Here is a 124,535-nt window from a genome sequence, read left to right on the forward strand (position 1 = left end):
AGTTTTGTCTGGGGGACGGTTGTAAAAAAGTTCAAGTTCATGTGTGTTAAATTCATCATCCGGTTTTTAATCTTGAAGGGTCCTCTGCCATTCAAACTTGCACTCATAACAAATTTTTCCCTTTTCGGAAAAAGATATCGTGTGTTTTCGTGAAATGTTCTAATCAGCCATTACTCATATCCCAATGCTGCTGCAAAAATAATCTGCCCTTTCTTCCAAAATAAATCCACCAGTGTTCGCTTTATTCTTCATCTGCTGTCGGAACCACTGCGCTGAACACTCTTCTAAATCTGGAAATTCAGCCTTTCGTTTTCGTTTCTGATCTGTCCCTTCATCTTTGGTAATCCCCCATTCTTCAATCCTGATTACTGTCGATAGTGTACTTGCTGGAATCCCAAGCACTGCAGCTGTATCTTTATTTCCCTCCACACCTGCTTTCACCTAGTCAATTAACTTTTCCATTTTAGCAACATTTCCACTTAGAGCCCGTGACTGACACCTACAGCTCACATTCAATCAAAACAAACACTGCCTAAAGTGCATCTGCACTGAGGACATAGGAACTGTCATGTGATGCGTATCTCCCTGCCACATCAAAGGAGGGAGGGTAGGGACTGGGATTCTCCCATTTTTTGCAGTTTGATGTACAAAGGTGTCTTATAAAAGGCTTCGATACATAGAAGCGACTTCTATACAGAGTTTTTGTAGACTGAACTTTGATGTTCAGAGGTTAAATCTACCCTTCTCAAGGCTTCCAAAAACTTCGATGTAAAGGCAGGTGTTCTTCCAGATATCAAGGTTTTGGTCTTCTAAGGAAATGAAATGAAGAAAAAATTCGATATACACACTCTTTGATGTATTGAGGTTTTTGTGTACATTGTTTTTATGATATTCATTAAAAGATTGTTTACATATTGTTCTGTTCCAACTTTTCTACATTCGAAATTCTACAATTGAAATTATCAGTTGGCTTGTCCATTTCACAGCTTTTACACTTCTTCGATTTAATCAATTCCATTTACTGTAAAGAATTAGTAATATATGAAGATTTAAATAGTATCATTTGATTCCTAAGAAAAAATATATAAAAATATTGGTATGACCGATTTGTGCACACTTGCTAATATGCATATCAATGAAGATGGAATATACACTCCTGGAAATTGAAATAAGAACACCGTGAATTCATTGTCCCAGGAAGGGGAAACTTTATTGACACATTCCTGGGGTCAGATACATCACATGATCACACTGACAGAACCACAGGCACATAGACACAGGCAACAGAGCATGCACAATGTCGGCACTAGTACAGTGTATATCCACCTTTCGCAGCAATGCAGGCTGCTATTCTCCCATGGAGACGATCGTAGAGATGCTGGATGTAGCCCTGTGGAACAGCTTGCCATGCCATTTCCACCTGGCGCCTCAGTTGGACCAGCGTTCGTGCTGGACGTGCAGACCGCGTGAGACGACGCTTCATCCAGTCCCAAACATGCTCAATGGGGGACAGATCCGGAGATCTTGCTGGCCAGGGTAGTTGACTTACACCTTCTAGAGCACGTTGGGTAGCACGGGATACATGCGGACGTGCATTGTCCTGTTGGAACAGCAAGTTCCCTTGCCGGTCTAGGAATGGTAGAACGATGGGTTCGATGACGGTTTGGATGTACCGTGCACTATTCAGTGTCCCCTCGACGATCACCAGTGGTGTACGGCCAGTGTAGGAGATCGCTCCCCACACCATGATGCCGGGTGTTGGCCCTGTGTGCCTCGGTCGTATGCAGTCCTGATTGTGGCGCTCACCTGCACGGCGCCAAACACGCATACGACCATCATTGGCACCAAGGCAGAAGCGACTCTCATCGCTGAAGACGACACGTCTCCATTCGTCCCTCCATTCACGCCTGTCGCGACACCACTGGAGGCGGGCTGCACGATGTTGGGGCGTGAGCGGAAGACGGCCTAACGGTGTGCGGGACCGTAGCCCAGCTTCATGGAGACGGTTGCGAATGGTCCTCGCCGATACCCCAGGAGCAACAGTGTCCTTAATTTGCTGGGAAGTGGCGGTGCGGTCCCCTACGGCACTGCGTAGGATCCTACGGTCTTGGCGTGCATCCGTGCGTCGCTGCGGTCCGGTCCCAGGTCGACGGGCACGTGCACCTTCCGCCGACCACTGGCGACAACATCGATGTACTGTGGAGACCTCACGCCCCACGTGTTGAGCAATTGGGCGGTATGTCCACCCGGCCACCCGCATGCCCACTATACGCCCTCGCTCAAAGTCCGTCAACTGCACACACGGTTCACGTCCACGCTGTCGCGGCATGCTACCAGTGTTAAAGACTGCGATGGAGCTCCGTATGCCACGGCAAACTGGCTGACACTGACGGCGGCGGTGCACAAATGCTGCGCAGCTAGCGCCATTCGACGGCCAACACCGCGGTTCCTGGTGTGTCTGCTGTGCCGTGCGTGTGATCATTGCTCGTACAGCCGTCACGCAGTGTCCGGAGCAAGTATGGTGGGTCTAACACACCGGTGTCAATGTGTTCTATTTTCCATTTCCAGGAGTGTATTTATTAATTATGAAGCCAAAACTGTTGATGTGGATTACAGAAATATTTTAAATAACTGATGCCCCATCTGCCAAACGTGCCTCACATGCTAGTGGAAAACATTGTAATTGTTATAAAATTTTCTACACAAATTAATCCTCCCCCAACTAAATATAACATATTGTACAACCTTTATTAATGAACCTGGATTATATTAATTAATTATGTATTTTTTAACAGACATGAAAAGTGCTAGCTGAAATGTGAGAATTCGAAAATAGAAAGGAAGCAATCATTTAACATGTTAGAGGAAAATATCAAGAAATATACACTGATCTACAATCAATGTAAATCCATCCGGGCAATAGCAGTATTACTTGGTGAGGAATAACTGTTAGTCAGATGTATACATGGTGCATGTAGTGTCAGTGAGCACATTGTCCATGTGTAGAATAGGGAAGGCATGCAGCCTATCTGAGTTTCACCAAGGGCAGATTGTGACGGGCCAAAGGCTCGGTATGAGCATTTTGGAAACTGCACGACTTCTCAGATGTTCAAGGAGTGCTGTAGTGTGTTCATCAGACGGTGAAATCAAGGTGAAACCACTTCCAGACGTTATGGATTTGGTGGGCACCCCTCATTACAAATGTCGTATGTCGTAGGCTAGGCAGACTAGCAAAACAGTACAGGTGGCGAACTGTGGTGGATCTAACACCAGACTTTAAAGCTGGGCAGAGTAGAGGTTTGTCTGAACACACAGGGCACCAAACACTCCTAAAGATAGGCCTCCACAGATGTCGACCCATATATGTGCCAATGTTAACAGCACAACAATAGCAACTATGACTGAAATAGGCTTGTGACCACTGGCACTGGATATCAGTTCAGTCCTAGAGTGTTGCATGGTCTGATGAATCACAATACCTTCTTCATCATAGCAATGTAAAGGGGCGAATCCGTTGTCTTCCAAGGGAAGAGCTCTTTGACAGCTTTATTGAGGGATGTACTCAAGCCTACAGCAGCTCCGTCGTGCCCTAGGAAACATTCATGTTGCCAGCCATGGGTGCAGTGGAGCTCTTGCAAGACATCATGATGGTCAAGGAGTATCATAAACTGGTTGCAGAGAACGTACACCCATTCATGACTGTCATGTTTCCTGACAACAATAATATTTCTCAACAATATAATGCACCATGTCAGAAGGCCAGGAGTGTCATGGGGTTGTTTGAGGAACACAGCGGCGAGTTCCAAGTGATGTGCTGGCCTTCAGACACTCCAGACCTGACCCCAATGAAATACAACTTGGATGTGATTGAACAAAGCATGAGCGCTCATCTCCCCTCTCCCGGAATTTACAGAAATTACATGTGCTGTTTATGCTGACGTGTTGCCAACTCCCTCTAGCAACCTACCAAGGCCCCACTGATTTGATGTCATGATGTGTCGCTGCTGTTATCTGTACCAAACGTGGATGTATCGGCTATTAGCTAATTGGTTATAATGCTCAGGCTGATCAGTGTATGAAAATATAGGGACAAACGTTTTGCTCCCCTGGTTAATTACACAAAAACTTACAGTATTTATTAATGTGCCCAGATCGTATCAATTAATTATAAAATCAAAAATGGAACAAGAAAAAATTGATAAGATTTCTGAAAAATATGTGTTACTGATAAAATTTTTTGTATTATGTTGAGTCATTCGTAGATGTCGTAAAGAAGCTGCTGATATATTGGAATATAAAAATACAAGCGCAATATTAGAAAAAAATTTTATGGAGATGATAATATTCCATTAGGAAATTTTTAAAACAAGACAGAATACTGCAAATTCCCCTTATAACACACAAAACAACACTGTCTTTATCAACAAACGCAGTTTATATTCCTTAATTTTATCATCAAAACAGGAAGAAGCTAAAATATAAAAAAATGGATTACAGTTATTGAACCTCGGGAATATACAGAAGGAAAATAAGTAATACATTTATATAAATATTAAATAAAGCAATTAAAATATAAATAAAATTAATGATAATGAAATTAAAAATGGAAGTGATACAATTAAAATTAAGGTTAAACAAACAGAAAACATTAATGAAACAATCAGTAATTCTATAGAAATCTTACATGAAAATAATGAACTAAATAGACTATTACCTGATTTTATCCCACAAACAATCAATCAGAACTTAAAATCAACTGTTGTTCTTTTAAGATTATATGCTGATAACTATGGATTTAAATATCCCATCATTAGAAAACAAAGAAAAAACTTCAACAAAACTGAACAGTATTAAAGATAGACATCGATATTGTGAAGAAATGTATAGACTCAGTTACCATCCTATTTCAAAAAATTTATGTCAAAGAAAGAAAATTCAAACACTTTTTGTTATTCTAGTTATTTCAATATTTAGGACATCTATATACAAGAACAATTGATTAATGATATAATAAATCTTCATCAGAATGGCTTATCACAAAAAGTATACACCACTGCATTACCTTTGTGATGATATTTCAGCTGTGATGAGCACTTGTGATAACAAAAATAAGGAAATTCCAGAGTCCAAAAATATGGGCCCGGCAAATTTAAAGAGAAAAAGATTATAATTCTTATTAAAGATTCTGGACGAGTGGATCACTCATCCAACCAGATAGATACAGCATTTAAACACATTGATGATGAAGATAAAAATATCAAAAATATATGAAAATATAAGGAGGGCGAAATCGTTCCCCCTTTAAATATACAAATACATACACATTTTGTGAGTCAACCTGGCTTATATTAATTAATTATGAAGTCAAATATGTAATTATCTGAACAATTTTATTACTGGGTATATACATGAAAGGGTACATTTTTATCTCTTGAAAATTTTCTAGAGAAAAAACATTGTAATTATTACAAAAATTTCAGAATCAACGACTTTTTGCCCCCTTGAAATGTTGAAGGGGATCTGAGCAAAAAAAATAATGATGTGGAGATGACTGATTCAGACACACTCTCTAATATGCCAAATTACACTACAGTTATTAATGAACCAGGTCTAACCCTAATGTTCAAATAAAAAGTGCAACAAGCTAAACAAGTTCAAGATCAAATGTCAAAAGAACATGAAATCATAGGAAAAAGTAATTCACTATTTTTGTAATGAACATCGATTATATTCATTAACTATGGTGTCAAAAATGAAACTATGTATAAATATGGTACATATGTAAATGGAGTCTATCCAAGCTGAGTCAACAAATATGTTAAATATATATGATTTGATTAGGAGTAATAATTATGAACTTACCTTAGGCACATGGCGCAAAGGTATGTGGTATCCTTTGTTTGAACAAAAATATGTATTGATTATGAATGAATTTTTGTCTTTTAACAATTGTGGTATTTCAGGCAATGTGAAGCCCTATTGCCGAAAATTATTCGAATATTAAACATAATGTAGTACAATCATCTAATAATTATACTCTTCACTGCATCGAAATAATGTATGAGACCCAATAATTTTAGAGTATGAATACATACATAATGAAGCTAAAATTACAGCATATAACAATTTTAAAAAGACGACTTGGATATTCTTGTATATTAAAAACTTGAAGAATCTTGTAATGCATTTAAGAACACAAGTTGCTAGTGAAAGTCGAGACTACTGCAAAACTCAGGCTGATTTATCGATACATCATCATCAGGAAAACATACAGACAGAAAAAATGAAAGTGCAGAGTTTTTCATTGATGGCTATTCATTTACATACTAAAAAAATTGTGAAATATATTTGTCGTCTTTTAGTCAACTACTTCATGTATTGTCAAATCCCAAGCATTTGACATAACCTTTAAAACCTTTCTTTCTCAAAACTTGCTCAACGAGGTATACATCTGGGTAAATTGTTTTTTGTAATTCGTGTTCATAAATAGTTCTTTCCACTTCTTCATTATATAAGTACAGTTGTACATAGATGGATTTAAGAAAATCTTCAACTTCAAAAATTTTTGCCGACCTGATTCCAGTATAATTGTCTTCAAAAATTCCTTTCAGTTTATAGATTTAACTTTATCACTTATTTTATATTTAAGTTTAGTGTCTACAACATTTGCAACATAAATAGCTTGTAATAAATATTTTCCATTTTCTTTGGTTATGTATTTTGGGTTTATTTTTATGGTCTTGTAATTGTTTTACTGCATTTATCAACCAGTTTTATAACTGAGTCAACCCACTTTTAATTATGTTGCACGCCAATTTTTTCGTTTTTTTGTAATGTTCTGTTAAATCTTTGAACAACAGGTACTTCTAACTCTGAAAAAGATGAGAAATGGTATATGTTGTATTTCTTCATCAGTTCTAGAAATTCTTAGTTGTAAAATTATTTTGCGTTAGCAGCTTGTACATTTGTCAGAGTTCTTACTTTCAATATTATTTGAAAGGTATCAGAAAAATTTTTACCAGTTTTATTCCTGACTGGTATAGACCAAGAAAATTTTATAACACATCAATACCAGTCAACAAATATTAATACCCTATACTTAGCTTATAATTCCTTTAAAGTTCCCAGAAACATTTTCTGTTAAATCTGCTTGTCATAAATCATCAGTACACAGACAAGTAAGATTTCTTTATTTAAATATTTTTCTCAGTGGAATATGTAGTTATTTAACTATTTTTTCACGAATATTTTACATGCTGCACAAATATGTTCAATTCACTGTCTTTCATTTTTACTTATTTTTCATGTGGATGAAGTTTTTTATTTTGCTACTTCTTTGAAAATTTGTGTTATTTCCGTAAATTTTCATTTATTTCATTACATGTACATTTATCTGACAATATTTCAGTATGAATGTACACAAGTGACTGCATCTAATAGCACGAAGTTTTGCATTCTCTCAACATTGTAGTATAGCTTATATTTCTATAATATTTAGCAATTTCCTTAGGTATATTACCACTGCATGAATCAAACATGAATTTCTTATCATTATTCTTATGACAGCAGTTCGAATGTGTACCAAAATTATCAAAGACACCTAAATTTATTACCTCACATTCAAAAATTTTTGGTTTATTTGGTAATTTCTCAATCATAGGAAGACCAAGATAGAACTTAATTTCTAATTCCTGATGAGTTTTCCTATATCAAAATTACTTAATTTATTAGGACAGTACTTTTAGCAAAACTTTTTTTTATCATGAACCCTTCTTTCCTAATGCTAAATTATGTCCTTTCTGTTCTTCTAACTTTACATATTTCTTTTGTTTGAGACGAATTGATTTCGCAATCACTGCTGCGCCACTTGCGAAAGAACCACCTGCTGATAATGGTGCTAGTAAAACTGGAAAAAATTCATCTTCCTGTTGTGTTAAACCTGTTCAACCTTTGTTTTTCGTTAGATATGGAATAGTTTTGTCATAATGGGTACACTTAATGTTATCCCTCTTTCTCTTTTGAGCATCAGTTAAATAATCAACAATGCATGTAGTTTATCATTATTGAGTTTAATTTTAATTAGTTTAGCTTTAGTCTTGCCAATTGGTAACCAAGAATAATAAACACTGAAGTTATATATTTATATAGGCTAATATTTTGTAATTCCCATACCATATGTTATTTTTCCTTCCACTATTGCTCTAAGTACAGCTGGAGTTAAGTTATCTCCAAATGAAGCAGCAGAACTGTGCACTCTATCTTTTACAGCCAGTTGAAGTTTTTTGTCATCTTGGTATCTACATTCGAAACCTTTATGGTCTGTATGGACAAATCACTGTTTTTACATGCACCATATAAGGCATTTATACCTTGAACTCCACATGCTGATCATTGTTCCAACTCTGTTCAGGACCACAATAATTATAGCCTGGCAGGAGCACTTCAAATTGTTAAACAAAGTGTTTACTTATATTTTTCAGAATTCCAAAAAATGTGTGAGTTAGACTGTTGCAAAATCTCATCAAATATAGAATTTCTTTTGGGTTGGGATTATGAAATCAATAATCTTATTCGTTAACATTTGTGTCATTCCTACTTTTTCATTATGATAACTATTATTTCTAGCTAATTCCTCACTATGAATTGCAATTAATCTATCAATTACTTGAATAACATCATTCATCCAAACATATTCAATTGATGTCTCTATATACTTTTTTATCAATGCTTCACCCATGTTTTCATCTTGTGAAGAAACTGAATTTGCTGTCAAATCATCTGTTGTAAATGTGACATTGACTTGAAAAATAATTTTTTATCAATATTGTTGCATTTAATACCTTTAATTGATTTGACTTTGCTGGGCTTTTTATCAAAATGTAGTGCTCCAGAATCGAACAATCTATTTTGCATAATTTGATTAATCAATAGTATCAAATTTTCTACTCAAAACTTCCATAATAATGTGTTCTTAATTAAAAATTCGTCATTCCAGTTGTACCATTACAGCTCATTCTACCATTTACTAATTTATGGCCAGAGAACTCTAGCAGTAAATTAACTTACTTAAACATACCAATAGGTCTTAATAAAAGACTTCACTATTTTTAATATGCTTCAACAGATGTTCATTTCTATTTATATTTTTAATTTTGTGTCCTTTATTTTTTAACTATCTCCTATTTTGATACCCTTCTTCATATTTATTCAATACATCCTGTATTTGAGATTCACTTAACGTATAATCAAACTGGATAATAGGTGTTACATCTTCTAATTCTTCTAGATGGTGATGATAAGGAACCATTCACTTTCAACTTCTCTGTTTTCCTCAGTAATTTTCAAAACTTTATCAGCTAAACCATCAACCTCTTCTTTATCTACTTCCATTGCACAAACAACAGGAAGATTTTCTCTTTTATGTTCCTCATATTCTGTTCCTGGTTATTTCTTCCATACTGAAAAAGCTCCTTTTAAATGTTTAAATTTTTCTATTGTGTTTAGCTTGTTTAACAACATCTGGCTCATATTTTTCCACATTTAATTAAGTTGAAAACATTAGTAATGATCAAATATTTGATGTTTATGTTTAATTTTCGATGTTTATGTTTATGTTGCTGGCAAATTTTTCTTATTTATTTTCCATCACAGTGTTTCCTTGTCACATCCATCATAAAGGTCTGAAATGTTTCTCATTCCAATATTTACGACATTTTTTAATCAACGAATTTTACATCTCCACAGCAAAGGCTTGGTAAATATGATTTAAATTCATATCTTCTTTTCTAAATATATTTTAAAAATTTTGACTCTCTCTGACTAATTGCACTGGTATCTTTGAATAGGTTTGAGCTAAATTAAAAAATCTATTCCTTTAAGTCTAACTCTATGAAAATATTCTCTAACAACATTCTGATTTTGAAGAATGAAGTCATTGAAAACACTACTGGCCTATACTGACATTCATCTAATGCTATAATTTCGTCCTTATTTTCAATAAAGTAGCAATCTGCACTTTTTTTTGGATTCAGATATTTTTATAAACTGTTGACACTTTCGTTCAAATACATTTTTAGAATAGTCATATAAATGATTGATTTTATTCCAGTTTAACTAATGTGAGACTAAAATATAATTATCCACCATTAATGTCGTTTTTCTACCTCTTCATCATGGTATTTCACATCAAATAGAGTTAGATAAAAGTTTGAGATGTTCATTGTTTCATTTCTGCTAGGCAATTATTGGTTGATGACTCCAGACTGTTATTATTTAATTATGAATCACTAATTAGGTGTGAGTAGATTATTTCAATTAAGTGGTAATTCATCTGTGCTCAAGGAAAGATTGACTGTACCCATAAGAGATATCAGTAGTAAAAAAAATATTGCTCTGGTTGGTGTTTAAACAACATGTTTACTCCACATATTACATAGAAAAATAATAAATAGCTTTGTGATGGAGAAACAACTATAATTGATCTATGTAGTTTGAAAGGTTTAGAAAAGTATGTTCCTGACAAATACCCTAACATACACATTGAAGCTGAAGAATGTTTATATAGTTACTATTTATGGTGATGCTAAATTGTACATGGATGTAAAGTAATTGGAAGTTTGTTAGGGCTTATAATGGAAAGAATATCACTAATGATATTCCAAAAAATTATGTCATCTGAATTAATTAAATTGATTTAGTTGATGGAATGTATGTAATATGTACTGATTACTTTAATCAATAAACTGATATTTTTGCCTCATTTAAACTTATTGAAGAATTTAGTGTACCTATCATTTGTGAACCATATTATCCTTTATTCTTCCACAATTCATGATAACATTTAGCACAAAGAAATAACTATCATTGATGAAAATGATAAGTGGATTGTCTTCATTGGCGCTACTGTAACACTATTTTAGAAGTGCATTAATAAGTTTTTAGCCCTAATAAATGAGTAAGACTGGAAGCTATCGATTTTAAACATTTTCTGTGAATGAGTAAAACAAAAAACATGCAACTTAAATATTCCTAATATGCAGACTGAAATTAATGTTCATATTGGCAATACTTGGGTTCATCATAATCATACTCCATTGTATATGAGATTTAGGCTTGTTCATGTTGTTGGAACACATTATCAAACATATGTTTGAGAATCTAATAGAAAATTAATTGATAACTATGTATCAAAGCTATTTGATTAATTAAATGGGACATTGATTTATTTCATCATCAATTTTACTGCTTTTAACTTCCTAACAAAAAAGCATGGAATGTCATATACCTAACAATGTTTAAATAAAATACATGAAAATACAGTACTTTATTGACTGGAAATGATTGTGGGATTTATTAAATATTACAGAGATGTGATGCATAAGGTGATTTTACAGTATGTTTCACTTGGAGCTCAAGTGAAAATGATCCTATACTTAGATGCACCGGTTATGATAAATGTGAAATTGGAATTAAAGATACTCTTCTAAAATAAGGTAAAACTCTAGTCGAAAATATTGAAATTCAAGTTCTATTTGTTAAATTAACCTGATTTTGAGCTTGAACAATGAGAAAATACACTTATCAAAAGAATTAGGGGATCAGTTGAGATATTGTCATCGGCAGAATGGTCTGAAATGATTTGACATCATTCTGTCGGTTCTATGGAGTGGAGGCAACAACATTACAGTCACCAAGATAGTGATAATAACGTAAAGTTGCTGCAGAGGAGGTTAGTGTGACTTGTGTTTACTCTACCAAACGAATTACACAAGCAAGTGGGTTCAGATAGTATAGTGAGCAGGCAGTGCACTGCAATGACACTGTGACGTACTCGAAGCTATGGCATGGAGAGCCATAGGACGGTTGGAAGCGGGACAGACACAGCTACTGGAGTGTCGCAAAGTATAATTACCAGGACCTGGACGCGATTCCAGACGACAGGAACCGTTAAAAGAAAGCAAGCCCAAGGTCGTCCATGGGTAACATCAACAAGAGATGACTGCTATCTCCGGTTAATAGGTCGTTGAGACAGGAGGCTGAATGCAACGCACTTGCAACACACCCTCCACGCAGCAACAGGACGCTCAATATCAACACAAATAGTCCAAAATCGCCTTTGAAAATGTGGCCTCTACGCACAGGGGCCTGTGGAGTGTGTTCCATTAAAACCATGACACCTTTTAGCCCTCAGAAACTGCATAGCGCAGGGTGATGTTCACAGATGAGTCAAGATTTTGTGCTGAGCCAGACCATTGTCGGTCCCTCATTTGGAGAGAACGTGGAACTCAGAACAATATTGCTTTTGTGCAGGAAACATCACCATATAATGGTCGTGGACTAATGGTGTATGCAGGAGTCAGTATTAGCGAACTTTCAGACCTTTGTGCCTTTAAGAATTGGCGCTTTCACGGCTCAGAGGTGTAGAGACGTGACCCTTCGACCTTTTGTTATGCCCTACGCTGATGCCATAGAAGATGGTTTCCTTCTGGTGGACGATAACGCTCGTCCCCACAGAGCTGCACTGGTGGACAACATGCTTGAAGCTGAGGGAATTCAGTGAATCGATTGCCCAGCTTGCTCACTGGACTTAAACACAATGGAGCATGTCTGGGATGCACTTGGCAGATGCATTGCAGTCAAACCAGCATCTCCCACAATTTTTGCAGAGATGGGCATTGCACCCATGGAAGAATGGCCTAATATCCCTCGAGAGCTGATTGATAACCTCATACTGTCCATGACACACAGGTGTGCAACTGTACTGACCGTCTGAGGTGATCACACACCACATTAAAGGGCAATGAGAATAACTGTTTCATTATTATGGTAGCCCCATGGTGCCTTGCTCTACATAAATGCCATGTAAACCTCAAATAAAGAGTTTAGACAGCAAGATTTCGTACTGTATCACACACAAATTCAATTTTAAACGATATCTGATAAAATATGTTATTATATGATATCTTATCTGATCCCCTAATTATTTTGAGCAGTGTATGTCGAAAAATCCTAAAATACGGATATATTTTTATGAACTTAGAGGTTTCTGTATTAAATGGGAAAAAATTTTTGAGCTAGATCCCACGAAATACTATAGCTCAGTGGAGTTTGATATGTCTTATTCTACATTTGTTGTGTTTCAGACAGATCGTAAGAACCACAACTTGATTGGTTTATGAATATATGATCATCTTAAACTGTGCACATAACGTCTGAAAGACGGAAAAATGAACTATTTCCATAAAGAAATTAGGAATTTATCTCAAAGCTGATGAGGCATTTCGCGGTTTTAAGCAAGTTTCACAACTAAAAGAGGATGTTGACAAAAATCCATATAAATTCATAACAAATCACCATATCTATGTGATCAACATGATACAATGAAGAAATGTGGTAGCTACACAAAAAACGACGACGAAATTTTGTGCTACTTTCATTGCTTATGTCATTATGTTGAAAAGAAAAATCTCGCATTTAATGCTCAGCATAGGATACTAACTAAAAATTGCTAAGTAAATAAATGAATGAGAGAAACAAAAATATTATTGCTTGTTTTTCTGTTTTCTTATACACGATTTCAAGAAAAAAGGGAAAATAAAAACTGTAAATTTTACTAGGATTAACAGAAGATGACACCTTCCACTTTATTATTTATATTTTGTTCTTTATTGTTTTTCTGAACAGCTCTTTTAATGTAGATTATGTTAGCATTTTAAATGTTTTAAATCGGTTAATATTTGGGCAAGAAATTAACAAAAAATGTGTTCCCCCTTGCCCCTGCAAGTTAGGCAACTTCACTTACTTCCATGTATTGCATGTAGAGTTTTTAGAGGTATTAGCTCTATCCAAAAATACAATCAGAACTCAATTATGTATAAAAGTAATAAAGTCATAACAAAAATAAATTTGATACACCTTAATGCAGACAATGCAATTCACATATCTAACTTGTGAAATCTTTGACTGAGAGGATTTGAGCTGCAGTGGTGCCAAGTGTTAATTGTATGAATTAATATGCGTTTGTGCTTTCTGGTAGCTATTTAGCCAAGTAAATTTTAATTGCATTTTTAGTTTTCTCTTAATTTATGCCATTTTCATCACTGTTCCAGAGAAACAGTAAGAACAATGTGTTGACATATATTTTCCTTCGTTATTTATCATAATGCACTAATTATTGTATAATTTATTAAATGTACTCAAACCAACTTTTTTCTCATAACTTATTATTTATAAAAGGGCTCAGCTTTTTTAACTCAGCCACACTGTATACACACACAGATGAAATGGAGTGGCCATAGTGGTAGTGTGGAGAGTGCTAGCCATTTTGCTAAACACTTCCTATCGTTGCTTTTGTATAATTTTGATCACCAATGGGTGGATACTGAACCTGTTCTAAAGAGAAGTGACATGTTTCACTCCAAATCAATCGAGCACTGTGTTAATTCAGAGATAATCCAATACTTAGCTGATGTACAGAAGGATGGTTGCTTGAAACCTGTTGAAGAGTGGAACATGTATGGTAGGGAACATTTTGCATTTTTTTAATTATTTAACTTTCACGCTTTTTATTTTTCTTGTTCATATCGACGATCTTTTATATTGTACTTAGGAAATATAACTTGTATGTTCTAGCCCACTTTCTTAGAATTAGAAAAAGTCATCAAATTTCAACTAAATATCGTGAAATTTGATGAAATGGTTGCAATAGCAGGGGAACGATTTGTAAATTCACTACAATTTAAAGAAAAGTGAACATGCTTGAAAAATGGTGAAAATGTTCGAAAGATGGTAGTAATGCTCGAAAAATGGGGAAATGCTTGCAAAATGATGTAAAAACAGTTGTTTTATGTATGTTCCTCCATCTACCTTGTCTTTGTTATTAAATTTTGATTTTAAGGGAATTTATGCTATTTCGTCAAATTTTCGACTGTTATCATGACATTTAGATAAAATTTGATGATATCTTTCTTATTCTTAGACAATGAGCTAGAATGCACGAATTATATCTTCTGATAAGCCAGAAGATAATGCCCATGAGCACACTGTGCAGAACAGAAATGTAAATCATAAAGTAGTTGGACCCCTCTACTTTTCTAAATTAGCACTACAAAAGTGTTCATTTGTCACTATTCCCTGCACGTCACAAGCAACACTATGTGTGGATCAAAAGCAAGTCCTATCTATTTTCTGTTCAAGGAAATGTGCGAGATATAATTGCCATCGATATCTCAACTCTACCAAGAGAGAGTATTATGAAAGGCACCTCATTGGTAGCCTGTGCTAAGAACTAATATGTGTGGAAATGCCTACCAAGTACAAAAGTTCTTAAATATTAAGAATGTTCACCAGCAAGAGTGATGCCCTTGTGTAACCTGACATCGAATGGCTCCTGTTTCCTGTGGCTCATTGTGAAAGTAACCCCTCCACCTCCCAAACCACCTTCATAGACTGGTATGTGCCTTATTCATTATTGTATTGAGGTCTATACTCTTGTGGCTACAGTTGCAAAAAATTCGAATCATATGTCAGGGATAATCCTGTGAGATGGGTGCTCTCTCAGCTCCAAAAACCTACATGTGAAGTTCATTGGAATTATCACGACAATGTTTCCATGACTGACTCAGAGGGAAATGACGCATTTTATGAACAGGCAGTTAATTGTCATATTTCTGGCCTGCTACTGGACAGAGATACGGAAACTCCCTGTAGTGGCAACTGCATCCGAGAGAGAAGTTCTGCTATGTAGGTCATAATGTACGCAACTTGAAGTACCAACTGCCATGGCCCATATCCATTTTCTTTAACAATTTGAGTAGATATGATATCCACACTCTCGTTCAGCAGTTGGGTGATTTTGGGTTGTCATCTCTGACACCACTGTACAGTAAGTTTCTTCTTCCAAGAGATTCACTACAAATATAATGATCCAGTTCCTGGATTCATTTCGCTTCATGCGCATGTCTCTCCAGAAACTTGTTGAGATGATGCATCAGGATGATATGCATATCACACACTGCCGCAGATACGGAGTGTGAGCATATAGTTAAAGTTGGGCAGGAGTTCGAGATTCCTGATTTAGGTGAGTATGCTAGGGTATACTTGAAAACATGAACACTAATGTACACCCATTAGAAGATATTTTAAGGAAGCTCCAGAATGTATGCCTGTGTGTGGAATAACTGGGTAAACCGCTAGTTACAGTTGTATGTGTGTGTGTGTGTGTGTGTGTGTGTGTGTGTGTGTGTGTGTGTGTGAGAGAGAGAGAGAGAGAGAGAGAGAGAGAGTTTTTGCAATTGGTCAGATTGCACACTATATGTGTGTGTACTGTGCACTATATACCATTTACACAACTGCATACTATGTCTGCACTTGTATATATTTGTGTATGTGTTTTTTTCTTCCCTTGGTGCTGGTAGCCTCAATTTATTGAAAGAAAAGCTTTGATTAAATGTAAATGGTGTTCGAAATATAAATACTGTATATAGAAAGACAGAAAACAAAAATACAAATATATATATATATATATATATACACCCATTTCTCTTTTATGCAATATATATATATATATATATATATATATATGACACACATGCTTGGAATGACATGGGGTTTTATTAGAACCAAAAAAAAACAAAAGTTCAAAAAATGTCCGACAGATGGCGCTTCATCTGATCAGATTAGCAACAATTAGCATAACAAAGTAAGACAAAGCAAAGATGATGTTCTTTACATCAAATGCTCAATATGTCCACCATCATTCCTCAACAATAGCTGTAGTCAAGGAATAATGTTGTGAACAGCGCTGTAAATCAAGTCCGAAGTTATGGTGAAGCATTGGCATCGGATGTTGTCTTTCAGCATCCCTAGAGAAGTTGGTCGATCACGATACACTTCGACTTCAGGTAACCCCAAAGCCAATAATCGCACAGACTAAGGTCTGGGGGCCTGGGAGGCCAAGCATGACGAAAGTGGCGGCTGAGCACACAATCATCACCAAACGACGTGCGCAAGAGATCTTTCTCGAGTCTAGCAATATGGGATGGAACACCATCCTGCATAAACATCGTAGCAGGTGTTTATCAGCCAGGCTAGGGATGATGCGATTCTGTAACATATCGGTGTACCTCTCACCCGTCACGGTAACAGTTACAAAACCAGAATCACACATTTCCTCAAAGAAAAAAGGCCTGATATCGGTAGATGTGGTAAATCCAACCCATAGAGTGACTTTCTCGTCGTGGAGTTTCCAACGACAGTTCTAGGATTTTCGGTAGTCCAAATTCTGCAGTTGTGGGCGTTGACAGACCCTCGGAGCGTGAAATGAGCTTCGTCGGTCCACAACACGTTACTCAACCAAACGTCATCTTCCGCCATCTTTTGAAACGCCCACACCGCAAATGCCCTCCGCTTCACTAAATCGTCAGGTAACAGTTCATGTTGCTGATGGATTTTGTACGGATAGCATTGGAGGGTACGCCTAAGTGCCAATCAAACAGTGGTGTATGGAATGCCGGTGCGACATGAAACTGCATGAGCGCTGACCTCCCTGTGCATAGACGAACCCGCAACACTCTCCATTTCTTCCTGAACTGTCTCAGCAGCATTACGTCTTGTGCTCGGTCGGCCACTATGTGGTCTATCATCTAAACAACGCGTGGCTTCGAACTTCGAAATCATTCTCGCCCCAGCTGCATTTGTCAACAGACCTTTACCCATTCTAATCCCCTTCCTATGGCGATAGGATCATAACGCTGAACTAGCACATTCCCCATTTTGATAATACAGCTTCACTAAAAGCGCCTTTTCAGGTACCGTCAACATGCTGCGACTGCTGACGCAGCTGATTCTCTCTCTCATTACAGCTCCTTTTATACACGATTGTCATGCGCAGTCATTGACGTTTAGCTGTCCAGCGCCATCTAACGAACATTTTGTGAACTTTGTTTTTTTTGGTTCTAATAAAACCCCATGTCATTCCAAGCATGTGTGCCAATTTTTACCTCTCTATCTACATTATTCTGTGGTTTATTAAGTTTTCAAATTTATACTGACTTTTTGATCACCCAGTATATATATATATATATATATATATATATATATATATATATATATATATATATATATATCGTAGCTTTGCAAATTATTATATATAAAAAATAGCTTTGAAAAAAAATACTGTGAGATATATCATCATAAGCATCTACATCTGTAAGTACAGGTTGTACATAAAGTCTGGGAAAACTATCAATTATTTATTGCACAAGAACCAAACATTGTACAGATGTCATATGCAATGCAATTGGAAGAGAAACTCCGGAACTTTTTATTACAAACATTTGATATGCAAACAATGATTGACCCAACAGACGCCAATATGTTAATCGAATTGTTGCCATACCCGTCCCAGCATGGCATCATCGACTGTGGCAGTCACTTTCCCACAGAAAAAAGTCGCATGGAGTGAGATGGTTGGCTCCCTGCCGCCATTGGATCAGCAGCTGCAGCAGCAAGTCGTATACTCCTAGCTCACTTATTTGTTACATAGTTTAATTTTTAATTTCTTTGCATGGTTTTGGGTACTTGCATTGTTTACTTCATAAATTTCGGGCGTATTATAGTATTTGAGAGTTGTAGCATCGCGTTTTAGTACCTGAATAGTATAATTTGCGTAGTCGTTTGTCTTCTGTTTTTGTTTTGAACGGCCAGTGTCGGTTGGTCACAGCCAGTGTGCTCCCTGCCGCCGTTCGACAGCAGCTACCAGCAGCAAGTCGTATACTCCTAGCTCACTTATTTGTTACATAGTTTCGTATAGGAGGTGTAATTTCGAATTTTAGTTACTGTAATCGTAAATTCAGGCAGATTGTAGTACAGTCGTTAGGCATTTGTACAGGTCAGTTCATACATTCTTTGCGTGTTTGCCTTGCGTTCTCTAGACACGGAATCGTGTTTCAGTAACTGTTGTTCAACATTGATTAGAATGGACAGGGACTGTGATTGCTGTGTTCGGATGAGGGCTGAGTTGGCATCCCTTCTCTCACAGTTGCAGGCGGCGCTGACTTCGGTTGCGCAGCTTGAGGCTGTTGCCAATGGGCACCACTGTGGGGAGCCGGACTTGGGTATCATGGGGATGTCAGCCTCGTCCCGTCTGTCCCCAGATCGGTCTGCCGCTGTGGTTGCCCTGGTTGCTGTCCGCAGTGGGCCTGAGCCCTCACCTGTGGTTGATTGGGAGGTCGTTCCAAGGCGTGGTGGGCAGCGAAAGACGTACCCGGAGGCTGATCAGAAAGTCCCCCCAGTGCGTCTGACAAACAGGTTTCAGGTACTGCCTCTGGCCGAGCCAGATGCAGCTGCCTGCCCTGTTTCAGAGGATGAATCTCAGCCTTCAAGGTCCGGGCAATCGCAGAGGGTGGGCTTATTGGTAGTTGGGAGCTCCAATGTTAGGCGCGTAATGGGGCCCCTTAGGGATATGGCGGCTAACGAGGGGAAGAAATCCAGTGTGCACTCGGTGTGCATTCCGGGTGGAGTCATTCCTGATGTGGAAAGGGTCCTTCTGGATGCCATGAAGAGCACAGGGTGCAGCCAGCTGCAGGTGGTGGCACATGTCGGCACTAATGACGTTAGTCGCTTTGGATCAGAGGAAATTCTCTCTGGATTCCAGCAGCTATCTGATTTGGTGAAGGCTGCCAGTCTTGCTTACGAGATGAAGGCAGAGCTCACCATCTGCAGTATCATTGACAGAACAGACTGCGGACCTTTGGTGCAGAGCCGGGTGGAGAGTCTGAATCAGAGGCTCAGACGGTTTTGCGACCGTGTTGGCTGCAGATTCCTTGACTTGCACCATAGGGTGGTGGGGTTTCGGGTTCCGCTGAATAGGTCAGGAGTTCACTACACTCAGCTGGCGGCTACACGGGTAGCGGAGGCTGTGTGGCGTGGACTGGGCGGTTTTTTAGGTTAGAGGGCCTCGGGAAAGTACTGGGTGGGCTGCAATCTCAAAGGGTGCATGGCAAATACAGGACGTGCTTGGATCAAGGAACAGACGGAATTGTAGTTGTAAATTGTTGTAGTTGTGTTGGGAAAGTCCCTGAGCTTCAAGCGCTAATAGAAAGCACAGAAGATGAAATCGTTATAGGTACAGAAAGGTGGCTAAAGCCTGAAATAAGTTCTGCAGAAATTTTTACGAAGTCTCAGATGGTGTTCAGGAAAAATACATTAGGCAGAACTGGTGGTGGAGGGTTTGTGTCTGTCAGTAGTGATTTATCTTGTAGTGAAGTCGAAGTAGATACTCCGTGCGAATTGGTATGGGTGGAGGCTATACTTAACAGCTGAACTAAGTTAATAATTGGCTCCTTCTACCGACCCCCAGACTCCGATGATATAGTTGCTCAACAGTTTAGAGAAAATTTGAGTCTCGTAACAAATAAATACCCCACTCATACGGTTATAGTTGGTGGGGACTTCAACCTTCACTCGATATGTTGGCAAAAATACTTGTTCAAAACCGGTGGTAGGCAGAAAACATCTTCCGAGATTGTCCTAAATGCTTTTTCCGAAAATTATTTCGAGCAGTTGGTCCACGAACCCACACGAATTGTAAATAGTTGCGAAAACACACTTGACCTCTTAGCCACAAACAATCCAGAGCTAATAGAGAGCATCATGACTGATACAGGGATTAGTGATCACAAGGTCGTTGTAGCTAGGCTCAATACCGTTTCTTCCAAATCCACCAGAAACAAACGCAAAATAATTTTATTTAAAAAAGCGGATAAAGTGTCACTAGAAGCTTTCCTAAGAGAGAATATCCATTCCTTCCGAACTGACTATGCAAATGTAGACGAGATGTGACTCAAATTCAAAGATATAGTAGCAACAGCAATTGAGAGATATTCATACCTCATAAATTGCTAAGACATGGAACTGATCCCCCATGGTACACAAAACAGGTCCGAACGCTGTTGCAGAGGCAACGGAAAAAGCATGCGAAGTTCAGAAGAACGCGAAATATCGAAGACTGGCTAAAATTTACAGATGCGCGAAATTTGGCACAGACTTCAATGCGAGATGCCTTTAATAGGTTCCACAACGAAACATTTTCTCGAAATTTGGTAGAAAACCCGAAGAAATTCTGGTCGTATGTAAAGTACACAAGCGGCAAGACGCAGTCAACACCTTCGCTGCGCAGTGCCGATGGTAGCGTTACCGACGATTGTGCCGCTAAAGCGGAGTTATTAAACGCAGTTTTCCGAAATTCCTTCACCAGAGAAGACGAATGGAATATTCCAGAATTTGAAACACGAACAGCTGCTAGCATGAGTTTCTTTGAAGTACATACCTTAGGGGTTGCGAAGCAACTCAAATCGCTTGATACGGGCAAGTCTTCAGGTCCAGATTGTATACCAATTAGGTTCCTTTCAGATTACGCTGATAGAATAGCTCCCTACTTAGCAATCATATACAACCGCTCGCTCACCGATAGATCTGTACCTACAGATTGGAAAATTGTGCAGGTCGCACCAGTGTTTAAGAAGGGTAGTAGGAGTAATCCATCGAACTATACACCTATATCATTGACGCCGGTTTGCAGTAGGGTTTTGGAGCATATACTGTATTCAAACATTATGAATCACCTCGAGGGGAACGATCTATTGATACGTAATCAGCATGGTTTCAGGAAACATCGTTCTTGTGCAACTCAGCTAGCTCTTTATTCGCACAAAGTAATGGCTGCTATCGACCTGGATCTCAAGTTGATTCCGTATTTCTAGATTTCCGGAAAGCTTTTGACACCGTTCCTCACAAGCGACTTCTAATCATGCTGCAGGTCTATGGGGTATCGTCACAGTTGTGTGACTGGATTCGTGATTTCCTGTCAGGAAGGTCGCAGTTCGTAGTAATAGACGGCAAATCATCGAGTAAAACTGAGTGATGTCAAGTGTTCCCCAGGGAAGCGTCCTGGGACCTCTGCTGTTCCTGATCTATATAAATGACCTGGGTGAATATCTGAGCAGTTCTCTTAGATTGTTCGCAGATGATGCTGTAATTTACCATCTAGTAAGGTCATCTGAAGACCAGTATCAGTTGCAAAGCGATTTAGAAAAGATTGCTGTATGGTGTGGCAGGTGGCAGTTGACGCTGAATAACGATAAGTGTGAGGTGATCCACATGAGTTCCAAAAGAAATCCCTTGGAATTCGATTACTCTATGAATAGTACAATTCTCAAGGCTGTCAATTCAACTAAGTACCTGGGTGTAAAAATTACAAACAACTTCAGTTGGAAAGACCACATAGATAATATTGTGGGGAAGGCGAGCCAAAGGTTGCGTTTCATTGGCAGGACACTTAGAAGATGCAACAAGTCCACTAAAGAGACGGCTTACACTACACTCGTTCGTCCTCTGTTAGAATATTGCTGCGCGGTGTGGGATCCTTACCAGGTGGGATTGACGGAGGACATCGAAAGAGTGCAAAAAAGGGTAGCTCGTTTTGTATTATCACGTAATAGGGGAGAGAGTGTGGCAGATATGATACGCGAGCTGGGATGGAAGTCATTAAAGCAAAGACGTTTTTCGTCGCGACGAGATCTATTTACGAAATTTCAGTCACCAACTTTCTCTTTCGAATGCGAAAATATTTTGTTGAGCCCATCCTACATAGGTAGGAATGATTATCAAAATAAAATAAGAGAAATCAGAGCTCGAACAGAAAGGCTTAGGTGTTCGTTTTTCCCTCGCGCTGTTCGGGAGTGGAATGGTAGGGAGATAGTATGATTGTGGTTCGATGAACCCTCTGCCAAGCACTTAAATGTGAATTGCAGAGTAATCATGTAGATGTAGATGTAGATCTGGTGATTGGGAAGGCCATTTCAAGAAACACCTGCTGTCCCCTTGTGTAGCATGGCCAATCTGTCAATGCGGCAGCTCTGTGTTCAGGTACCCACGAACTTCACAATGAAAAGGGGGGAGCCCCATCCTGCTAAAAGATGAATGGCGAGTCCGATTGCATTTGAGGCATCAGCCATTGCGGCAATATGCCCAAGTAGGAATATCCAGTGACAGTGCTCTTGGCGAAGAAGAATACCCTGTGCAGCTTTCGACAGCACAAAGAACATTTACCTTTGGGGAATCACGCTCAAATTCAATGCATTTGTGTGGATGCTTTGCACTCCAGATTCTACAATTATGCCTGTTCACTTTCCCATTAGTGTTAAACGTGGCTTCGTCGCTAAAAATTAAGTGATCAACAATGTCATCCCCATCCTCATTCAGTTGTTGCAACTGTGAACAAAACTCGAAACACTTGTCTTTGTCGCCATCATTGAGCTTCTGCAATAGCTCCAATTTGAATGGTTTCATAGACAGCTTCTGTCGCAGGACTTTTCACACAGTCATCGGAGCCACTTCAAGTTCACTGGATGCACAATGCATTGATATCTTCGGAATCTTTATGAATGTCTCTCGTACGCACTCCACATTCACTTCACTCACACTAGGACATCTGCTTCTCTTTGCCGGGCACAAGCAATCCATCGTAACGAATTTGTTGTGTCAGTGGTAAATGGGCCTTCCTTGTTGGTGGCTTCTTACCGTACTTGGTTCTAAACATTCGTTGAACTGCTGTAGCACGTTTGTTTTTGTCGAACTCCAACACGCAGAAAGCTCGTTCCGCACCTGAACTCGCCATGTTTGTTACTAGCGCTGACTATCAGCAAATTACCAAACTACACTGTCACGGTATACATGAAAAAAAAACTTTCAGGGTTGCTCTTCAAAATGATATATGTATTATATCGATACAATGTTTGGTTCCTGTGCAACAAATAATTGAAAGTGTTCCTGGACTTTATGTACACCCTGCAAAAGAAAAAATTATTAATAAATAAAGTAAATTACTGTATTGTAACAAATGGAGTCTTTCGTAATAAACCATAAAGTTATATTATTGTTACTATTTACAAACTGTTTCACTCCAGAATTATTGTTTATAACATACTTGAATCTTTCCCCACTATGCTCACTCGCAATCATCTCGAAGACATCTGTTTAAGGAGTCGGTCATTCTGACTACTGCTTCATGTTATACATATTCACTCATGAAGTTTATTATAAGTAATCCACTACAGTTCAAAAGGAAATATGATGTACATAATTACAATACCAGAAGGAAAATGACATCCATTATTCCACATTAAGGTGGTCTTTAGCACAAAAAGGAGTGCACAATGTTACAACAAAAATTTTTGACCACTTACCCAGTGATATAAAATGTCTGACAGACAGCAAAGTACAATTAGAAAACTAAATGATAAAGTTTCTCCTTGACGTCCTTCTATTCTGTAGAAGAGTTTCTTATACTACAATGTGGGAAAGGTGATACATAGGACCTACTAACTCACAGTATCTGTATATCCTTTTTCTTTTTGAAAAAAAGTAATAAATGTTCAAAATGTAACCATATGTACAAATTAATTTGCGATGTGAATGTAAAATGACTTGTTCCACATTACCACAATCTATAATGCAAAATGATACATGGAACATGAAACTAACTAACTACCTCAAGAGGTGATCCAATTACAATTTTGTTTCCACCTTTGACACTGAGCTTTGACAAACAATTTGACATGAAGCTTCAATTTCTTTCTTGATAGATTTTGGTTTCTTATCTATTGTGACAAATACACCATTTCCATTTCAAAGTATCCTGTTCTTCGATACATATGCTTAAATTTTCCCCAATAAACTAACGGCTGTTAAGTTCGGGTTTCAGTCAGCTTCCTGCAACTACATTTTGTGAGCTGCACTGCTTTTCATGAGGGCTCTAAACTCTTTCAATTTGTTTTGAATCCATCGACAGTAACTAATAGCATGTTAAGACTCTCGCTTGTGATAGACACACCTTTTGATCTTACACTAATACTTCTGGGTTTCCTACAGCTGTTATTACCTGGATTGGGTGGAGAGTTCCTAATCTAAAAAATCCCAGTGTGCATTGCACACACAATCAGCTACCTGAATTGCAGCCTTTGATGTGTAATACACACCTAACCCATTTAGGGAGGCTTCGGCAGTCACACCCTGGCTTCGTACAACCTCTGAAGTCTCTGGTTCAAGTCTTTCACCTGATTCAGCATTAGGTGGCCATGCTCAGTTCTTTGAAACTCCATGTGCGAGGCTGGTCGCACTCAACCTTGTCTTCCAGTTACTGGCATGATCCAAGTATGACCTAGGAGCACAGACGACAAGCATAGTTTGTTTCGACATGAGCCACAATCTGCAGTTGACTGCACCCTGTTTCATTAATGGCTGCTGGAATAGCCTCTTCAACATGTCTAGTAGGGCCACTAGGGGTGCATGCTGTCTGTGCCTTGTGTTCCTTCCCATTTCTCGCTGCCATTTCTCTAAGAGCTACATTATTCATTGTATATTTGAACTTCTGACGATTAACAGACCTCTGCCCTTTCGCGTTTACCTCCTCTTGAGCGGGCAACAGCAAGTTTCCAAGTAAATGAAGTGAATCCCATTGGCTCAGTTTCAGTTAAAGACAGCACATTGAAATTGTTGGTTTGGGGTATCAGTATAGCACCCTGCCTCCCTGTCTCCCCCATACAGGGCATCCCAGCCCTGCCAGTGACATGCCACTCATAGTCAAATGGATGACAGATCTATACTTCCTTCACAAGAAACAGAATCCACAGGAGAATCCAAGTACGACCTTGGAGCACACATAACAAGCCTAGTTTGTTCCAAAATGCGCCACAACCTGCAGTTGGTTCCATCCTTTTCCTCAGTATCTACTGGAATAGCCTCTTCAATATGTTGATTGAGGAAACCACGAAGGAACGTCAGGTTTCTTTGGTATCTCTGGTACACCACTCTGGGCAGCTCTCCCAAATCACTGACTGACAGAAGCTGATAGACATTCGACAGTAGTTAGGGCGATTTCTGGCTGCTTGTGAATGTCAACCAACTCCTGCCATGTTCGAGAAAAGTATTCACCGTGTGACAGAATTGTGGCTGATGAAATGTTTTACAGGAAAGTCAGTAAATAACTTTAAACAGAACATGATGATTTTCTTTTTGTCTGTTAAGCAGAAAATCTTACTAATTTTCTTTGACAGCTGAAGCAATTAGTCCCCAAAACGAGACTTCTATTAAGGCAACAGAAAAATCTATCATAAAAATTACTAGTTTCCCAAAACTTTTGAATTTTCAGTAGCTAACAAATTCGAGAATAGGGTAAGATTTACAGCAAATGTTGGTAATATACCCTCCTCTTGACAGGAAAAAACTAGATATAAGACGATATGTTAGTTATAGTGTGCATTACAGTAACAAGATCAAAAACATCAATTTACAACGAAGTAACTTCTGCACACAATAATCGGAGCTTCGAAAATTTTCAGAAATGTACGTTTATTCACATTGATCTTAACTGGAATTCAAGGTGAAGCATTCTTTGATCGTGAACGTAAATTACAAATGTTAATTTGTTACAAAGTAAGTTATTCACAACACTCGTAAGTGACGAAAATTTTCAAAAATATAGCATCCAAAAATTATGAAATATAAACTAATTTCTCACATAATTGTACAATGATGCCTGCTGTTGGCAAAAAATTCAAACAGAGCCCAATTTAAGTTAGGTCTACAATTGTTCATAACAGTACGTGTTGTTTCACGGCACTTGCAAAGTTCGAAATTTCACTATGTATTACGATGCGCAAGTATGGACACAGTCAATGAAAAATAATGTGAAAGCAATGTGAACAGTAAAATATTCGAATCTATAATTGTACTAAATTCGAATCGGTACAAGACTCTGGCACACATGGTCTCACTCAGAGGAAATTCTGTTTATAAAGGATCTGGCAAAATATCTTCCCTGATTTAAAGATCAAATAAAAACTGACGGTTCAACGGTATTAACGTAAATGATGTTTAAGGTGTGAGATGTTTTGTTTGCATGCGATGCCATAGTCAAACATTAAAGCAAGTAGCGAAATGGTTAAAAACAAGTGGTAGGAAGGCTACAAAGCGTTCAAACTCCAGAAAAAATTAATGCAGTTCATTTAAGAAGTCTTCAAAGAGATCTCCTCTAAAACACTCTAGAATTGTTCAGTTATCTGATTGCTGCGCGTGCCGAATTTTGCAACAGGACTTGCAAATTCATCTGTACAAGATGTGTGCCTCATCAGTTGTATGAACATGATTACCAAAGTCGCGTGAGGTCACGTGCAAATGTCATTCAAAATGGGCCAGAAGATGTTGTGGACCTGTGCAGTAATGAATACACTTATCGGGATCCCTTGTAGGGACGTGTTTATCGTCACAATTTCCGATGTTGGAGAGGATTGTATCCTCGTGAACGTCATGAAAAACCCTTAACGGCTGAGTTATTATATGGCGCCTGGTTAGAAGAGTCAGGATAATTGGTCCTTACTGTTTTGAAGAGAAGACGATGATATGATCAACACTTCTTTTGTATCAAGATTCAATGCGCTGTAGATTGGTCAGAGGCAGCTATTTCCTGGACACTTAATTTCTCCACATCGAGTCATGACAGTCACCGGACATTACACACTGCGACTTTTTCCTATGGGGGCATCTTATACTGATGTGTTCAAACACTGGCCGAAGATTCTGCCACCCCTGAGAAATGCAATACAGGAAGAAACTGGTCTTACTCCTCAAGAAAAGCTCTTTAGATTGATACAGTATGAGTGAAGTAACTTATTTGTGTCCTATATTGTTACAAATTTATATCATGTAAGCTATAATTGTTTTGCCCATATATTTAATTCAGATTATTCACTGATAGTTTTTACATAATATGTTGTTATTCATATTTTTTCTGTATGTAACATATGACAAATCCCATATCATTGTACATGATAAAACGGGTGCTCAATAAACTAAACTAAACTAAACTAAAGCTTTCAACATGCATTGATAGTGGATGATGCCACTTGAGTGAAACAGTCTAAAATTGCAGAATTCCCTCTGCACAGCTATAATTCATGTTAATAAAGGTTTTTTATTTTGGTCCACCTGTATTTTGTTTGAACTTTTAATCAGTGAGAATATTTGCCACACGCTGTATATACAAATAAACGTGCGAATTTGTTAATGTTTTTTACTTAGCTGAATCTGTGACAACTTCTACACTGGCGTACCAAATATGACTACTGCAGCGTCAGTTCCTGACTACAAAGTTTCCACTTTTGTGCTTTAACGAAATATAACTAATTGGTCCTCATTAGTAGTGCTAACCAGCTGTAGTGCTTTGCTTTGCTGCGGTATGAATTAGTTGTAGATTCTGCGGGTGTGTATTTCAACCTTTCCCCTAAATCAGAGCTGTTAGAATAAAACAAGAATGGCAGAACAAACTCATTGAAATAAATCATGGAGGTCTAAGGAGTTATACCTCCATGAAATAAATACATTCTGAGTATGTCATCTCTGCACGAAGCATTTTGCAGCGTACATCGTTGACCCAGTACACGTCAATCATGTCTGCTATTGAAAGTTGACAACTTGTGTTCGGATTGATTGGGGGTTAGGTTTAACCCCAGGAATGTTTGTAGTGTGTGGTGTTGTAGTTTTGTGTGAGATTTGAGATGTTATGTCCATTGTAGTGTGAATTTGAGTGTAAATATGGCCAGTCCTAGAACCCGCAGAGTTCTATCTGAACTGAAACCGATTGACGAGAATTCGGTAAGTGTAAGTCATTGCGTCGTGAAAAGTTTGCAGCAAAGTAATAACAGATTTTTTAATTATTTTTCATGTATACCTTTTTTTCAGAAATGTTTTGAGTGTGGGACTCACAATCCACAATGGGCCTCTGTGACATATGGAATATGGATTTGTTTAGAATGCTCTGGGAAACACAGAGGACTGGGAGTACATCTGTCATTTGTGCGGTCCATTAGTATGGATAAGTGGAAGGATATTGAACTTGAAAAAATGAAGGTGACTGTCGCAGGAGTGGTTATGTTACACATTTGACTATATTTGCAAATCTCCTTCTTTGTTACTTACTTGTATTATTCTGTATTACTCTGCTGTACATGAATCTGTCTGTCTGTTTTCACTCTGTTAGAGGTGTTTAATTTTATGTGTACACAAATTGTGACAAAGTGCTCTGCAAGAACGCAACTAGTAATGCCAGACTATAAAGATGAACTGCTCTCTCTCGGTTTTATTAGGTCGTACTCGCTTTAGTCTTCATTATATGTAGTCACTCGGCAGTAACTTTTTCCTCTGCCTGCACTAATGGAAAGTTAATTCAGTTGTATGAGGCATGTGTAATCAAACATTGAAATAACACCTAGCCTACAAATTAGGATATATTGATGCTTACCAAGCAGAGGAGACACTGATTAGAAAGGGGGCTTGTTTAATTTTGAGATATGGTACAAAATTAGATTAGCAACAGCAATAGAAATGTAATAATAGAGGAAAATGTACATAAACACCTCCAGTAAATTCCATTTATGTAGTCAGATGTTTTGAGTCCTGCGGTCTATTGCAACCCCCCCCCCCCCCCCCCCCCCCTGTCTCTCAGTTTGTAAAGGTTACTTTATAATTAAAGGCAATTCTTCAAGAAAATGAGCTGTTGCCCTGATGCATTGGTGTTGGTGTGGAAGCTGTTTAAATGCAAACAATGCTCCACTGGATTACACCAGAGACACTGTCACTTTCTGTGGATGTAACAGCTTTTCAAAGTAATCAACTCTTGATACTTGAATTATTGAAAGTGTTCTGGTTTAATGGTTTTTCCTCTGTACCTGACAAGTTGTATTTCTATATTTTGGTATGAAATTGTAAACTTCCGCACAAGACAGCAGTCGGTTTCATGCTGAAAGGAATAAACCCCAAGTTCTTATTGTTGTAACATTTCTGCAACTGTTTATCAGATTTTGGAGCTAGTTTAATTCATCTTTTTGAAATGTGCTGAATTAGGAGTGGAATTTTCTATATTTATTTATGCATGGATTTATTTCACCTGATGAGACTGCAACCTTAAAGCCCTCTGTTACATCCAACAAGACATCCTCAGTAAGTTAACAATTTCTGTGAATAATGTTGTTGTGGTCTTCAGTCCAGAGACTGGTTTGATGCAACTCTCCATGCTACTCTACCCTGTGCAAGCTCCTTCATCTCCCAGTACCTACTGCAACCTACATCCTTCTGAATCTATTTAGTGTATTCACCTCTTGGTCTCCCTCTACGATTTTTACCCTCCACATTGCCCTCCAATACTAAATTGGTGATCCCTTGGTGCCTTAGAATATGTCCTACCAACCGATCCCTTCTTCTAGTCAAGTTGTGCCACAAATTTCTCTTCTCCCCAATCCTATTCAATCCCTCTTCATTAGTTACGTGATCTGCCCATCTAATCTTCAACATTCTTCTGTAGCACCACTTTTTGAAAGCTTCTATTCTCTTCTTGTCTAAACTATTTATTGTCCACATTTCACTTCCATACATGGCTACACTCCGCACAAATACTTTCAGAAACGATTTCCTGGCACTTCTTCAGAAACTTTTCCCTTGCCATTGCCAGTCTACATTTTATATCCTCTCTATTTCGACCATTGTGAGTTATTTTGCTCCCCAAATAGCAAAACTCCATTACTACTTTATGTGTCTCATTTCCTAATCTAATTTCCTCAGCATCAGCTGATTTAATTTGACTACATTCCATTATCCTCGTTTTGCTTTTGTTGATGTTCGTCTTATATCCTCCTTTCAAGACACTGTCCATTCTGTTCAACTGCTCTTCTAGGTCCTTTGCTGTCTCTGACAGAATTACAATGTCATCAGCGAACCTCAAAGTTGTTTCTTCTCCATGGATTTTAATTCCAACTCCAAATTTTTCTTTTGTTTCCTTCATTGCTTGCTCAATATACAGATTGAATAACATCGGGAAGAGGCTACAACCCTGTCTCACTCCCTTCCCAACCACTGCTTTCCTTTCGTGTCCCTCGACTCTTATAACCGCCATCTGGTTTCTGTACAAAATGTAAATAGCCTTTCGCTCCCTGTTTTCTACCCCTATCACCTTGAGAATTTGAAAGAGAGTATTCCAGCCAACATTGTCAAAAGCTTTCTCTAAGTCTACAAATGCTAGAAACGTAGGTTTGGCTTTCCTTAATCCAGCTCCTAAGATAAGTCGTAGGGGCAGTATTGCCTCACGTGTTCCAATATTTCTACGGAATCCAAATTGATCTTCCCCGAGGTTGGTTTCTACTAGTTTCTCCATTCGTCTGTAAAGAATTCGCGTTAGTATTTTGCAGCCGTGCCTTAGTAAACTGATAGTTCTGTAATTTTCACATCTGTCAACACCTGCTTTCTTTGGGATTGGAATTATTATATTGTTCTTGAAGTCTGACATCTTGCTCACCAGATGTTATAATTTTATCAGGCCTGGTTCTCCCAAGGCTATCAGTAGTTCTAATGGAATGTTGTCTACTCTCGGGGCCTTGTTTCGACGTAGGTCTTTCAGTGCTCTGTCAAACTCTTCACGCAGTATATCATCTCCCATTTCATCTTCATCTACCTCCTCTTTCATTTCCATAATATTTAATTATGATATAATTGAAATGCCAAATGGACAAACCATCACGAGCTACCAACCTGAAGCTTAACAATATGTAGGCATTTTGGAGTAGGACTGTATCACCCATGAGCATATACAAAATGTGGTCAGCAAAGAGTATACTGAAAATGCCAGGAAAATTTTGAACAGCAAGTTGAATGATACCTACACCTTCAAGGCCTTCAACATCTGGGTCATAAGCATCCTCAGATACACTGCAGGCTTTGTGAAATGGATATACATAGAGCTGGATAATCTGAACAGGAAAACAAGGAAACTCATGACACTTCACCACATACCTCCAACCTCGGTGTGATGTTGATAAGCCACGCTTGCCCAGAAAAGCAGCCGGTAGAGGACTGTTGCAAGTGAGGCAGACAGTGGAAGAAGGGAAATGGGCATTGCCAGACTTTGTGAAAGATAGCAAAGAATCAGTGGTGATCGAAGTCAACAACAGAAAGTTTCTCAAAGTACAGAAAACCAAAAATCAGTACCAAAAAGCTGTGCACCAAATCCAGATGGACAGCCTGCACTATAAAGCATTGCATAAGCAGTTTTTGGAGAAAATTGAAGACGAAATAGATAAAGATCTGGTCTTGAATGACCAACATAACTATAAAGAAGAAGACTGAATGAAAGATTTTTACTGCACAAGAACAAGCCTTCAGAACTAATGCCATAAATGCAAAATTGAGACATACCCAATGTGCACACTCTGCAAAGAAGCTGATGAAACAACTGATCATATCTAGAGCTGTTGTAGAAGGTTGCTCAGTCCAGTTATAAGCAGAGGCACAATGATTAGGCATGAATGATCCACTGGAGCTGGAAAATTGCCATCTGTCAGTGGTAAGAATCTTGTATGACCACAAACCAGAGAAAGTTGGTAAAAATGAACATGGTAAATTTCTGTGGACCTTCTTACTCCAGACACCAGATATCCCAAATGTGGGGGGGGAAAAAAGTAGATCATTGACTTTGCCATTCCAGGTGACAGCAGAATAAGTGAGAGACTACACTACTGTTTGGAAAAAGTGAAGCACCAAGACAGAGAGATGTGATGTGAACGAAATGTATTCCACCTATTAGGGCATGAACTACACGATTAGTATTACAGACCTGTACATACACTGTGACTGTGGAAATTCAGTATGGAGTCGCTCTACTACATGCTGCAGCCAGAGCTACTAGAAGTTGTTGCATGGAATCAGAATGTGTGAATGTGCTGCTGGAGAATGCTCTGCCACACGGTTGGTGGGCACGTCCCCAGAGCATTATTTGTGCCTGCAGGAGGACCTGAATGAAGAAGTTGCCGACCTGCAATATCCGTGACCTGTTCAGTGGGTGACATGTCAGGAAAACAGGCAAGCCATTCTATGAAGAAGACTATCATTGCAGGACAAGTTGAAGTGGAACTTGTCTGAAAACACTACATTTTGCCACTCAGCACACCAGTGTTTCGTGTGGTCAATTTACGTGCATAAGTGTGCAACGATTCTAGAATTTTATCTACATTTGTTTTGCTTTAACGTGTGCAAAGGCACTGGTAACCTCACCATTGGGCACCTGTAACCTCCTGGACTCGCATTCGGGAGGACAACGGTTCAATCCCGCATCCGGCCATCCTGATTTAGGTTTTCCGTGATTTCCCTAAATCACTCCAGGCCAATGCCGGGATGGTTCCTCTGAAAGGGCACGGCCGACTTCCTTCCCCATCCTTCCCTAATCCGATGAGAACGATGACCACGCTGTCTGGTCTCCTTCCCCAAACCAACCAACCAACCAACCAACCTGTAAACTCCAAACACACACAGTCGGTGCTGTGTGAGACCTTCTCCTCTTCACTGGTTCCACATATCCCTCGCTGTTGAACCAGCCTGCCCTGTATGAGGCACTGAAAGACAAACCCACCTCACGCAGACCTGTCATTCTGCTCTGTTCAAATGCTTTCACATGCCAATATTCCACCCTGTGATGTTGGTGAGACATAGTGGCACTTGGTCACACACTTCCATTAGTATGATGGCTCTGCACCAGCTGAGTGTTGTCACACAAGAGGGCACTTTTGGGCCTACATGCACATTTAAATCACTTATTATGGTTCCACTAGTATGCAGGTCCCTCTTATCATGGTGTGTTGCGGACCATTTCTCCTGAGAATGACTGTGGCACAAACCATTGAAAGTGGTCCCAGTGGCTCTAAACACGCTGGAAGCAGTGCCGAAAGATATTAGTGGACACTTGAAAAGCATTGGTATTGATGAAATATCTATCTCCCTGCTGCAAAAAGCCATTTCACTGCAATCTGCACGAATTATCCAATGACAAATTGTACAGTCCTAGGCACTTGGGAAATGTGAGAGTAGTGGTAAAATACAGAATTCTGGTAGTGAACTCATTTGCTGTGTTTACTGTTGTAAACAATATGATTAACAGTAATAATACTAAAGTAATTTATGAATTAGTATTTTGGAAAATTCATTCTAATTAATACTTGTGTTGCTCAATATTCTCATTATATTTTGTTGGATGTGGGTAACAACATCTACAGAAATGTACGGCACCAGCACAGGGGGAATGAGATATGAAGAAAAGGTTGACTGGTATGGAGAAGAGTGAAAAATTATACAGTTATAGAAGTATTGGTCTGCTGTTGGACAGAATGGAAAGAGCTAGGACAACTGGGAGGAAGGGTACACTGAGCAGGAAGAGCTTAAAACTTCTAATGCAGAGTATTTTTGGGAAGAGAAGGTAGCTACCTGAGTACTTTGTTCCAGAGTTGTGTGGCTGAAATGGAAAAGGGATGAAATAGATTTATTGTTATGCTTAAGTACAACCTAGTTGCTGGATGTATAAAGTGTTGGTGTTATTGTTGTCTTGAGTCTGAAGACTGGTTTGAGCAGCTCTCCATGCTACTGTATTTTGTACAAACCTCTTCATCTCTGAACAACTACTGCAGCCTACATCCTTCTGAGTCTGCTTACTGTATTCATCTCGTGGCCTTCCTTTACAATTTTTACCACCACACACTTTCGTCCATAAATTGGCGATCCTTTGATGAATCAGAATATGTTCTATCAGCCGATCCCCTCCTTTAGTAGAGTCGTGCCTCAAATTTCTTGTTTTGCTATTCTGTTCAGTTCTTCCTCCTTAGGTATGTGATGTACCCATCTAATCTTCAGCATTCTTCTGTAGCATCACATTTAAAAAGCATCTATTGTCCTCTTGTCTAAGCTGATTATCATCATTGTTTCACTCCTATACAAGGCTAATTTAAATCTATATTTGATGTAAAAAATTTATCATGTTGAGAAATGCTTTACTTGCCATTGCCTGTCTGCATTTTATATCCTCTCTACTTCAGCCAACATCAGTTATTTTACTGCCCAAAGAGCAAAACTCATCTGCTACCTGTAGTGTCTTGTTTTCTAATCTAATTTCCTTAGCATCACCTGATTTGAGTACATTCCATTATTTTTGTTTGGATTTTGTTGATGTTCGCCTTCTATCCTCAATTTGACTCTGTCCATTGCATTCAGCTGCTCTTCCAAGTCCTTTGCTGTCCCTGACAAAAGTACAATGTCATTGGGAATAGGCTACAACCATGTCTTAACCCTTGCTTTCCTTTTATGCCCCTCAACTCTTGCAACTGCTGTCTGATTTCTGTGCGAGCTGTAAATAGGCTTTTGTTCCCTTCATTTTGCCCCTGCTTCCTTCAGAATTTCAAAGAGAATATTGAAGTCAGCATTGTCAAAAGCTTTCTCTAAGCCTACAAATGCTTTGTGTAGGTTTGCCTTTCCTTAACCTATCTTCTAAGAGAAGTTGGAGGGTCAGTATTGCCTCACGTGTTTTTACATTTCTCTGGAAACCAAACTGATCTTCCCCGAGGTCGAATTCTATCAGTTTTTTCTATTCTTCTTCTGTAAAGAATTCGTGTTAGTCTCTTATAACCATGACTTGTTAAACTGATAGTTCGATAATATTCACACCTGTTAGCACATGCTTTCCTTGGAATTGTACATTTACATTCTTCTTGAAGTCTTCTACATCTTGCAGGCCACACGCAACAGTTTTGTAATGTCTGGCTCTCCCAAGACTGTCAGTAGTTCTGACGATGCATGTACTCCAGGGACCTTGTTTTGACTTAGGTCTTTCAGTGCTCTGTCTAGTTCTTCTCTTAGTGTCACGTTTCCCATTTCATCTTCACCTACATCCTCTTCTCTTTGTTTAATATTGCCTGAAGTTGATCACCCTTTTATAGACCCTCTATATATACCCTCCGCCTTTCAGCTTTCCGTTCATTGCTTAGTACTGGTTTTGCATCTGAGCTCTTGATATTCAGACAGCTCTTTTCTCCAAAGGCCTTTCTAATTTTTCTGTAGGCACTATCCATCTTTCCACTTGTGAAATATGATTGTAAATCCGAACATTTGTCCTCAAGCTATTTTGCACTTCCTGTCAATCTCAATTTTTCGACATTTGTATTCCCTTTTGCCTGTTTCATTTTATGCATTTTTGTATCTTCTCACTTCATTGGTTAGTCAGTATCTCCTATGATATCCAAGGATCTCTACCAGGCTTGTCTTCTTACCTACTTAATCCTCTGCTGCTTTCACTACGTCATCTCTTAGTGTTACTCATTCATTTTTTAGTGTATTCCTTTCTCTTGTTCTAGTCAATTGTTGCCTAATGCTTCTTCTGGAACTTTCAACAATCTCTGCTTCTTTTTAGTTATCTTAGTCTCATCTCCTTAATTTCCTACCATTCTGCTGTTTCTTCATATTTAATCTACTGCTTGTAACCAATAAATTATAGTCAGTCCTCATCTGCCCCTGGAATAGTGTTGCTGTTATCGAATGAAAATAGATATTTGGAATGTTATGGAAAGTACAGGACTCAAAGGACAAAGAAACAGTTTTAGAAAATGTTTAAATTTACATGCTTTTTTGTATTGCTTTTAATTGAATAAAGATTACTTTTTAAAAAAATCACATTTTTGGGTTCTCCTTGCAATAATGAGTAAATTCATTTATGGAATAAAATGCATTTTCCTCTAGTATATCTCTGACTGTGTGCTTAAAGGTATTTTAATGTTCTTTATTGAGCTGATGCTGTTTGGAAGGCAATTGAATAGGTACATTCCCATATATAGTACACTTTTGTCATTAAAATTACCAAATATGCAGCAACCAGTCGCAAAATCATGTTTTATTTATTCACTTTCGCAAAATGATTTCAACTGATTAACAGCCATCATCAGTGCTTTCAACCAACATGTGCCCTGAGTAGTAATAATGTCTTAAGCAGAGGTCAGACATAACTTTGTTTGACCTCTGCTTAAGACAGACATATTGGTTGAAAGCACCGATGATGGCTGTTAATCAGTTGAAATCAATCTGGAAAAGTAAATAAATAAAACATGACTTTGTGACTGGTTGCTGCATATTTGGTAATTTTATGGTTTACGGTCGCTGCACGACTTGGGTACCACATGGAGCCCACCATTCACACTTTTATCGTTGTTACTTTTCCTGTGTTGGATTGCTCTCTTCTTGTCTCATGTTGATAAAGCTCTTCACTTTCTTAAAATTACTGTTTTTATTATTGTGTACTAGTATTTTGTTCATATAAACATTTGTTACGGTTAAAATGTTTGGCGGTTTAGATACTGATGTGCAGTTTGTTCTTCATTTTGCATAGCTCTGTATGCGTATAGCCCTTTCTGTATGATGAGTCCCTTCTTTGTATGTAATGAGCTACCCTATAGTTTTATTCCAAAAGACATTATTGATTCAAATAGTGTAAAGTACAGTATTTTGAGGTCTTTAATACTTACAATTTTGGCTCACTTCCATAGTGCATAGCAGCTGAATTTAATTTACTGTTTATACTACTGGTGTACGCTGTCCATAGTGTTAGTCATCAATGTGGAGACCTAGATAGTTTATACATTGTCCATGTTCAAGTTTGTTTTCTTGATTTTTAAAATTCTAATTAATTACCATTTAGTTGACTGTTTTTAATACTCTTGAGGGTGGATTTTTTTTTTTTAAATTCTCATCAGTTATTATTTCTAAACAAGTTTTTTGGTCAGTTTAAAACACTTTCAGCTCCATGTGTAGCTTCTTGATCCATTCCGTCAATTAAAATGCTTCCAAGAGCCAGTGTTCCTATGATGATTTCGCCAACCCACTCATACAACTCATTGATATCTCTTTTTAAAGTAGCTGCCACATCACAGTATTAATCCAGTGTTTGAGAAATTCATCTGCTTCATCTTCATAAGTAATATATTAAAATCAAATGCCTTGATACAATCAAGCAGTGTTAAAATGGTTGTGTCACACCTGTCTGTGGCATATTTGATATTGTTCACCTCCTTTTTCAATGCAGATATGGTGCTGTGGTGTTTGTTATAGGTCTTAAAGTAGTCTCTCTGCTATTCACAAAGAATGAAGGCTTTAGGTGGTGCAGGTAATACAGTGATTGATTTGTAGTCTTCTAGTGGTTTTGGGCTGTCATTCATTGGTACTTGTTGAATTAAGCATTGTTGCCGCCCAGTAAGACATATACTACTAATGAGAAACATATTGAGGATGTCTGTAAGAACTGAAATTATAATATCTGTAAGATTTTTAATCATACTTCTGCTCACTCCGTAATTGTAAAACTTAAACTTTCATGGAAATGTCAGGATTAATAAAATGTTCCAGATTATTATGCCATGGTCAAATAGATACTTAAAACCCAACATTCCGTCCCATCTGCGGAGGACATTTTCAAGGGGGATCATAGCTTCTTTGAATGTCTGATTCACACCCTGGCTTGGTACTGACTACAGCAAAATTCTGCTTCTGCATGCTTCCGTGCAATGCTGCCATCGTCCACTGTTGCTATCACCCCATGGTGGAAGACTGGTACATATCATCTTCAGCACCGGAATCCAGATGTCATTCAGTTTCACACCCTCCTCCTTCCTATTGAAACTCCTGGTGTGTTTTACAATCTCTGTGGCTTATTTGTGTAACCTTTCATGGTATCCACTTGTGGCTGCCAGTGCTGGAGACCTATCGAAATGAATGTGGTGGTCTCCTGGCTGCAAAGCATCTTCAACAACAGCTGATCTGAAACTTCCTGGCAGATTAAAACTGTGTGCCCGACCGAGACTCGAACTCGGGACCTTTGCCTTTCGCGGGCAAGTGCTCTACCAACTGAGCTACCGAAGCACGACTCACGCCCGGTACTCACAGCTTTACTTCTGCCAGTACCTCGTCTCCTACCTTCCAAACTTTACAGAAGCTCTCCTGCGAACCTTGCAGAACTAGCACTCCTGAAAGAAAGGATATTGCGGAGACATGGCTTAGCCACAGCCTGGGGGATGTTTCCAGAATGAGATTTTACTCTGCAGCGGAGTGTGCGCTGATATGAAACTTCCTGGCAGATTAAAACTGTGTGCCCGACCGAGACTCGAACTCGGGACCTTTGCCTTTCGCGGGCAAGTGCTCTACCAACTGAGCTACCGAAGCACGACTCACGCCCGGTACTCACAGCTTTACTTCTGCCAGTACCTCGTCTCCTACCTTCCAAACTTTACAGAAGCTCTCCTGCGAACCTTGCAGAACATTCTGGAAACATCCCCCAGGCTGTGGCTAAGCCATGTCTCCGCAATATCCTTTCTTTCAGGAGTGCTAGTTCTGCAAGGTTCGCAGGAGAGCTTCTGTAAAGTTTGGAAGGTAGGAGACGAGGTACTGGCAGAAGTAAAGCTGTGAGTACCGGGCGTGAGTCGTGCTTCGGTAGCTCAGTTGGTAGAGCACTTGCCCGCGAAAGGCAAAGGTCCCGAGTTCGAGTCTCGGTCGGGCACACAGTTTTAATCTGCCAGGAAGTTTCATATCAGCGCACACTCCGCTGCAGAGTGAAATTCTCATTCTGGAAACAGCTGATCTGTCAATCTCCCCTCTTCTGCAATTGCCCTTGTGCTCTTCAAGTTGTTTTTTGACCATCCTTTTTGTAGTACTCATATACACCTCCCCTCAACTACACAGAACCCTATAAATACTTTTTTTTTTTCAGCAGTTGGCGAGCATCATTGCTGATTTTAGGTGACTGTGTAATTTCTGGCCGGGTTTGCTTTTTCAAGATTTTTCCTATGCAGTTAGTAATGTCCTCAATGAAAGGCAGGAAAACTTTTAGATTTCAACTGTGCTTGAGCATTGGTATGATTTCTATGCAGTAGTCTTGATGCTCTTTTCGCGTTAGCAAATGAATAACCGTTTTTGAGCATTGCATTGGCGAGATGCTTTAATTCTGCTTCAAGCAGCTCTGGTTTGCATATTTTCCTTGCTCTATCCATGGATTTTTTTAATGATGCATCACTGTTGATGTGGGTGGTGGTTTGGATTCCAGTGTAGGTAACAGTCTGCATGTGTGTGGGCTTTTGGGAAACCATGTGATCCAAGTTACCATCCTCTTTCTTGAAAACTAGCAAATCAAGAACATTCTTGGAAAAAGCAGAACATTGTGGTAATCTACAAACCCACCCAGAAGATACACGATCACCTAAAACTGGCCAATGGCACCTACCAACTGCTGAAGAAAGCAGGAATTTGTTGCCATCACCCCAGGAATTTCAATGAGAAGGAGGGTGTGAAATTGAATATCATCTGTATTCTGGTACTGAAGATGATGTGCACCAGTCTTCCACCATGGTGTGATAGCAACAGCAGACGATGGCAGTTGACAATTCAAAACTTATCATGCCATTACGCAGAAACGGAATTTTGCTGTTGTCAATAGTGAGCCAGTCTGAATCGGACCTTAAAAAAAGCTGTGATCCCTGTTGAAAATGTCATCCACAGATGTGGATGATACATTGGGTTTTAAGGTGAAATCCATTTGACCCGTGAAATCCATTTGACCCCAGCATAACAGCCCAGAATATTTTATTAACTGTCACTCCATAATTGCCTATTGCTTCCGAGGACATTCTCATGATTGCTTTCTGTAATGTGCATGCAGAAACAAACTTCAAGAAAAATGCATCTGTCTCGAGATTCTATCTTCTAGCTGGTAACTTTCACAACTTGTGAACCATCCCTGGTTGCAGAAAGGTCTTGTAATTCTTATTCAGAGGCTTGGAAAGTAGCATCAAAGTTTTTGTTACAGTTCATGTTTGAAAACAAATTATGTCTCAGATGGTTCCAGAAATATTTGATGTGTATGTCTTAGCTAAATCACTCTTATGTATCAAGTCCACAGTTTTCTTAATGGGTGTTTGAGTGGGTTTTTAATTAACACATTAATTTTACATGAGGGTCATTCCATGTCAAGTGGCCTAAATTTAGACAAGCTCCCTACTCGACCATCTCCAATTTTGATGAAATTTTTAGAGGATGTACTTATAGACCTTACAGGAAGCACTGCCAAATTACAGCTTCATAAGTAATATGGTGGGGCCACTAGCCACCTTTCGTAAAGGCTTGTTTTTTGACATTGCAACTGAGATGAATAAATTATCGACTTTGTTTTACCATTGTTCAGTATCTGAGAGACCCGTCGTGCTGAAACTTTATGATCCTATTCAACTTTTTGGGTACAATAGCTTGTTGTAGTACAAAAGGTCAAACTATGGTAAATTCATCACAGTGTGCTATCAGAGTGTCTCATAAATCTTGTCATACAAAATTTTGGATACTTGATTGCCTTGTATCTACTGAAAGAGTAACTTTCTGAAGCTAATACTTTAGTTACCTGCAGCCTGCCAGCATGTCATAAAGCTCTGCATGTGGCACCTAGATTGCTCAAATAATAACTGAGTTATCGAAGTTCAAAGTGTGTTAAAAAATTTAATCATTCAATTTTGGCTCACTTTCAAAAGGTCATATCTCAAAAGGGATCACTCAGATTTGATTTTTATCAGCACCATTGAAAAGAGCTCACCTTTTTTGATCATAAAAAGTTGTTTTTATTTTGGAGATTTTTGCATTTAAGAACAAATAAACTTACATTTTCTTTACATTACATTTCTTGACATTGCAGCTTAAATGAATAAATGATCAACTTTGATTTACCGTTATTCAGGATCTAAGAGACCTGTCATGCTGAAACTTTGTGATCCTGTTCAACTTTTTGGGTACAATATCTTAGCTGTAAAACGAAAGGTCAAACTATGGTAAATTCATCATAATGTGCTGTCAAAGTGGTCCATAGCTCTTGTCCTACCAAATAAACGTACGTTTATATTACAGTAAAAAATGCATGTACCAGTTGTACTCTTTATGGTTCCCAAGCCAAATATTTCAGTTCTTGTTAATTCATTTGGTGAAATTTGTTACAAATAGCAGTTGATTCTAACAAGCTATAATGTCGGCCCATTCTTGTTGCTGATGGAGCTGGAATGACAGAAATAATGAGTTGGTTTGGAATCCAACAAGCATCCTGCCTAGCTGGCCAATAGAATGAATGTGCAGGTCCATTGGGGTGCATGAAACTGACTAAAACATCATTTTCTTCTTCTGAAACTTCAGACACATTACCAATCCACCAGTTTCCATCATATATACAGGCAATGCATTGGCCCAATGAAACTGTTGCTTGACTTTGGTCAACATTTGCCAGAAAAAAAAATGTATCATTGGATACTCTTCTTCTAATACAAACTTGCTTTCCATTTAATGGCACAAAATGGTGATTCTCTCATGTTCCTGATACTGTGCAGCCATTTTTGAACCTTGCCTCCTGCTCAGTTTTTAACGTTTCAATTTCTTCTTTTGAAACAAAAATGAATTGGATTCCTCTGATATTCTTTGTACAGTTGGTGTCAAAATCTGGCCCTCAGTTGGTCTTTGAAGGCTTGCTCTTCCTGCTAGGTGCTTTACAGTTCCTCCAATTCCATCACATGGAGATTTTCCATGACTTGTATCAAAAAAGTTCCATTCAGCTGAGATTCCAAAGTCATTTTGATGGTGGTAGAGATTCAGAAAATTTTTGAAGTTTTTGTACTGCGCAGCTGACACATCACTGAAGCAATAAATGTGTGTGATTTTTCCAAGGAGACACTTTAGATTTTCTATTAATTTCACTATAAAAGCATGTACAGTGATTGCATCATGTTTCAGGCTGTCGCTTATTATACAGTAGCTGATGCTGCTGGTGTCAAAGTTATTTCTGAAGTACACAACAAAAGGATGTAAAGTCACTTGGCTGTTGTTCCAGTGAAAACCTTGAGCTGCATCCTGGACAATGAAGGAATAATTTTCAGCAAAGTCCATTAATATGAGGAGTTCAGTTGGCTTACAGCTTTCTTTTATGCATTTTAGGTGCTTGCTCTGGTGCTTTGCAACATAATGATGAATGAAAAGTTTGTCAATTTTTGAAATCAGATCTTCAATAAAATCCTCAGTGGTCATCTGCTTGGTTTCTAATGTATCTCTATCAGTGTGCACCCACTGTTTGAACTCAGTGGTATCATCGGGATCACTGTCTTCAAAATGACTTTCTAAAAACTGTTCCAGTAGTTCTTTTCCTGGTCAGATTTCACAGCAATCAAGCATGCAGTCTTTGGATTCCAAATCACACATTGTTTTAGCAATCCGACTCTTATAATCTTCTTTAATTGGAGTGCTTGCAAGCATTGGTTTCACATTTTGGTGTAAAGTGCAAACACAGACTGAGTGGGTTCCTGCAGCACCCACAGTGATGCACCATTTTGGCTTCAGTTTGCAAAATTTGGAAAATCCAATTTCAGGCCCATGCTGAAGTCGATATGCAGCAAACATTTCTTTCAAATTATTCATTCTGAAAAAATGTTACCACTCCTTCTTTTACGGCATCTGGATACGATCCTCTCTGAAACACCAAATTCTTGCATTGTCTCTTTTATAGTCCAGCTTTGTGGTACTAATGTAAGTATTTGCAATTTTTGAGGCTGCCTTGACAATTGCAACTTCTCTTTCAATTATTTAATCAGATGCTTATAATCTTCACAATCAGGACATGCCTTGCTTGTACTAGGTGTTTGAAGAGCTTTTTGGGGCGAATCCTCCAGCAGCAGCAATGTTATTCGCAATTGCTTCTTGAGCTTCGCTTATTTTTAATTTTGCATAACCTTTCACATCCCTTTTTGATACTATCTGAAATTTTAGAGGGGAGACCCCAAAAGCAGATAGGCTTGAATAGATTGATACTTCTGGATATGCTTCATCTTCTGACTGGTTTGAAGTTGACTGATTTTTCTGCTTTCTTTGCTAAAAATTGTTTTCTGCAAGTTGGACTGATCTATTGACCAGGTTTCACATTGCTCTTAGTCAAGGCTTGCAATTGTTTTGCTGTTTCCACATTGACAATCCATAAACACTTTTCAATAAAATGGTTCTGTGCACCAAAAGGATTACAACAAGATCTGTTCTAGAAAGTCATATTTGTCCACCAGTATTGCTTTGTGATGAAAGCATATTTGTGCATTTTCAGTAAGACGTATCCCACTTCTTTGGTTTATTAATTCCTGTTGCTTTATAGAACATTCTTTGATTGGAATGAAGCCTTGTTGATGTGTTATGTTTTCAGATGACATGCAGAATTATCTGAATGGCCGATGACACATGGTACTGAAACCTCGTTGATATCCATTACACTACCATTAAATTTATGCTTCAAATTGCAGTTTGTTTCAATATTGGATAAAGCAGAAGTGGTGTATATTTCCAACTGAAAAATATTAAACAATCATAGATAATGGGAACTTCCTTGAGAATAAACAGAAAAAAATTAAATAACCTGATAAACGTTTCTAAAGGGTCACCCCATACCTTGAAATAATTTTTACTTGCCGAAAAAAGATTTTTATACAGTAATGACAATGCATGTTACATCATTTGAAAAGGCACACACAACGTCTGAACACTCTTCACTACACAACAGTGTTCTTCAGACTGATTGTTGAAGCATGTTATCAAACTCCATTGTTGTTGACACTGGACTGGTCTGTCTCCAAAATAAAAACAACTTTTTCTGATCAGATGAGGTGAGTGCAGATAACTAAGTTATTATTTGAGCAATCTGGATGCCACTTGCAGAGCTTTGACATGCTGACAGGTTGCAGATAACTAAAGTATCAGCTTCAGAAAGTTATTCTTTCAGTAGATACAAGGCAATAAAGTATAGTCAAAATTTGATACAACAAGATTTATGAGCCACTTTGATAGCACACTATGATGAATTTACCATAGTTTGACCATAAGTACTACAACTAAGTTATTGTACCCAAAAAGTTGAATTGGATCAGTTTCAGCACAACAGGTCTCTTAGACCCTGAACAATGGTACAACAAAGTTGATAATTTGTTCATTTCAGTCACAATGTCAAAAAACAAGCCTTTACAAAAAGATGGCTAGTGGCCCCACCGCACTGCTTATGAAGCTGTAATGTGGCAGTGCTTCATGTAAGGTCTATATGTACATCCTGTAAAAATTTTATCAAAATTGGTGATGGCCGAGTGGGGACTCTTAGGCCACTTGAATGAATGACCCAGGACCATCAAAGGCTTACCAGAATTCTTTAGACATGCAGAATGCATCTGTATAGTGACATTTATGCTTAAGTGTGATTAAAAGGTGTGGCATAGGAACACTGTATATCAGCATTTGAAGAGAAAGCGGTTTTAGAAATGAAAAATGGCAAAGAATGGCTTTATAGAATAATGGGCAAGTAGAACTCCCACTGTCAGGGTTCTGTACAATCGTAATTATATTTATTGACAGTTCATCCAGTGTGGGAATCAAGAATCTAGATAATTTTTGCTTGTTATTGATATTGATACAGGCAAGGTATTGCTCCTGGAAATTCAGAGAGTTTAAATAATGCTTTAAATTTATGTTTGAAGTCAGATAACAAATGCCAAAGAAATAATTTTTGTGTGATATAAATAAAAGTTAACACTGTTTGCATTTTTTTTCCCTGTAGCTGTATTGTGAAACCTTGGCTTTCATGATTCTTGGTCAACAGGAAGTACCCTAGAGGTTTGATGACCTTGAGTTTGCAAGTATCAAAATATGTGATGTAAATGTCCCTATCTTTTGTTTGCTTTGACTTAGAAGCTTCAGTATTTACATCACTAAGGGTCGATAGACCTTAATATGTGGCATAAACTTCAACTTTGATATGTCTATACCCATTTCTGAGTAAAAGGGTTTCTGACTGACTGTACCGAGCATGAGGACTTATGAAAAGATAATTTTACAGAAAATCAAGAACAAGATACAACCACAATTAGGAGCCAACAACAAGGTCTTTGATGTGGAAGATCAACTATAGGTCCCATATATACAGCTAGATGGGTTGTGGAAAAGAAATGGGAATTTGCGAAGTACATTGTACTTTCATTCACAGATTCAAAAAAGGCTTAAGACAATGTTAGAAGGGAAGAGAGATGGCAAGTTTCTAATAGATTGGAACTGTCAAAAGGTATGCAACTCAGAATTGGAAACATATATAACAAATTCCTGAATTGGGTCATAATAAATGACAAAAAGTCGGAATGGTTTAGAACAGGCAGAGGAGTTTGACAAGGAAGTGTGCTCTCAGCAGTGCTCTTCGGTATTGGTAGGGCAACATCATAAGGAAAGTTCAGCAATGATTAGATACAAAAATCATAGCATGTGCAGATGATTTGATGATGTGGGAAGACAATGAACAAAAATTGGAATAACTAAATACCTGATAGAGGATAACTGGAAAAGCAGGAATGAGAAAAAGCTTAACAAAAAGTGCGGTAATGAAAATTGGCAGGGAAAATGAAAAAATCGAGAATGTATGTTATAATGGGTGGAGTAGATGCTGTCAGGTATCTAGGAAGTAAGTTGATGAGGAAAGAAAAGACCAAGGAAGAAATTTCGAAGAGGATAGAAAACTGCTCAAAATTGTGTATTTGAAATAATTAGTAACTGGAAAATACCTGCCAAAGGATATATCATGGCATACAAATAGTATTATCTAATAATTTTGACCTGTGTCTCAGAATGTTGGACCTGGGAAAGAAAGCTCTGGACAGAATTTAAGTGGTAAGTGTGCTTTCTACAAGGGAACCTGGTTAAGGACAGAGTGAAAATGAAACAATACAAAACGTGATGCTGATCAATCCACTAAAAGAAACTCGTGAGAGAAATAGACTGAAATGGTTTGGTCATGTTAAGAGCTTGGGGAGAAGACCAATTGGAAGACAACAAAAAATGTGGTGAGACGAGGTGAAGGATGATGTGCTTTGAAGAGGAAAGAATTGGGAGGAAGTTCTAGACAATAAATTTTAGAAGACAAGAGGAGGTTTTGTAAACGACCTGCATAAGCTGATAAGTCTCAGGAAGAAGAAAAAGATGGAATTGGAAGCACTGTAGGTTATAGTAAAATGAGCAATTGACATTGCCTTTAACACCTACAGCTGTGTTTCTTTAATAAACATATTGTCAGTGTAAGATGAAACTAGTATTACTGTAGATATTTGCAAAGTGAGAAGAGTGTTTTAGAAAATAAGTTAGATCAAACCAAGAGGTGTTATAGTATGAAATGAAATGATTTGACAAATGCGTGCTTGAAATATAATAGGATAAAAATTGGACTGGATGAATGAAAAAGTAGTCCTCTTTTGATCACTTAGTTTCAGGCCAGTAGCATTCAAGAATAGTTGTCCCCGTAAGGCTTGGAAGTGATATTTACCCAACATTAGAATATAAATGTGTGGCAAAAAATGTCAATGATGACGATTCTCTGGATGACACAAGGATGAATTATCTTTACTTATCTGACATAATACTTTGTGCCAGTTTCTAATGGAGATATTAAAATAAAGAAACAGGCAAGTATAAATGTCATTCCAAACAGAAATGCTGTAAGATCACTTATTGTATTGATTGGGTGCAATGATCTCAGGCAATACATTGGACATTTTCATCAAATCTAAGGGATAACAAAGACTATCATTGGTGTGTCTGGTCAATGTACAAGGGGAGCATAGTCTTTTCCCGATTACAAAATTTTTTTTCTACGGAACTGGGCTGGATATAGCAATGTAGTTTGTTGCAAATGGTATGTTAATTCATAGTTTTTTTTTTATTGATAACTTCCACTTGTGCTCCATCTGTTGCCCTTGGAGCATCTAGGTGATACTCAGTGTCTCTACATGACTTCGCCAACATCTCTTCCATAACCACTTCATATCATTGTTCATTCCAGGTCTATGGCTTCTTGCCTTGTCACCAACATTGCCAATCTCTCATTGAAACCACAAAAAACAATGCATTATCTTCTGCATAGGTGCCATTGGGACAGCAGCGTACCAGGGGAGGGAGGGGGGGGGGGGGAGAGAGAGAGAGAGAGAGAGAGAGAGAGAGAGAGAGAGAGAGAGAGAGAGAGAGAGAGAGAGAGAGAGAGAGAGAGAGAGAGAGTGTGAGTGAGTTCATGAATTAATCTACCATTTACAGCAAACCACACAGGCGCATCTAGTGTAGTGCCGTAGAAATAAGTTTTTGTAATCTGTGAAAGGCTTTATATTCACCCTGTATATTGTATGATGACTTGCTGCATATTTGGGAATTTTGAAACCCTGAAAGCAGATGCTGGTTTTTATGTCCAATAATTAAAATTTTGTTTGTTTGTACTCCTTTCTGGTTTGCTGCCTCACTCTCCCTGGTAGCACTCAATGGCCGATCTGAAGTGATGGGGGCAAAACTGGCTTATAAGAAGTTACAAAACAGTTGAGATTGGCTACAGAGATGAGATGTCTTTTTATAGAATAACGTGGTTTGCACAGCAAAATTCTGTAATATAATTTTTTCCTCTTCTAGAAGGAAGAAAGGGGTGGGGGGGGGGGGGGGGGGTTGCAGGGCAGCCCATTCAGTCATTTTACAGTACCAATAAGAAAGGCTTGTTGCAGTCTTACAAGGTGTCTTACAAGGTGAAGTGCACCCAGTTCCAGTTTTCCTGCCCCCCCCCCTCCCCCCCCCCCCCCCCCCCCCCCCCCCCCACCCAAAAAAAAGCTCTGACAGTACTTGGAATCAAACTCAGATTTTTTTCAAATGGCAGCTACATATTCTGACAGTTCAGCTACTGTGTATGTTCTCAATAATGAAATTTAATGTTGCCCAGAAAGATAAGCTGCATTTCCTTATGTTTTCAGAACAAGATTCTCATGTATCATATTTGTTTAGGTTGGCGGCAATCGAAGAGCAAGAGAATTTTTTGAATCACAACCAGACTGGGATGACAGCATGTCAATCCAAAGACGGTACAATAGGAAGGCAGCTGCTCTTTACAGAGACAAAGTAAGTCATGTGTCACATTGTTGTGCAGTGTTTCTAAGCTGAGTGCATCTTTGTCTTCCATGTTTGTTAATCTTTCCATTAACTGAAATTTCTTCATCCGGAATGATGATGCAGATGGTGATTTACATGAAAGTATGTGTACGAAAGGTAAGGAAATAGTGGTAAGTAGGAGCTATTTAAACTTAACGCAGTGTGTTAGAATGCAATGTGTACTCAACAGCAAACATGGAACTGTATTACCTCTATGGCCCAATTACTGCTACAAAAAAGTGTGGATTTGTGGTCAATTGGTTGTCAGACAGCAAATCCAAAGGTTCAGGGTTGAATCCACAATCAACCCTAGAATTCTATCACTTCCCTCCCCCCCCCCCCCCCATTTCCCCCTCTCCCCCACCTCCCCCTCCCCCCCCGCATCCCCCCCCTCATTATTATTGAATGCCTCAGGAGAACAAACAGACAAAACTATATTTCACCTGGTATGCAAATTATATGAGATGGGAAAAATACCTTCAGATGTTAAGAAGACTGTTATATTGCAATTCCAAAGAAGGCATGTGCTGACAAGTGTGAATATTGCAAAACCACCAGTTTAACTAGTCATGGTTGCAAGATAATTGACATGAATTGTTGAGAAAATAATGGAAAAACTGGTAGAGACTGACCTCATGGAAGACCTGGTTGGGTTCTGAAGAAATGTCAGAACATTCAACCTTTCTTAGATTGAAGACAGGCAAACTTAAATTTATGATATTTGTAGATTTATAGAAGGCTTTAGACAATGTTGACTGAAATTCTGAAGGTGGTGGGGATAAAATACAGAAAAGAAAGGTTATCTACAACTTGTTCAGATACTAAACTGCAGTTATGAGAGTCGAAAGACATGAATGGAAAACGTCGAAAGACATGAATGGAAAGCAGTAGTTGAGACGGGAGTGAGAGAGACGGGATTGTAGCATGTGTCCAATGTTATTCAGTGTGTACACCAAGAAGGCTGTGAAGGAAACTAAAAAGAAATTTGGGATGGGAATTACAGTTAAGGAAGAAGAAGTTAAAACATTGAGGTTTGCTGATGACATTGTAATTCTATCATAGAGGTCATAGGACTCGAAATAACAGTTGAACAGAATGGATAGTTTCTTGAAAAAAGGCTATACAATGAACCTAAACAAATGTAAAACAAGGGTGACAGATTGTAGTTGAATTGGAATGATCACATAGAAAATGTTGTGGGGATAGCAAACTAAAGACTGTGATTTATTGGCAGAACACTTAGGAAATTCTAATGGTCTACTAAAGAGACTGCTTACACTATGCTTGTCTGCCCCCTTCTGGAGTATTGTTGTACAGTGTGGGATACACATCAGGTAGGATTGATGAATGGCATCAAAGTTCAAAGAAGGGCAGCTCATTTTGTATTATTGCAAAGTAGGGGAGAGAGTGCCATGGGTCTAATACATGAATTGGAGTGGCAATCATTAAAACAAAGGTTTTTCATTGAGACAGGATCTTCTCATCAAATTTCTATCACCAACTTTCTCCTCAGTGAGTGGAAATATTTCATCGGTGTTCATGTATGTACGGAGGAATGATCATCATAATAAAATAAGGAAAATCGGAGCTTGCACAGAAAGATGTAAGAATTGGTTTTTCTTGTGCGGTGTTTTAGAGTTGAAAGGTAGAGAAATAGCTTGAAGGTGTTTTGATGAATCCTGTGCCAGGCACTTAATTGCAGAGTAATCATGTACATGTAGAACAACACTGTTGTAATTAATTACTATTAAAAACAGTCTTGATCATGATTTATTTAACAAGGTGACCGGTTTCGACCACAGTAGTGGTCGAAACCGGTCACCTTGTTAAATAAATCGTGATCAAGACTGTTTTTAATAGTAATTATTTATAAGACATTGATCACTGCTGTTCCCGTAATGCATTCAAAAGTAATACTGTTGTAATTAGATTAGGAAGTGACACAGTAATAGCAGTAGCTTAGTTTTGTTACTTGGGATGCAAAATAAGCAACAGTGGCTGTAGTAGGGAGTATAAAAAATGCAGGCTGGTAGTAATAAGAAAACCAGTTCTGAAGAATAGAAATTTTTTAACATTGGATATAAATTAATATGATAGGAAGCATTTCCTGAACATATTTGTGTGAAGTGTAGCCTTGTACAAAAGTGAAACATGGATGATAAGCAAAATAGAAGCTTTTGAAATCTGGTACAACAAGAGAATGATGAAGACTAGATGAATAGATTAAGTGATGAAGAGGTACTGACACTAATTCAGGAAAAAATAAATTTGTGACAAACTCGACTACAAGAAGGGATTGGTGGATAGGACTTACCCTGAAGCATTAAGTAATCATTGGTTTGGTTATGGAAGTAAGTGTGGAGGCTAAAATTGTGGAGAGAGCAAAGGATGATTACAGTACCTAGGTTCAAAATTGATGCAGTAGATTGTAGAGATTAAGAGAATTGCATAGTGTAGACTAGGGTGGAGAGCTACATCATATCAGTCTTTCAACTGATCAGTCTTTCAACTGACGATGACAACCATCACCATTTTGCACTTTCTTCCCAATGACATGGGACATAGTAAGCTTCTCAACAGGTGAAGTGTCTCACTGGCTCAGTTTCAATTTAAGACAGCACCTCAGACGTGTTGTTTAGGTTGATGGATGTGATACCCTTAGTTTTCCATGGTGCCTGCGTCTTTGTACAGTGCCCCTCGACATACCACACACAGTCGAGGGCTGATAGGTACTGTACTTCCAGGTGAGGAGACGATATCCACAGGATCTGCCAAATACAACCATTCAAAGCTGCTTCCAGGAGCTACAGTTGGAGAATTTTCCAGCTGCTTATGAACAGCACCTAACAAATCCCATTCCCAAGGGCACATCCACAATGAGACTGTGTTTTTATTTGTGCAGTGTTTCTGTTTTAATTTCAGAATTCCTTTTAAGATTTGAAGCTACAAGACCCAAGAATGATATTTGTGTGAATAACAGGAGAAAACCTCAGATAAAATTGATGGATTTATTGAATATAACTGCCTTGAATTTTTGTTGAGATAATGCTCACTAATAGACATGTGTAGCAATTTCAAAAACAGTGGTTATGTATGACAAATGTTAAAAATATCACTACAGTTGGATTATATATGGCTGCAACAATATATGCAAAACACAATATTACATTGCAGCACAGTTCATTTCATAAGAGCTAAGTTCATCTTATGATCCTAAAAATTTTAAACAATGACTTAGAAGAAACAGGTCAGTGAGCAGAAAGTAGTGAAATCATTGCATTAATCACGTTCATAGCCACACTGTGATAAGCAAAATAATTTTTTGAAAAGAGATCGCTTCCAATGTTTGCAGGATACACAACTGTTAATTCACAGCTTACTACAAGATGTTACGTGTAATGCTTACAAGCCTCTGAAACGTCTCAGAAATATACTTTTTAATCATGTAAAGATACACTTAATTAGGGAGGAAAAGACTGATCAAAGATACTGCTTCCAAATTGTCTAAGGACTTGAAATGCTATTAACACTGAAGATATACTATAAATGTTGAGCAATTCTCCCAAACATTCAGGAATACGTAATATAGATCATAGTGTGTATGAGAATTGACACAATAAGTGATAGATAATGAAGAAATGATGCAAACAGTTACAAATTAGTCAGTAGAATTTCTTATAGGACCTATCCAGCACACACAATCACTCACAAAAGAAAATCTGAAATTGGCTTATATATGTAAGTAAACATGAAAACTACATGGATTTTTCGCTTAGCTGATTTGAGACACTTTCTACATTAGCACACCAAAGGTGACCAATCAAGATAGCAAAACTCTTGGAATACTGAAAAAGCATTGGGTTGGATAACAATACAATTCTAGTTATGGGACCTTCTCAAATTCTGTTGTATATCATACCACGTAAGTGAGAAGTGGAACCAATTGTATTAATTTGTTTTGATTTCATAGCACAGTAATTTGTACAGCAATGCCCCATGGTCTGCATCCAAAGCCTTTGCAACAAAAGAGCTCATCGTGACATTGGTGAAATGGCAACCCACCAATAATTCAAGCAAAAAGGAGTTAATTGGGTCAACAACTTGTGAGCCACTACTTAATAAATAAATGAACAACAGGCCAATTAAGTACAATTACTTAAATAAGCAGTAGTTTTATTGTACATGATATTCTCATGGACATTGAAAATTTGTTATAGCAAAATTGACCTTTAGTTGTGAACCTCGCCCATTGCTTGGATCAGCCTAGGAAACACTTAACACTTTCCCAAGAGAATGTGTTGGGTAAGTAACTGAGTATACCCCTAATGCAGGCTGCACAATTTTTTTCCAACTTCGTATCTAACATTCCCATCTAGTCTTGTTATGGAAAATATATACATGATTGTATGACACGAATTCTTACTGTTCATGTCTACAGTTGACAATAAGTGGTCTGTGTTTTTTGCACATGAAAAGGGGAATATTAATTACTTTTTTCCCTACGTGCTTTACTTGTTGTGAGCTATCAAGACTTATTGTCCATGGCCTTTTGTGATAAAACATTTTGTTTCAATGTTTTGGCAGATTGCAACTCTTGCACAAGGAAAGTCGTGGGACCCAAATACATCTTCTGCTCAGAAGCAAGCATCACCAACAAAATATAGTAATTCGTATGAGTCTGGAGACTGTGGTGGTAGTTACCAAAACATGACAGCTGCATCAGTGTATGACCAAAAGGAAGCATTTTTTTCTCGTATTCAGAATGAAAATGCACAAAGGCCAGAGTGAGTAAATTTTACAGTTGTTTATTATATATGCACTTAGTTTCAAAAACTGCTTTGAATCTGCCAAAATGATATTTTTTTTTTTCATATTGCATTCATAATATCCAGTTTCTGTGTACATGCATACACACACACATGCACTAATTAATGGATATGCATTTGTACATGTAAACTAACATAGATCTATTTTTATCCTCTTCTCCCAAGCTTCGACATACGAAACTGTTGATTGTGAAATTTTTAGAATTCTGTCATCATTATTACTGTACTTTGTGGATATTATAACTCTAAATGCTTACAAACTCTATTTTCTTTATTTTCTCTACTAAGTTTTACAAATTTATATACAGAGTATTATCTATAGTTTAGGAATATACATTCATATCTTAAAGCTTTTCTAATTTAATTCACTTGTCCTTTATTCTAGTTCCACATATCAAGTGTACATGTTCTTTGCACCAATTTCTGTTGTCCTTACCCCTTGTCTCAGTAGTTTGTACCAAATGTGCTTAAAAAACCTACATGCTGTCATGGGAAACAATGTTGCTAAAAGTGTCAAATTTTTAAAATGTTCATTGCCTTTACAGTATAATGATGTATATATTTTGTAAATCCAGAAGTTTTTATGTGGTCATAATAATACTTACAAAAAAGTATATATCAGAGAACTCACCAGCATTTTCACAGGTGGTAATTACTCTCATAAAACTACTGTTGAACAAAGGATATTACTAGACAGTTGGCAATTTTTACTCCTTGTCTTAACTCACTGACATTTCTAAAAGAGAAAAGTGAAGAGACATACATTACAGTGAAGCTGACATTAGACACATTCAAACTTGTCCCTGAAATAACGTATGCAACAGAAGAGAAATGGTTGTGTGCCGAAAGTGAAATGTGTTTGGAATAAAAGGGGAGGACAAGAATGATGGGGCACTTTTGTTAGCTGAGTACATCAATATGGAAAACATTAAATATGAGAAGTAAAATGTTAAGAATTCTTACATAGTTGTTGATTATGTTTGTATAATGGGAAATGAAATTAAGCAGACTGAGAGAAGTCTGTGTATCCAGTATGATGAAATAGAAGAAAGGTTGAAAAATATCATTTAGTCTGTGTGAAGCGACATTTTGGATTTGTATGTAATGAAATAAAGTGAAAAGCAATTTATTTTCTCCTTCCTCAAGTTGTCCCTGCCATATGCCACAATATTGTCAGTCATTAGGAGAGCAGCATTTTTCAGCAAGTATTCTGCTGATGATGGAGAAAATACAGTCCTTCCAAACAGCGCCGAGTGTGTGCAAGAGGAACTGATGGAAATGTTTGTATAAAAAAGAAACTAATTGTTACTGTGAAATTGTCATGTTCCATTGCCTGTACCACTTTAAAGAAATACCATGCTGTAAAAAAAAAAAATAAAAAAGGAACGCTAAATAATTAATACCTTCCAGACTACTATATAAAGACAAGACATGGTTTAATGCTGTTCGTAAAAATCTAAAGGTTTTGGTTGATTTTTCCAATATTTACACAATGCCCTAATAAATGTCCAGATGGATGGAAAGAGAAAATATTGTAAGAAAGTGTCCTGAAAAGTTCTTGACCTATTTACTTGAAATTTGTACAAGTTACTCCAGTAAGTACTCGGATGGACAAAGGCTAAATATTTTTTGAACAAGAATATACAGATTCTTGGGTAAAACAGACTGTGAGACAGAAAATGCTGCACTGTGAAAATGTGCAACCGCAATAGCAGGGCATTTAAACCATTAGACAAATTGTTTATCCCGTAGAAAATGCATATATAAAAACAGGAAAGTTGTATTTATGGCTTATGGACTTATTAGAACAGTGCACATAACATGATTCTTCCAAAAATTTGTAATCCTACACGTTTGCGTATTAAAACTAAGCAAAATACTGTCTATGAAGCTGCTATCCTCAAAGATCCAGCAGCAGGAGAGCTCTCTCATACCCCACATACCAATGATCCGAGCCAATTTATCCATTCATTTTAAGTGACTACAATTTCCTATCCAGGATTCATTGGCAGTAACAGTAAATGGACTCAAGATCAGCGAGTGAGGGAAGAGGAGATGGGAAGAAAAGGGGAGGAAACAGATACAGAGAGGGGGGAAGGAGAAGATGGACAGAGAGAGGTGGGAGGAGGTGGGGGAGGGGGGGGGGGGGAGAGAGAGAGAGAGGGGGGGGGGATTAGGATTTATATCCAATTCCTGTGCCCATTTTTAACAATTTGAAGCATTGGAAGGTTCAGTAGTAACAAATAATTGAAAATGTGCTTTTTATTTTTTTAAAGCAATGGATATCAATTAATAGAAGTGTTCCATAATTTATTTTGACATACTTTGAAAATTTAAAGAAAATCTGAGGAATCTTCATAGCTATCAAAATGAGGAATTTCCTATAAATAAGTCATGTAAGGGGCTAACATGACTCCAAAAAAACTCTTGGGGAGAATGAATAATCACAGCACACACTACCTACTCGGTTATTTATATCTGATTATTGTGTTGTGGCCTGTAACAGCTAGAATTTGGTTTACCATGTAGTTCATTTAGAGTGTGTAGTTGCTAACACTTACTTTCTTTTTCCTCTTCTTCATCTTTAGTCATCAGTCTCCTGACTGGTTTGATGCGGCCTACCATGAATTCCCCTCCTGTGCCAACCTGTTCATGTCAGAGTACCAGTGTCCTCAATTATTTGCTGGATATATTCCTGTTTCTGTCTTCCTCTACAGTTTCCATCCTCTACAGATCCTTGTAGCACCATGGAAGTTATTCCGCTGACGCCATAACAAATGTCCTATCATCTTGTCCCTTCTTCTTGTCAGTGTTTTCCATATGTTCCTTCCCTCCCTGATTCTGCAGAGAACCTCCTCATTCCTTACATTATCAGTTCACTTAATTTCCAACATTTTTATTTAGCACCACATCTCAAACGCTTAGACCCTCCTCTGTTCTGGTTTTCCCCACAGTCCATGTCTCACTATCATATGACGCTGTGCTTCAAACATACATTCTTGGAAGTTTCTTCCTCAAATTAAGACCTGTGTTTGATGCTAGTAGACTTCTCTTGCTCAGGAATGCCCTTTTTGTCAGTGCTAGTCTGCTTTTGATGTTCCCCACGCTCAATATGTCTTAGGTTATTCTGCTACCTAGATAGCAGAATTCCTTAACAGTCTACTTTGTAATCCCCAGTTGTAACGTTAAGTTCCTCGCTGTTCTCATTTTTGCTGCTTCTCATTACTTGGGGTCTTCCTTCAATTTACTCTCAATCTGTATTCTGCACTCGGTAGACTGTTCATTCCATTCAACAGGTCGTTTAATTTTTCTTCACTTTCTCTTTCACCGATGATAGTAATGCCATCAACAAATCTTTTTATTGATATTCTTTCACCCTGAATTTTAATCCCACTCTTGAACCCTTTTTTATTTCCCTCATTGCATTTTTGATGTATTGATTCAACACTTCGTACTTGGTCTTCCAGTCTTATTGTTCCATTTTGGTTCTTCTACAAATTGTGTGTTACCCACCTTTCCCTGTAGCTTACCCCTACTTTTATCCAAATTTAGAATATTTTGCACCATTGCACATTGTCAAATGCTCTTTCCAGGTCTACAAACCCTATGAATGAGTCTAAATTTTTCCTCAGTCTTGCTTCCATTTTCAGTTGCAGTGTCAGAACTGTCCATCTACATTTACATCTACATATATATGGATACTCTGCAAATCACATCTAAGTGCCTGGCAGGGGGTTCATTGAACCACCTTCACATTTCTTTATTATTCCAATCTCATATAGTGCGCGGAATGAACGAACACCTATATCTTTCTGTACAAGCTCTGATTTTCCTTACTTTATCGTGGTGATTGTTCCTCCCTATGTAGGTTGGTGTCAACAAAATATTTTCGCATTCGGAGGAGAAAGTTGGTGATCGGAATTTCATGAGAAGATTCTGTCGCAACGAAAAACGCCTTTCTTTTAATGATTTCCAGCCCAAATCCTGTATCATTTCTGTGACACTCTATCCCATATTTTATGATAATACAAAACATGCTGCCTTTCTTTGAACTTTTTCTATGGCACTCCATCTGTCCTATCTGGTAAGGATCCCACACCGCACAGCAGTATTCTAAAAAGGACGGACAAGCGTAGTGTAACCAGTCTCTTAGTAAGTCTGTTGCATTTTCTAAGTGTCTTGCCAATAAAACGCAGCCTTTGGTTAGCCTTCCCCACAACATTTTCTATATGTTCTTTCCAATTTAAGCTGTTTGTAATAGTAATGCCTAGGTATTTAGTTGAATTTACACCTTTTAGATTAGACTGATTTATCGTGTCACCGAAGTTTGAGTTCCTTTTAGCACTCATGTGGATGACCTCACGCTTTTCATTATTTAGTGCCAACTACCACTTTTCACACCATTCAGATATTTTTTCTAAATCATTCTGCAGTTTGTTTTGATCTTCTGATGATTTAATTAGTCGATAAACGACAGTGTCATCTGCAAACAACCAAACACGGCTGCTCAGATTATCTCCCAAATCGTTTATACGGATAAGGAACAGCAAAGGGCCTATAACAGTACCTTGGGGAACACCAGAAATCACTTCTGTTTTACTTGATGACTTTCCGTCAATTACTACGAACTGTGACCTCTCTGACAGGAAATCGCAAATTCACTCACATAAGTGAGACAATATTCCATAAGCAGGCAATTTCACTATGAGCCGCTTGTGTGGTACAGTGTGAAAAGCCTTCTGGAAATCCAGGAATACAGAATCAATCTGAAATCCCTTGTCAATAGCTCTCAGCACTTCATGTTAATAAAGAGCTAGTTGTGTTTCACAGGAACAATGTTTTCTCAACCCATGTTGACTGTGTGTCAATAGACAGTTTCCTTCGAGGTAATTCATAATTTTCGAACACAATATTTGTTCTAAAATCCTACTGCATATCGACGTTAACAAAATGTGCCTGTAATTTAGTGCATTACTCCTACTACCTTTCTCGAATATTGGTGTGACCTGTCCAACTTTCTAGTCTTTGGGTATGGACCTTTCGTCGATGAACGATTGTATATGATTAAGTATGGAGCTAATTCACCAGCATACTCGGAAAGCAACCTAGTTGGTATATATTCTGGACCAGAAGACTTGCTTTTATTGATTTGAGTTGCTTCACTATTCTGAGGATATTTACTTTCATGTTACTCATGTTGGCAGCTGTTCTCGATTTGAAGTCTGGAGTATTTACTTCGTCTTCTTTTGTGAAGGTATTTCGGAAGGTTGTGTTTAGTAACTCTGCTTTGGCAGCACTGTCTTCAATAGTATCTCCATTGTTATTGCGCAGGGAAGGCATTGATTGTTTCTTGCCATTAACATACTTCACATGCGACCAGAATCTCTTTGAATTTTTTCTGCCAGGTTTCGAGACAAAGTTTCGATGTGGAAACTGTTACAGGCATCTCGCATTGAACTCGGCACCAAATTTTGAGCTTCTGTAAAAGATTTCCAATCTTGGGGATTTTGCGTCTGTTTAAATTTTGCATGTTTGTTTTGTTGTTTCCGTATCAGTGTTCTAACATGTTCCGTGTACCAAGGAGGATCAGCTCTGTTGTTTGTTAGTTTATTTGGTATAAATCTCTCAATTGCTGCCGATACTATTTCTTTGAATTGAAGCCAAATCTGGCCTACACTTATATTGTTAATTTGGAACGAGTGGAGATTGTCTGTCAGGAAGGTGTCAAGTGAATTTTTATCTGTTTTTTTGAATAGGTATACTTTTTGCTTATTTTTCGAGGGTTTGGGGATTACAATATTCAATCTCGCTACGACAACCATGTGTTCACTAATCCCTATATTACCTTTGATGCTAGTTATTAACTCAGGATTGTTTGTTGCAAAAAGGCCAAGTGTGTTTCCACAATCGTTTACTATTCGCATGGGCTCATGAACTAACTGCTCGAAATAATTTTCAGAGAATGCATTTAGCACAATTTCGGATGATATTTTATGCGTACCTCCAGAATTAAACATGTATTTTTGCCAACATATTGAGGGTAAATTTAAGTCAGCACCAACTACTATCGTATGAGCCAGGTACGTGTTTGAAATCAAACTCGAGTTTTTTTGAACCTTTCAGTGAGTGTATCATCTGAAATGGGAGGTCGGTAAAAGGATCCAATTATTATTTTATTTCTGGTGCCTTTCCTAAAGCCAAACTGATCGTCATGTAACAGACTTACGTACAGCTCTTGATTCTGGACTGTAGTAGTGGACAGTAAAAAGGTGTGTAGCATTAAGAATGGTGTCCAAGTAAGAAGGCTGGTGTTTGTGTCTGTGGGGGTGGGAGTGGGGGTGAGGGAGGTGGTTTACATGCCTGTCAACTGCTCAATATCTCAACTACACATTTGAGTGGTTACCTTTACTCTTTCCATTATGTGCATATCACCCAGACTTTTCGAGCGTCATATAAATTATGTAGCATTCATAATTCTATATATTAACTTAAATTTTCAGTGGCGTACCTCCAAACCAAGGTGGGCGGTACTCGGGATTTGGATACACTATGGAGACACCTCCTCGTAGTAGCTCTCAAGAATTCTTTGATACTGCAGTTTCCTCTCTTGCAAGTGTAAGTTGATTTTTATTTTCACTTGTTTGTCCATATGGTTTTCATCTTCAAATGCTTTGACCAATTTTCCAGAAGTGGTTATTTATTAGTATAATGCCCAGTATTAAAATAAATAAAAGAATTGTTAGAAGACTGTAGAGAATTTCCATCTGAAACCTCTGCTTAGAACAATTCTAAATATAATTAGAAAATAGTGTGGAAACATTGCAACTGCACATTTTCTGTTTCATTCAGGCTATTAGAATTTTTGCATTCTGTGTTAAAAATTACTTCAGATTCTTCCTCTGCAGTGATATGGTTTTTAGAGGTACATACAGCATTTGAAATGGTATGATGATTCAGTATCTCACACATCTTAGAGTAATGTAATCTTTGTCATCAGAGATTTGTGCATGTAGTATTTAAGATCTTTAATTGATAATTATATTGTTGTAAACAGCTATTCATTGAATATTGGGGATATAGAGCAGCTGATTATAAACAGGTTGAAAATTTCATTTTAGAATTAGATTTCTTCTTTTTTGTATCCAAGTAATTTCTTTTTTTCCCCTTTACATTGTTGCCATGCTGTGGTGCCATAATCATTAGTGATATGAAAAAAATGAGATTATTTGTTGGTCTGGCACAGATATGCCATTGATAACAGTAAAATAACTAACAGTGATACGCCAAGTGCAATAACCCAAGTCTTGTGTCAATTTGATGTGTGTTGTAGTTTTCTTAATATGTTTTTAAAATAATCATGTTGTATATATGTATTGTTGAAATTGGGAAATTGGATTACTGTACAATGACAGAAACCTATGTTTTGGACTGTTTGTCACCAATGGAACTGGATGGAAAAATTGTTGAAAGTTTATTGGAGGTGATATATATGGAGACAAACTAGACCTGTAAGCTGATGTGAACTGATAATCTTGAAAAAAGGTTGGACATCAACATCAAAAAGTCTTCAGGTTGAACTGCGTGGAAAGAAGTGTGCAGCGACTTAGGTTGCTAAAAATGAAAATCTTTCTTAAATACATTTCACAAGCCAACATACTTCTTTTGACATTGGTAAAGCTGCAGTTAGTATAACATCTGTCCTTTAAACCAAATTTGTGATGTCCTTTGACTTAGTGTTAAGTGAAATTGCGTGTATAAAATAAGACACAGTGCATTGATCTAAAAGGTGGACATTGTGGAGATGCAGAATACTGTGTGTGCAGAAAAATAAGATACTGGCAGTGTTCCACCAATAAAATAACAACCATCAGTATATGCCTAAAATATGACGCCAAGCTGAGAGAAGAAGTAGAAAGTGTTAAATTCTGGGGATTACAGCTTGACAATAAAGTCAACTGGGAGGAGTGCAGTACAGAACTGATAAAGCATCTAAACAAATCTTTATTTCCAATGCAGATCTTGTCAGCTGTAGGTGATACAAAAATAAAAAAGCTAGCACAGTTCTCTTTCATGCCTTAATGTCATAATGGATCATGTTCTGGGGTAACTCATGAAGCCAAGCTAAAATTTAAGTCAAAAAACTTGTACTATGAATTAATTGTGGTGTGAACTCGAGTGTCCTGCAGAGGCCCGTTATGAAATTGGGTATTCTAACTCCTGCTTCCCAGTGCATTTATTCCTTAATGAAATTTGTCATACATAATACTGTTTCCGAACCAACACCTCACCATGGAGTCAGTACTATAGAAATATGTATTGTAACATTGTAGCGTTGCTCACGTCCATAGGTTTAACCTTAAAATACCCTACATGTGCCTCCTGGGTGGTGCTAATTGAGCAGCAGTGATTACAGGCAGCCAGACTATCCATAGGATCTCCTGGCAATGACATATCAACTAAATAGCAGAAACAGTTCTTTTCAAAGCCCATTAACAAGAAACGTTGGACCAACTATCAGACTCCTTCAAATGACGAAAGCATTAGCAGGGCAAAGTGTGACTACCTGTCAAAATTTTTGCTGGACGACAATATAAATGTCATCGCCATTCAGGAAACTCGTGTTTCCAGCGAAGAAATATTCCAAGGCAGAAGTCGAATTCCTGGATATTCTGCACTTGGTGTAAACTTACCACGAGGTGTATGGAATTGCTACATATGTCCGTAACAACATAAACAAAGCTTCACTGATTTCTGTAAGTGTGGAGGCAGATATACATACAGTTGTAATACAATTGCACGGTATTACTATTACAAATGTTTACAAACCACTCAAAACATGGTCCGATTTTTCTTTTCCCCCCTACACACAGCAGAACATCCTGCAGTTTACATAGGATACTTCAATAGTCACCATAAACTTTGGAAGTACCCTCAAAATGATAAAAATGGGAGCATGCTTGCAGAATGGGTTGAAGAGAGTAATCTTCATCTAGTGTTTGATGCCGAAGATCAAAACACTTTCAGGTCAGCTGCTTGGGACAAGGATTCAAATCCTGACTTATGCTTTGTTAGCTGCAATGAAAGTGGCTTTTCCATCAACACCACAAGGAAAGTGATAGATGCCTTTCCTCACAGCCAACACAGACCTGTAATAATACAAATTGGCTGCGCGGTTCCTGTCATACAATCAACTCTGCATGCTCGATGGAATTTCCAGAAAGCTGACTGGATGAAGTTTTCAACGGAACTGGATAAGACCATTCGCTGGATACCTCAATCACATAATAACTGTCAATGCTTCATTGGTGCAGTAACATCAACAGCTAAAAAGTATATGCCAAGAGGATACCAAAAAGAATATGTTCCATGATGGAATGATGAAAGTGAAACACTGTACCAACACTTCCAGCAAAGTGGTGACTCGAAGATAGCTATGGAACTATTGTCTAGCTTGGACATGTCTCGGAGGCAGAAATGGGCAGAAACAGTCAAACATATGGACTTTACCCACTCGAGCAGGAAAGCATGGAGTCTTCTGAGAAAATTGGGAGGAAGTGCACCAGTATGCAGAAAAAACTCCAAAGTAACACCAGACCAAATTGCTTCCCACATCATTACTACCTCAAGAGTGGCTCTTGACAAGAAACATACAAGACATATCAGATGACAGCTTCTTGACCTGAAAAAGAAGGCATCGCCGTCATCTGAGTATACCCATCCCTTCACAGTTTCAGAGATTGACTCTGGACTGAAGGACCTCAAACCTCTTACGGCGCCTGGATTTGATGGTATCCACCCAGAATTCCTGATCCATATGGGAGGAAAAGCTAAGAAATGGCTGGCAGAATTCTTCACTGACATTCTGCTGACTGGTCAGCTTCCATTGGAGTTTAAAAAGGTGAAGATAATATCTGTTCTGAGACCTGGCAAACCCAGCAACATGGTAGAAAGCTATCGCCCCATTGCCCTACTTAGCTGCCGCTACAAGCTTTTTGAAAGGCTAGTATATAACGGAATAAGTACCGCTACCCTAGAGAATGTTCCAGTTGATCAGGCAGGCTTCAGACCAGAGCATAGCTGCTGCGGCCAAGTATTGTCTCTCTCATCCTTCATAGTCAGGATACCAAATGAAGCAGAAAACATCTGTGGCATTTGTTGATCTAACTGCCGCATTTGACACTGTGTGGAGGGAAGGCTTTATCTACAAATTTCTCCACATCATACCCTGCAGAACAATGGCTTGACTGATTAACAACATGCTAAGCGATCGTAAGTTCCAGGTAATCACTGGAAGCAACATAAGTAAGGAGAGAAAGCTGAACAACGGATTGCCTCAAGGATCAGTTCTCTCACCATTACTATTCAACCTGTATCTGTCTGACCTACCTGACAATTCATCCAGAAAATACTGCTATGCCGATGACCTCGCTCTAGCCGTAAAACACCAGGAAATGAAGACAACAGAAGATATTCTAACCAGCGACCTGTCTGCATTAGATAATTACTTCAAAATCTGGAGACTCCAACTCAGTGTGAGTAAAACAGAAGTGTGTTGCTTCCATCTAAATAATCAGTTGGTGAACGTAAAACTGGAAGTAAGTTTCAGAGGCAGAATTCTTCGTCATAATTGGAACCCAAAAATATCTTGGTGTCATCCTGTATCGTACACTATTCTTCAAACAACACCTCATTAACTTAGCTCAAAAGTTGAGGACTCGAAACAACGTCCTCCATAAGCTATGCGGAACTACCTGGGGATCTTCAGCAACCACCCTGCGATCTTCAGCTCTGGGCTTGGTGTACTCAAGCGCTGAGTATTGTGCACCTGTTTGGACGAACAGTCATCATACAAGGCTTGTTGATACCCAGCTGAATACGACAATGTGCCTAATATCTGGCGCAATCAGATCTACTCCAGTTTATTGGCTTCCACTGTTAATGGTATAATGCCTCCTGATCTACGCAGATGTACTGCCCTTATGAGAGAATTCCACAAGATCTCCAGGAACTCTAACCTACCCATGCATAGCGACCTGCCACTTTTAAATAGTAAGAGACTGAAATTATGCCATCCTACTTTGTGCGATGCTGCTGACATGGTTGCTAAGGATTTCAAACCTCTTGAAAAATGAAAGGTCAGTTGGAAGCAGTGACAGATGTGCACCTGCATAACATCATCTCGGGCACTAAACTTCCAAGTGGATTCGGCCTACCACACAAGACCTGGACTACTCTCAACAGAATCCGTACCGGCCATGGCCGATGCAGGGATGCTCTCTTTAAGTGGAAGAAGCTGCCTGATCCAGCCTGTGACTGCGGGGCTCCATACCAGACTTTTCACCACATTGTCAGTGAATGCAGGATTCAAGCCTATCACGGCACCAAAGAGGACTTCCTGCTAGCAACTCCAGATGCAGTGCACTGGATTGAAGGACTGGATATTCAGTTGTAAAGACAAACTTAAGTTTCTTGTGTGTCAATATGTACATATGTATGTGTAATTTAATTTCATGATATGTCTGTATTAGCCATATGCTAAATAAATGTATTATATGTTCTTCAAACACTTGAAAGTCCAGGATTAACAGTAGTATGGCAAGATGTCTACTCACCGCATAGACAAGGCGTTAAGTCACAGACAGCCACATAGAAAAAGAATACTAGAAATATTAAAGCTTGGTTGGGCTTTAGTGCTTGAGAGCTCTACTTCTGAGGAAGGAATTTGTCTGAAAGCTTAAATATCTATGGTATTCTTTTTCATGTTGCCTGTCTGCAACTCAACACCAACAGTACCAATATGTTCTTTCCTTATTGTTGTTAATATCCTATTTTTATACGACATGTTCTAATCCTTAAGGATTTCCTCCCTGTGGATCTCTGGAGCAAAAAGCAGATCTAAGCCAATCTTTCATTCAGATTAATAAGCATCCAGTAAATTGTAAAGTCATTTTTTCTTTGACTAAATTTCATTGGCCATGGATTTCAGACACTCATTTTAATAATATGCTTATTACTGACATGTTGATTTACTGTTATTATGTAGACTCATGAAGCAGTCTTAAATAGGAAAATATTTCACATGTACATATTTGGCAGGCTGTTTCCAGAATCTGTATTTAAAATATAAATAAAAATGCAATGTAATTGTCACCAAATTTCAAACTTTTTAAAAAGTTATTACTATTATTGTTGTTGTTGTTTTATTATTATTATTATTATTATTATTATTATTATTACTATTTATAGCGTTCTTCAAAGGCTTGGCTCCATTATCACGTTCTAGTGTTCACTTCACGTACATTGCTCCTGGTAAACTGACACTGTTAAATATCTAGAATGTTTTATCAATTTGATTGTAGAATGCCTTTGGTAGATTAATAAGAAGAAATGTTTTTCAACTAATGTGATATACTTCTAATCATGTACATCTTCATTGCCTTTCACTCCTTGAGTGCAGTGCAGTGCAGTGCAGTGCAGTACAGTACAAAGTGAAGACATTACAGGGTTGCAGATGTGTCACATCAGTACCATAACATTTCTACTTACTAATCCACCTAAAGTATCCACCAATCAAAGTGGTGAACTTGAAATATTCTAGATAGTTTGACAATGTTAGTGTCCCAAGAGTAATGCATCTTAACTAAACACCAGACCTGCCTTCTGATCAAAATTATCCATAAATTTAAAAAAATTTAAATTTAGTGACCAATTATATTGTTTTTTCGAACATTATGGTTGTTTATTAGGCTCCTATTAGAGGTGGTATGAACATGCCTTCATTTGGACCATTACCAAACTTTCGCTGTGTAATTATGCATTTTTATCATTGTACAAATCATTACCACAATTGAAAGAAATAATAAATGACGGAAGTTCTAGGACTGACAGGGAACTGAACCTTTGGATTTGTAGGCTGGCATGAACCACTGAATCATTCTTAGAATTGATTGGTGTACAGAGTCTTTTTTTTTTTTTTTTTTTTTTTTTTTTCTTTTCCATCCTCAACTATCCCTTTCTCTAAGCATTTATGTTTTTAAATTCTTAATAAATTGAATTAAGAACTGCATGAAATAAATATTATTTCTGCTAAAGCTCCAGTTTTTTGATGTGTTAGTAGTGAACTGGTCAATGAAGGCAATCAAACAGCTACTGAAAGTTAACACTTTAATAACTTTATTTATAAAATGTAACAGTATTATGAAAAGGATAGTTGCTACACACCATATAGCGGAGATGCTGAATCACATAGGCGCAACAAAAGGACTGTCATAAAATGAGCTTCCGGCCAACAAGGCCTTTGTTGAAAGTAGACCCCACACACACACACACACACACAAAAGCCAGACCAGTCTGTTGACTGAAAGCTCATTTTGTGACAGTCCTTTTGCTGTGCCTATATGCAACTTCACAGCTCTGCTATATGGTGAATAGCTACTATCCTTTTCATAATATTGTTACAGTCCATACTGGATTTTTCTTTGCTTTATTTATAATATGAGCACTTAAAAACTGACATATACAGAACTTTGGATTGCCATATGTCCTTTTTGTGGTGCCGGATTGTGTAGAATGAGAGTAATTTTCTTGAATGCTGATACAATCGATAGTCACTGATCTGTTGTTTTGTCCAAAACAGACATTTTGAGACTTTGACTGTATACAAAATGCAGGTTGATTCTTGCAAAGTAGAAAACATTCACCAGTCATTATTGATAATGCTATTTATTTACACAAATAACATCATTTTTCCAAATAAATAGTGTTATCAATAGTGGGTGGCTGCTGTCTTCTTGTTTGCAAGAATCAAACTGTAAACAACTGACGTGTAATGGTCCTTGGTAGCATTGTTCTTTCTCATTGAAATTTACTCAATGGCGTCTTACATCCTAAGGTTAAGTCTCCAGATTTATTGAATCTGGGCCAAAGGTGATAGTGCAGCAGCTTAAAAAGATGTTCTGCCTAATCTAAGTTGCACGCAGTAAAGTCGTGTGAATTCAGCGTCCCCTGGTGGCATGTATGTGTAGCAACCACCCATCAGAGACAGTGAACGATTGAAGCTCAAGTTCAGTGGCAATGTGCTGGCAGAAGATTTAAGTGCTATCTCCTGTATAGCTGTGAGGGCGTGCTACGTGTGATAAACAAAGGTGCCATTGATACCGCATTCCTCTCCCACCTCCTCTCTCCCTCCCCAGAATAGCACACTGTTGTTGTATTGTATGGGTATGGTTGTGGGTAACAACAAGGGGGATATCTGTGACATAGTGCTGCTGACGGGATGGGCTGTGGCACAGAAGAAGATGCCACCAACCAATCTGGGTCCCGACACTTGACTCACAGAACACTGGGAACACCTGCCAAAAACCAGACGTAGGACATTTGTACAAAAGCAGAGGTGGGTGCAGCATTGGGTCTGCTGAGGATGCAGAAACCTGTATGGCTGATGTATGTTTGATATCCGTGACTATTGCAGCAAATGGTGAGTCATGGCAGCTGTGGACGCGGCATCAGCTGCTGGAAGGGAGATCAGGGGTCAATCTCCATGCTAGAGTTTTAGGAAGACCAGTGTGCCCAGATATCTGGCAACAGAAAGGCCTACTGAGGGACAGCAGACAGCATGTCTGAAAAATGAACATTTATGGCAGGTTCATTGTAATCCTGAAAACAAAGTTGGCTTTGATGTCGATGATGGGTGCCCGATGCACCATAAATGATATAATGAGCATGGCCAGTCGTCTTAGTGATAATGTTGTGTTCCAGATTGTGAGGATTGTTATGGACACAATAGAAAACTTTGTATTTCATGTGGAACTTCGTTGTGAAGTTGGCATTGAAAACGGTGGCAAGGGTACAGAGATGCAGTGGTGTGTGGTGGCAGTGACCATGTAAGAGTTCTGCTGGTAAAGTGTCTTGAGCGGGCACCATGTGGTAGGTGCTTGGAAACAACAAAAGATTTTGCCTCAAGTGCGAAGCATGAATTTTGGACATCTGAGCCTTGAAATTGCAAATGTACATTCGGCATCACTGTTAGATTGTGGAGAGAATGGTGCCATTCAGATATGTTGAATTCCATTTCCTTGGCAAAGGTTGTTGAAACTCCAACTAAGAAGATTGCGGGCCATTGTCTGAGACAGTTGTTTGTTGCATGCATTCTAATCAGATTGAGGTCAACCTAGCCAAATGAGCAATCATAGTGTTTGTTGTGTTCGGTAGCATGTACGATCTGCCAAGAATCGGTTGGAAAAGCTTCAGTGCTTTGGTATCAGAATAATTAATTTGAAGGCATGAAACTTTTGATGTATCAAAACCCAGATCATTCCCATAGGTGAGACAGTATGTCTGCTTTTGCAAGCTGTGCCATGGGGTGATCAAGAGCTTCATATTGATAATTGGAGAGTTGTACTGATAGACTTTGGAGCCTCTGTGCTGTATAGTCATGCACACCTTTTGCTGGATAAAAAAGAACAATCAGCCTTATGGTCAATGACAAGAAAAAATTTTCTACCTTGCAGATATTTATGAAATTTTGTGACACCGTAAATTATGGCTAAAGCTTTCTTTTCCAGCTGACTAGTTGACTTGGGCATTGTTCAACATCTTAAATCTGAATGTGTTCCATTTGGCAACTGCGTGAGCCAAAACTGCCCCCCCCCCTCCCCAATGCATCAATTGCAAACACTATTGGTTTTTTCAAATCAAAGTGCATAAGACATGGTGAACTAAGAAATGCTTGCTTCAGTTTCTGAAAAGACTGTTTGCATTCTCCAGTCCAATTAAAAGCAATATCTTTACACCAGAGACAGTGCAAAGGAGTGGCTGTGTGCACAGTGTTTCGAATGAATTTGATGTTGCATGTCACTTTGCTGAGAACAGCTTGGTGTTCTCGTGTATTTGTAGGAGAAGATAATATCGGTATTGCCTCTGAATGCTTACGAGCACCGTGGGTGCCAATGATGTGTTCCAAATATTCAATTTCAATATTTAAAAATGAACATTCCTGTAAATTACACTAGTTTTGTGTCAGCTAAAACTTGAAAATGAGCCACCAAATTTGTGTTTATGCTGTTGCCTGTGTTGGCTTTGAGAGACTGGGGCTGTTTTGAACAGTCCACAATCAACATTGCAGTAGAGATCACATTAAAGTCAAGTTTAGTCAAGACTTGCACTTCCTGAGCTTCAATTACTTTAAGCACACTTGTGAGAGCAATGTCATGATATGATGCTTTAGAATCACAGTCCATATTCTGTGGTTCTTTTTTTTTTTTTTTTTTTTTTAAATAATGGCAGTGGGAAGCATTTTGTCTTTTAATAAGGTTCCACAAGGGCTGTTAAATTCATTTCCTAGCCATGCTCTTGAGTTCAGCAACCTATCCTTTTAAGATTAGTTGTAATGAAAAAATTTGAAACTGGCAGTAGCTACATGAATTTGAGTATTGAAGTCTTTGAGTTTTCTAACATTGTTTTCATAGGGTCGGGTTTGGCATTCTGAGGAAACCACTTCATACAGAACCTTAAAATATACACTCCTTTCCAAAAAGAAAGAGCATCGTGATTCATCTGATATGTTATATGATTGAAATGCTGCCCGAACTGCAGGCGGTACTCCACCCATTTCTGTTGTTTTGCATCAAAAGAGCGAAATGGAGAAGGTGGCACCTGGCCACTGGCATTCTTTGTTTCAGTCATTGTTGTGTGCTGGACTTGTGTGTCAATCAATCTATCAATAGCAGTGTGCAAGGAGGTAATTTGTTACACTGCAAAACATGATACATACAAAAATTATGTAAATATTTATGACTTTCCGACAAGTACCAAATTTAAGCACTAGACTCGTCACCAGTGGATGTCTGATATGTTGTTAATTGAGGTGTCCAATGAAGACAATCAGACGTCTACAACATATATCACAATAACAACATACAACTTTTGTATTGCTGTAGGTCCTTTTTGTGGTTCTTTGCTATAAGCAATGTGAGTAATGTCCTTGACAGAATTAAAGAGTCTTGAATGCTGATACAATCCAATAAGTCACTGACATGTAGTAATGCTTCATTTCGTCATGCTATGTCCATGTTATGTCCTAACTGCAGCTGCCTGTACTAAGATCAACAAGTCTGTAGATTCTATGAATCTGGGACAAAGCTCAATGTGTGGTTGCTCAAAAAGACGTACCAGTCAGTCAGTCATAGGCAGTGAGGTCATGTGAATTCATCATTATCTAGTGGTATATATGCATTGTGCTCACCCATTGGAGACAGTGAACAACAAGAGCATGCTCTCCGACAGCGTGCTGGCATGAGATTTAAAATTGCCATCTCTTGCATAACTGGGTGCATTGCGCCACATGCTGTCAACAAAGACGCCATTGATACTAGATTTTTAATCTTTATTTTCACTGCTTTTTTCAAGCTGTGCTCATTGTCATGCTCATTGTGAAGTGGCACATATGTATTACATTCCAGATAGAAGATGGCCTAATGTTAATTGCATATAAACGTATTATGGGCTAAAAATGACCACAACTGAAAGTTTATAATTCAAAGATGGTACACCATCTAGAGGTAAAGGATTAACATACATAATTGTTTCACAGAAATAAGTATGAGCTAAAATATTGTCCCAAAATGAAAGATATTGTGAAGGACCATCACACACTTTTTTTTCAAGCATGGTGAATATTGTGTGTGTAGAGTGTGTTGTGTGTGTCATCTGAGCAAGAAGAAATACAAATCTGTGTTGATTGTAACACACAGTGTGCATGGCTCGTGCACACACACATTTGGTGCTCACCCCCCCTCCCCACTCCGTCCCCCCCTCTCTCCCCCCTCTCTCCCCCCTCTCTCCCCCCCTCTCTCCCCCCTCTCTCCCCCCTCTCTCCCCCCTCTCTCCCCCCTCTCTCCCCCCTCTCTCCCCCCTCTCTCCCCCCCTCTCTCCCCCTCTCTCCCCCCTCTCTCCCCCCTCTCTCCCCCCTCTCTCCCCCCTCTCTCCCCCCTCTCTCCCCCCTCTCTCCCCCCTCTCTCCCCCCTCTCTCCCCCCCTCTCTCCCCCCCTCTCTCCCCCCTCTCTCCCCCCCTCTCTCCCCCCTCTCTCCCCCCTCTCTCCCCCCTCTCTCCCCCCTCTCTCCCCCCCTCTCTCCCCCCCTCTCTCCCCCCTCTCTCCCCCCTCTCTCCCCCTCTCTCCCCCCTCTCTCCCCCCCTCTCTCCCCCCTCTCTCCCCCCCTCTCTCCCCCCCTCTCTCCCCCCCTCTCTCCCCCCCTCTCTCCCCCCCTCTCTCCCCCCCTCTCTCCCCCCCTCTCTCCCCCCCTCTCTCCCCCCCTCTCTCCCCCCCTCTCTCCCCCCTCTCTCCCCCCCTCTCTCCCCCCCTCTCTCCCCCCCTCTCTCCCCCCCTCTCTCCCCCCCTCTCTCCCCCTCTCTCTCCCCCTCTCTCTCCCCCTCTCTCCCCCCCTCTCTCCCCCCCTCTCTCCCCCCCTCTCTCCCCCCTCTCTCCCCCCCTCTCTCCCCCCTCTCTCCCCCCCTCTCTCCCCCCCCTCTCTCCCCCCCCCTCCCCCCCTCTCTCCCTCCCTCTCTCTCTCTCCCTCCCTCTCTCTCTCCCTCTCTCTCTCCCTCCCTCTCTCTCTCCCTCCCTCTCTCTCTCCCTCCCTCTCTCTCCCTCTCTCTCCCTCCCTCTCTCTCCCTCCCTCTCTCTCCCTCCCTCTCTCTCCCTCCCTCTCTCTCCCTCCCTCTCTCTCCCTCCCTCTCTCTCCCCCCTCTCTCTCCCCCCCTCTCCCCCCCTCTCCCCCCCTCTCCCCCCTCTCCCCCCTCTCCCCCCCTCTCCCCCCCTCTCCCCCTCTCTCCCCCCTCTCCCCCCCCTCTCCCCCCCTCTCCCCCCCTCTCCCCCCCTCTCCCCCCCCTCCCCCCTCTCTCCCCCCCTCTCTCCCCCCTCTCTCCCCCCCTCTCTCCCCCCCTCTCTCCCCCCCCTCTCTCCCCCCTCTCTCCCCCCCCTCTCTCCCCCCCTCTCTCCCCCCCCTCTCTCCCCCCCTCTCTCCCCCCCTCTCTCCCCCCTCTCACCCCCCTCTCTCCCCCCCCTCTCTCCCCCCTCTCACCCCCCTCTCACCCCCCCTCTCTCCCCCCCTCTCTCCCCCCTATATAACATAACTGTCATCAACTGTAAAGATAAAAAGTGCTGAAATGTGCCCCACTAATCTGCTGCTGTACATTTCATTTAATAGGGATGGTCAGTATTTTCATCTTCTGCAAGCAAGATTGCAAGTAAAGCAACGGAGGGAGCCATCAAGATTGGAGGGATTGCATCTCAGAAGGTAGCTGAAATTAGTGTTTCTGTTGGTGAAAAGGTAAGAGCTGTAGAATGCTTCTTCCCAATAGGCTATACAGTTTCTCCCAGCTGATGGTGTCAAGAGCAACTTAAAACTGGATTCTCCATTTCTATAGTTTTTGGCCTGTTGGGCTTTTGTGTTTTTCTTACTGGTTTGTCTTGTATAGTGCGCATCAAACCTTCACGGTCAAAGTTATGCACAAGGTAAAGGATCTTGAATTGAGGTGTTTGAGACAAGGAAGTTAGTAAGTTTTTTGTTCACATAAATAACTGCTTTTCAAAGTGACTACTAGTTGTCTTCATGTAATCATTGCAGTGGCACATAAAATGTTGCCACATTCTCTCGAATATTCCTGTTAACTGCTGTACAGAGAGATAAGCGGCTAAACCCTCCAAAACACTCTCTTCAGAGTTTACTGGGTTTCATGCAACCTTGCGAGAGAAAACATACAATACTGAAATTCGGCAGTCGTGTTTCCCTTGAGATACGACCACCTATAGCAATCGAACAATAAGGGTATCTTTTATTCAGGTACCCACAGACATTAACATCAAAATGGTGCAGTGCACTGTTGTGTTGAAACCACAATCTCTCGCAGACAACAGAAACAGTGTCTAACAAATAAGGCAGCACATATCACTTTAATTCCTAGTAATATGTATCATAAAATTGAGATGGCAACAAATGAGGTCATTTTGTTAATCTTGTGCAGTTTGAGCCCACAAGCTGATAGAGAATTGGTACTGATAATATGAGAAGAGCATCTGAATTTTCATCACTCTAGACATAGTTACTGAGGCAGTTGAAAAGCCACCCATCATGGTGAACATGGTCCCATCCATACTGTAGAAAGTTCAAAAAGTTTTTGCCGTGCTGGCCAATCTTGTGACAAAACTAAACTGCAGCTTTGAAGTCATTAGGCCCCATTGTGTTGCACATGATGTTTAATTTCTGCTGAATCAGTATTCTCCATGCTGCATTCTGCAGAGTATCCATTTCACAGGCATGTTGCTCATCAATAAATCTCCTTGAGTTGTGCTACTCGAATAGTTGTTTGTTGAGAACTTCAGTCAGTTCTGTAGCTTGAACTACTCAGTTTCTCAGAATTTTCTACTCCTGGTGATAAATATGTTCCAATTAGGTTCCAGTTGTGAAACGTTTCTCTGGACATTTGCTTGGATTTCTGGGTACTGCATTGTGATAGGACTGATGACCTCAGATGTTAAATCCCATAGTGCTCAGAGCCATTTGAACATCGTGATGCACCGCAAATGATGAAGGAATGAATATATGGCTGCAAGTTCATATTATGAGTAACACTCTGTCTTTGAGAATTGGTAACGAACTGTAAACATTGGTGGTCTCCACTGTGAACATATCACATATGAATGAATATTGTCTTTTGAGGTGGTGCCACAAATGCTGATGAAACAGGCTGCTGTTTGTAACAAAACACAAGCAGTTTACAAACATGTGCTTCCCCCCGCATTGCTCCTTCAAGATATCCTACTACCTAAAATATTAATTTCCAAACACTGACTCCTTATCTCAAAGTATTCAGTTTAACACCCCTACTGCATAGAATGTCCTGCGTATTATGTCGGACTATCAGGCTGTGGTACATCCATTAGTCTTCAGTTAAAATAAAATACTGGCTGTTGTACTTAATAGAAGTAGTTCATGATGTTGTTCTCTTCAGGAATAGTCTGAGTCATATTCCTATCCGAGTTAGTACTGGAATTTTCATTATTATGAAATATGCTCCAAGATTTAAAACAAAAAACCCACCATGAAGGAATTATCCAAGTGGGATGGTGATTGGTAGTGATGATGTACATGCAGCACAAAAAAGATTGTTTAAGAATAATTGGATGATTTATTCAAGAGAAAGAGCTTCACAAATTGACAAGTCAGTAATGTTTTGGTCCACCCCTTGCCATTGTGCAAGCAATTATTCAGTTTGGCATTGGTTGATGGAGTTGTTGGATGCCCTACTGAGGGATATCATGCTAAACTCTGTCCAATTGACACATGAAATCATCAAAATACTGAGCTGGTTGATGGGCTGTGCTCATAACACTCTAAACATTCTCACTTGGGGAGAGATGTGGTCACCTTGCTGACCATGGTAGGAGATGAGAAGCGGTAGAAACTATCACCATGTGTGGATGAGCATTGTCTTGCAGAAATGTAAGCCCAGGATGCCATACCTTGAAGGGCAACAAAATGGGACATAGAATATAGTAAACATACAGCTGTGCTGTAAGGGTGCTGTGGATAACAATAAAAGGGGTCCTGTTATGAAATGGTATAGCACCCCATCCCATCTACCTTGGTTAACATGCCATGTAGTGGGTAACAGTTTGGTTGGAATATCACCGCTGTCAGGGATGTCTCCAGAAAAGTCTTCATTGGTCATTGGGGCTCAGTTGAAGTGGAACTCAGCACTGAAGACAATTCTACTCTAGGCAGTGAGATTTGAAAGGCCCCAATGACCAATGAGGATGTGTCTGGAGATGACCCAGTCAGCAGTGGAATACTGAACTGACTGCCACCTGCCATACGGCACGACAACTGGTTTGGGGTGCCATTTCATTTTGTAACAGGACCCATTTGGTTGTCATCCACAACACCCTTACGGCACAGCGGTACATAGACGATCTTCCATGCCCCATTTTGTTGCCCTTTATGGCAAGCCATCCTGGGCTCATATTTCAGCAAGATAGTGCCTGCCCACATACAGCGAGAGTTTCTACATGATTGCCAAACCTTACTTTAGTCAGCAAGCCACCAGATGTCTTTCAAATTGAAAAAAAATGAAGCACTCTGGGGGAGTGCCGCCCAACCAGATGAGGATTTTGACACTGTCGCACCAATTGGGCAGAATCTCCCATGTAGACATCTAACAACTTTTATCGGTTGATGGCAAGCCAAATAACTTCTTGCATAGGGGTTAGAAGTGGATCAACGCTTTATTGGGTTTATCAATTTGTGAAGCTCTTTCTCCTGAATAAATCAACCATTTTTTCTGACATTATAGTAATTTGGTTGTATATACTTGTAAATCGTGTCTACAAATTACCATCCGCGGGTAATTCCTTCATGATGCATCTTTCCTCCCCCTCTTAGAATGTATAATGGCTGAACATAAGTTTCTGTTGTAGCTTCACTTTAGTGTTTAGACTTCGTAAATGCTTGTTTTTTTAAAATGAGATTTTATTTATTCCCATTGCTGTTCTCCCAGCCCAACATATTATGAATCCCTGTGTTTGGTTTCATCAGACACCTTTTTGAATAGGTTGTTCCCCATGCTCTTGTAAGTGTTAATCTTATCCAGTGCCTTCTTTCTAAAACTTTTTTAAGCACTACCCTCAGTTGCAGTCGACAAAACATCACAATCTTACAATTTTCTTCCATTATGCAGAGTCCGGCAATGCTTCACATGGAACTAAACGAAGACATAGCAGTACTGTTACAAACTAATAGGCCATGATTGAGATGTCTGGGGTTCATTGTTATCAGAGGTCAGTGGCACAGAAATTATTTGGGTGTAATTGAGGGTTCTTAAATTCAGTTAAATGAAAATTTGCATTGGGTTAATTTATTTGTGGTCAACTGCACTCAGAATTTCTAATCATTTTACATCTTAAAAAAATAAGTGAACACACAAATATAAGCACAGTGGCAGCGTCTTATTTTGCTGATCTGCTTAAAGTAAATCCCACATTGGTAAAAGAGAGGCTGATCACTGACGTCTTCATGCTTCTCCTTGTTTTTCGTGTCAGGCACCAGATATCTTCCTTTCTGAAACCATGAATTCACGTGGTCATCAGGCTTGAAACTTCTTAGTGGAGGACCAACGAACTTCATGAAAATAAGATGTTCTATTCTATTTAGATGCAATGATGGTCTTGTTCGAGTCTTGATCAAGTTCATTTATGAGGAGCCTGTTTCACATTCACATTGAAATTGGGATACTGCCCATAGTGTTAAAAGGGGCAGGACAGACATTGGGCATTTCTTCTGAGCAAGATATTCATGAAAATCTCTTAAGATTAGTCTTTCATGAAGCTTAAAACATGTATACAAGTTTCTTATTTCTGCTTCTCCGTAAGTTACATCATGTATTTATGGCCAAGTGGTTGTGTGCAAAACTGTAACCAATTGTGGGATTCCAGTGTCTTTTGACATTAATAGGTGATTCTCCATATGCCTGCCCAGGCACTTGCAGAACTTCACAGCATCAACATGATTCCCTTTATTTCTTGGTCCTTTTGAGATTCACACTGTTAAAGTGTTTCTGCTTCCAAGGCTCCAGTATAGTGTGGGCCATGTTTTGTCTTTCTTTCAGAAATACCTTAATTTTCTGGTGTATCTCCTAATGGGCCAAATAAAATGTAATGCATGAGCTTGCAAGTCAGCACGCTAAGTTCTGCCAACTGTTGAAGGGTATCGCACATCAGTGTGAGGTTTACTATAAAGTTGACATGGGTTATGTGTTTAAGTTGTTCTCCGTACATGACTTGCTCAGTTTTTATCTCTTGGCATCATCTTTGGCAATTTTGAAATGTGTCATTGAAACTTCAACATTTTCCCACATGACTGAGGCTGCTCTTTAAGTTAGAAGCATCTTTATCTAGAATCCTTAAGGAATTACACCCTTAGTCTTTGCTTGCAGTACTCAAGCCTTATCACTTCAGACTGTAACACGATTGTTTCATAACCCCATCATTGAACCCCAGTGCTCACTAATAAGTCATCAGTTACTACATATGTCTTCAGCAGTGACATCTTGCCATTCAGTAATTCCCAAAATTTTTTTTGGCTGGTTGATCAATATATGGAAGTTTTATCCTCAGATACTTTATCTGTGATGACAGCTGACTGAGTGTGGTACTATGAGGTCAGTTTTACTGTTCCCATGCACATAATTTTTGCTACCTTGTTCCCCATTTCTATTCCAACATCAGAAGCAATTATTTATGAACTGCTTTAATTGAATGAAGAATGCAGACCATATTGAAACCATTAAACTTCCACATGTCAGTTTGTTTCAAAATTGTGGAAGGCTTGATTTTTGTTGACTTATTTATTTGTTCAAAATACATTGTCAGTTACTTCCTTTTCCTTTTCAAAAGCATTAGTACATGATGTTTCCAAAGTTCTCAGTTTTGTAGTTTTTAGTGTTTTAACTGCATGCTGATGAGTTGAATTGTCTTTATGTATCAGTATTTTCTTGCAGAGAAAAAGCATTTGCTGAGATTTCTTTCCAGCTCCACCAATTCCACAAATAGAAACTGAAATCCACTGCTGTGAAATATTCATCCCTCATGATGTGCTTTCAGTTCCCAAGTTGCCAATCTCTTTAAAAATTTTGCAGCCAAGTCTTTTATTTTTTACCACCAACCATTCCTACTTATTGCAAAATTTCTGTTCTTTCTCCAAATCCCAGCATTTGGGAATATCCTCCGTCCCACTGCTACAAGCAGTTGAAAGCTCTTTGTTGTCATCTTCTTTTGCATCGCCACACAGCAACGATCTCATTTCCCCATCATTGTTTACTTTTGAATCAATAACTTTCAGCTGTTACACTGCTAGGTTGGATGTAAAATGGTTCATTATCATCTTCATCCTTCAAAACTAACCACACAGTCAAAATAACAGCCTAAATCACCATCCAACACAAGCCTTTGTGCTTGTAAGATCGAAAATTCCTTTTTCATGATTATTGGAGTATGGACCATCAGTTAATTTCCGTTCAGCTGTGCAGATTACCAACACAATCTAACACTTTCATTGAATAATATTATGAAAATGAATGATAGATTGCTACTGGAAGTAAAAATGACAGATTGAGTTGCAGATGGTCACAATGAAAAGACTGTTACCCATTAATCTGTCAGCCAAAGCCTTCTTCAGAAAAGGGGGGAAACACACACACACACACACACACACACACACACACACACACACACACACACACACACAATTCACGCAACCAAGTGCACATCAGCCCCACATGACCACTATCTCCAGTTGCTCTGGCCACAATGCAACTGTATCACGTCAAGCAGAAGAAGCAATTTAGAGTGGGGCAGGGAAGGGGGAGGGATAGCAGGGTATGGGTGGAGGAGTGGAGTCAGCATTGTCTGGCAGTGTGTGCAGGGGCTTGGTGGTAGGAGAAGGCTGCCAGGTACAGTGGCAGGAGGCTGTGGGGGAGGGAGGAAGTGGATGGACGTGGAGCAGAAAAGGGGAGGAGCAAAGAAGGGTAAAGAAACTGGTGTGTGTGTGTGTGTGTGTGTGTGTGTGTGTGTGTGTGTGTGTGTTGGCAGAGAGTGGAACACAATGAGGGTGAGGGGATGTGAATTAGGGGGTGTTGATTGGACAGAGGGGGTGGAAACTGTTAGGTGAAGGGTGTGGGGACACAAGGATACTGTAGGTTGAGGCCCCTGGGATGACATCAGGAGCGGAGAATATGTTGTAGTTGTGAAGCAGCCATTGAAATCAAGCTGATTATGTCCAGCTGCATGTTATGCCAGAGGGTGGTCCACTTCGCTGTTGGCCATAGTTTGGTGTGGCCACATTGGGCAGTGGCCATTTATCCTGGTAGACAGCTGATTGGTGGTCATACCAATGTCAAAAGTTGCACAATGATTGTAGCTGAGCTGATGACATGACGGCTCACACAGGTGTCCCGGTCTCTGATGGGGGTACAATAAGTCTTTGACTCTACTGAAATAGGAAGTGCCTGATCGGGTGGGCTGTGGTGGTCTTGCTCCTGGTTCTTTGTCAGAGATACGATCCTTTGGCAAGGGGCTGGGTTTGGGAATAGCACAGGATGGGCACTACGGTGTTGTGGAGGTTTGTGAGTGACACACTCTACTTTAACAGCTGTAGTAAGGATATTTGGCTTGACGCCCTTCATTTCAGGGCCTGATGATAGATAATCAAAGCCCTGGCAAAGGATGTGGTTCCGTTGTGCCAGTTCAGGGTGGTACTGGGTGATGAAGGGGGCACTCCTTTGTAGCTGATACTTCGGGGTAGTGGGAGGATTGGTGATGTGTAGGGATATGGTATGGGAAATTTGTTTGCAGACTAGGTCTGGAGGATAGTCCCATCTGTGAAGGCCTTTGTGAGACCTTCAACATATTGGGCAAGGGAGTTCTTGTTGCTACAGGTTAAGTTATTTCCAGGTGGCCAGGCTGTATGGGAGAAATTTTTTTTGTGAAAAGCATGACAACTGTCAAAATAGAGATGCTGTTAGTGGTTGGTGGATTTAATGTGGACAAAGATGTGAATGGAGTCATCAGAGAGGAGCTGGTCAACATGGTTAGATTTAGGTGTAGGGCTGAAGGGAGGCTTTTCGATAGGGCTGAAACTTCTGGGGGCTGAGGATTTTGGTGGAATGTTAATAACAGTGTTCTGGGATAGTTTTGGCTGTGGATGTAATGGAATGTTGCAAGATGTTTTAGGGGATGGGACAAGTTGGAAAGGTGGGCTAGGCAGGGTCTGAGTGCTATGAGAGATTGATGAGGAGGAACACTGTATGGCTCTAAAATACTTATTTTTGTGTAAACGAGTAAAATTTCTTCAAATTAAGCAGCTGTTACAAAGCTTTAGTTCAGCAAATAATAATCTGGTGCTTAGTGCCAAATAGAAATTGATTCAGTAGGTAGATTTTAAATCAAAGATTACCCAAAATATGCTCCAGCTTTTCTGAACAGCACGTTGACGCCAGCTTGTCAATGTACTTTAAAGTCAGAAGTTACATTTTACAAACTAGATACAAGTGTACCAATAATTTTTTAAACAGTCTTCAGATGTTTAAGGGGTTGCATATAGTTGCATTCCCCCTAGAAAAAACCCTGATATTGACCATCTTATAATTGTATTCTGCTGGGTATTTTTAATGATCATTATTTTGAGGATGTTTTCTAATTTTGAAACTCTTCTTCTTCTTCTTCTTCTTCTTATCATATCTCTTCGAAAATTGTACAGTTTGTCTTCTTAAACCGTGAAGCTAATTTTTTAAAAGTTGTAGAATGCCACTTGTGGTGTTTTCTTTCCAATGTCTTATGCCTTTTGTGTATTATTTCAGTAAATACTACTTACTTACACTATTGTTCTGTGTGATGGAACTGAAAATAATACGGCAGGTGACAAGTGCTCTAAGGATTTGATTTCACTGCCTTATATCCATGAACTGAATGACACCTTCCGAGTTGGACCTATAAATTACATGCATAAATTACAATTTATACAGTGGCTTGTTTGTATCAAGAGCCAACATAATCTAATTTTTTAGCACTCAGCATTGTAACATACACACACGAGTGTTCTTTGTTTGGACCAACTCCACACACAGAAAAGACATACGACAAATCATAGGTGTTGTCTTCATAAAACACCATCATGTTCTAATGTTATGGTCGTAATTTCAGAATAAAATGTTCTAATAATCTTAAATTGAGTGTAACCCTCCTCTTTGGCCAATGAACTTTCTGTTTAGACAGACTTATTGTTATTTTGGCTGGTTGTGAATTTCATTATCTGAGTATTTTTAGTTCCTGCAGTTTTTTATGAAGTAGCTTTTACTGTAAAGTTTGTAAGGGAGAAAAAAGAGGCCCATCTTACGAAAATATGTAAAATTAAATTCATTCATTCGTTAGCTGCTCTTACTGCTCTTGATACCACCACCTCCACCACTAATGCACCACAGCTTTATACCAAGAAGCATGCTTAGTAAATTTAGACATTGTTCCAAATTTATATCTATTTATTAACTAACTTACACATGCTGTGTCCTACAAACCATAGAATTAAAACTACCACCACCACCACCAACAACAACAACAACAACAACAACAATAACAAAATAAAAAAAGGAACACTGACAAGTTCATTGTACTTTGAGGTTGTTAAGTGAATCTTGCTGTTGATGGATTTTAGACCTTTTGTGATAAATAGGGGAACATTTTGAGAAAACTTAGAATCATTGTACCCCATCTTTACAGTTAATTTAGATTTTACACCTTACTAGAGTTGTCAGTGTGTTAGCAATGAATTATTTCTGTTAATCTATTTTTGCTACAATTGTAATTTTGTTGGAAGAGAGAAAAGTATGTACTATTCATATCTTAATCATTCTCTTTTGGTTAAAATACAAAAGACTTCATTTTCAGCTAATCTGTCATTCCTGTGTTATCTTTAACGGTGTGCATTTCTTTTACAAAATGCACTTGGCATGTTCATAACTTTTGAAACTTTAATTCCTTTTTTATGAGAACAGTTAAAATTATTTACCATGATCCTGCATAAATGCCTGAAGTTTTAAGCTCTACAAGCTACATTAGTTCTACAGGATGCTTATAAAAAGTATCTCAAATTCCTGTGCAAGGTAGTATTTGTCAAAACTAGAAAATTCCTAAAATCATATACTCAGAACCCAATACTGGTTGAGATGGCCAATCATTCCCATCTGTCTGATATGTGGAAGTAAACACTGTGGACAGTGATGAATGTGGTTACCACACATCCTACAAGCTTTCTTCGCAGTGAATCACATGCTCTTTAAAATACATCTGACTCCATTCCGATTGTGTCACATGCTCCTGTAATGTCCACACATTGTGAGTGGGTTGGATATTACCAATGTATTTAAATGGCCCTCCAGATAGATTCAAATGAATGTAGGTCTGGTGAAAGGTGAGGCTGTGTTACAGTACTTCCTTGGCCAATCTATTGCCCATGAAACATTGGTATGAGATGCTGTTGCATGATTTGTAGAAAATGGGGTAATGTCCCATGCATAAACCATTGCTGTGGTCTTTCTGCAAGGTTAACATTTTCCAATTCATAATGCAGACATCTGTCAATCCGTTTGGTAAAGTGTATGACCTCATAAATATTTCACGGACAATTCCTGCCCTCAGCATACATTTTTACTGAATTGACCCTGATGTCTCACTGTCATGTCTGCTTGAGAATTTGCACCTACCCATACAAGCACAGTACTTCAACAATAAGTCCTTACAATAATGGATGTGAGTAAGAGTGACACATCTGGTTATTTCTACCTCATGGTTGCACTGCGTACAAACTCCTCTCTTAAGTTATTTCTAATATTAACAAAAAATTTTATCACCTTAAGAGAGATTTGCTGTGAAATCAGATCTATAATTTAGCAGTGGATCATGCTTTTTAATGGCCCTGTGGCTTAAACAGTGTGTGCTTAACAAGGATAGCTGATGTTTATGCTTGCTAAGATATGTGAAAATTAGCAACAATTTTTTTTCATGCCTCAGTAACTCTGTGGATTAGAAATTGAAAGTGAGAAATCTATGTTCATGCCTTTATGCTGCACCATGTTCTCATGGAACTCCAGGGATCTACATTTTGTCATCTTGTTGGAGATTAGATACCAAATCTGCTTCACATTATTCCTGTTGGGCCCTCATTTGTGAGTAACTGACGAAATAAAAATTTGGAATTTTGTGTGATAATTGTCAAAAAATTCACAAAACATAGTCGGTTGCTTGGTGTAATGGATGGGATAACAGCTTTACATGCAGGAGGGTATGGGATCGAGTCTCGTCAGGTGCAGTAAGTTTTTTCTATTTTTAAATCTCTATCAAAATGATGTTGATCATCATTTTTGTTCAGTTGATTGATTGAAATGTAATTTTTTAATTCCATTCCTTTGTCACATAATTTTAATCATAATACCAACTCCTTCAATTGCTCTCATTTCTCTTCCTGTCAATATTTCTCCACTTGAAATCTTTGTTAGTGTGTTTTTAATTAATTTAGAGTATTAACTTTGATTTAATGTGATCTATTTTATCATGCTGTGTTTTTGTCCACATTATTACGTTCATTGTATCTATTTCTCATTTTGCTTTAATTTCATTTTACTTATAAACTCGTCTTTCATTTAAATTTTCATCTGCATGATTTTGTCCATAGTGCAGAAGGTATTTATGTTACGTTTTAAATGTATATATGACTATTATTGTGCAAAGAAAAAACCTGCACATCTGGTAACAAAAATACATTTTTTTTCTTTCTTTCTTTAACTGATAGATCAGAATTTTCAGATAATTGAATATTGTAACGGGTAAATATAATTAGATTCATATTCACAAAAATTCTGACTGGAGGAAAAATGATATATAGAAAAAATGAAACAAATGAAAAAGTTCATATGGTGATTAAAATGATGACAGAGGAATAGAAATAGAAAATTATATTTAAACCAATTAACTATTAAAAATCTTGATTTAAATAATTTCGATAAAGATTTAGAAATAAAGTAATTATTGTGCACGTGATGATTCGAACCCACAACCTCATACATATGAAGCTGTTATCCTATCAATTATACCATGCAACTGGATTATGTAATCCAAGTTTTTTAATGCTGTTGAGTATCACACACAATTCTGAAATTTCTTCTTCAATTACTCGCAAACTAGCACCCACTAGGGTAAATAGCTGCAGTGTGATACCATATAAACAATCTCAAAAAGTCGGTCGCACTGCTGAGGATATCTCCTTGCAAGTCTGACGAGGTGACCCATGCTTACCATCAGGAGGCTGAACACAGACCCAATAGAAACCTACAAACATAAACAACAGTTAAAAAAAAGAATATTATGACAAGGATAGTTGCTACTCACCATATAGTGGAGATGCTGAGTCACATAACAAAAAATGCAAGCAACTCTGTCTTCAGGCCACAAGTGGCCCATCAGGACCATCCGACCGCCATGTCATCCTCAGTTGAGGATGTGGATAGGGGGGGCGAGTGGTCAGCACACCGCTCTTCTGGTCGTTATGATGGTTTTCTTTGACCGGGCACAACAAAAAGACTGTCAGAAAGTGAGCTTCCAGCCAGTAAGACCTTCATCGGGAATATGGATGCACACGCGTGCGCGCACGACCACAGTTTCTGCCTGCTGAGGCTAGACAGAGTTTGGCCTCGGCAGCCAGAGACTGTGGTCATGGGTGTGTGAGTTGCAATTTTGTGTGTGTGGGTGTGTGTGGGTGTGTGTGGGTGTGTGTTTCCGCCAGATTGAAGGGAAACGGGTGGGAGAGGGGTGGGTGGGTGGGGGGTGGGGCTACTCTTATTACGTAGGTTGAGATACACATGAAGTGAAGTGTAAGGAAAAAGAATGCAACTACTGAGAAGTGTTACACACTACTTCTTGTCTTTGACTTCTTTAATATGTTAAATCAACTAATCAGGGCACAATGAATGGCATGTATTTTGTAACTGAAATGTACTGGAATTAACTGCTCTGTATATAAGCATTTTTATTACTAAAAAATACTTATTCATTAATGATCAGACCTTTTGTTTTTCCTTTCCTGGACGGTGGAGTACAGTAGCATATCCCTAGGTTATCCTGGTGCATAGTGGTTTGGTATATGGGTGTTTGGGTTTTAAACCTGGTCTTGCTTTTCTCCCTTTTAGTGGCTGGATGTATTATATAATTATTGTATAAATCAAACCATTTTCCTGAAGACATTTTCATGTCTATTTTGTTATGCTTTCCCAAATGTATTTTACTGTGGTTTAACTTTAATTTTAAAACCTGAACCTACAAGAAATCACGCAAATGATAAGTTTTCTTGCTTGTTAATATATTGATTGGCCTTAAGTGCTCTTCCATTGACTGTTCACTAAATATTAGAAAGTTTTCTCATTTCTCAGTGACTGAGAGAGAAATTTAAGATAGCAAATTCATTGTTGTGGTGCTCTTTTGTTACTTTTGTTACTACTTTTTTTTTTTTTTTTTTTTTTTTTTTTTTTTTTTTTTTTTTTTTTTTTTTTTTTTAATTTGCGAGTGTTGTATATTTAACAATTTTTTCTGAACCATTGTTTGGTACGTTGTACCACACACAATTAAACTATGTTCTGTCTGGCAGCATCTGAACATTCTATAGCATATAGGAATATAATGCTCTCTTTTAAAGAGAGGTAAAATGGCGGTGATTATAAGAAAGTTGTCAGCACCAGGAACTGAGAAGCATACTGTCTTCATTTTATACTGCTGTTGTATAGTACAATGGCTATATTCTCTCCAAAAACATGTTTAAGAACTCTTTAGAAAGCTAGGGTATAGCTGTTGGGCTACATTTATTAAACCAAGGGAAAATTTTCCCAAAGCTCATAATAAATATACAATGTAAATGTAAAAATGTTGTCTTCATTCAGCCAATTTATGGCTGTGGTCCCCTCTATGAAGAAGATACATATTTATTAAATGCCTTTCTGTGTAGCACACTGTGCACCTTTTGTGATGCCAGGTTCTTCAGTTTTTTAGTATTCTTTGTTGTTTGTTCATTATTTTATCATTTTAACTTTTTGTAGTGCTGCTAAAACTTCAATTTCTGCCTGTAATTTTTATATATGCTGAAATTATGAGCAAATATGTGAAGAAAGAGTATGGTTGCTTGCAGAAGCCATGTGTATAATCCTAATGTTGAGAGAATATGAGCTTCATATAAAATACATTAGTGTCCAAAAGTTACACATAATTAATAAATGAGGGCATATTTTCAAAGCTGCATGTCAGTCATTAGCAAACAAAGCTTAATCAGAAGGGAAATGCCAGTTTGGACAATATTTATAACTACATGTAAAAGATTCTGAAACTGAAGATATGCATTTTAAATGGAAAGACTAGAGCAAAAAAGTTATTGCCTACCCCCTAGCTGCCACATATGCTTATGGGTAATATCTCCATAAGAACATTTAAAAACTTTAACAGTCAGTTACATTCCTGCGAAGGAACTGTCCGGAAATCTGGCAGAGTCCTTGGTGAGAGCTGATGGGCTGCAATGTATCTCCCCAGTGCATCACAGGTTTGCTTTAATAAGACTCAGAGGAAATCAGTCAGAGTGCTCTTCACTGCAAGAAATTTAGTCGCCAGGAATACTTAATGCAGCTGGGTATTACCATTTTTGGAGAAGAAATCTGAACCAACTACACCTCCTCCTAAAAGACTGTGTGGTTGGTTAAGTACTTCATCTATGTTGAGAGGAAGTATTAAGCTCTGTATGTCTTCCTACAGTAGTACTTTATCACTGTGTCACTTTATAGTAACAAAGTGGGTCTCCTTCCATGACATCTCAATGATTATAGAGGCTACTGGTTTCTCTCTACATGAATTTGGTTAAAGAATCATTGAGCAGGCTCCGTAGTATTAAAGTACGAAGAATTCATTTTTCCTGTTATTTGTGGTCCAAACTGGTTTATGATTGACTGAGGTAGTGTGGTGGTTAAGGCATAGGACTCAAATTTGGAGGAGTGGAGTTCAGTGTGCCATATGGTCATCAAGATTTTTGTTTTTCCTTATTCCTCCAAAATTGCTTACCACACATTCCAGGATGATTCCTCTGATGAAGACATTCTCAGTTTTCTCCCTAGTCATTGTTTTATCCAAACTTGTGCTCCATCTGTAAAGACCACATACTCATTTAATTGAAGACGCTGATTCTACAGTATACAGATCCATCCCTGCACTTGCATGGGCAGGATACATTCTACCAAATATCTGGTGTACCAACCAGTTGTTAGCAGCCTTCAGTACAGTTTCTCAGGAAACTGAGGTTCCCGAGGCAGTTGTAAACTATACTGATACCTGTCTTGCAGACAGTTGGATTTTGTTATGAATTAAGGCTAGATATTTGTCCTGTTGTGGAATAGCTTGAGCTTGTATTGGTCCATGCTGGACATTTCCTGTGTCTGATTGTTGTCAAAACTTTGAAATGGCATGTTCAGCTCTGCTAATAGTATAGTTTGAGTCTGACCTACTTCACGGTCATCAGGGTTTCTATTCTCCAAAACGGACTCCACACAGTATCTCTGCAGTTGGACATTGTAAGCTTCACCAGGAGCCTACACTCTGCTGATTACAAAAGTGCAAGCATGAGTGGGACATGACACTTGTAACACACTGGTGCTTCCCACTATTTCTGGGCGAAGTCCTTTTTAAAAGAACGAAGTACTCTTTCTTGTATAGAGTGCACAGTTCTGGTCTAGGAGGGAAGTCTTGACATTTATTCAGCTGTTGTCAACCATTTGAATTTTCATTTTCTTTTTATAACTTTTGGACACATTTGTAATTATTGGTATATGTATATATTTTTAGTAGTTACACCTGTAGTTGTTAAATGTAAAATTTGTACTATTTCAATTTGGACATAAAAGTAGTAATTCAGAAATTCATCAAAGGTAAGGACCAATATCATATTTTTAGTTCATTGGGTATGGGTGGCATGCAAGGGTTAGACCATGCCTGGAAAATAGCTGCTCTTATAGGGCAGTAGCACTGCTGTTAATGCTTTGCGCATTCCATTTACAGTTTTATTTGTTTACAATGTGTAGTTGATGTGCATGATCGTTATGTTTTATGCATCAGGTAAAGGAAGGCAAGCTGCTTGAAGATGTTAGCTCTCAGGTGTCAAATCTAGCAACAAAGGTAAGTTTTTGCAATACACGCATAAAGGAATTGTTTCTGTGACTGGCAAATACTGGAGAGTGTTGACTGTTGTAGGTAGGAGATCTGGGCCGCCGTGGTTGGAAGGATATAGCAGGAACAAACACACCAGCTCCACAGAATGAATCTAGCCCAGAACCATCCACGGAGAAGTCTTCCTTACTAATTGAGGGCAGCAATTCGGTTAGGTAATTGGGCATTTATTTACTGTATCTCAGTTTGCTCAATTTATCTGTAATTGGTTTTTTCATTAAAAATGTGTATGTATTTGAGGAGGGCATTGGAATTGAAGTATGCCATATGCCTCAGGAGAAATGCAACTTGTGGATAAAGTTGGCCAATAATTGTCATTTATTCAGTCAGACAATAACATGAGTTAAATGCAGATGAAACACAAGAAAAGATTATGTAGAGCTTAACAATTACTTTTTATGTAATTTAACTTTAAGAATTCCAAAAGTCGTGTTACAGTGCATGGTGGCGCGTTATTCAGATCCCACTAATTATTTCTCCCCTCTCCAGATCCATTTGCAAATAGTGCACAGGGAAAATGACCATCAGTAAGCTCCAGTCATGGTCATTTTGAAATACATATGTGAGAGAAAGTGACTTGTTGTCTTACTCTGCTTGGAATATATCCTGTCAGAATTTGAACAGTAAATGTCTGCATCATGCACAATGCTTCTCTTATAGTGTTTGCCATTAGAGCTGGATCAGCATCTCTGCGATACTCTCTAGATATAAATATGACATTTCCATGATGTTGATGTCATACATAAATGACTCTATACACTCTCTGGGATACACTTTAAATTATTGTTGACAACCACATGAATTTGGTGAATTGCTACGCACTGTGTAGAGGAGGCATTGAGTAGAAGAGAGGCACATTTTAAAGTATATCGTCAGATTACAGATTAAGAAACACACATCTCTCTCCAAGCCCTAGGGTCCTACTTCTCGGAGATGGCAGTTGTCACATGTGTGCAAATCGTGTGTGATTTTGTGTGTGTGTGGGTGTGGGGGGGGTTTCTGTACCTGGTGGAGGACTTTGATTGCTCAGCCTGTATTTAAATCTGCCTGTCACTCTGTGTGGTGAGCAACATTGGTCCCAATTCATATTCTTACTAGACCCTGATTCCATTATTTAAGTTACTTTTACATGTAACAGTTTTGTGAGGAAATCATGAACTCAATCACAAAACTGGTGTCATATTCCATGAGCTTTTTGAGGCAGGAAGCAAGCTTGTATTTGAGCCGGGAAGCAGTAGTGAGAAACTATTTGATACCTTCTGGGAGTCAAGTAACATAGCTTCAATCTTTGCACTGCCAAATACCGTGTTCTGGATCTCACAGACACCCAAACAAGCAAACAGTTTCACAATATTTGTCGTTTGCAAAACCCAAATTGATTCCTGTGGAAGACTTTTTAATCTAAGTATGTTGTTGTATAAAAAAAGAAGATGCTGTGACTTACCAAATGAGAAAGCACTGGTAGATAGACACAATAAAAAAAGACACAAACACAAATTTCAAGCTTTAGTAACCCAAGGTTACTTCATCAGGAAAGAGGGAAGGAGAGGGAAAGACGAAAGGATGTGGGTTTTAAGGGAGAGGGTAAGGAGTCATCCCAATCCCGGAAGCCAAAGAGGTTGGGCAGAAGTACATAGAGGCAGAAGTACATAGGCAAAGATGTTGTTGAATGACAGGTGATGTACGAGGGGTGGCAACTTGAAACTAGAGGAGGTTGAGGCCTGGTGGGTAACAGGAAGAGAGAATATATTGAAGGGCAAGTTCCCATCTCCAGAGTTCTGATAGGTTGGTGTCAGTGGGAAGTATCCAGATAACCCGGCTGGTGTAACACTGTTCCAAGATGTGCTGGCCGTGCACCAAGGCATGTTTAGCCACAGGGTGATCCTCATTACCAACAAACACTGTCTGCCTGTGTCCATTCATGCGAATGGACAGTTTGTTGCTGGTCATTCCCACATAGACGGCTTCACAGTGTAGGAATGTCAGTTAGTAAATCACGTGGGTGCTTTCACACGTGGCTCTGCCTTTGATTGTGTACACCTTCCGGTTTACAGGACTGGAGTAGGTGGTGGTGGGAGGGTGCATGGGACAGCTTTTACACCAGGGACGGTTACAGGGGTAGGAGCCAGAGGGTAGGGAAGGTAGTTTGGGGATTTCATAGGGATGTACTAAGAGGTTACGAAGGTTAGGTGTACGGCGGAAAGTCACTCTTGGAGTGGGGAGGATTTCATCAAGGATGGATCTCATTTCAGGGCAGGATTTGAGGAAGTGGTATCCCTGCTGGAGAGCCACATTCAGAGTCTGATCTAGTCCTGGAAAGTATCCTGTCACAAGTGGGGCACTTTTGGGGTTGTTCTGTGGGAGGTTCTGGGTTTGAGGGGGTGAGGAAGTGGCTCTGGTTATTTGCTTCTGTACCAGGTCAGGAGGGTAGTTGCGGGATGCGAAAGCTCTTTTAAGATTGTTGGTGTAATGGTCAGGGATTCAGGACTGGAGCAGATTCGTTTGCCACGAAGACCTAAGCTGTAGGGAAGGGACCGTTTGATATGGAATGGGTGGCAGCTGTCATAATGGAGGTACTGTTGCTTATTGGTGGGTTTGATGTGGACGGATGTGTGAAGCTGCCCATTGGACAGATGGAGGTCAACATCGAGGAAAGTGGCATGGGATTTAGAGTAGTACCAGGTGAATCTGATGGAACCAAAGGAGTTGAGGTTGGAGAGGACATTCTGGAGTTGTTCTTTACTGTGAGTCCAGATCATGAAGATGTCATCAATAAATCTGTATGAAACTTTGGGTTGGCAGGTTGGGTAATTAAGAAGGCTTCCTCTAAGCGACCCATAAATAGGTTGGTGTACGAGGGGGCCATCCGGGTACCCATGGCTGTTCCCTTTAATTGTTGGTATGTCTGGCCTTCAAAAGTGAAGAAGTTGTGGGTTAGGATGAAGCTGGTTCAGGTAATGAGGAAAGAGGTTTCAGGTAGGGTAGCGGGTGATCGGTGTGAAAGGAAGTGCTCCATCACAGCGAGGCCCTGGAGGTGCGGGATATGTTTGTATAAAGAAGTGGCATCAATAGTTACAAGGATGGTTTCCGGGAATAACAGATTGTGTAAGGATTCCAGGCTTTCGAGAAAGTGGTTGGTGTCTTTGATGAAGAATGGGAGACTGTATGTAATGGGTTGAAGGTGTTGATCTACATAGGCAGAGATACGTTCTGTGGGGGCTTGGTAACCAGCTACAATGGGACGCCCGGGATGTTTGGGTTTGTGAATTTTAGGAAATAGGTAGAAGGTAGGGGTGCGGGGTGTCGGTGGGGTCAGGAGGTTGATGGAGTCAGGTGAAAGGTTTTGTAGGGGGTGTGGTGGTTCCAGATTGTGTTGACTAGATTTTTGAGGTTTTGGGAGGAGTGGAGCTGGAAGTGGGAGAACCTTAGGCCCCCTACAAAAGTCTTGTAAAATTTGAGTCACTCATTTTGTTCACAAGATCTGTGCCATGTTCCTTGACTTCTGGCTCACAATGTTATTTGATAGTAAGAAAATAAGTTATGCATTTCTGGATTTGCTTTGTGATGGATTCAGAACTTTTTAGCAGATGGATGTTGTTAACAGGGGGAAATCATTAGGTGTGACACTTGTGCATAACTCTGAGCATTAATGCAGAGTTATAGGATTATTTTTCTTCTTCACTGTCACTCTGGCTTGGAAGGCCTGTGTCATGTACATTCCTACTGAAGTGTATCTTGTTCCAATCTGATTTTCTCAGGCCCACCAAAGCGACTATTCATAATAAATATAATGATAAATTGGAAGTTCCATAGGTCTATTTGCGAATGATGCTGATTGTGTAGGGAAATCACAATGGTACAAAATTGTAGTGGATTGCAGGAAGACATGCAGAATATTGTTTCTTGGTGTAGAGACTGACAGGTGAACCTCAATGTAAACAAATATGTTGTGATACACTTAAGTAGACAGAAAGAGCCATTATTACTTGGTTAAACACTTGATTAGTTGCTGGAAACTGTAACAGCCATACATTATCCAGGGTTTGACATCCAGAGTGATTTAAAATGCAGTGACCACATAAAACAAGGAGTAGGAAAGCTGGATGCTGGTAGACTCATTGGCAAACTCTGAAGGAAATTCAATTTATGCTCAAAACACGTAGCTTACAAAACTCTGGGCTGATAGATTATAGCTGGATACTTCACTCCTACTGGAAGTGTCACTGCTGTTTTACATCAGCTATTTCATAGTACTGCCCACAACAGTGGCAACTGATGAAGACAAGTAATAAATGTTGTGCAAAAACGTAAGTGCATCAACTCATTGGACAATGAAAATATATCTTCTGATGATTTCACAGAAAAAGTTTTAGAATTCTGTTAACTATCTACAAATTTTTACTTGTTTGTTTACTTAGGTGGGGCAGCAGTAGTAAACTACTTTTCTTTCCTCTTTCATTCCCAGGAATAACCAGTCAAGAAATGTTGCATCTGGATTGCTGTCTGAACAGGAGACACAGTCTTCCGAAAATACAGAGCCTGACGACTGGGGGTGGAGTTCAGAGAAGGCACAGCTTTCAAAGTAAGTCAACACTTAAAAGATCTATGGTCATTATTGATTGTTGATTTTAGCATAATTTTGACACATTACATCTTGTGGTTTCTGCAAACCATTTTGTCAGCTTGAGAGGTGGTAACTGTTTGTCATAAAGAATCAGTTGCATTCCTGTGCTGTATTGTTTTAATTTAATTTTAATTATTATGAGAAATGGTCAAATTTTTGTCTCATAAAGATGTACAGGTAATTTATTATTTCTGTCCATAGTTAAGTACAGGTTGTTCTTAAAGATCATTTCAAAATGCTGTACAAAGAGAACCACTGCTCAGAATGACATCAAATTTGAACAGCATATTATTGGCACAGAGGAAATGACATAGAACAAAAAAAAAGTTTTACCAGTAGATGGCACTGTAAGTGTCTTAACGTAAATAGGATTGGCCATAAATGACAGGTGAATTGCAATACAACAGACAAGGTTTGAGCTGGACATTATACCATTCTGTACTGTTCAATATGCACGACTGCACAAGTTCGGCTGTCAACAATTGTGGATAATTCCATCCACCATGACAAGGTTGTACTACATTGATGGGAAAAATCTGTTTTTAATTGTCCTGGGGCCAAATACCGTATAAAAAGTAAAATGACACTGGTTTCTAATTGTTGTGAGACTGTTATAAGACATGCTCAATATGCTGTCCACCATGTTCAGTCCAAAGTTGAAATTGAGAAACAGTATGTTTCGCAACACATCAGAGTGGCTCAGCGTCACGTTCAGAATGTGTTGTACAATCCATGCCTTCAGCTATGTTCATAATTGTAGCACTAAACACAACCTCTTTCAAATAACCCTACATCCAGAAATCATATGGATTAAGATCATTTGATCTGGATGGCCAGACTTCAGACAAATGATGGCTAATAAGTGTAGCGTTTCCAAAATGCCTCTCTTGTAGCCACTGAACCGGTGTGCAATGTGCGGAGGGGCGCCATCTTGCGTAAAAATGACTGTACCCACATAACCACGCTGTCGGAGGATTGAAATGATGTTGCTGCCCAAGACTCTTAGTGTGTACCAGTGATGGTACAGGTAATAGGACCAGCAGGACTCATTTCCTCGGAGAAAAAAGAAGCGCTATCAAGCTGCACCCAACAGACACCTCTGAAGAATAAAGTGGTACTGGTTGATGTGTGTGGCAATTTTCCATTGCCCATATTCTGCAATTCTGCGTAATGATATGTCCTTAGCGATGGAAATGGGTTTCATCCTTCCACAGAATATTCCATGGCCATTCATTGTCCACTTCCATGCAAGCAAGAAATTCCAGAGTGAACATTGTCTTACTGGCAGGTCAGCAGGAAGCAACTTCTGAATATAGGTGATTTTGTATGGACAGCAGTGCTATGTTGCAATGTGACTCATAGGATTTTATGTACTGTGCTTGCATGCATGTTCAATGTTTGGGCAATTTCCTGTGCATTGCATGTTTTCACACCGCTGCTAGACCCCTGTTGCACTGCCGTAGCCACATCGCTGACAAATGTTGGATCAACTGCTTTTTTTTTCCCTCTGCCGCATTGCACCTCTAAAGTGCCTGTCTTCTCAAGTTTTGTAATCATTTTGCCTAGACACTCAGCAGACATCAGACCAATGCTTTTTTTATGCCCTTGAGTGCACAGAACTTCTGCAGAGCTACTGGTACTCAGTCACTGTTCTTATAAAAGAGCTTCACCAGCAGCATGTAATCCTTCATGAAGAGTCATGTTAGAGATCTTGGATGCAAACTGAGGAACAGCAATGTGACTCACTTCTGTTGGTACGCATATTCTGACGCTTATAGTGCCATCTATTGGTCAAATTTTCATTCAGTTTTTTCTTTCTTCCCCCCCCCCCCCCCCCTCCCCTCCATTACTATTATTATTATTATTATTATTATTATTATTATTATTTTTTTATTTTATTTTTTTTTTTTACCCCTCTGCGTCAGTAACATGCTGTTCAAATTTGACGTCATTCTGAGCAGTGGTTATTTTTTTATGGCACTTTGAAACTTGAACTTTAATTATACGTATCTGTGGAGAAATGATTAGTCCAAAATGAAGAACTAACCAAATAAAAATAGTGTTTAGTGGTTAGATTATATGACTTAAAATATATTCTGTTGCAAGGATTTCATTATTATTTCCACATTCTCTTGTCTCCCGTGACATGATCTGGGGCAGCTTCCGATTGATATTATAAATGTTCCTTACAAAAAAACAACAGTCAGATTTTTGCAATTTTTGTATTTATGATACGTGAAGTTCAGAATTCAAACATCAATCGGCCAAAGTAGTTCAATGCAACTCTCAAAACTTCTCTAGAAAATTGAGTTTGAAGTTTTCTGAGCAACCTTAATTTACTAAAATTAGGACACGTTTTCAACGGCCCATGGGGTCCAATCGATAGTGCTTGATACTTGTAATTATTGGGTTACTGGTTTGAGTCCTCCCCCCTCTCCCCCCCCCCCCCCCCCCCCAATCCAAATTGCAAATTGAATACTCACGTCATTTAAATATAAAAATCATTAAATATATGGTAACTAATGCATATCTAATGATCATTTCTTTTATGGAAAATGTGTCGTCATATTGCTAATTACACATCGTACAGGAACTGTGATCAGACACCACACTGTAATTCTTCATAAAGTGCACAAGTAAAGTCGACTGTCACCAAATAAATGTGCAGCACAGAGTGTAAAGTTTGTAAACATGTGGAAATAACAGATGCTGTTAACTCTCTCCATATGAATGCCACTCTGGTAGTATGTTTCCCCTCAACTCAGATGTGTTGTTGATAAAAAAAATTATGTATGTGTTAGCTTATGTTTCATGAATTTTATACTTAAATGATCTAGATATTCAGACTGAATGAAAAAAAAGTTATGATTGAAACAAGACTCGAACGGGTGATCCAATGATTACTGGTCACGAGCAGTGTTGATTGCAGCTAATGGCTCATCAAAAAATTTCCCTAATTTTAGTGAGTTAAGGCTGCTCAGAAAACTTAAAAATTGATTTTCTCAAGAAGTTTTGAGAGTTGCGTCTGGCTGCTTTGGCTGATAAATACTTGAGCTCTGAACTTAAAGTACCAAAAATATTAAAAAATCAAAAAAGATTTTAGTGTGATCTTGTTTGTTATTGTATACGCATAGTTTGCTTGATATGATAACCTAGTGTGTGGATTTCCAAAATTAGAAGGTACCTAAATAAGCTGCAAAAAGCTTCTGACTCTCTCTCTCTCTCTCTCTCTCTCTCTCTCTCTCTGTGTGTGTGTGTGTGTGTGTGTGTGTGTGTGTGTGTGTGTGTGTGTGTGTGTGTGTGTGTGTGTTATAGCTTGGTACTCACTGTACTCCAGGGAACTATTTAATTTTAGACTTCTTTCATATTTGCTTGTTTTGGACATACTATGATTTGCATTTTAGCTATAACAAGAGAGAAGATGAATCAATAGAAATTATTTATTTATTCAGAGTTTGCGCTACAGAATGACCAGCTTTCTTTCATTTTTTTGTATACTGTGAAGAGTATTCAAACCCTTATGGCAATAGGTCTCCAGTGTAACATGTGAAATTTTAGATTAGGCAGAGTTCTAAAGAGATCACATTACTGGCTCATTTTGACAAAAAGTTTGAGAGGTTACATTTAGCGTTTGGAGCTCTGGCAACCATAGTTGTGCTGAATACAACAGATGATCAGAAAAAAAATTTCTTCAGTCAGTTACGTACAAAAACTTATACTGATGATACCAAACCGTATTTGAATAGATGTTATAGGAAAGGGCTGGGAGGATGTAAATAATTTCTGGTTAAGGGAGACCACTCATTGGAAAACAAGTGTCAAGTCATTGACAGGCTGCCAGTGCTGCATTTTGGCAGGTGGACTAGGTTGTGGATGGGGTTGTCAGGTAGGGTACATGGATGGGGGCAGGGAGGGGGATTGGAAGTGGGTGGCTACCAGCTCAGAGTGAGTTGGACGGTTTGTTGGCTAGGAATATGTGAAGGACGCGTGGCACGTACACAGACTATGCATGTTTACACAGTCGTTGGAGATGTTCGGAGGTGGTGCACGCTGAAGGGGATCTGCATAGTTCAGAGAAGCTGTTGGTGGAGGGGTGGATCCAGATGGCCCAGGTTGTGAAGCAGCCCTTGAAATTGAGCATGCTATGCTGAGCTGCCTGTTGTCACCAGGTAGTCAAATTTTGTTCCTGGCAACAATTTGGCAGTGGCCATTCATCCTGGTGGACAAACTGGTTGGTAGTCGTACCAACATAAAAAGCAGAGCAGGGTTGGCAACAGATTTGGTATATAACATGGCTGCTTTCACAAGTGGCATAGCCTCTGACGGGGACAGGATAAGCCTGTGATAGGACTAGAGTAGGAAGTGCTGAGAAGTTGGATTGGACAGGTCTTGCACCTTGGACTACCATAGTTACATGATCCCTATTACAAGGCGTTGAGTGTGGAGTAGGATGTTTTGTAGGTTGTATGGGTGATGAAACATCTTATTAGGATGGTGGGAAGGATCTTGGGTAGGATGTCCCACATTTCAAGGCATGATGATACATAATCAAAGCCCTGATGAAGGGTATGATGCAGTTGTAAAAGTCCAGGGTGGTGATCAGTGACAAGGGGGGCACTCCTTTGTAGCTGATTCTTAGGGGTGGTGGGAGGATGGGGAGTTGTGTGGAGATACGACACAGAAAATAAGTTTTTGGACTATGTTTGTGGGCGATAGAGCCTGTCGGTGAAGGCCTTTGTGTGACCTTCAGCATACCGGGAAAGTGAGTTCTCATCACTGCAGCAACATCGTCCATGGGTGGCTGGGCTGTATCATAGGAATGAAGGGATGGCAGCTGTTGAAATGCAGGTATTGCTGGTGGTTTTGATGTGTTCAGAGTTGGGGATAGTGCCATCAGAGAGGTGGAAGTCAGCATCCGGGAAAGTGACACACTGAGTTGAGTGAAGCGGATGGGAGTAAAGGTGTTGATCGTGAAGGAATGAGGATAGTGTGTGTCAGCCCTGAGTACAGATTATGAAGATATCGTCAATGAACCTGAACCAGACTAGGGGTTGGGAGTTTTGGAAGGGTAGGAAGGTTCCTTTAGTTGGCCCATAAACAGGTTTGAAAAGGAGCATGCCATAAAAACAAATCCCTGGGCCAGCTATGGGCACCACATATCACCATAACTGTGCTTATGTATGAGTGCTTAAAAGTATACAGTATGCTGTTAAATGAATATGCAAGGACTAGTAAGCTTTGTGTCCATAAGGTTTTTGCTTACATGACATGTTCTGCAAGTTGTGCTTATAAGCGTATTGGTATGTGCAAGACTGTATTTGTCATGCTCAGCATATGTGTGTGTGGGAACAAGTGGCTGTCACTGCAAAACCTGAAACAAGTTTTTTTTAAATGTTACACGTCACCAGTATCATACATTTGAAAATGACGTAAGGCCAAAACTGAACAGTAATGTAACTTATGTGCATGGTGGATTAAAGCAACAAAACTGACAGCCTATGGTTAAAATGATTCCACCATTGAGAGGATGCATTTATCCATAAAGAGTTTTTCATATGAGAGCTTTCAAATAGAAATACAATAACATGTGGAAACTTATTCTCTGGCAACCAATTGAACCTCCATTTACCCCTTTATTTGGCACACATGGAAATATTGTGAAAAATGTGAAGTAATTGAAATATATGTATATGGTCACATGAATAATTTAACGTGATCTTTTTTCAAAACACTGTAAGAGTTATTTCCCATAAAAGGCACATGGTTACTACAATAAAAGTACTACAATTTTGTTCCTGTGGCTGAAAAAATGGTTGCATTTTGCACTATTTTATGTGAAATGGTTTAAAACAAGGCATTTTTGGTACAAAGCACAGAGCAAGTGACTCCAGGGGTTCGCAGCTCTTCTGTGAGTATGTGCTTGGCTACCATGTGCCCCAGCCTTTGCAGCATTACTTCCTTTTTGTGCTGCAAGCTTATACTTCCATTATCTCTTTCCTCCTCTGCCTCTCCATCGGATGGTTTTCTTGGTGCAGACCCTGATTGGACCTGGTTTATAATTGGGACTAGAGTTTCCACTTCCATTGTTTTCTGCAACTTTTCATTAAATGAACACAGTCCCCATTGTTGGATTTGACCCGCCACCAATTTTCAAAATTCTCCAGAAGCGCGGTTTGTGCAGGAGAGGTTGCCCAATGCGGTGTATGCTCTACCTTCGTGCCTTTCCATGTTTGCACCCTTCCCTTTAATAAGGCAATATACCCAAAACCCAGCATGGTAGCCATCCCATTGCGAGGGGGGCAGTCATCAAGCACTTGCATGGTGGAAGCCCTGTGACCATTCAGGGATCGCAGTGTTGGTGCCTGACCTAAAAACTCCCCTTGTATGCCAAGGAGTATATGCCCATTGTGAATTGGGCACGGGAACTCCCAGCAATGGATTACTGGCCAGGTTGCCGTTGCTGAGGCTGGGTGGTGCCCATGGGAGATCCCCCTTTTAGAGTGAGTGGCACCATGGTGAATGAGCCACAATGAAGTAGATGAAGTTATCTCCTGCTAGTGGCCATATGGCCCCTTCAGTATCTATTAAAGGAAAGTTCTCTTTTAATGCGGGGAGATGCCTTCCCTGACTATATCGTGGGAGAAACATAGGGCTAAGCGGCAAGCAGAAAAATACTCCCCGCAATACTTAGTTTGTACAAGGACTGATAGGCATTGCTTCTTGGCTGCAAAGCCCTTTTTCTTTGTGGAGAACTTAGAAGACAAGTTTGGGGTAGTGCAGCCATCTCTAAAATGAAAAGTACGTCAATTTTTATCAAAACAGCACACCCTGCCTGTCATGGGTTCTGCTCACTTGTAACAAGCCAGGTGGCATACTGGTGACTGTCACTCCCCATAAAAATCTAAATATGGTTCAGGGTATCATTTTCCACCAAGATCAACTCTTGCAATCTAATGATGAGCTTTGCCTGTCATGTACATAGAGGACCAAAGGAAATAGGTTCACTACTGGTGCCTTGATCTTGGCCTTTAAGGGCAATTCATTGGCTGAACAGGTAAAAGTGATGGTATACCAGTGAGATATGAAACCCTGTGCCCTCCTTCCCCACCGCAGTGCTTAAAGTGTTTGAAATTCGGGCATATGTCTTCCTTTTGCAACACTAGCTCCATCTGTAGAGCTTGTGGACGAGTGCTGCATGCAAACGCTCCTTGTGCTCCAACCCCCTTGTGTGTCAACTGTGGAAAGCACTATTCTTCCTGCTCAATAGATTACACTATTTTTACAGAGAGAAGAAAATTTAAGAATACAAGACACTGGACAAACTAACTTACCAAGAAACCAAGAAGACATAAAAGTGCTTGCACTCAGCATGTGAAACAGTGTCATATGCTGCAACTGCAATGATGTCACCGTCTTTGGCAATTGTACACCTGCCCGTTACAACTCCTACAGTGGGCCCTCAGGGCCGCTCAATCATGCCAGCCCCCCTGATGATTGGGAGCTTCCCTCTTGCTGCTTCCCACACACCTAATTTGAGATCGATGGCTTCCCACCCACCAGGGACATTGGTTCCCACATCCCAGCTGCAGACAAATCACCTTCCTCTGGCTTCTCTTGCCAGGATACCAGCCATTGGCTGAAGGAGTACCAGGCAGCTGGTTGCAGGGCTTTGGGATCATCATCTTTACTAGAAATTGATTCATAGAAGCAGTCACAATCATTGAAATCCTGTAAGGAGAGGAAAGACAAGAAATTGTCCTCCAACAAGGAGAGCATTTTGAGGCCCCAGTTCACACCACATGGTGAACCTCCCTGGGGGCTCACCACTCTCGGGTGAGTCGTGCTTGGCTTCCATGGGGCCCCAGCTTTTGCAGCACCTTCTTCCTTTCCATGCTGCATGTCTCTCCTCCTGCTATTCTTTTCCCCCTCTCTTGGGGAATATGTCTTGGATATTTTTGGGAATGTGTTCTGAAATTTAAGTAGCCTGGTATCAGGAAAGTCCCTCCACTGTTTTCTCATTCCTTCTTTCTTTGGTTCTCCATCTCCTATCTGTCCTCTGTTTTGGCATTTGACGTTTCTCTTTGTTTATTCTTTCTTGCTCTGTGCTCCTGAAGGCCAACCCATCCGCTTGATGCATTGCAGGTGACTGGGTAATGTGTAATTACTAGCCTCGGATTGACAGGTAAGGGCCAGGCCCAGGGACGGGGGGTGATTGCATGAGTTGTCACCTACCAATATTGCCAATTGGTCCCTCTGTCAGGAGTTCGGGAAAAGTGACGTGAGGTGTAAACAATCATGTAAAGTAGATGAGTTCCCATCTGAGGGAGGGTCCCAGTTGGAAGAAGCATGCCATTGGAGACGCTGACTATTATGTTGGATTTCCCCGCAGTGAACCAATCACCATCTTAGCCTGTCTACTAAACATAAACGGAATGAGACTGAAGATTTCAAGATTCTCCCAGCTGCAGCTCAGTTCCTCGTGGTATTACCTACTGAAGGAGATCTGTCCTTTGCTGTGGTTAATGTGTTTATGAGGTGTGATTTGAAAGTTTTAAGAATGGATCTGCTACTGCTTACTGGTTTGGCAGGCAGGTACATGGAGGGTGGGGAGTGAGTCATTGCCTTGTCTTTGAATGACCTCTGACAGGAAACTGCGTTTCCTTTATTCAGTTTGTTGTGGCAACTGATTAAGTGCAGGTCTGTTAGGGCTTGTTGCCGGATTCTTTCTGCGTGAATAAAAATGGAGCAACGAGTTTGTGTGAAATTTTGTTTTAAAACTGGGAAATCAGCTTCTGAGACTTACAATTTTCTCCAAAAACTGTTTTTAATAGTTTGTATGAGCCAGTCAAATGTTTTTGTCTGACTCCTCAGATTTAAGAAGGGCCGTGAATCATATGAAGATGAACCACAGTCCGGCCGTCCTTCCACCTAAAAAATGAATGAAAATGTTGTGAAAGTTTACAACTTAGTGCACTCTGATCGTAGACTTAGAATTAGGGATGGCTGATGAACTCAGTTTAAGTTTCTGTGCAGTTCTGTCAATTTTATCAAACTTGTGAGTTGGGTGCTACGCCATGACAATTCTCCGGCTCATCATGCCTTCTCCATTGTTGAATTTTTGACCAAATTCAAAATTCCTGTGCTTCCACAACCACCATATTCACCTGGATTGGGCCCTGTGGATTCTACCTGTTTCCTAAAATGAAATTTTCACTGAAAGGAAAGCGATTTGACTCGACTGAAGACATCCAGGTAAATACACAGTGTGTCCTTAACGCACTTCAGGAAAAAAATTCCAAGAATTTGTCCAAAAGTGGAAACACCATTGGAGTCAGTGTGTTCAGTCAGAAGGGGACTATTTTGAAGGATATGCATCAAGTAGCATGTAAGTACCACCATTGTACAATTACAAGCTCATTCTTAAAACTTTCCAATCACACCTTATATTATTCAGAAAGGTGCTGATGCAGTTGCAGGCTCTGTGAAATCGTACTCTTGTCTGTGTAATGGCAATTTGCCTTTGGAGACAATTTCTGATTTTCAAGCCCAACAATTGCTTGTAGCTTTGCTCATCCACGGCTGTGCTGTTCATGTCTAGGCCTATTGAACGCTGAATTCTTCACATGGTGGTGTTTACACTAGGCTGCTCAATGCTCTGACCGAGGGAGAAATCGAAACCTACCTCTCTGATCAGGGTGTCAATGCATTCCATAGGGTAATGAAGTAGGTTGATCCAACCTTTGAGCCTATACACATTCTTCATCACATTTGATAGAGTAGTGGTTTCATCAAAGATCAAAGCAGGCTGTGAAGTCATCACAGTCTGACCGAACATTCTGAATCTGATGTGCTGTGGGGTCCTCAGTATTACCCTCCTTGTATGCTGATGATTTGTGCTTCTGCTTCTACTTCTGCTCCTTTAGTGTGGGTGTTGCTGAAAGTTAACTGCAAGGTGCCATATGAAAGGCATGCACATGGCTTTTGGTTTTCAGCCACCAGGACTTGCGTCATGCAGTTTGCAGTTATGTTGAAGTCGTACTGTTCAACCACATCCAGAACTTTACCTTGACAACCAACTACTCAAGGTAGTGGTCACTTATTGCTTTTTACAACTGGTCTTCGATTCTCGGTTGATGTAGATTCCCCTTCTTTTCCAGCTTAAGTGAAAGTGCTGGCCATACCATAATACACTTCGCTGAGTACCACCAGTTGGGGTGCAGATGGCACAACCCTTCTGCAATTTTACAAAACCCTGATATACTCCTGCCTTGATTATGGGAGTTTGGCATCCGCTTCAGCATTGCTCTGAGCATTGCGGATACTGGATCTGATACACCACCATGAGGTTCAAGTTGGGACAGAAGCCTTTCAGACTAGCCCTTTGAACGGCTTACTCGTGGAGGCTAAGGTCCATTCATTGCGAATCAGGTGCCAACAACTGCTCTTCACTAATGCTACTCACATTCACAGATTCCCTAATCATCTGAACCACCATCTCCTACGGAAATCCATTTCCCACAATGTCATCCCAGATCGGGGATTATGATCACAATCCACATCCAGTACCTCCTCTCTGAACTCCAGTTGTTTCTTCCTCCACCTCTCCTCTGGGCCCATTCACATACATGTCCTTGGCGCATCCCTTGGCCACAACTTTTTCTTGACCTATCGCCAGGTCTGAAAGACTCAGTCCCTCTTTAGGCCCTCTGCCACAAATTTTTCTCGACCCTTCATGCATGCTGGGGTTCAGAAGTAGTCTATACTGATTACTTGATGGTTGAAGGTCACGTGGGCTTTGCTTATATTCACACGGGATGTGCTGAACTGTGTTCCTTGCCAGATGGCTGTAGTGTTCCCAGTGCGGAGATGCTAGCCATCTCCTGTGCTCTTGAGCATGTCCATTCCTGCACCATGTGGGTCCTTCCTCATTGACAGTGACTCCTTGAGCAGTTTGTAAGCTCTCGACTGTGTTATCATTGCCATCCCTTAGTCATCAGTGACCTTTGTCTGGACCCCGGGCCATGTCGGGATCCTGGGGAATGAACTCGCTGATAATGTGCCTGAGTAAACTGTCTACTGGCGAAACCACCTCTTGAGATTGGTATCCCGGAAACAGACCTCCAATTGGTATTATGCTGTCAACTTTTAGGAACCTGGAATATAGAAAGGCTCACTCTGGCTTCACTAAAATCTGCAGAGGTCCTCCATGCAGGCCTCGCCAGGACTCTCTTGTCCTTTGCCTTCTCCCCATTGACCATATTTTGCTGACTCGTGGTCATCTCCTCTGTCACAAGGACCCACCCAGCTGTCATTGTAATTCCCGTTTGACAGTATATTGGTAAAGAGAAAAAAAATTCCATGATAATAGTCGAATTCTACGGATACTGAAATGGCCTTTCTGGACTGTTTTACACAGGGTAATAAAGCTGTTAGCTGTCAAGTTCTCCAATAAAATGCAAACTCTGCAAATGTAGAACAGGTGATGGGTCTGCCCAGATGAATGGGCCAGAATTGCCTTCATTTGGAATACCAGAATACAATGTTGCCATCATTCATGTCAGAAACAAGAAAACATGATTCTCTCTTAAATGACAATATTTGAAATGGAAATATAGAATAAAAGAAAAATTTTTTGTTCAAAGAGGAGTCCAGTGAATTTTGCACAGTTGATTATATGTGAGCTTATTTTGTGACATTGGAAAGGGAGGACAAAGCATACCGATTGACACCACCAGTAACTTGCACACAACATGCCATACAAGTACGTACCACACACTTGAAGACACTTCAGGTCTTAAATTTACAAGTTTTGTAGCATTTTTTTCCTGAAACAGGCTTTGCCAAGACTAGATTTATAATGCAAAAACTATACAGATTTCAATTGAACTGTGATATAAGAAAAAGACATGAGATAAACTTAGGCAAAAAAGTAACACCTTTCCTTTTAATAAATACCATCATTTTACTTCGAAAATGCCATGGTAACTATTTAAAATTTGAGTTGCACCACACTAAAATGCAATAATGTTTGTAATTAACTTGACCGTGCTATGCTATGTCTCTCCAGGTCCAGTACTGTGCACACACAGCAAATGCATCATGCCACAAAAATAGGGAAACAACAAGCTCCATTAACACTTGTCAAAGCAGTAGTAAACTACACCTGTACTTTCGAGCTGGAGAGAATGATTATGTATGTGCATCCCTAATCTCTTTAATTTTTCATAATCCATATGCAAGACATACATTTCTCTAACAGGCATTCACAAAAATGTCCTCACTAATCTTCTTGCGATGTACTTTCTGTAGCGTTAATATTACTTTGCGTATCACCACTGGTGCTTCAGTATGTTTTGAATTGATTGTTTTTTTAATAATTATTTTGCATAATGTTAGTTCGTACTTTAGATGTGTGCACTGAGACACATAACTTGTAATTCTGCTGTGTGACTCAAAATTTTACTTTCTTACCATAACAGGAGCCCAGCCAGCTCCAAGTCATCAAATGACTGGGGAAACTGGAGCCCAGTGAAGGAGCAGACGCAAACGCCATCACCCTCACAGACCAGTAATGGAACGTCCACTCGCAAGACTAAGAAGAAATCTGGAGCAAAAGAAGGTCTCCTCATTGACTTTGCTGAAGATAAAAATGGAAATGATTGGAATTCAAAATGGGATGATGATGCATGGGAAATGTTAAACAAAAAGGATTAAATACCATAAAATGGCATTTAGATGATTTTCAGATATTGTAAACTTGTTTGATAGAACTGCTGTGTGATTCAGTGGTCCGTGACAGTTAACATTCTATTCTTGATGGTGTAAATTGGCCATACTTCGGAGTTCTTGCACATAATGACAATAGGCATTCTTTTAATGCCATCAGCAGTGATAGCCTTCCTGTTAAAATTTATTATCTTACAGCAGAACCAAAACTTTCATAGGTAGAAATCGTGGACACTGCTAAACTTGAAGGGCCATTAATTTTTATTTTCGAATGTGTAGATTACATAAACTTGTGTTGTGCACAAATGTCAGTTATCTTTTAAACTGGTTTTAAATTTATTGTATATGTATCATGTCTGTTGTTTTCAAGATGATTTATCAAGAGTATTGTAATCTTGTAATGGTATTTCATCAAGGCATGTTTATTCAGAATAAGTATTTTTTTATGAATCTTGGTGCTTATTTTTCCTTATTTATCTTAAGTTTAGAGTGTCTGAATACAGACCATTGCCACCTCCCTGTGTTTGTGTGTGTGTGAGTGAGTGAGTGAGATTTGAAACTGCCTTAACTTCTGTGAAAAGTACTACATTTCAACTTCGTTTTATTATTTTTATGACAGTACTGTTTGTAGACCTGAGCTGCTGTGTTATCTAACATTACATTTTGATCCAAACTGAAATTGCTTTCAATTTTGGATTTACTGTTTGTTGAAGTATTTCTTCAATGAGAGTTCTGGAAGAAGAACGGTGTGGTAGTGTATAATATGCATTTCAGGAAATTCAGCTCCACACGTTCTTCAGTGACCAAAGTTCACGTTGAGGAAATGGGAATTCTTAGTACTTTCCCTTGAATAAAATATGTAATAAAACACCAACTGAGCTTTTATTTGCCATTTGTAATTCTAGTCATCAGCTTCACTCACTACTGTGGATAACAACTGTTACTGGTTGACAAGCAATGTACATCTGTGTTTACAAATGTGAGACTGCAACATGATTCAGGAGTCTGTTGTAACTTCTCTTTGTTCCAATTGAAAGATGAAATTAAACTAAATTTACAAACAGTTGTATGAGGACACTATTTATTTAGAATACTTCATACTCAAGTGTTGCTTAATGTTGCTCGTGTGTAATTAATCGACGGTCTCAGGGCTTGCTTTTACATAATTCCTTTTTAACATGAGAGGTAACAATTTGATATAATAAAATTAAGTTTGCCCCACTGAAAGTTTAAGACTTTCCTCTCACTGGAAAACTAAATATGCAGGATACCTGATTTTCGTAATATTTATTTTATATTACTGCATGGTTTAGAACTATACAAAGTTAATGTTCCTCACGTGGAACCACAATAATATAGCCTGACCAACTTTACCTTTACACTTGCTACTTATGTACTTATTTATTTTATTTTGTGTACTATAATAAATAGTACCACAGCCTGAAGGATCACTGTTTTTCCTCAGACCTGTCTCAATTTAGTTTTTAACTTTCAATGTCAGTGTGTACTGATTTAATGGTGGATTACTCTAAAAAATGCACTGTGAGTCAGTTGAGGTAAAGCACTTTCACACAAAGAATCTGGTATTGGTTCAAAACTATGAACAATATTATTTTTAAACTTTATTTCATGATTTTGTCATGGAATTAATCGGAAGCTGTGATTTACTGTCCAATTAAACATATCTCTACTCCAGTCAAATAACTGCCCTCTCATTGTTTGCTGTGACTGGACTCCAATTGGACATCAGCCCCTGTTATAGTACCAGATATAACTACAAGGAGCATGTTACTCAGAACTCTTGACCTGATAGCCAGTTAACCAGCGTGCTGACTAGCTTTGTTCAATAGTTCAAAGCTTTTTCATTTGCCAGTAATAAAAGCACAGTTGTTTCAGAATCGGACCAGGAACTAAACAGTAAAGAAAATAATGTATTTGAGAAATTAATTTCCATAATCACAACAAATAGTGAATCTCAGTTGTAATAAAACACCATTTTTCATATATAATTGTCTGAAGGGTGTTGGTCGATTCCCTTACGTGGTGGTATAGCTAATGAAGTGGAAGAAATAAGATTTCTTGAATTGAAATAGTAATTCTGCTGGCAATTACAGTGTTCCTAGAAGAATATTAATTGTATAACAACAAAAACAACCAATTAGTGATCAAATTATTTAACTGGATAGATAAAAAATCTACTCACCAAACAGCGGCAGCTCACTCACGTAAGACTGTTGTGATTGGCAAGCTTTCGGAGCCAGTGGCTCCTTCTCTAGGCCTGAAGGGGAAGCCACTGGCTCTGAAAGCTTGCCAATTACAACAGTCTTTTGTGTGTGTGTGTGTGTGTGTGTGTGTGTGTGTGTGTGTGTGTGTGTGTGTTTTCTGCTGCCACTTGGTGAGTAGATTTTTTATCTATCCAGTTAAATAAGAATATTAATTGTGTATCAGCTTCATAGGATAACCATAAGCTACATTCATAGTCCATCAGTGACATGAGACACATTTCCTGAAAGTTAAAATATCCATCAGTAAAATTGGTGATAGGAAAACTATCTGTAAACTTACACCTATACTACTCCATATAATCTTGTAATAAGTATTTTTGGAAGTGGTCTGTGACAGAATACTTCGTTTTCTGGGTAGGGCTTCAGAGAGAGCAATATGAGACCACACAAATGAATAGTGAAAAGGGCTAAACAAAAAACACAGTGTGTACTGTTATATATTTTGTGACCCTGCCAAAGCCTTTGAGTGTGAGGATCAAAAAATTTTGCATGACACACAGCAATACTTGACCTGGTTCTCGTGCCCACTCTTGATCACTGCAAAGCTGAAAGTCTGAATGAGTGTGGGATGGTGTTTGCCTGAACCTGATCAGCCCTACAATTACAGTAGTGAAGTTAATTGATCTGTTGTGGCACAAAAGAAAGTTTTAATTTACGTGAAAAAGTCACAGTTTGTACTTAGCAACATCCCATAGCAATTTGTTAAAAAATGATTACACTTCAGTAGTTCAGTTAATCCAGTCCATAATGAGCATCATTGTGTCAGTCACTAGTTTGTACATTCTTGTTAAACACAACAAAATTCAATTAAAATGTCCCTTAATTTAGGTCATAGAAACACTGAGAAGTTATTACATTTTAAAAGTTCTTGAGTTTTGTAGATGTAGGTGTGCATATTTTTGCATGACTGATGTGATGAGCCAACACAAAGAGCAAATCCAACACAGGTCTTATTCATCAGCTTTCAAACTCCAAACTACCATTTTTGAGTGATGACACACTGCTTATAGGTGGGCACAAAAAGAATGCAATGCTTTAAAAATGGCTAGGTTGGATTTTTTTTTTTACGAACTAGAGGAACTAATGTTATTTTGATTTATAAAAAGAAGTTGCTGGTCAGTAATTTTGAAAAGTACATGGACACTATTATTATGCAGTGTGGATCCCCTTATTTACATGTAGAAGCACCATATTGCAAGTTATAGTAAATTATTGTATGTAATTATATGATTATAATAGAGGGAAACATTCCACGTAGGAAAAATATATCTAAAAACAAAGATGATGTGACTTACCAAATGAAAGTGCTGGCAGGTCGACAGACACACAAACAAACACAAACATACACACAAAATTCAAGCTTTCGCAACAAACTGTTGCCTCATCAGGAAAGAGGGAAGGAGAGGGAAAGACGAAAGGATGTGGGTTTTAAGGGAGAGGGTAAGGAGTCATTCCAATCCCGGGAGCGGAAAGACTTACCTTAGGGGGAAAAAAGGACGGGTATACACTCGCGCGCACACACACACATATCCATCCACACATATACAGACACAAGCAGACATATTTGAAGACAAAGAGTTTGGGCAGAGATGTCAGTCGAGGCAGAAGTGCAGAGGCAAAGATGTTGTTGAATGACAGGTGAGGTATGAGTGGCGGCAACTTGAAATTAGCGGAGATTGAGGCCTGGTGGATAACAGGAAGAGAGGATATATTGAAGAGCAAGTTCCCATCTCCGGAGTTCGGATAGGTTGGTGTTAGTGGGAAGTATCCAGATAACCCGGACGGTGTAACACTGTGCCAAGATGTGCTGGCCGTGCACCAAGGCAGGTTTAGCCACAGGGTGATCCTCATTACCAACAAACACTGTCTGCCTGTGTCCATTCATGCGAATGGACAGTTTGTTACTGGTCATTCCCACATAGAATGCGTCACAGTGTAGGCAGGTCAGTTGGTAGATCACGTGGGTGCTCTCACACATGGCTCTGCCTTTGATTGTGTACACCTTCCGGGTTACAGGACTGGAGTAGGTGGTGGTGGGAGGGTGCATGGGACAGGTTTTACATCGGGGGCGGTTACAAGGATAGGAGCCAGAGGGTAGAGAGAGTGGTTTGGGGATTTCGTAGGGATGAACTAACAGGTTACGAAGGTTAGGTGGACGGCGGAAAGACACTCTTGGTGGAGTGGGGAGGATTTCATCAAGGATGGATCTCATTTCAGGGCAGGATTTGAGGAAGTCATATCCCTGCTGGAGAGCCACATTCAGAGTCTGGTCCAGTCCCGGAAAGTATCCTGTCACAAGTGGGGCACTTTTGTGGTTCTTCTGTGGGGGATTCTGGGTTCGAGGGGATGAGGAAGTGGCTCTGGTTATTTGCTTCTGTACCAGGTCGGGAGGGTAGTTGCGAGATGCGAAGGCTGTTGTCAGGTTGTTGGTGTAATGGTTCAGGGATTCCGGACTGGAGCAGATTCGTTTGCCACGAAGACCTAGGCTGTAGGGAAGGGACCGTTTGATGTGGAATGGGTGGCAGCTGTCATAATGGAGGTACTGTTGCTTGTTGGTTGGTTTGATGTGGACGGACGTGTGAAGCTGGCCATTGGACAGGTGGAGGTCAACGTCAAGGAAAGTGGCATGGGATTTGGAGTAGGACCAGGCAAATCTGATGGAACCAAAGGAGTTGAGGTTGGAGAGGAAATTCTGAAGTTCTTCTTCACTGTGAGTCCAGATCATGAAGATGTCATCAATAAATCTGTACCAAACTTTGGGTTGGCAGGCCTGGGTAACCAAGAAGGCTTCCTCTAAGCGACCCATGAATAGGTTGGCGTACGAGGGGGCCATCCTGGTACCCATGGCTGTTCCCTTTAATTGTTGGTATGTCTGGTCTTCAAAAGTGAAGAAGTTGTGGGTCAGGATGAAGCTGGCTAAGGTGATGAGGAAAGAGGTTTATGTAGGGTGGCAGGTGATCGGCGTGAAAGGAAGTGCTCCACCGCAGCGAGGCCCTGGACGTGTGAAATATTTGTGTATAAGGAAGTGGCATCAATGGTTACAAGGATGGTTTCCGGGGGTAACAGATTGGGTAAGGATTCCAGGCGTTCGAGAAAGTGGTTGGTGTCTTTGATGAAGGATGGGAGACTGCATGTAATGGGTTGAAGGTGTTGATTTACGTAGGCAGAGATGCGTTCTGTGGGGGCTTGGTAACCAGCTACAATGGGGCGGCCGGGATGATTGGGTTTGTGGATTTTAGGAAGAAGGTAGAAGGTAGGGGTGCGGGGTGTCGGTGTGATCTACCAACTGACCTGCCTACACTGTGACGCATTCTATGTGGGAATGACCAGTAACAAATTGTCCATTCGCATGAATGGACACAGGCAGACAGTGTTTGTTGGTAATGAGGATCACCCTGTGGCTAAACATGCCTTGGTGCACGGCCAGCACATCTTGGCACAGTGTTACACCGTCCGGGTTATCTGGATACTTCCCACTAACACCAACCTATCCGAACTCCGGAGATGGGAACTTGCTCTTCAATATATCCTCTCTTCCCGTTATCCACCAGGCCTCAATCTCCGCTAATTTCAAGTTGCCGCCACTCATACCTCACCTGTCATTCAACAACATCTTTGCCTCTGCACTTCTGCCTCGACTGACATCTCTGCCCAAACTCTTTGTCTTCAAATATGTCTGCTTGTGTCTGTATATGTGTGGATGGATATGTGTGTGTGTGCGCGCGAGTGTATACCCGTCCTTTTTTCCCCCTAAGGTAAGTCTTTCCGCTCCCGGGATTGGAATGACTCCTTACCCTCTCCCTTAAAACCCACATCCTTTCGTCTTTCCCTCTCCTTCCCTCTTTCCTGATGAGGCAACAGTTTGTTGCGAAAGCTTGAATTTTGTGTGTATGTTTGTGTTTGTTTGTGTGTCTGTCGACCTGCCAGCACTTTCATTTGGTAAGTCACATCATCTTTGTTTTTAGATATATTGTATGTAATTATATACAGAACAATTAAGACAACAGAAGTCAAAGGTCAGAATCTAACAGTGTGTGTGTGATGAAATTTGAGATGGAAAATGGGGCTGCTTAATCTAAAAGTTAAATGATTTTGGAAGCTAATTAGTTCTGGGTAATTTGAAATGTTACTGGGAAGTCAGAGTGCGTAGCTTTCAAATGGTGTAGGTCATTATATGGAATTATGCTGATTATCTCCCAAAGCTTCACAGGTATGTAACTATAGCACGATCTTCAGTTAGCTGTATTTTCTAATTTTGAGTGCCCTAATGAAAACTGATTATGTCATGTAAACAGAACAATCAAAATAATACCCTGAACAATAAATTAAAGTGAAATTAAGTATAAATAAAATCTTGAGATTTTTGTGTGTCACCTGCCAGTAGATAAATTTATTGAAAACATGATAAAAATTAGTACAAAAAAGTTATTTCTGGGAATAGAGAAAACATAACAAGTGGGAAGAATCCACTACGCTATGTCACAGACAGACTAAAGTGTTATCGTATTTGTGTGTGTGTGTGTGTGTGTGTGTGTGTGTGTGTGTGTAGGGGTGGTGGGGGGAGACAGCAACTTACACAGTTCAAGGGTGGGGTTTAAGGATACGCGTCCATTACCTCGAAGATGTCAGGAAATACTGTGAATAGAACACCAGGTGGGCCTCCAGATCAACTGAATACAAATGAAACAACTGCCGTCAAGGTGGCACTATCCAGGCTCATTCTTTTGGGAATTCACATAAGTCATCAGTCAGCATTTTGTAACCGGGATCAAAATTCATGTCCAACATTACAGCACTACAGCCAGTCCACCAAATACCAGAAGTTAAAGGAGGTCGTTAAGTAGTGGAAAAATGCCCAGGGCAGACAATGATGCCCTTCAACCGAATGCAAACACCTGTGAGCCTCTTGTTCTGGAAACTGATGTGGCATCCTCCTGTCCATTCTGGCAGTTGCATCCTAACTCCTGCTGCCACTTCCATCCAGCCAGAGCCGCTCCACAATACTGCCTTACATTGATCACTCCATCCACCGTACTGTTGATTGCGCCCTCTCGTGGCCAGTCACTGAAATTGATGTGCCACCGCAACGCAATTGCTTCCCAGAAGTGAACAAACGAAGGACTGACTGACTCTGGGAATTCAAAGGAAGCATATCCACGCGGCTCACAACCACAATACAACACAAGACAAAAAATGAATGTTATGTGGAATTTACCTCCTTATTTACAGTTCGGAGTGTAGTCGCATATTCTGACACCAAACATAAGTCTATTGGTTGTAGTCTGAGCATGATCAGGTAATCTTTCTCTGGGTTTTGGATGCAGCATATCTTTGGGAAAGTGTCTTTATTTGGCACTGTGTCATTATTTGCAAAAGTTACTTTACAGGATTCTTTCAAACTGAAAGGCAAGTGTGAGGGGGGGATACTGTGTTGCGCTTTAAACAAGTGCTAACTTTAACATACTTTTTATTCAGTCATGAGAACTTTGAAAAAGTAGATGGAGTCACCATGGGAAGCCCCTTGTTTGTCGTGGAGACCAACCATCTTGTGGAGGATTTCGAAGAGAAAGCAATACAGTCAAAAACTTGCATTTGGATGATACATTTGTAGTGTAGCACCTTTGAACCGGAACATTACTCGTGTTTCTTCAGCATGTAAATTTGTTCCATCTGAATATTCATTTGGCAATAAAAGGGGCACATTTCCTTTCCTGTACATTTTTATATAAGGGAAGGCTTACAGAACGCTGAGACACTCACACAGACTTATATGTACCCTTTACAATGTGACAGTGTATTCCACACTCTGATTTACAAAGCAAGTGTCACCTGATCCTGATAGTCTGCCGGGTGAGCTTCAACACCTGTGTACGCTTTTCCAACATTTTAGCTTTTCTGAAAGATGATTCATTATGCAGTACAAAGTGAGAAATGGTTGCAGCCACCATCACGACTTCCTGGCCATACTCTGGTGGTAGTTCCTCAAGTGTTGGAAGGGTCTGTAGCAGACACAACATTAAATGTGTTGTTCAGCCCCCAGCAAAGCAGTAATTGGTTTGGACCTGTCAAAGACTGTCTTGGCCTCAGGAAACGTGGTATACATGAGATTCCTTATGAATGTGGAAAGACATGTATTGGCCAGGCATGTTGTTCAGTACAAGACTGACTTGATGAATGCCATTGTCATAAAAGTCTGGGCCAGCTGAATAAATCAGCAATGGCAGAGCATTGTCTTAATACAGGGGTCTGCATAATATACACAAAGACGTAGATTATATCTTCAGTTTCATCTTTCTGTGACTGTGTGATAAAGGAGGCAATACATATTTGCACAGCAGATAAGCTAATAAATCGGGACACAATATTCCAGTTAAATGCAGCATGGAGTCCTGCAACTACCATTCTTAGATACAAAGGAAAAGAGCAATTACCAATGACAGTTACACGACGATGTTGTGGAGGTTTTTTTCTATCAGTTTTGGTTTGGCTTCCAACCACTGTAACACTTAGCAGCATTGGTTACGGGTGCCTGTGCAGGCCGCAGCTTGACTCCCAGCAGGAGGTGCCCTGAACACACTACTGTCTTCTACCTGCAAGCAACTTGACTTTTAAACGAGCAGACCACCACGGTGTGGACACTGGCAATTGTTACTTGCCAGCAGAAACCAACAGTCTCCACTTGGTGATGTCTAGCTATTGCCTCAAAGAAATATTGCAGGAGACACAAAATGTGGTCTGGCAGCAGAGCTGAGAGCCTTATTTGACCATATCCACCAGGCAAGTCCGAAATGTCTCTCATACTATTGTTATAAAACATCTACCAACTCATGAAACTGGTTGTATACATATTTGTTTGAAAGGGGCAGCTGCAACTGTTCAGCAACAGGGCTCTGCTAGAAATGAAGACTGTCAGTGAGAAACCATTTTCAGACTTATTTGGAGGCTTGACACATCCTTGGTACTGTATGAATGTTAAAGATTCTTTTGATTGTGAATAATGATGTATCAAAATTTTGTGTTTGTAATTATTAGCTTTTGTTGAATATTCTGTTGTTTTTTCAAATCATTTCAGATGAACAGAAGGAAATAAAATAATGATTTAATATCTTATGTCACTGTAATAATAAATGAGTCCAAGCTTGAATGGGGGAAAGAGAGAGAGAGAAAGAAATTAGCTGTGTCCTTTCAAAGAAACCATCCAGGCACTCACCTTAAGGGTTTAGGGAAATCACAGAAAACCTATAACAAGGAGGATAAATGGAGATTTAGGGGGCAGGTAGTTAGCAGAGATTGAGGCCACGACAATTTTAGGAATGAACGACATGTTACAAGGAATGTAGCTCAGAAAAGCTGGTGCCGAGGGAAAGCAGCCCAGCATGTCCCGCTACTGAGTGGTCAATTCTGTTCTTGGCCACAGTTTTGTAGTGGCCATTTGTATGGCTGGGTGGTTGGTTGGTGGTCATGGCCATGTAAAATGGTGTGCAGAAGTTGCAGCAGAACTGGTGTATGTCAGGGTTGCTATCACAGGTGGCCCTGCCTCTGATTGGATAGGATAAGACTGTTATGGGACTGGATATGACCAATGTGTCAAGGTATTGGATGTGATGTGGCTTAGGGATGGACTCACTTTAGGAGGGAAGTGAAGGAGTGTAGGCAGGGTGTTCCTCATTTACAGGTATGATGATGAATAGCTGAAGCCCTGGCGAAGGATGTAGTTCAATTCTTTCAGTCTACGTTGATATTGGGTGATGGTGAGTCTGGTTCTTGGAGGTGGAGGGAGAATTAGAGGAATGTGAGGATATGGCACAGGAAATCTGTCTGGAGACTAGGCTTGGGGGAAAGCCTTAGTGAGACCTTCAGTGTACTGAGCAAGGGAATTCTCATCACTGCAGATGCCCATGGGTGGCCATACTATATGGGATTGATTTTTTAGTGAGGAAGTGATGACACCTACAAAAATGCGGGTACTGTTGATGGTTAGTGTGCTTGATGTGAACAGCAGTATGGATGGAGCCATCAGGGAGATGGAGGGCGGTGCTGAGAAAGGTGGTACATTGGGCTTAGGAAGAAGCGAATGGAAAAGGTGTTCAGGCTGTGGAGCAGTGAGGATAGGGTGACCTGGCCCTATGTCCAGATTGTGAAGATATCATTGAACCTGAACAAGACAAGGGGTTTGTGGTTTTGGCAGGTGAGGAAGGTTTCCTCTAAATGCCTCAGTGCCAGACTGCCATAGGAGGGTGCCACGCCGGTGTCCATTGCCATGTCACAGATTTGTTCCCCTCAGTAGAGAAGTAGTTGTGTGAGGATGTAATTACCGTAGTTAGTTCTACAAGAAATAAGGGCAAGGATTTTGAGTTAGAAGAACATTGAGAGAGGTAGTGTTCAATAGTAGCAGGGTGATGGACATAGGATATGTAGATGTATAGGGAGGTGGCATCAACAGTGCAAGTAGTGATCCAGGTGGTAATGGAATGAGAATGGTTAAGAGTCATTGGAGGAAGTGCTTCTTATCTTTAATATGAGAGGCTAAGGTACAGGCAGTTGGTTGAAGGTGTTGTCTACAGGAGTGGAGATTCTTTCAATGGGAGCACAGTAACCAGCTACGATGGGGAATCCAAGATTGTTAGGTTTATGGGTTTTGGAACATATATAGAAGATGGATGTGCAAGTGCCATTGTGATGAGGAGGGTAACAAATTCGTAGGCCCATCCCAGAATCGTTCCCTTGAATCCATCTCCCTTCTCACCTCAATGACCCTGTTCCCCACAGTCTCCTCTTCATCTGTTCTGTCACCACTCCCAATCCATTCCCCCACATCACTGTCATCATGCACTGCATGAACTAACTGATGCTAGTGTCCATGCATTGCTTTCCTACCCCATACACTTGCTGTGCCTCTCTGCGAGCTATCAGCCACACTTCCCCAGCTCTGCCTCCCTCTCCCTGCCTCCTTTCTCCCCTCACCCACTCCACCCAATGCAGCCCCCCCTCCGCGCGCGTGCTGCAGCTTGAAAAAGGATTCATACAAAAGCTAGTAATGGTTTTAGCCACATTCTGTTCTTCCAGTGCATGATGTGTTTCCAGTGTAATAACAAGGTGTAGTGTTGGTCAAGCAGTCAGTGAAGTCAACAGTTTTAAATTATTAGGACTGAAGGTAGATGAAAGGCTTTCTTGGAAGTGTTACATTCAAGACCTGTGCAGAAACTGAATGCTACTGTCTCCACTATAAGAATGATCTCCACAGTTTCTGACACTGGAAGATTAAGGCTTGTTTACTATATTTACTCGAATCTAAGCCGCACTCGAATCTAAGCCGCACCTGAAAAATTAGACTCGAAATCAAGAAAAAAAAATTTTCCCGAATCTAAGCCGCACCTGAAATTTGAGACTCGAAATTCAAGGGGAGAGAAAAGTTTTGGCCGCACCTCCAAATCGAAACAAAGTTGGTCCATTGTAATATGAGACACAATTTAGGTCGAATGAATGACGATACAGCTACAGTAGGCTCGAGTCGTAAGCTTAGCAGTTAAGCTTTACTAGGTAGCCATTGCTATGCGTCACGCGCTCCGTCCGTACATATACGTGTACCTTTCCTTTTTCACGTGCTTCGTCTGGTTTGAATTAATTGCTTATTTTGCTTTGATCTGGTAAGTGCCGTTCTGTTTGTTATAGGTGTTTGCGTCACTCTAAGCTGAAAATGCATTACTGTACTGTGTCATGAATTGTTTGTCGCATTCTGATAATGAGTGTTTACGGCCTGTCCCTGCTCGCGGCATGGCTTGTTGTGCGCTCTACCGCCGCTTACAATTAAAAAAGAGAGGAATTGTTTCATTAGCAAAACAATGGCAAGAGACTGCTATTTGTTGTTACTTACACTGCTGCTTACTTTGATAATGATCAACAAGAACCAAATAATATATTGCTTTTGATAGAAGACGTTCTGAACGAAAGTTTAGCGAAAATTTTTCTCCGTTTGAAAATCTTTGCAGACGCCTCTTTAGTACATTACATTCTGCACAGAAATTAGTCATCTTAGATTTAAAAATCTAGTCAATTGTCGTGCTTCATTTCTGCCTGTATCACTATTAGGCATAAGAATAATACGAATATAAACATAACATGATATGTATATTCTTCCGCGTTTGCTGTTGTCTCACCCTAGTTTCGTAGTTTATTCGGCAGATAGGATTTAAATGAGATAGCAGCAAACACGAAAGAATACACGGCAAAATGTTTATATTCGTATTATTCTTATGGCGAAGAGAATACTGTATGTGATTCACAATTCATAAAAGTTCCTATTAGCAACCATCTCTTCTCACAGGTAGGAATAAATTCAGAACGTAGTGTTGGCCATATTGACAAACATCCCAAACAGTCTTGCCAGTCGGATTTTCGTACTATATTGAAATGCTGCTACACTCGAAGATGAACGATACGGAATTTGTATTTTCTTCGTTGGACAATGTATAAAATGCAGTGGTCGAAACTCGGGCCGGAGAAGAAGGCTTGTCTTCCACCCTTTTTTTTTTAATTTATTTACTGACGCGGAGATTTTGGCGCTAGTATTTATCTTTGTGCTGCAAAGCATGCCTATGCAGCGCTACATATAATCGACGGCAGAAGTCATTTGTGGCGGCACCTACCAACATTTTTCAGAACTTCCGCTTGCTTTGCACTCGATTCTAAGCCGCAGGCGGTTTTTTGGATTACAAATACCGGAAAAAAGTGCGGCTTAGATTCGAGTAAATACGGTACTTTGCTTGCTTACACTCCATTGCCTTGTATGAGGTTCTATTTTGGAGTAACACTGCCCAGACTGATCTGCAGTGTCAGTTCATGAACTTCCTGTAGGCCATTGTTCAGGTATCTCAGAATTCTAACTTTGCTGTCCTTATACATATCTTCCATAATGGGATTTGTTGTTTGTTGACAGTACTGACTCATTCAGTAGAAACTGCTACATTCATTCAGTGAACATTAGACAGGAAAACAAAATACACTTTTATAACATTTCTTTAAGCATTGTACAGAGAGAAGTGCACTATTCAGTAGGTTTGATGTTCAACAGGCTTCCAGCAGAACTGAAAAATTTGGTGAGAAACGCCAAGTATTCAAACTGAAGTTGAAAGGTTTCCTTGCAGTACACTCCTATTCTGTACAGGGGCTCCTTGCAGCACTTGAGACCTGTTTTATGTAATGCGTTATTTATTCTTATACACTCAGTTTTCTCATATTTTATTAATTCTTAAATTTTCTAATCAACATTCTGAAAACCATGTACTGACTCATTCCATGACCAAGTAGTTCTAGTTTTTGTGGTCCCACAGAACCTGGTAGGTAAATAAATAAAAACAAAATAAATAATGGTCAGCTGACAGATAACAGTTGCTTCAAATTTCTTTGTAAATACTAAACCTACAATGACATATTTATGGAACGCCTATCAGAGTCTATTGTGTCACACCTACCAACAAGGAGGGCTACATAAATGATCCACAAAACTGTCATCCAATGTAATTGATGTCGATCTGTTGTAGAATCTCAGCACATGTTGTGAGTTCAAGCAAAATGAGGTATATCTGATGGAATCACCTTTAAAGCCAAGCATTTTTGCTTAAGCTTTATTGTGACTTACTGGTGTCAATTGAAACAACAAGTTTATTGTTTCTAGAACGAAATTTTCACTCTACAGCAGAGTGTGCGCTAATATGAAACTTCCTGGCAGATTAAAACTGTGTGCCGGATCGAGACTCAAACTCGGGACCTTTGCCTTTCGTGGGCAAGTGCTCTACCAACTGAGCTACCCAAGAAAGACTCATGCCCCATCCTCACAGCTTTAATTCCGCCAGTACCTCGTCTCCTACCTTCCAAACTTTACAGAAGCTCTCCTGTGAACCTTGCAGAACTAACAGGTCCTGAGTTCGAGTCTCGGTCCGGCACACAGTTTTAATCTGGCAGGAAGTTTCATATCAGTGCACACTCTGCTGTAGAGTGAAAATTTCATTCTAGAAACATCCCCCAGCCTGTGGCTAAGCCATGTCTCCGCAATATCCTTTCTTCCAGGAGTGCTAGTTCTGCAAGGTTCGCAGGAGAGCTTCTGTGAAGTTTGGAAGGTAGGAGACGAGGTACTGGCAGAATTAAAGCTGTGAGGACGGGGCGTGAGTCGTGCTTGGGTAGCTCAGACGGTAGAGCACTTGCCCACGAAAGGCAAAGGTTCCGAGTTCGAGTCTCGGTTTGGCACACAGTTTTAATCTGCCAGGAAGTTTCAAGTTTATTGCTGCCAGTCACAGTCATTAATTTCCACACTTTGTTTCACAGGTTTAAACCTTATTCACAGTGGGGGAATTAATATAGAGTAATGCAACATTGTGCATTATCTTGTTGAAAAATGCCAGTGCCATTGGGAAACATGACCACCATGATGGGGTATGCGTGGTCTGCAACCAGTGTATGATACTCCTTGGCCTTCATGGTGCCTTGCACAAGCTCCACTGGACCCATGGATGCCAAGTTGAATGTTCCCCAGAGCATACTGGAGCCGCCGCCTGTTTGTCTCCTTCCCTCAGTACAGGTGTCAAGGAGTTGTTCCCTTGGAAGACGATGGATTTACACCCTCCTATCAGCATGATAAAGAAGGTATTGGGATTCATCAGACCGTGCAACACCCTGCCACTGTGCTAGTGTCCAGCACCACTGGTCACGTGCCCATTTCAGTCGTCGTTACCAATGTCGTGGTGTTAGCATTGGCACATGCATGAGATGTTGGCTGTAGGGGCCCATTGTTAGGAGTGTTCAGTGCACTGTGTGTTCACATGCACCTGTACTCTGCCCAGCATTAAACTATAATGTTAGTTCCGCCACAATTTGCCACCTATCCTGTTTTACCAGTCTGGCCAGCCTGTGACGTCCAGCATCTGTAATGACGGGTGGCTGCCCAACCACATGATGTCTGGATGTGGTTTCTCCTTGGTTTTGCCACATGTTGAAGACACTCACCATAGCACTCCTCGAACACCTATCAAGTCGTGCAGTTGCCAAAGTGCTCGTGCCTGGGCCATCGCAACCTGCCCTCAGTCAAACTCAGATAGATCGTGTGCCTTCCCAATTCTACATACAGACACGATGCACCTACTGATAGTAGGTCAGCAGTCATAATGTTCTGGCTGACTAGTGTATGTACTTAGCACTTATTATATTTTAGATACCATCTCTGCTCCTTCAGTGTTTATAAAGGGTAATAGTTTATGCGAAAACAAAAAGGAGCCTATGACCACTGTAGACAGTTCCAGAGGTTACTCCAAAATTGTAACACAGTGAACACATCATATTAACCTACATAAAACTCCACCTGATGATGGAGGTTTAAATTTCTGAAATGCACAATGGAAATAAATAATAACTTGTGGTTAGTAACAGTAAGCTGGAGAATTACCTCCATTATGTCAGCTAGCATGGATTCTGAAAACATCTGTCCTGTGAAACTCAACTCACAGTTTTCTCAAATGACATAGTGAAAGCCATGGATCAAACCAGTCAGACAGATGTAGTATATCTTGACTTCCAAAAAGCAGGTGACTCAGTATCACACCAATTTATAAAAGCATGATCATAAGGGGTACCAAACAATATTTGTAACTGATTTTAGCATTTTTTTCTAAGGAGGATGCAGTATTTTCCTTGGGTGGTGAGCCATCAGCAGATGCAGAAGTAACTCTAGGTGTGCTCCAGGGAAGTGTATTGGGACCCTTGCTGTTCATATCATACATTAACATATTGGTTGCTGCTCGCATAGCAATGGTAGACCAGGCAGTGTTAATAACCTGGTAGACGTTATTAATAGTAACATGAGACGTTTTGCAGATGATGCAGTTATCTATAATGTTAGTCGTAATGCTCTGTTGTAGATAGAGGTGGCCTCGAGGCAGTCAATGTGTTAATAACCTGGTAGACATTATTAATAGTAACATGAGACCTTTTACAGATGATGCAGTTATCTGTAATGAAGTACAGCCTAATAAAAGAAAAAAAGCTGCACAAATATTCAGTCAGATTGTGAGAAGATTTAAAAGGGGTGCAAAGATTGGAAACTTATTTTAAATGTTCAGAAACAGAAATTTTGCACTTCTCTAAATGCAACATTTATGAGTCACAACTTGGAGAAGTCCTCTCATACAAATGCCTGGATGTAACAATCTGTGGAGATACGAAATGGAATGATCACATAGGCTCAATTGTAAGTAAAACTTTGGTAGACATTGGTTCATCGGTAGGATAGTGAGAAAATGCACTCCATACACAAAGTAAATTGTTTATAAAACACTTGTGCAACTCATGCTAAATGGGGACAATGGGGGACATAGAACACATAAGAAGGAGAAATGTGTGAATGATCATAGGTGAGTCTGACCCATGGGTGAATATCATAGAAGTGCTGAAAACCCTGAACTGGCAGATGCCTGGAAATAGATGTCAACTATTCTGCAAAAGCCTACTTAAAAAATTTAAAGAACTGGTACTAAGTGAGGAATCTGGTTATATACCATTACATTTTATGTACTGCTTCTATGGGAACTGTACTCATAAGTTTAGGATAATTATAGTGCACAAAGAGGCCTTTAAGCAGTTGTCTTTCCTGTATTTCATATGTAATGTTCTTGCTCACATATAACACACAACATTAAATATAATTTCACACATAGCATTGTACTCTTACACTGATAGTTAACATGTTAAATGTGTTCATCATTGTTGATCAAGCTATTAGTAATTCTCGTTTTCTGCAGGAATCAAAGGGTTATAACATTCTTGTTTCTTCTGGATTCATTAGCAAACTTGAGGGTTTTACTCTTTGAAATAAAAAAGGCCCAACATACATAACCTGTCAATTTTCTTCATTTATTCATGCCAAATAAACTGCAACTTCCACCTCTCTCAATGATGACTTAATGACTCCCAAATGACTAAGTGCTTTGGTCCTTCTATATAAAAAAAGTTAACAATTCATGATGAGAAGTTTATTATTAGTAGGCCTATTAATACTTTTGTGAAGTTGTCATGAAAAATTATTTTTTCACAAAAAAACTTGTGTGATACTAAATTTTACAATATTGAAGAAAATATTTGACACTGTTTTCTTATACAATTTCTTTTTTATACAAAAATATTATTAAGTATTAATTTTGAACCAAAATTGTAAATTAATGCTAAAATGGTTTATTATTTTGGTTACTAACATTTACAAGATTTTCAGTGCTAAAAGTTACTTTAATTGATACAACCAACTGCCTTGTAAACCATGTTAAAGATTATCATCTTCTGAGACATGTATAATTTGAACAATTGGTCATGACATTACCCAGTGGTTTTGTTGAACTTTGTGTTTGATTATTTTGCTTGTTTTCTTCAAAAACTGTGTCATGAGTGAACTGTTATTTTCCTGGATTAGAAATTATTGCTTTAACAGATACATGAAATTCCAAATTATTGTAATCTTGCAAATGAAATAGTACATCCAGCATTGTTATTTACAAGGTATCTAATTATTCCAAATAGTGCTAGATATGAACACTGATTGGCAAGAAGTAAACACAGTCACAAATTCATGATAACATAATGAAGTATAAAATGTATCGAGTAATTCACTAAAAGTCATGCATCATCTACCCCTATATGAAATGTAAGCCTGTTACTTTACACATACAGTATACTCCCAATTAATTGGGGCAATGAGGGGGAGAAGAGGCACAAATAATCGATAAACATGAATAATTGAGATATTTTCAAACATGCATTCTTAGTTTGAAAGTTAATCCAAGTTCTGTGCATAGGTACTGTAGCCCTGTTTATTTCTTAAAGTAGTCTATGATGTTGGTCTGCTTCTGGGAGGGATTCACATGTTTTAACATACATTTTGAATTTTTATTGCAGCAGTAATGTCAATGTACTGAAACTCCCACTAACCCATGTAATCTGGAAGAGTATCAGCATGTTGCAGTGTGGTATAATGAATGACAAAGTCACTGTCTTCATCCTCACTTTCACGTTCATTGTCTTCTTATTTGTTTTGTTGTGAAGCAGTGGTCACAATTTCGGCATCACTCATGTACTGGAAGCCAGGTTTACATGCATCAATCTTCAACCACTCATTCAAGTTTTCTTCATAGACTTCTTCAAAGTCATTTAAACCTTTTGCCAGGTTCATTATTTGTGCAGTTGTTATTTTTTCACCACTAAAACCTTGAAAATCACTTTCTTCTGTTTCTGAAAGGATTTTCCTCCATGATCGAACTAG

At 39.5% G+C, this 124,535-nt stretch overlaps 1 protein-coding gene across 3 annotated transcripts; it reads left to right on the forward strand.

Moving 5' to 3' along the window:
* Positions 1–28,406: 28,406 nt before the first annotated feature.
* On the forward strand, positions 28,407–106,830 carry LOC126480690 (ADP-ribosylation factor GTPase-activating protein 1). 3 transcript variants are annotated; one of them, XM_050103928.1, is made up of 10 exons: positions 28,413–28,710; positions 28,798–28,965; positions 48,790–48,903; positions 53,518–53,717; positions 60,260–60,374; positions 72,963–73,052; positions 88,496–88,555; positions 88,631–88,761; positions 93,072–93,188; positions 105,710–106,830. In XM_050103928.1, the coding sequence occupies exons 1-10, from the start codon at positions 28,651–28,653 to the stop codon at positions 105,942–105,944; spliced, it is 1,290 nt and encodes a 429-aa protein (XP_049959885.1). In that variant the 5' UTR covers positions 28,413–28,650; the 3' UTR covers positions 105,945–106,830. The 3 variants fall into 3 exon arrangements, with proteins under 3 accessions (XP_049959886.1, XP_049959885.1, XP_049959884.1); XM_050103927.1 differs by having other exon boundaries at positions 28,417–28,710; positions 72,963–73,085; XM_050103929.1 differs by lacking the exon at positions 88,496–88,555 and having other exon boundaries at positions 28,407–28,710.
* Positions 106,831–124,535: the final 17,705 nt, after the last annotated feature.

This window comes from Schistocerca serialis, chromosome 5 (genome assembly GCF_023864345.2).
Source record: "Schistocerca serialis cubense isolate TAMUIC-IGC-003099 chromosome 5, iqSchSeri2.2, whole genome shotgun sequence".
NCBI lineage: Eukaryota > Metazoa > Arthropoda > Insecta > Orthoptera > Acrididae > Schistocerca > Schistocerca serialis.

Coding starts and splice junctions, on each gene's coding strand:
- LOC126480690 (XM_050103927.1), top strand. CDS start 28,651: ATGGCCAGTCCTAGAACCCGCAGAGTTCTATCTGAACTGAAACCGATT. Junction 48,904..53,517: donor CTGCTCTTTACAGAGACAAA/GTAAGTCATGTG, acceptor ATGTTTTGGCAG/ATTGCAACTCTTGCACAAGG. Junction 88,762..93,071: donor GAGGGCAGCAATTCGGTTAG/GTAATTGGGCAT, acceptor TTTCATTCCCAG/GAATAACCAGTCAAGAAATG.